Genomic DNA, 133133 nt, shown 5'->3' on the forward strand with positions numbered 1-133133 from the left:
ATTGCTCTGTTTTGGCATTCATAACATGGTGATTACTGCAAGTGCAGTAAATTTTATATTCTCCCTCTACATAGTCAGACATCTTTGCATCAGGTGGCTCCGGAGGGATACAATTCCTCCTCTGAATCTGCTTGTCCTGTGTGGTTGCTGCTGTGCGGGTGTATTGCTCCTACTGTAAACAGATTAGCTGGTCCTCCTTGCAGAAACAACACTGCACGATCAAATTATCTTTCCTAAATGATCTGTGCTTTGATATTTTTAATGGAGACTATTGAAAATCTCCAAATAAATATAAATTCATAATAGGGATGAAGACTGTGGAATGCTGTAACTCAGTCTCATTCTGTGATAGAAGATACTGCAGAAATGTAAGCTTTGAGGATGGAGAATTAATGTTTTCCTTATTTGCCATGTTTAATTAGCCTATTGTATATGTCCAGTGTAAGTCACACAGATGGGCTGTGCTGGATTTCCTTGGTGAATAAAATAAATATTTAAAAAAATAATAGAGACATTAAATCTACTGAATGTTGTGCAGCTCTTCTATGATGAATTCTTCCAAATAGAACTATCATGCATGATAGTAATATTAGATGCATAACTTCTTAGGCTGGAGGAAGTTTATACTTAAAGGCTCATCCCTGTGAAGTGGACTGACAACATCTCCAGAGAAAATCTGAACATCTTAAATAAATGTTTAGCACTTCTTAGAACTGAACTGTGTTTCCCTTAATGGAGTTGTGGGCTAAGGAGTAGGTGACAGTGCTGCAAATATCACACACCCAGGGCGCAGCTAAAAACTAGGGACTCTGCTGGTTGGTTATCTGATATCAGTGTCTTACTGCTGAATGATAGCTGAAGATTAATTTTTGCTCTGCTGTGTGTGTCACACACAGAAACAGAAGAATTCCTTTTCCATTCAGTTTTTGGGGTTCAGCATCCTCACGTCAAGTGCAGAAGAAACATTCATCCCAAAACATAGTTTCTTTGTGTTAGAACCTGGAATAATTGTTAGAATAGAATAGAATAGAATAGAATAGAATAGAATAGAATAGAATAGAATAGAATAGAATAGAATAGAATAGAATAGAATAGACCAGACCAGGTTGGAAGAGATCTTCAAGATCATAGTGTCCAACCTATCATCCAACACCACCTAATCAACTAAACCATGCAACCAAGCACCCTATCAAATCTCCTGAACACCTCCAGTGATGGTGACTCCACCACCTCCTTAAGCAGCCCATTCCACTGGGCAATCACTCTCCCTGTGTAAAACTTCCTCCTAACCTCCAGCCTAAAGCTCCCCTGGTGCATCCTGACACTGTGTCCTCTTGTTCTGGTACTGGTTCTCCCTTCAAATATAGGCTTGGGAACTTGGATGTTTAATACAACCACAATTATGTTACGCAAAAGCGAGTTTTCACTCACTGATATTCATATAGCATGTGTAAATACCATGCAACTAATGCAAGAAGTCGAGTCTATAATTACCACTGCTTCTGCATCCTTTCTGGATCAGTGCTGTCTGGGCCAATGTTAGCAAAACCCATTTTGCTGCAAGTTACTCACCTTATCTAAAACTTGTTTGGGCTTTGTTTGTTTTGGTTTGGTTTGGTTTGGGTTTTTTTCCTCTAAAATGCAGGTGGAACCTCTGATGTGCATAAGTACCTTTCTGGCCTTCAAGCACAATAGAAACATTGCATAATAATTACTGGACTGGATGTTCCTCTATGTCTTCCTGTACATCAGCATGTTGATGTTTCATCAGTGACATGGATTTTCCGTGTGACTTTTATTTAGTTATTAAAACCTGTCTGCATATCACTGTTTCAAAGTCATCTGCTCTCAGAATATTTATCATGCTTTAAAATGCTTGCAACTGTGAAACCCCATAGACAGATGTTTCCTAATGAACAGTGTGTGCCATGGCCAACTGCATGTGAACAGCAGAAATACTAGCTTTTCAAAACAATACACAGTTCGTGGTCAAGCTTCTCCTGACTAGTGAGTGTCCCCACCAAAAGCAGTTTCCTGGCAGATCATAAGGGAATAGCAGCTGTTTGAGGGGGGAAAAATCCACAAAACAACAGACCAAAATCCCACCAAACCAAAAAAAACAACACACCCCCCATTACTGGACTGGTTTTATATGTCCTCAATAGATTATTATTTTTTTTTAAACCACCAAAATTCACACTGGGAATTCACAAAGTAAGATGCAGGAAATGATCCTTCATAGCTGACAGCCACAAGGATTATTAAGGGAGTGGAACATCTTCTGTACGAGGAGAGACTGAGGGAGCTGGGGCTCTTTAGCTTAGAGAAGAGGAGACTGAGAGGAGACCTCATCAGTGTTTATAAATATGTGAAGGGTGAGTCCTAAGAGGCTGGAGCCAGGCTTTTCTTGGTGGTGCCCAGTGACAGGACAAGGGGCAATGGGTAGAAGCTGAGGCATAGGAAGTTTCATGTAAATATGAGGAAAAAATTATTTCACTGTGAGGGTGACAGAGCACTGGAACAGGCTGTCCAGGGAGATTGTGGAGTCTCCCTCTCTGGAGATATTCAAAACTCGTCTGGATGCACTCCTGTGTAATCTGGTGTAGGTGATCCTACTCTGGCAGAGGGGTTGGACTAGATGATCTCTCAGGGACCCTTCCAGCTCCTGAAATTCTGTGATATGTGCTAGGAATGGGCCATTCACTGTGTTTGCAGCGTCAGTAACGCTGTCACCAGGCTTCCTGTTTGGGAAGCTGAGTGAAAAGTTACCTGTCTAGGAGCCAGGTACACTTATCAAGAGGGAAAGATGCTTCTGTAAGTCCACACTTCCTTAGGAGAGTGAGCCTGACTTTTGGAGGACTGCATGTATTCAGATGCCATTAAATCAATTAGAAATATTCAGAATCTCAGCTTATTCTTTCTTAAGAAGCAAAACAACTAGAAGTGGAAATTTCAGTTTTAGAGGTATATATTTTGTTAACAAACAGTCTGAGTTTTAGGATGCTTAGGTACATAAGTGTATTATTACTACAGAAAAGAAGGTATGACCCATCATTAATACAGATTTTGCTAAAGTTTGTCTTACCTTCTGTATTTATCATAGAAGACTAAGTAAGTCAGTGTATTACATGGATACTTCACTGATCATCAGTATTTTTCTGTTATTTAATATTTTTTTTTTCTCAGGGGAAAGAGGATAAGGCATAAACTGTGTTGATACCATGATGTTCTACAGTACTCTAAAATGCTGGTTGAAGGCATTCCTTTATATATAGCAGAATGTTATGTTTCTTTGGGTTCTGCCTAGAACAGAGAGGGTTTGGATATGTTTTGCTTTTCTTCAGACAAAGTGAAAAATTTATTTCTTTGTCTTCTTTATCCTGGATAGAAAAGTAGATTTTAAAAAAAAATAATCATTTGGGTATTAGGAACAAGCTCTTTACCATGAGGGTAGTGCAACACTGGAACAGGTGGCCCAGGGGTGCAGTGGAGGCCCCATAGCTGCAGATGTTCAAGGTGAGGCTTGACAGGGCTCTGAGCAACCTAATCTATTTGAGGATGTCCCTGCTTACTGCTGAGGGGTTTGGACTAGAAGACTTTTAGAGGTCCCTTCCAACCCAGATCATTCTATGATTTTATGATTCTATTGTGAATTATACTTCCATATATATTTTAATATGTATGTATTTGGACACATATTACTTACTTTTATATTTTGTTTTATTTCTTAATTCTCAGAACAAAGAAGGAAAAGAAACTCATGAAAATACAAGTCAAAGAAATAGCAAACAAAGGAGGTGTGTGTGCCTGCATGCAAAAATTTATATACTAACTTTATTACATAGTAATACAAATCAGCCATCTAGCAGTGTTCTCCTGCTTCATTAAACTGTGCAGGGAAATATTGAGCTTTATTTTAGAGATCTTGTTGTATTCATTACCATCTGAAACTTTTGCCCTTTTCATTGTTCTGCTCATCTCAATTTAAAATGCAGTTCTGATTTTGATCTCAGAGTACTCAGCAATCCAAAAATAAATCTAACATCTTCAAAGAAATTTATTTCTGCTTTACATAGTTATAACTAAGATACAAATCTGGCCCACAGGCATATTCATTTTATAGCGAGTTAAAACATGTACCCTTAGTACTGCAAATCCTTAAGGTTAGTAGACATACATTTGCTGTTAGAATAGCAGCTATGGTGCTGCTTTATTTCCCCCCCCTTTTTTTTTTTCTGAATCCAGAGCTATTTTTGGTTCCTTCCCCTTTGACACACATTCCTGGTAACAATTAAAAGCAGCTCTTCTTAGTACAAAATTAAAGCTGATAGCTGAGCAATTTGTGTATCAAATACATTTTCTGTTTAGATGATGATTATTGTACATGGAATAAAAATGTGAGATCTGCTTGTCCTTTTACTTACAGTGGGGTGAAAGACAGGCAGGAAAATGATTTGGGGTATCTATTCATGTTTGATCCTTGGCTAGCAAAAGAAGGAAGTGATGCACAAAACAGGGACTGCATGTGCTTTTGTGGGCTCTCCCATCCCTGCTTCTGGAATGTCTGGTTGGAAGGACAAACAATGCAGAAGGGTCATTCACAGTTTTGCCTTCTCAAAGGAGACAGAGCTGATACTGCAAGGAAATGGGGCTTGCCATGACCTAGGTAAGAATGCAAGACTTTCTAGAAAGGGCTGCTACCACTGCCCCTGCAGACTGTGACACTGGAGTTACAGATCTCATCTCTCCTTTGACACAGTTGCTGCTCTTGAAATGGACTTGGTGTGTGTGTTCTGCCTGTGAACAGACTCTGTCCCAAAAGTGAAAAGAGAAATAGATGACCTTGCCCATCACAAATTCTACAGTGGGCTGTTAATTTGCTTTAATACTCAGGTGCTCTTACTGACTTAAACCGAGTGCCCCTACGTGTAATGGATTACCTCCAGGAACTCAGGGACTCCAAAAAGGCTCTCCTCTTTTCATGTGACTTGGGCTAGACAGTAATATTTCCTGAGATTATTTCAGGCCTACTCTCCAGATTTGAATTTCCAGGTGCCAACAACAGAAGGTTCTCAGTGGAAAATCATAGAATGGTTTGTGTTGGAAGGGACCTTAAACATTATCTAGCTACAACCCCTCTGCCATGGGCAGGGATACCTCCTATTAGACCAAGCTTCTGAAGGCCCTATCCAACCTGGCTTTGAACAATTCCAGGGTTGGAGCCTCCTCAACTTCTCTGGACAACCTGATTCAGTACCTCACCATCCCCACAGTAAGTAATTTCTTCCTAATGTGTAATATAAATCTAACTTCTTTCTGTTTGAAGCTGTTGCCCCTCATCCTTTCACACCATTCCTTTGTAAAGAATTTCTCTTCAGGCCCCCTTCAAATACTGGGAGGCTTCACTGAGGTACCTCCAGTCTTTTGCTCCCTAGGCTGAACAATCCCAGCTCTCTCAGCCTGTCTTCATAGGAGAGGTACTCCAGATCATCTGCATGGTCCTCCTCTGGATCTGCTCTGAAAGTCCCTGGGCCATTGACTCATACTCTTACTTGCCTTTATTTATTTTTTTTTCCCCTTTTTGTTTTTCTCCCATTAGAGTTCTGATTTTCTGACTTTTGGTGTGTACAACCAGGAATATGTATTTAGTTTAGCATTCCAGCAACTAGGCAAAATGCCAGGAACTGATTTTATCAGTGAGTGGGATGGGCAGATGGTGGCACAGCTTTGTGCTGTGGCTGGAGATTCAATTTGTTTATGTTTCTTTAGCTGTGCACTTAGCCAACATGTGGCATCATGACAAAGGGGACAAATGCCTATGCACAGGAATGAAGGAGATCAGCTTCTAAGATCTCCATTACAGTGAAAGGGTGTTAAAAGTCCCAACCTGCGACCATCTGCATGGGTTCTGTGCAGCCTAATAGCTCGTTTTGACAATGTATATTGATTAAAGTATCAAAACTCTGCTCAGAAAAATTTCCCTTTCAGGGCAGTATGAATGATTTAGTCATGTGCTTGTTTCCTGAAGTAGGACTTTGCAAAGTTTCATTCTTTGTATCTAAGCTGCAGCAGTGCTGTCTAGAAAAAAGCAAATGCAACCAGAAAGTGTTTTCACTGAGATTGGCTCTTGAAGCTAGAGACATTGGGTTTCCAAGCAGACTGTGAAGGGTCATGCATCCAGGGTGGTTTCTGGAATAAATACTAACAAGGTGGTTTCCAATAGATTAAGAAGTAAAGAATATAATAATACTGAATATATTCCTATAACACAGACTAGACTAGTTGTAGGCAGGGCAAGATATGCAAAGGAAAGTCTCTTTCAGTGTCAATAAAGATCATAAAACTGAGCCTTAAAAGCAGTATCTGGAGACCAGGAAATGCCATCTGCATCACACACGCCGAGTGTGTTACTTATCATATTGTGACATTGCCTCAAATTGCAAGCTGAGACACTCCAGGAGCCCAGGGTGCATACAGCAGCACTTTTGGGATTCAGTGTTTTCCAGAATGCATTGTGGCAGTTGCCTGAGATACAAAAGGCTGCATGTGATGTTCATTAAAATGCCATCAATGCTTTTATCAGGGCAACAAATAAGTGGTTAGCCACTTCTCTGTACCTTTTCAGAATACTCTTGTGTGACGTTGATTATTAGAAAAACTTGCAAGGAATAAACTTCGTCCCATCTGTGAAAAGGTAGACTTAAATGAGCATGACTGTCATACACAACAGTTTGTGTCTGAATCTCAGAAACTTTCCATGGTTTTTTTTCTGAGTGTTGCAGGTCCTCTGATCATAATTTCTGTGATACTCCAGCCCATAAACACTCAGTGTAAGCATATAACCAACTGAAAATTATGTTTGCCTCATGGTAATCAACATTAATTCTAGTTTAAGGACTAAGCTTCCCGCTTCAGTTATGTCACCATGTCATACAGTCAGGTGATGCCTGTTTTGCACCACTGGAGGTGCAAAACTACAATGCCCAGTTGACACCTAAGACAGCATGGTGCTTAGTCTAGCGCTTGTATAAGACAATTTGCCATAGGAAGGAAAAACAGTTTAGCTAACTGGCTTAAAATTAAATATCTCAAGTCAATTCCACAATTCAACAAAACAATAACTTTTGGGGGCCTACGCTTCCTGTTGAAAAGGCATTACAGTGAGAGATCCTTGCTAAGCTCTGGTACTTTAAGCAATGTAGCTTTATGGGCTATTGTTATTGGCTCTGACAAATAAATAAATGTGTCCTTTGCTCCATTTTTTTTTTTTCACCTGCAGTGCCCTCCTTTCCCTTTGCCTGCATTGCCCCTAAAATGCTGACTTGACAAACAGATCATCTAACCTCACCCATCTAGTAATTTTTCAGCTAATTACTTTGTGCTCCCAACCCCCAAGCAATTTTCATGTAAACATGTTTCAGGAAATACGTTTCATTGTGGATAATTCCCTTGCCACACTCAAGTTCAGGCAGGTGTTTTGTTTGTTTATGTACAGGTTCTTATTCTCTATCATTAGTCTTTGTAAGTCATCATTTTTGCTTTAACTGCTTTGATCTATTCACTAACTTCAAACCAGCTTGACTAAAAGTTGACACCTGTATGGTTTCATTGATTGATTTTCCTGTTATATTAATGTTCTTAAGCTTGTCTTATCTTCATTCAGCTTTTCATCTGTGCTCAAATAAATGACATTTCTGCCACAAACAGGACCCACAGACCTTTCTTTCCCACAAGAAGAAATACAGATCATCACATGGCAATGGCTGCCAGGTAAAAATCCCAGTCTACAGCTTACTGAAGATGCATGCACTCCAGGTGATCTGTGGGAGAGCTCCTGTGTTTCTGATGATGCTCAGCTGTGACAGGTCATGCTGTAGAGGTCCAGCTGTTTCAGAACACCAAAGATGTCCAGAGAAACAGCTCCACTCCAAATGACAAACTTCAGCTTGCATATGAGAGAGGAATGAGCTCAGTTTATGCCCTCAAGTCTTCTTTCTTGCTTCCAACTTTTACCTTTCCCATCTGTCATCTCTACCTTCAACTAAGCTTGGCTTATTTTTAAAATAGTTGATGTTGCTTGATGCTTATATTGATGTGTGTAGTTATCACTCAGTATTCTCCAGCATATGTAGTAAGTCATGCTCCTGTTTTCTCATAAGTAGCTAAAAAGGGACACAATACTAGTAGAAAGGCAGCACCTCTTGTTATTCACATCTTAATGAACAAGAGCAGATAAATCTGATGCTTAAAAATGTGAGTTTTTCCAAGATAAATCACATGAAAAAATAGACCACAGGGCAATAGTTTGTGTGGTAAATAGAAAATATTGAATCTTCTATCTTTGACATGCCAAAAACTGAGTTGATGTGTCACACTGCTTCTAAAGTAATTGGAATCCCACCCCACCCCCATTTGTAAAAGATAAACAAAGGAGAATGCCTAGGCTAAAATTCCTCCATCATAACTGCCATCAGTAACATCTTTGTTAGCCCCCAAAGGGTAATCCATTGAATCCTTTGTAGAAATCCTGTTGGCTTCAGCTGCAAGAGCAGCAGAGACAGTGCCAGTTTTCAAGACCCAGCTGTCAAATGCAGCATGTAGAAAGCTATGATTTAGAATTTCCTCTCTAGGGTTTCCCGGTAGAGAATCTAAATACAGAGTGTGGCTTAGGGAACCCACATTCTCCCCAGGGAGATAAAACCAACACACCCAACAGTCAGAAAATAATCTGTTCTCATAACATTCCCAGCTTGCTTTCAAATCAGCTAGGATTTCCACGCTGTGAAACTTGGGTCCTTGTGGGAATGACAATACAATACTCTGACTCTAATTTGACTTTCAAGCTTTAGTGTTTAGTCCACCTTAGGGAAAAATACAAAATGGAATCAAGACAGACCTGGAGGAATAAACATATGTACAACACTTTTGGCTTCACAGTTAAGCATTCCTGCTCCTTAACTCAGTCAGCAAGTCATTCATGGCTTTCATGGGAATTTTTGCCTCTTAGTGCAAGATAAAAAAATGCAAATATTTCCTGTTTCCCAGAAACAGAAGTTATATGGGCATGATTTGACTTGATAGTACAAAAAATGCTGACCTGGCTGTTACACCAGGGTCTAATGGGCTAGAGCTTTAATTCACTAAACTACCATTGCAGGTTGGCATTCTCTTTCCAGCTGTTATGAAGAGAGAACTACTCTTCTCCTAATTTCTTATGCCATCCTGGACAATGTACCCTTCACATGAACACAGCAGATTCCAAGGTAGATTAGTACGTATTTTGTTATCACTGTCTTCATGTTAGTTAAAAAATGTACATAGAATACATAGAATACATAGAATAAACCAGGTTGGAAGAGACCTTCAAGATCATCGCGTCCAACCCATCAACCAATCCAACTCCGCCCAAGCAACTAACCCACAGCACCAAGTACCCCGTCAAGTCTTCTCCTAAAAACCTCCAGTGATGGTGACTCCACCACCTCCCCAGGCAGCCCATTCCAATGTGCAATCACTCTTTCTGTATAGAACTTTTTTCTAACATCCAGCCTGTATCTCCCCTGGCGCAGCCTGAGACTGTGTCCTCTTGTTCTGGTACTGCTTGCCTGGGAGAAGAGACCAACATCCGTCTGTCTACAACCTCCCTTCAGGTAGTTGTAGAGAGTAATAAGGTCACCCCTGAGTCTCCTCTTCTCCAGGCTAAGCAACCCCAGCTCCCTCAGCCTCTCCTCGTAGGGCTTATGTTCCAAACCCCTCACCAACTTTGTTGCTCTTCTCTGGACTCGTTCCAGCAAGTCAACATCCTTCCTAAACTGAGGGGCCCAGAACTGGACACAGTACTCGAGGTGGTTAGGTACACATTTACCTTGTCTTCTATTTCTGTCTTGATGTTTTATACAGTAAGAGATGGGGTATTTTCTGACTTTCTTGCTATAGGGTGCAGGTAACCAAGCTTGCAGGTAAGAATAATAACTATTTTTTTGAGGCATAATAGAATGTATTGCCAGCACTGTAAGTACAGGAGAAGTAGCAAGAACATTACATAGCTATAATGACTGCAGATATGAGAGGGTACTTTCCTGATTGCTTGGAAGCTTTCCTGTGTCTCCTACTTACATCACACTGATGAGTCTTTTCCTGAAATGCTTCCCTTGTTTTCTAGTAACCTTAGAAAAAGTGACCACAAAAATTAATCCATAGATAGGATTTTAGTTTTCTCCCTTCCCTAAGCTTCTGAAACTATTTGGGTCCTAACTAGTTATTAAATGAAAGATCTCTTTACTTTCCCCTCAACTTGCAGATCTGTGTGCAAAGGTGGAAACAACCTGGCTCAGTGTAACCTGTAACATTATTTACTTTTATGACCTCTTTTTGTTTCCCCCCCGCCCCTGAAATCTAGTTCTCCTGGGCTTACCAATATGGGGCAAATTGGCTGATGACATTTTTCAATTGTTTGTTGATAGAAAAGGATGCAAACTGATCCACATCACCAAATAAGTTCTAAAATAAGTCTTCTGTGACATGTTGTTGTAAATAGTCAGTTCTTAATAGAGCACAGAGAATTTTTTAGAGTGTTTTTTATTAGTATTAGAATGTAGGGTTGTACGGTTATGGCAGCAAAATGTTGCTTAAATTTACTCCAGATGTTGCTTAAACACCTCCCCGTCCACCCCCCATTTTTTGGCAGATATTTGAATATAAAATACAAAGACAACTAAGAACTTTTGAAAATGCAACTCTGTTAGAAATTTCTTGACAAGGTGCAAAGGCTCGTTGAAATTATTTGGTGCAGCAGAGGAAAATGCATGCCCCTGTTGAGGGTAGTTTCTATAAATGAGCTCAACTGCAATACCCGACACTAGAAAATGCCACATGGGAGACAGACAATGGCAATTCAGGGATGCTCTGATCAGACAACTGCACTTTGTTACAGAAGGAGATACATCACATGTCATGCAGAGGCACAAGAAACTGATATTCACAGCTCCCACTGCTAATGAGTCAGTATCAATCAATAATGCATATATTTCACTGTTGAAACATTATTTTGCTAAAAAAAAAGGACAGAAGTAGAAGGTTTAGGCTGATGTTTGAAACAAAACAGTTGTATAGGATGCCAGAAATCTAAACTATTACTTATTGATTTTTTAAATTGTATGAAATCTATAGAGCACCTTTTGCCAAGCACTTCTGGGATTGACACTATCACTGTTTTCCAATTTTCCAGTCTTCAGCTGAGGTTCTGACAGATGCCTTGCAGTGAGTCAGTCTGGTTTTCCCCTGTGTCCCCACACAAGCTGTCCAGTACGTCTTTCTACTGGAACTTCCCTGCTTCTGAGTTGCTATGCAGCCTGAGTGCTTGTACCTGGGCTGTTCTCACGCACAAAAGTAAAGCCTGAGCTAGGGCATTTCAATGTCCTAATTTAAACCCTCTAACCTATATTCATCAGTGGATAGTGGCCACTCTCATGAAATAAAGATTTCTCTTCTTTGGTCTCTTGTAGTGATGGATGGGTTTGGATGATGAAAGGTGCAGCCCAAAGTGTTTTTATTTGCCAACTGAATAGGTACAGAGGTCAGATACGGTGCAAGCTTCACCAAGCTCCCTGGCAAAGTTATATCAAAACTCAGAACTGTGCTTAGGTATGTCCTCTGCTTTGAGCACCTAGGTAGTGCTCAAAGGCATGATCTTAAGGGCGCTACTGAATCAGCAGCATGGCTGCGGCTGCAGCCGGATGCGAGCACTGTGCTTCTCTCTGCTATTGATTTTTGAATGACAGTATGCAAATCAGCCAGTGTTTATCACTTTCTCTACTCTCTGAGTCTCATTTAGTTATTTGTGAACTTCCCTGAGCTGAAAGTCCATGCAAGGGCAAATAAGTTTCATGACGTAGTTCAGTGAAGGGAAAACATTCCTTTTGCTTAGCTTTGCCTGGCAAGGTCAACATTATAATTTTTCCTTTCCTTTTGAAACCAGACTTTCATTCATGTCAGTGAGACCTCAAAGTGCCTTTTGCAATAATTCTTTTGAAATATCTTTTAGTGACAAAAATAAAGTTGCTGTTTTGCTGAAGGAATTGGTTACAGCAGATTCTCCTCATGTTTGTAACATGATAAAGCAGACAAACAGGAGTCCTCTTTCTCATCCACTAAAATACGTACATGATACAAGAGTCCCTTCTCTGCTAATACATATGTTGCATGAGCATTTGGCTGCTCAGTTTCCATTAGCATGAGAAATTGCATGTATTTATTTTGGCTGCACATATTTTGATCTATGACAACACTACTGCAGCATTTTGGGAGGAAAAAAAAAATAGAAGCCATCATCTTTCTGTTTAAACTTGGACTGCACTCTGTTTTACAAATGTCAGAGTTAATTCTATTTCACAGAATTTCTGAGCCCAATATGAGAAAATGGCTATCTCTGAGAAAGAAGTAAATATAGAGAAATGGCCAAATGACAAATATCTAATTTGTATAATCTGCTTTATCAAAAAAGCAAATTCTGCTTTTAGTTTTTCTCCTTTCTTTCTCTGTAGAACAATTTTTCCCCTGCACAGTTCTTGCTTGATATATGGGATGTAATCCAAATAACTATCTTGCTCACTCTCTATACACTGCAGTATTAAATACATGACTGGGGTCTTTCCAGGGACTAACTTCTACATAATGCCATTCATTGGGGGTCAGTGAGTGGCTATTGGGAGATATGGAAGTTCAAGTTTCCAAAAAGTAGGCATTGCAGACTAAGTTTCCAGGTACTCTGTTATGTATTGTTACTTTCCTCTGCAGTATCTACGTTTTATTTACACTCTTCACTTTTCTACTCTTTGATGTATTGAGCCTGCGAGCTCCTTTCCCAAGAGTTTCTCCCTTCTTCTATTTTGCTGTCCCTGGCAGCCAGAACACCCTTCTACAGCGAGTGCCACTCCCTGAAGCCTTCAGTTCCCCTTTAATACACATGAATGTCACAAGGCCAGTACCAGCTCCAGTGCACTGTTAACTAAAACTAAACAATCCTACCTTCTTCTTTGGACACCTTCACCCTTGTGATTTCTCTACCGCAATGCTAGACAGGTGCTTGCAGTTTGGTGGTTATCTTGGTCTGGTTAGAAGATGAGCTCCTTGAGGCACAGGTTAACCTTAGGCTATTGTCTGTATCAACCCGAGTGCTTCACTGACATACAGCTTTGAGTAATAAGTGTAACACCAGCCCACAAAAATCAGGACTTGTGATGCTGTTAAAATCTTTCCAAGCTGCAGGTTTCATAAAGTGCTCAAGGAACTAAGTCATATTGAAGGAAGAGGATTAAGCCAAGTTAAAAGATATTATTAACATGTATGGAGAAAACATTAGAAAATTAAAATAACTGAATCCAGCTCCTCAAAGCTGAATACAGGTTGGATATACATATACATTTTTGCCCTGACTGACTCATTAAAACACTTTAGCTACTTGAAGTTCTTTCTTTTTTTCTTCCCACCGTTAAGTAAACAGGCAGATGCTTGGACAAATAAAAACACCTAAATCCTTTTTCAGACTTCTGGATAAACTGAATGTATCAGGACTGCACAAAAACTGTCTGGTTAGAAATGCTGTCACTTTTATAAACCTCCTAAAACATGATCTGCCAAGTCACTGCTGAAGTCAACAAGAAGACTGAGGTAATTATTCCCACCTCTTGTTTTAAGCTAGCACAGTAGTACATTTAAAACCACAAAAGCAATACATCACATGCAGAATGAACCCAAAATAGCAATAGATGTGGAAGCTTTTAATAGCTCTTAGTCAGCTATCAGAAGACTAAGGAGTTAAACAGGTGGAAAATCCATAAAAATAATTAACCAATGATACCTAAAATGGGATGTTTCCCAAATGATGCAGGGGCTCCATTTAGTCCAAATAACTTATTGTAGAAGGGTTGGAGGGAGACCCCCTCCCCATCATAACCATCCTCTGCTACCAAGAATGTGCTGGGTTGAGGCAGCTCCTCTTCCCACCACAGGCAGAAATAAACAACTCAGACAAACGGATTGCAAAAGTGATGGAAAAAGTTTAAATAGAAAGCAGTGAATGTTTATCGAAAGCCAAAAGCGCAGTGACAAAGAAAGATCCCAAAACAGACCCAGAAGCATCCCATCCCCACATGACGGTATACCCAAGACCCCGAGGGCTCCTTCTTCCTCCCCCACTGCTAGGCTAGTCTCAGCTGGCCAGATCTGAGACTGCCCATCCCCCCATGGCCTTGGGCCTAATCAGGCCCAAAGTCAGGAGACATCTCCCCCAGTTACCGGCTGAAGGAGGAGGAGGAAAGAGGAAGTGCTAGACCCCACAAGGGATCTTATAGTGGTGCAAAGAATTGTGGTAAGAAATACCTAATTTCTTGTGTCCATGCCTCTGGGCTGGACTTCTGGACACAGGAAGTAAACACAGCAGGGGGCACCCAGCTCAAACTGCAACACTTATTTATCTATAACTACCTTTTGAAGTGTAGAATGATTAATCTAATTTTATTTGTGTTGAAGTCAGTGAAAGGTCATTCACCAATTTCCTGCACAAAACATTTATGTCAACAGACTACCACAAAATATCCTTACTTCAGCGTTTGGAAAATGGAGGTATACACAATGTCACAAACTGTGACAGCAAATGTCATAGTCAGTACTTACAGCTTTGACTGAGACCTTGTCAAAGAACAAGACCAGAGTAGGATACCTGAAATTAGCACCAAACATGCCTTAGTTAATTTTAAAAGATCTGAATAAAACCATTAGTCTTTAGAAATAGTAGTTTCTTTGTATTTCAACAAGGGTCTGTACACCCTGAGGCAACTACGCAGAAGTTGCCACAAACAACGTATGTGACATCTCAGATCTGTCTGCATAAGTACAAGAACACTGTGTTTTAAGAGACTGTGGGAAAATTGCATGTAGTGCTATGAGGCCTGATCTTATTTCTGTTGTGTTAAACATTTAAATATGTCAACAAGAAGTCATTTAAAGGTTCCAGATATGTGAAAGGCCTCATTTCTTCATTTATAAGAAGATGTTCTGAGGCATGATTTTAAAAAGTAAAACAGTAAAGAATTCATGAAGGAAAAAAAAAAAAGGGGGAAATAAAATCTTAGCATTCTGCTTTTCTAAGAAAAATGGATAAATAAAAGGCAAAATCCCACTAGGTCCATTAATTAATTTATGTACTTTTTTATTTAACAATAATTATTTTAACAGCAATTATTTTAACATCAACCCCAAATGCAGTCATGAGTGAGTTTGGATTACTTGTTAGAGGAACAGTATTACTTAAACAGGGAACTTTTGCATTTGTATGTTGTTTCTCTTGTTCACCTGTACTTTAGGTTCCTGCAGCTATAATGTTTGGAAGAATGACCTGTTCTAAATGGCATTCATGAAAATAACATATGGAATCAGAAAAAGCTGAGAATGCACTACCTGTTTATATTTCTGAGATATTTTTAACAGAAAAAAAGTCTGAAAGTAAAGTACAAACTTAAGCCTTACCAATTTTGTAAACATCATTCTCAAACACAGTGCTAAGAATTATTTACACAAATTATGCCAGCTGCCTAATTCTTAAAGATTTCACCTTTCTTCACATCAAAGCAGCAGGGAAGGAAACACATTGAGAAGGATCTTGTAATTAGAAGCTATGCAACTGATCATCCGAAGGCCATCTGGAAACTGTGCCTGCTAATGGATAAACTGCTGATGAGGATTTCAGGGTGTTTAACACATAACACCCAACATTATGCTGACAGAATTCATGGACTTAAGGGCACACTAGCTGGCTGCAGTACTTTCTGCTTAGCCTTCTGCATCACTTAAAACCAAGAACCTACACTTTCAGATTTTTTTCTTCACTTGAAGGGAAAATGCATTGATCAGCTATGTTTTGCAGTAAAGATTTTATCCTTAGGAACCTACAAAGTATCTCTTATTTGCATTGACTATTTTCATTGCTGCTTATGGGGCTGAATCCTTTTAAATCTCATATTAGTGAGATTACTGAGGTTTGTGCTTCTTGACTTACAATGGTAGAGTCAAGCAAGAGAAGCTCGTCCTTGGAATTTCAATAAGAGCAGCTGTTTGAGGATTTAGCAGGAAGTGGGAATTTTTCTTTTTTTTTTACATATACAATTTTTTCCTTTAAATGAGTCATCTCAGCTTAGCCCACAGAATTAAGTTTGATTCCACAAAGTACTTAAACACAAGTGTAACCTTAAACATATGACTAGTGGTACTGTTTGAAAAATAGCCCCATTGGTCACACTCCTAAATTTACAAATGTTTAAAGACCTTGTTGAGTCAGCAGCTTCAGCAGAATTGGCAAACTTGTGTTGATCTGGAACACTTTCAGCTGCATTTCTTTTTTTCCCTAAAGCATAGGTCTTCAAAACCAGAAAACCAGTGGGAAAAATTAATGTTTCAACTGACATTAAACAGAGGACAGAGTGATAACAACAAAATATATGGTGCTGTGAATCTGTGTCTGTTAGTAAATCATTACACACAAAAATAGAAAAAGGCTCGAGTCTCACCAGGCAAGTAAGCCATTTCTGAACCTATTTTGTTCTAACATATACCAGCAGCCTTAACTACAGATTGAGTTACCATATAGTAGTGAAATAAAACCCCAGCAACTGATCACAATAAAATTAGAATTCTGTCTGAAGGTAGTAAAATATTGCTATATAAAATAATTTTCCAGCACAGTTACACTGAATGAAAAGGGAGCTGTGAAGCCTTTGGGATATATATTTTATTTTTCCATTGAATTTGGCTCCCTTCCTAAGATAGACAAAGCATCCACAGTGCTGCCTGGCTCTCCCCTACGTTTTCAGAAAAAAAGGCTTCTGCTGATTGCTTTCAAGTGCAGTGTATTTATTCAACTTCTTCTTTGAGAAGAGGTTTGTGTTTTGACACACACACTGAAGAAGAAATTGCCAGGGATCCAAAGGAGGCAGGCTTCATATAAACCTGTGGTAGGCAGTAAATGAAAAATCTTATTCATGTTAGTGCTGATTAGGCACTTACAGGACCTAATCCTGACTGTTGTAAGGGGCAGCAAGTCCTGGCCTCCAGAGCCAGGACTTACATCAGAAGTCTGCTGAGAGTTCTGAGTGGATGTATGCTCTTTCCACTTCTGGTGTTAAAATCTTGTAGCATCTTTTTTCGTCATGGTTAAAATTACCTTCAGTCTGGTCCCATGGAACCTGAAGGTAGGCCTTGAGGAGCCTGGTCTAGTGAAAGGTGTCCCTGCCCATGGCAGGGGGTTTAAACTAGATAGTCTTTAAGGGCTCCTTCCAACCCAAAGTAATCTATGATTTTATATTTGCCCACTCTTTCCATCTGCAGACAGGGGCAAAAATAAACAACATGAAAGCATAGAAGAACCCCAATTTATCTTTCTTCTTGAATAAATTTGAGCAAAACCTCTATAGTCCTCCGTTAAAAAAACCCAAACCAAATCGACAACAACAAAAACCCACAGAGAATTTCCCAAATCAAGCTGTGAAGAGAAGAATTTCAAGTTAGCTGTTAACAGTTGACAAGACCTTTGCATACAAATTGGTGGAGAAGGAATTCATCCCACCCCCTTCCCATCCAAACATATTTCCTGTGACTATAGAAAGGGAGGGGAGCCACTAAGCAAGGCTGAACATAGGTGAGGTCAGTCTTTCTCTTGGACTTGTTTTGAGCACTGACGCTTATTTGGTCACACAGGACTTCTTATTCAAATGAGCAGCTCCTAGTGGACAGGCCAATTCCCCTCTGCTTTCTTGAAAAGGTTCACTCATTTTAGGAAAACACAAGCAGAGATCCTTACAAATAATTGTCCATATACAGCGTATATGCATATGCACGGTGCTTTGGCAAGGCCGAGTAGGGAAAACAGATTTGCCATGAGCCTGATCTGAAGGCCATTGCTGCCAGTGTTCTCAGCACACCATACCTTTCCATGCCTGAAAAGACCTTTTTGGACTCTACATCATCCATGACTATAAAAATCACTATACAATTGAAGAAAAATGCCAAAAATGTATGGTGCCATAAAGTAAACCAAAACCACACGTTAAAAAAAATAGGTCCCAAACTAATAAATTGCAAATACAGTTCTGTCTGCATGGCAGAGATTTATAATTGAGGTTCAAATGATGATTTTGAACTTGTGCTGGATCTTTGTGGTGCGGTTTCTCTTTCAAGGAGCATGTGAAAGGTGCCAGTCTTCCAGTAAAACACTAAATATCTCAAAACAACAACCCCAGTCATCTGATGGCTGGGTTTGAAAGAACAAACATCAGTCCATTGTCTGGCTTTTGCTGTCATCTTGCACACAAAGAAAGCCAAGGACTCCAAGTAATTTTGTGGCCTCAGGCATCAACAATAAACAATGTATATTTGGTGTGTTGGTCTAATTTCTGTCCACTGAATCTGACATTTAAAAGTTGTTTCCATGCCTTTTATTTGTTATGTGCAAGTTTTCATATGACCCGCAATCTTTTGTTATTAATTTCTCAAGCCTTCCAGTTTCATGTTGAGAGTGCTGTTACTTAAGAAGAGATAGGCAAAGTGCTCTTTCACGCTAAAAGGCCACTGTCAACATGACTCTTGCAGAAACTTGTAATTGCAGTCTGGTGCTATGCTTTCTAATCACATTATCAAATATTGGGAAAAAGGTCCTGAAAGCAGGGGAAAGGAAACAATTGTCCTTGTAGCAGAGACAAAGAATACTTATTGAATGTGGTTTCCAAAGTTTGGTTTCTTTCAGACTTCTGCTATGAAAATTATTGTTGGAAGGGAGGTTGTAAACCTATTTCTGAAGATTGCTGTTTCAAGAAGGACTATTGTACTTCAGATAATTGCTTTAACTTTTCTCATACAATTTATAAGGTCTCCCAACACTTGTGATACCAGCATTTGTTTGTGAGTTTTATTGCTCTCAGAGCAGTCACTGATTCAAATGACAGACCTACTCTTTGGTCTCAGCAAAGCTGTATTTTCAGAGGACTAAATGATCCCTTTTTCCTCTCCATTCCACTGAGTTCCTCTCCCCAGGGCTCCACTTTGCATCTGAAGCTCAGCATAACCAACGAGTCAATTCTTTGCAGAAGCAAGAGCAATACACAGTCTAAAGAAACATTATAGATAATGCAGTAATTTCTTAAAGGAAAAAACTTGTGATGAATGTACAGGAAATATCCCAGTGTTGCTCCTTGATGAAAGAATGACAGGTATAAACTTCTCAGCAATTACGATAAAAAAGCTGTAATATATAAAGCAAACTGTTGAGTGTGATTTGCCATTTAATTTTCAAGCAGTGTGTTATAATAGCAGTACTTTGCCAGCCTCAACAGCACTTGCTGCAAAGGCAAGTGTCACAGAACTGAGGCATTTGTTTTCTTCTCAGATTACACAGGCAACATGTGAAGAGAGCTGGCCACACAAAATGTAGAAACCGTGATATCTAAAATGCTTTGAAAGTTCTGACTGAGCCAGTCCACTAAGAACGCTGCTAGGGCTAGATTGGGGAAGTAAAAGCTGTAGCAAGAAATAGCTCCGGGAAGCAAATTGGAATCCTGTGAGGCAGAGGGGGAGCTGAGATGGGATGCCCCACAGCATGGGTGAGGCTGTGTCTCACATAGCTGGTGAATGGAGTCCCAGTGTTTTCACCCAACTGGTTTGATCAGACCTACTCTGTATATGCCTGTTAATTCAGAATCCCTGTGTGCCACAGGGAAATGAACAAAGTTACCACCTGAATCCAGAAAAAGCCTTGGTCAAAGAGTAATCATTGCTCTGTAGAGCTTGGCCAAACCTGAACACAAGGCCTGGGCAGATACGCTTCAAGACAGCTGCAGCAGTAGTTAACCAGTTGTGTTTTAAAGTATTGTTCTCCCTCCTGCCCCTGCTCTGATCCTTTGAGAAGACCCTCTGCCAGAGATCCTTCCTCTGCAGGGGAGCATGTGGAATTATTTTTGGAAAGTCCTCAGGTGCTCCAATGGACAGTCTGAGGTGAGGCTGCCAGCAGCTGCAGGATAATTGTTTGAACTTTGAGCTCAAAGGTACCCGTAAATCCCCTTATTCTGAAAACATTTAAGTAAGTTCTTCCCATTAAACTTATTAGAATTACTCTCATGCCTAAATTTAAAACACTTTACTGTCAGAGTCTTTCTGTGTCTTACAGGAGCTGGCCGTGACAGAGCAAGGCTTTGAACCTTTTTCTTTTGAAATTGAGTCAGGCTGTCTTAACCACAAGACCACAGGTATTTTGTGAGACTGCTTATTAATGTTTGCAGCATGTTTTAAGATCTGAAGATTTAAGAATGCCATAGAAGATACTACAACAGCAGCTTGCTCTACAGCTTTTTAGAGAAACTGTTGGGTCTTTGATTCCTGATTAGGTTGATTTTCTTGCCTGCAGTAACAAGTTGTGATATTTCTGCCAATTATACTTAAAATGCTTAAATACATGGCAACTAGTGGAAAAAAAATAACCAAACCTACTGCTCAAATTTTAGGTATTATTCTTAAGGCTAAGAAAATATTAAAATAATTTACTTCCTATTGCTTCTTGTTCCTTCTTTTTTTATTTTTTATTTGCAAGTAAAGATCTAGCAGACAGAGTTAGTGACTCTTTCTTACATTTCAGAGTCCACAAACAAATGTAGGCTATTAAGAAACATGACTATATTATAATACTTGCATATCTAACATTCCTTATAAAGAAGAAGCAAGAGGAAGGCTGCAAAAGAGATTAAGAACTATAGATTTTCAAAAATTCTGTTTCTAGTTCATGATTCCACAGCTGTATGTGCACATTCAACCAGCCTGGACATAAATCTCTTGTGGCTCTTGTTTCCTAGTGTCTCAAGACTTAAGTAAAAGGAGGAGGAAGAGTTAGATTTAGGCAGAACATAAGCTTCTTGAATCAGTCTTTACATACAATACAAAAGACTATCAGCATGCTCAATGCAGGAATAGCTCTGCTTTTCCATCAATAAATTTGTATCTCTTAGACCTTATTTTGAGCAAGTTTCTAGACAACCATGGGACAGAGTGTGCTGGCATTGTCTCTGATACACAAGATACAGACTTCCCTGCTTTGGCCCACATTTCCCTTGAGCAGGAGGAGGAGGTTTCTGCCATCGGTGTGTGGCTTCAAGGGTAGTGAAGGCATCATCTGCTCCAGCCACCCTTCTCTTCATTGTCTGCTGCTGCAACCTCACACCTCATGCTTCCCCAGCCTGGAGCAGCATGGTGCTTTAGGGGAGTCAAATGGTACCTCTGATTCATAGAATACATAGAATACATAGAATAAACCAGGTTGGAAGAGACCTTCAAGATCATCGCGTCCAACCCATCAACCAATCCAACACCACCCAAACAACTAACCCATGGCACCAAGCACCCCATCAAGTCTTCTAAAAACCTCCAGTGATGGCGACTCCACCACCTCCCCAGGCAGCCCATTCCAATGTGCAATCACTCTTTCTGTATAGAACTTTTTTCTAACATCCAGCCTGAACCTCCCCTGGCGCAGCCTGAGACTGTGTCCTCTTGTTCTGGTACTGCTTGCCTGGGAGAAGAGACCAACATCCGTCTGTCTACAACCTCCCTTCAGGTAGTTGTAGAGAGTAATAAGGTCACCCCTGAGTCTCCTCTTCTCCAGGCTAAGCAACCCCAGCTCCCTCAGCCTCTCCTCGTAGGGCTTTTGTTCCAAACCGCTCACCAACTTTGTTGCTCTTCTCTGGACTCGTTCCAGCAAGTCAACATCCTTCCTAAACTGAGGGGCCCAGAACTGGACACAGTACTCGAGGTGCGGCCTAACCAGTGCAGTGTACAGGGGCAGAATGACCTCCCTGCTCCTGCTGGCCACACTGTTCCTGATGCAGGCCAGAATGCCATTGGCCCTCTTAGCTGCCTGGGCACACTGCACTCTGCTCTTGCACTGGGGCTCAGCTGTGCCACTTCTGCTTCACCTGCTGAGGGTACAGCACTGTACCACATTTCACCCTCTCCACCCCTCCATGCATCAGACAGGAGCTGGCCTGAGTCTGCCTCTGTGTGCCTTTGATGAATGACTGCTGGACAAACATCCGCAGCAGATGGGGCAAATGCTGCTCCTGCTAATTTTGCAAAGTGCTTTCCCTGCTCTACCAGCATAACCTTCTCTCTCCTAGTGTTAAAATCTCAGCAGCTGTTTTCCATTTGGAAACATAATTCTTCTGTGTCTGATTAAACTGACTGACAAAGTGCATTCAAGACAAATCTTTCTTCCTGTGTGCCATTTGGGCAGGGAAATGAGAAACAGGTAAAATTGTCTTCCTATTTCCATGTACAAAAACGCTGCCATTTGACTTTAAGTGTCTCGTTGAGTGTGAAAAATTGATGGATTATGTAATTGTACACAAATCCTTTTGTGCTCGGTTTACTTGAGAGTCAGATAGTTTTATAGCCAGGTATAGAGACCTGAAGTAGGGCAAAAAAAAATCTATAATCTAATTTCTTTAAAATATAAAATGTATTTTGCAAAATATCTTTGTGATCCTTTTCTAAAACATGTTGCCTCAGCACAAGGTGCAGTGGAGCAAATTATTTCTGTACCGTGATTTGAAACTCAATAAAATCACTTACTAGATGAAACATATCTATGGCAATTTAGGTTCAATTTCTGCAGTCTTGAAAGTTAAAAAAAACAAAAACAAACCTTCAATAATGTTTAGAGGACTTTGAGTAAAAACTTTAGAAGACCTTCTTACTGCTTAGCTCAGTTTAGCACAGTGTCATCAATGTACATATATATATACACATACATTTATATGTAACCATATATACACACCTATAGCAGCAGGCAGTGCCAACTTTAACCTCTCTAGGAACTTTGTGTAGGTTCTTTTAAAGATGAATGGAAGAAAACAGGGACAACTGAAGTACAGGATCCAATACAGCTTTATCCTTACGAAATAAGTAGTGCAGGAGCCTTATCATGGGGGAAAAAAGAAATTTACAATAAGTCTGATAAAGCCATTGATATCTTTAGGTCTTTCTAACATGAATTTGGTTACTGATAAGGCAGCTGTAACTATAGCCCTCTTTACTCAATATGTGTCTCCTTATTCAGTATGTGTCCTACTATGGACAACTGTAGATAGACATAAAATTAACGAATTTAGTAAAAACATTAGAAGCACTTTGCATCTGCTTCTTTATCTAGCTATGTATTTCTTATTCCTTTTTATGTAGAAACATTTTAGGGCTTAAGAATCTTTTAATAACTGGAGTTAGCAATTTATTTGTTCCTCTATGGAGATTTCTGTTATTTAGAAAGGAAAGAATATACTGGATAAAGAAAAATACAGTATTTCTCACCAATGTGAGATTATTAACCCTAGAGTGGTGAGGACATGGAAATACAGAGATTAAATACTTTGATTTAGGTCACCAAGAGAATTGGCATGAGCACTGGGGACATCATTCATACTTTTCTGACATTTCTTTTTCTTGGTAACCAGTATCTCATTAAAGGCAAGATATTTTATGTACTTGGTCTCATCTGAAATTACTATTTCTGTTTTACTGAAGGGAATATTTAATTGCTTTATCAATATAATTATGAATTCATGAGAACATTACACTAAACAACAGTAACCCTGGTCAGTCTATTCTCTCTAGAGCACAGTAAAGGCATATCCAGGACATTGTTTTTCTAAAGTGTTCAAGCCAGGAAGACTCACCAGGCTATCCTCCTTACCCCATCTGCTGAAAAAGACTCTCATTTTCCTCAAAAAAAGACTAGGCAAACCTGTTTCTCTCAATAGGTCAGCATGGAGATCTCCCATGCAGTCATGTGTAGAAGAGATCTGTAACTATCAATTCCAACATGAAGGCAAGAAGTATGATGTTGTTTCTTGTGCAACAGTTTCAAATTAGCGTGATTTAAAAAAAAAATAAATAATCAAATTCTTATAGAACCAAACCCAGCTCTGAAGTTCATTCACTATGACTCAGTTGCATCTGTTGCAATTTCCAAATGAGCTTCAAATACTCACTCACCTTAACAGGAAGCTCTCAGTTCTAGTTAGGTCGGGTAAAATGCTCTTGCTATTGTGCAAAAAGTCCAGATGACTTCTGTGGACTCTGTGTGTGAGTAAGGTGATGGTTGCAAAATCACATATATCCTATTTTATTTGTGTGTATGTGTGTGTGACAGTAGTAGTGATGGGCTCTGAAGCTTTATTGGAGAGAAAAGGTGAAGGCATGACTATACTTTGATTATTGTCTATATATTACCAATAGAGGGATTTTCTACCCATACACTGGCCTTTGTTCATACTTGGAATCTATCAATTTCCACAGCCTTCATCTGGGACTATTTAATAAATAATATTTTCATGAATCATGCTGAAATACAGTGAAACTTTCTTAGACCATGCTTTGCAAAACAGGATAAACAACTCTTTCACTCAAAGATACAAATTATAATATGCTAAGCCCTCTTTAAAAAAAAAGAAAAAGAAAAGAAAAAGAAAAAGAAAAAGAAAAAGAAAAAGAAAAAGAAAAGAAAAAAAGACACAGTAAGAAAAATAACTTTTTGTGGCCCTGAAGAGAAAACACACTTTTTAAACTCGGTACATGACCTTTGGCTAAATACTTGTTTATTCATCCATCTAGAGAATGAGTAACAGCAGTTACCTGTCTTAGAGAAAGGGGCTTAAGGCTCAAGCCTGCATTCCCTCAGGCAGGGAGTGCAGCACATGTGCAGAGATGCTGCTGCCTGTGCAAAGCCTCCCTGGCTGAAAGTGAATTGCCATGTAGCTCTGGCAGCTAGTAGCAAGTCTGGTAGTGGGCAAACTGTGATACGCTAGTCAGGGCATACAAGTAGCCATATGATGTAAAGTGATAATCTGTCCTAAACTCACTAAACTCTAAACTGTGCAATGAATTTTGGTGGGTTCTCTCTGTACCAGCAGGTCTTTGTGCTAAATCAGCTATTGTCTGTTGCCCTAATGGCAGCTTAAAATTTGAATACAGTCCTTGTTGTACAGCATAGTACTTTGTCAAGAATGCGATCACCTACCTGCCTTGCATGACTCACATCCAAGCTGATGACCTGGTAGCACCCAGATTTTGTAGAGAAAACTATGGACTGAGCAGGGGCAGTCACAATCTTTGTAAATAAAACAGTAAATCCAGTATTAAGCCAGATGAGAGCTCCTGAAATGATGTTAAGCCTTTCCAAGAATTCAAACATATGTATATATGATTTAGATATAGGGAAAGGATAATATACTCTGTCAGAGTTCCTTCCTGTTACAAAGAATCACCTGCGTCCTGCTGACCTGCTACCAGGATAGAAACCTGAAGATGACAGACACTGTGTAGCTTCTGCCAATTTGAGAGAGGTGTGGCTAGGAAGTATTTTGTAATTCTTAGCTGGGACGTGATAGAAGAGGGCACAGTTCTGCGTCCCTCAGTGTGGAACCATGATCCTTGTCTATACTGAGCTGCATGTTGCCAGACTGCCCGCACAAACTAACTTGATGTCCCTTTGAATACCTGGTCTGCAGGGGAAATAAAAAGAAAGCAAGCAAAGCAAGATGGGAATTAGCAAACAGTTGGTATCAACCCTCTCAAATTAAATCATCTATATATCTGGAGAATTATAGCAAATGAAAAAAAATCTGCACATCTGGAGATTTAGTAATCTGGTCCTTGCCACAGCAATGGCTAAAAGCAGGGAAAGGGAACTGACATATTTTTTAATACGCTATACTGGCACAAACTCATAAAGTAATCCACAGAGCGTCTGAAGACATGCAAAGATCTAATGCTAATTTTTGATTAGCCATTACTGGAAATCAGACAGAGTTGTTTGTTTTGTTTTAAATTTCATTTGGGACTGAGTGTTTTTTTTGATTAAAAATACCTATTCTACAAACCAAACTTTTGTGTGGTGACAATTGACTACTAGTTAATCTCATCTCAAATCAAGACAAGATTGCAGTCTGGGTTTGAAGAGAGCAGCACGTGGCTATGAATCCCTTTGAGAAACTGGAGACATGCTGTCTTCCCCTGTCAGCCCCATTTAATCTGTCCAGAGCATGCTGTAAATCTGCTGCTATTGGGGGACAAAGATGCAACATCATCCTGCTTTAAAAAAAGATAATAATAAAATGGTCATATCTGAAAATTACAAAACCAAACAAACCACCAAAGCTGAGTTACGAATGGATCGATCAGATTGGCAATCTGCCAGCAAGTGACTATCTCTGCATGTCTTGCAAAGTATGGTGCTCACACTATTCAAATCAGGCAGAAGGACTAGCCCAAAATGTTTGACAAAGAAGGATGACAACAGGTGAATGTTCTAAACATCAACAGCCAGAGTCATTTGCTTTTCTGCCTGCAACCTAGGGAAGTATCTCTGTAGTTAAGACAGAAGCACTGTTAGATTAACGCTTGTGAAACCATTAACACACAGCAAAGCCCATCAGGCCTCTGCAAGGGAGCAGAGCTGCTGTTTTGCTGTTCTTTATGTGTGAATGACACACTTTAAGTGTGAATGACATTCAGTGGGGAATTGGGAAACTCAGTTGTTGCATCAATGTTAAAGCTGTGGTGAGCTACATTTTACTCTTTTAAACAGGCAATGAGGTTAACTGACATGCATAATATTTCACAACCTAAAAAGCAAATTAATAAAAGTGTTAGAATGAGTTAACCTTACAATCAAGAACTAAAAGAACAGCTTCAAGTGCCATGTAACAATAAGAGCAAACAAATTACTAGGTTTTAGGTATGCATGCAAAAAGACCATTTTTCCTAAAATAAGAACATCACTTCTTGACTCCATGGAAGAGCTCTGCAGCAATGAGTGCAAGAAGCCAGCAGTAGAGATGGGAGCTGATGAAGACAGAGGGATACTGGACAGCTTGAAATTCAAGCTGCTTTACCCACTCTCTAATTTTAACTTAGTAAGCTAAAATGTCAAAGTCCTATCATCACAGAAGAGTTCACGCTGCATGTCTCTGAGGAGGAGGAACAATGAAACCTTAATGCATGTTACAAATGGTTTTGACCTGGAACTTGCTGCTGAACCAGATCCCTTAAATGATGCCTGTGATGAAAATATCTGCTCTCTCCACATCTCCTCGATGCTTGTTTAATGGAAAAGTTGTTTGTAGGTTGAATTTTGTGTTTGGTAGCAAGGAATGGTAGAGGTTGATATGCTGGGCACAGTTTTGGAGGTCAGCACTTAAACATCTGAGTAGAGGATGATGCTCACTGGAGGTTTACATGGTTTTGAGGTGTCCAGAACATGAGAGACATGCTTGGTCTGAGATACAACAGATGGCTTAATGCATAGCAGCAAAACAGAAGTAATCTATTATGGTGAAACGGCCTCCACACCCATGGCCTCGTTTAAGTATAGGATTCAGAAATAAAAATCTCAAAAGCCAGTATTGGGACAAGCAGAGTTCAAAGTGGTTTGCAATTGCTGCTAAAATTGCCACAGGGCTGTGACTCACACAAAGCTGCCACTGAAGCAGGGTGAAGAGCCCAGCCTCCACTCCACCCTGTGGGCAGGTTGCCATTCCCGGGCCAGGATGCTGGGCGGCTCCCAAATCATCACGTTTCTGCCTGCCAGGCCACCCCCGTGCGAACTGTAGGGAGGGTAAACGTCCTGTATTGTCCACTGCTCCTTCCCTTTGCTCTCCATTGTGGCACTAGTCACAGGCACCTCAGTGATGGGCCTTTCATCTCTTGTGTACATGGAATTGTTAAGTCTATAAAATATGCTCTCTTAAAAAAACATAAAATCCCATCAATCACTTTGTACAAATTAAGCAATGTCAATATGACAGTTGGGGTAATATGACTAGTAGCAGTTTGTGTTTCTAGTAATAATTACTATTTCTGTTCATTTGCTCTCTGACCAGGTTCTCTGAAATTTCCAGGTTGGTCTTTCCACCTAAGAGAGCTAATACTACACCTTGCTTTAAAGAAAACAAAGTTGAGACTATCTCTTTAGAAGGGCTTGTTGTAACAGAACAAGGGGTAATGGTTTTAAACTAAAAGAGGGTAGATTTAGGCTAGACATAAAGAAGATACTTTTTTATGATGAAAGTGGAGAAACATTGGAACAAATTGCTGAGAGAGGTGGAGAGATCCAGATGTTCCATCTCTGGAAAGATTCAAGGCCAGGCTGGAGAAGGCTCTGAGCAAGGCTCTTGGTCTACTTAAAGATACCCCTGCACACTGCAGATAGTGTGGACTAGGTGACCTTTAAAGATCCCCTCCAACCCAGACTATTCTGTGATTCTTTGATTTCAGGTATGATATACTTGAGAGGGCTTGTACCATGATCTCAGTTATTGTACAACTTCAGAGCATCGTTTCTCTGTAGATTTATACCTAATGAAGCAAAGCTGGATGTGGCTTATAGACATTCATGAAATTGAAGTGTCAGGCAAAGTGTCAGGCTATTTCATGTTTTTGAGACTTTACTACTTGATGAGCTCTCAGTCAGGGGGGCACAAGGATGGGTAGGAAGAGTCTGAAAGGCAACAAGTGTTTTAAATACTGCCCTCTTTCCCTTCGCGGGAAAAGCCTCAATGCCCCAAGGACGTTTCACCTCAGCACTTTTCCAAGCACAGGCCCCTACCGGGCGGGGCCTAACCATTACAGGCAGCTCCCCCTTCTTAGGGGCGGAACCCTCTTTAATAGTTGGGCCCGGGCCGGCCCGCTGCGGGACAGCACCTGGAGGCGGAGCGGCAGCGGGGCGGGCCTGGCCGTGGCCGGCGGGAGGAGCCAGGGCGAGGCGTAGGCGGCCCGGAGGGGCGCAGCCGGGATGGGAGCGTGAGTCGAGGGCGAGTCCGAGTCCGAGTCCGAGGTAGTACGGCGGCCGTCTGCCGCGGGGGCTGGCGCTGGCGGAGTTGATTCCACCATGGAACCGGTAACCAGGTGGAGCCCAAAGCAAGTGGTGGAGTGGACTAAAGGTAAGAGAGGGCCGGCCGGGCCGGGTTTGCACTGCGGAACTTTCCAGGGTCAGGCTCGGGGTTGATGCGCCGTCCGGTGCGGTAGCGCTGGCAGCTGCGGCTTTTCCCTCCGGAGTCAGGCTTCTCGGCGGGCCGGTCGCATGGCCGGAGGGACGAGCGCGGCCTTTGCCAACGCCGTGACGGAACCAGCTCCAGCCCCAGCTCCCTGGTCGCCCCGCCGGCTGAGCCCCGAGACTCCCCCGACGTGCTGCTTGGGAGGTGACGGTTTACCGCTCCCTCCTGGCATGTCTCGCTTATCTGTTAGCGTACTTGTGCATACTTCGTCTTGTAGGGTTGGATTTTGTTTTGAGCTTGGATAAAGGGGAAAGTGGGCTTTGTATGGGGCAGTGTGAGGGTGGCTGGCTCCAGGACTCGATCCACTTCGTCTGTGGTCGTGCTGGCCAGTCTACCTGCACAGAGAAAGTAACTGTACTCCTTTAGGCAGGTCGTAAATTAGCTTTCAACGTTTCAAGCAAAACTTACTGACGGTTCGGAAAAAAACAACCCCAAACATCAGTTTTGTTAAGTTAAGCAAAAACAATGAACTAGCTCAAGTAAGCAAATGTTCTTAATCCTGTTTAATGGTGGCAGGATTACCGCGGGGCTCCCGCTTGGAGAGGAATAGCGGCCGCTTCATCCCTGTGTCCATCCATACCTCCCACTCCGCATCTCTCGTGTGGCTTCTTGTTTCTTCCCTTCTCCCACCTATCAGAGCTTCTTACTCAGTGTGATCATGATTTAGACATAGCTGCAGAAAACCTCGGCGGGACTGAGCCGCCGATGAGGGGGGCCTGCCCCTGTGTTCAGCTCCGGGAAGCTCCTGGGAGGGAGAGAAAAAGTGGAGAAGGAGTGGGCGCTGAGTCGTGGGCCTCACCCGCCGGGTGCCCCTGCACCTCTTCCCTCCCCGTGGGGGACCTCTGCGGTGCTGAATGGCTTTTCCTTTGAAAGTGGATTAAATGTCAGTTTTGTCATCTCTGGTTGGACCCTGTGTGTGCTTTCTAAATATCCGTTGGGATATTGCTTTTGCAGTTACTGTGCTGCAGGGAATAAATCAAAAAGGGAAGCACCTATGACTTAGATGACAGATTTATAATTTATGAAATGTACTCCTGTTTTCTTGTAGGACTACGTTTTAGTGTGATCATCTTTTGTTACATAAAGTATTTTCACAGGCTTTGCTGGAGTTGGAGTTGCCGTGAAGTTAGGAATGTTTTCAAAGGTGAAAGTTTCCCTGGATTAGGAGCAGCATTTACTTATGGCAGCCATTCCTACTCTGTCTCAGAACCATAATGCTGATTAGACTGCATGCCTGTGGTCAGCACTTGGCAGTGGTTCTGCTCTGGACTGAGGCAAATTTGGAAAGCAGGCTCGTGTTTTCATGCGGCATGAGAGGGATACTACCAGCCCCTCCTGAGCGTGAACATGTGCATGAAAGGGCTGATGCCATTGAGGGACAGTCCAAGCAGCCTTTGTGAGAGGAGGATTCCACACAAACATGCTGTGAAGTTATGCGTTAAATAACTCCCAGCAGAAGACAGTTTTGTTTTTCCGTATTGGTTTAAACAGGAGTGCATTGTTCCAATGAAATAAGCTTTTTGCTTTGACATGTGGAACATTTGTATAATGCTTTTCCCTCATTATATTTTTTTTTTCTCTTGGGCGCTGAAAGTTTGTTACCTTGCCAGATTAAAGAGTAAGCCTGCTAATCATTTTAAAAGGCCTTATTATACTTGAGCATGCTTGGCCTGCTTTCTTGCATAATTTATTTTACTCTCAGGTTCCTTGAACAGGTAACTCTTTAGCTGGACCCTCAATTAGGGTTATGCAGAATAGTTTGAGGGCTGGCTGTAGTTGGGAGGTGAGTCTTCTGAGTAATGTAAACATGTGTCCTTTGAAATGCAAAGGAATAAATTAAAGACTACTGGTGACTTTTGTTTCTGCTGTTGTTTTTCAGTTTCTAGGTAAGCCTTCAACTTCTGATGCACAGCTCATGTTATGTCACTCCCTGCATGACAAGACTAATAAAGAAATGACATGTGGAAAATTTTCCATTATGGTTATGCTTTCATCTCTGCACATTAAAACTGACACTTTAATAGCTAGCTAACAGCCTTATTAGGACAACGTTTCATAGTTTATTTTTAATCTGTAATGGTTATTTACTGTGTAGTTCGCAACAGCTGGATTTTATGTTTGACTGGAGACCAATATTCTGTATTTTACATCATGAATATTATATTTAATTCTCAAGGTTAGTTTTGTAAAACGAATGGAGAGGAGTTGGTGACATTTGTTTTCTTGTATGTGACAGCTATGACGGTTGATACCATCTTCAATGAACTAGTCAAACTGTGGGAGAAAGTATTTGGCTGGTGCTATCTGCTGCTTGTAGTTAATGCTGTGGTGCCATGGAGCACATCACATGTATTCTAGAACAAGCAGCATAAATTACTGTGGTGGGAGATGTCAACTATCAGTGGGGAGGTAGGTTTTGTAGATAATGATGCATGCTTATTGTGCAATGATAAAGACGTCTTGGAAAAATCTAGAGAGTAGTGGCAATAAAAAGTCTGATTTAATCCATGTTAATGTTCAATGTAAACCAGAAGATTTCTCCTGGAGACAGATTATATATATATAAAAATAACCCATTCAAAATCTTATTAAAATCGAACACCTATACATTTATTTAAGTAACTTTTCCAAACCAAAAGACCATGGGAATTTCCCCATGTTCCATAAAACAAACTCCAAAAGTAAGACGTATGACCACTGCTGGACAGTTAGCTTAGTTGCCATTTGTGAACTTGCTCCCACCCTCCTCTTTTTTGTGTTTTTTTAAAGAGTGGCTTTTGAATGAACATTTTAAACAGAGTAGCTCTTATCCTAAAAAGCATGTGTGTGTTTAATTTTTTTTTTGGGGTACAATCTAGGGTAAATACTATAAATAACATTTATCTGGAATTTAAACTAAAAGGAATGCAGAATTAGTGAGTTGAACATTTTAAGATTTTTTTTTTTTTTTTAGCCAGGTTTTAAATAAAAGATGCTGTGTTCATTGTTACCAACAACAGCTGATACAAAACAGTTGCTTGTCTTCTCTTGCTAATTCAGACTAGCATGCTGCTACTTTTTCTTGCAAACAAGGGTGTTTTTTCTGGCAGAGTGCTGGACTGACAGTAGCGGGCTATGCAGTTGGTCTGGTTAAACCAAAGCTGCTGAGGAAGAGTTGCACTCTTACTCCCTAGTAATTTTAGGTGCAAGTGAAACATTTCTCAAGCTGTGACCAAGGATGTGATAACTTTGTAGCTACTGTATCTAACATTTTCATAAGCACTTCCTTGATTTTCTGTTTGGAAAAAGGGATAGCGTAGTGATAGGTTTCTCTTAGCGTGACACAACTTCAAATGGTATTTAGGGGGCGTGTTCAGCCATGAAAAGGTACCTCTTTGGCTAGGATGCTGGCTAGGTTGTTGACATGGAGTTTATGCTCTTTGATACAGCCTGTAATATTTTCCTGACTATACTGAGAAGATTTTTTTAAAAAAGTTTTTAAAATTCATCCTTGTTGGGGTGTAAACTGACATCTGAATGGTGTTGCTGTTGACCTGCCACCTTTTCCTATGCAGGCTAAGATGCTTACTTAGTCAGAAAGTCCTCATCTGTATTTCACAGCATTCCCTTGTGTGCTGGCAAGACTGAATCCCCAAGAGCTCTTCAAGAGGGATTCCTGAAGTTGTCCAGGTTATTGTGGGACAGATATATACAGCTGTGGAAGGTGTCTGCACTGAACTCCTGCTATTTGTTTGATTGTGGGCTTGCTGTTTTCTGGTCTATCCTGGGTGCAGAATCTGTAGTTCCATGGGGCTGTGCACATGGAGAAATATCTGTCATAAAACTGACTTAATTTTACTGCCATGTCAACAGTTTGAAGGAAACGGTGATCTTATGATGTGGAGAAACTTTCTGTGTTCCCAGAAAGCCCTGGCTACTGAAAACCCCACAGCTAGTCATTCCTCAAAAGATTCAAGGGGGAGGAAAGCTGCATGTGGGATAGATCTTCCTGTGTGAGAAATGTCACTGTCTTACTAGAGAACATGGATATGTCTCTTTGTTTGCTGTAGCCTGATCTCTTTCCCCTGCCCCCAGGCCTCACATACTTCTGTGAGTTTGTGACTTCAAGCCAAATTTTACACGGTAAAGACAGTTTGATGCACTTGTGGTTAGAAGGCTCAGTTGTTGTGAGGCTGCATTACAATTTGGCCTTTGTTGCTGTAGCTGTAGACTCAGCTAGCTGGGGATCACGCTTCTGCTTGGGTCTCTTTGTTGCACTCCAGGTTCGGTTATTCCCTTCCTCAGTAGTTCACGGATATCACTTATTCCTCCTGTTACATCACAAAACACTCTGGCTTCCATTCCTGATAAAGCTTTTGGGCAGCTATATTTACAGGTATGCCTGGGAGAAGAGAGAGAAAGATGCTAATTTATGAACAGTTAGAAATTAATCGTGAGGGCCTGGTGTTCTTTTAGTGTTTTTTTTAGAGCTATTGTGCTTGCCCAGGGAAACTTCAACATGGTCAGTCATGTTAACTTGGTGTGCTGGAAGCTGCAAACCATATCTGGGTTTTAGAAACAATTATAGGTGATGTGTAACACTAGAGTTATTTTTCAGCCTTCCTTTTCTTAGGTGCTCTCAAGTGAATGCTGTTGTACTCAAATTATTTGGGAAAAGCTAACCAGAAAGCCTTGGATCTCTTTTGAGACAGAGTGTCTTGCTTTGAATGGAGAAGAATAGAGAGCTGCTTGTAACTGGGGCTGCCAAAGAATCTCTGTCCTCTGTTTACCTGGTTGCTTAAAAAATACTTCTGTAGAATATTTGTAAAATAGATCAGAAAATAATATTGAATTACCACTTTTTGCAGATAATAGGATGTTAGGGGGGATGTCTGGAGATCTTTGAGTCCAACCCACCTGCTGGAGCAGGACCATATAATCTGGCATAGGCTGTACAGGAATGCATCCAGACAGGTTTTGAAAGTCTCCAGAGAAGGAGACTCCACCATCTCTCCAGGGAGCCTGTTCCAGTGCTGCTTGGCCCTTACAGTAAAGAAATTCTTCCTCATGTTAAGGTGGAACTTCATGTGCTGTAGTTTGTAGTGTTCCTCCCTTCTAGACACCCAGCCTTCCTATATTTATATACAGTCTTCACTGCTCCAGGTCTCTTAGCCTTTCCTCATAAGGCAGTGCTCCAGTCCCTTATCATCCTTGTAGCTCTCTGTTGGACTGTCAAATAGATACCTGTCCCTCTTGAACTGGGGAGCCTGGAACTGCATGCAATATCCCAGGCAAAGCCTCACTAGGGTAGAGCAGAGGGGGAGGAGAACCTTCCTTGATCTGCTGGATACAGTCCTCTTAATGCACCCCAGGATACCGTTGGCCTTCTTGGCCACAAGGGTACATTGCTATCCCATGCATAACTTCTTGTCCACCAGGACTTCCAGGTCCTTCTCCATGGGGGTGCTCTCTCAGGTGAAATGCTAAATATAGCTGACCCTGATGTATCACTAGCAACAGATAGTCATATATATATACACACACTAATATATATATATATAAATGCCTGTAATATACATTTGTTTGCAGACTGAAACAAGCTACAATGTTGTGAATTTTTACTACTGCGGTCTTGAAATCATTCATTGTTGCTAAGATCAGTGAATGTGTATGTTTTATGTGTTTATATAATTTTTCATGGTTTTTTTTGGTTGCACTTTCTTCAGCTGCTTCTGAGTTCTGGGATTTTTTTTTTTTTAATTATTAAAAAAAAAAAAAAAAATCAGCTTTCCCACCCCCTGCTCAAACTATTTTAACCAAACACCAGAAAGTCTAAAAGTTGAACAATGTCAGCATTGTGCTAGAATCATAGCAGGCATTAGTGGGAAGTTGATTGTAACCTTTGCAGGGAATGTAGTATATTTAGGTAGCACCTGAACAGCGGTAGTAATGTTGAGTGAAGATGCTTGCTTGTCATTAACTATTCAAAGAAGTAAGGCAGTATACTTATTAAGAGAAAGTCCTTCTAACTGCTCAGTACAAGGTGGAGAGATTGACCAGTGGGTTGGCTGCTGTATTCCTGCTTTCTTTAAAGCTTTTCTTTGGGTTATAGGAAGCAATTCATACCTATTGTTGAAAAGTTCTGTAGGAAAAGCCTCACTTCTGATGGATTGTTGTGTATATGTGGGATTTTCATAATTCTTATGAGCATTCCTTGCATGTTTTCAGCATGAGGATCATGCCTCTCTGTTTGTACACTGTGTAGTACACTGCAAGAGCTAAGGGAAGACAAAGTACAGGGCGCTACATAAAATGCATGTTGAAATTTGTCACAATGTTGATTTCCCCCCCCCCTAAGTAAAAGACCCTGACAAAAGGCTGTTATAGCTGATATCCAACATATGCTAGTAGATAAATTGCAGTTATAAGTGACGTGTGCACACAGTCTGTCAGCAAGTATACAAAAGCATGTGGGTATGCTGGGTGGTGGTTTTTTCTTTAATTTTGATTTCTTAAATTTAAACCTGGATTGCCTGATTTAAATTATGCTCTAACAGGTGAGATCCTTTCAGGCATGTCAAACAGATGATGGGTAGTGACAGAGATTGCAGAAGAGGTGGCAAGACTGATCAGCTTTCAATTTGTTGCATCACTTTAAGACCTGTCAAGAGGAGGAGGTAGTGAAGTACTGATGTTTCCAAGCCTGATGGGAAAAGGAAAGGTGGACAGGAAGTAATGATCTGGGGCCTCTAGCTTTTAAGATGTAGATAATCTATAGTATTTATGATAGTTCTTAAGGAGTCATCTTATTGTAATTGTAGGATGACTTAGAGATTTTGATGTGTTCATCCACAGAGCTGCAGTAAGAGATGGGACATGAAAATAGAAATACTGTTAGACTGTGAATTTCTATCTGATGTTAGGCAGGGTATACAGTCATTTGAGCTCTTGTTACCAGAGCTGACTTAGGATTCTGAGACTATCATTTAGATCTCCTGGACCACACTTGATTTGCACAAGGAAATTGCCTGTGAGTTTCCATATGTCTGTCCCCATTTCCCCCCTCCCCCACCCCCGAGTACAAGCAATAACATTTGGAGGATCTGCAGGAGGTATACTAAATAAGCCTGATCTGTTTCACTAGCTCTTATAATATCTACATTTAACAATATCACAAATATCTAATTTTGATCAAACCTCACACGTGCTGGACAAAACCGAGCATCTGTGTTTGGTTTGGTGAGACCAGATCATTGACCTTAGCGGCTTCTATCTACAGATAAGCATGCACTCAGTGTCTGGCCTAATCGTGTTATATTGTATCAATACAGAGTTCATGTAGTTTCCTCTAGGGCTTCACTGATGCCCTTTAACACGAGGACAGTTCTTCGCCACTTCAATGACAAAATCTGTAGTTTTTTTGGACTGCTTTTATACAAGTAGTAAGGTGTAGGTAAGCAAAGCACCTGGTGTGCTGTAGCAATTAAAGCTCTGTGGCATAAATGTGATCTTATCTCTTACCTTGATCAAAGGAAGGAACTCAATTTTAAAACTTAATTGGTGCTCATCAAGGGCTAAGGCGTCTGCTAAAGCAAGTGTTGGCACATGCTTCTAGGCTAATGATGTTTCTTGTCTTGTATGTGCAAAATTAATGTTGCTGAGGTTGCCATCCTTTCATCATTATCTTTCCTTATCTCAGAGTTTTGTATTACTGGAATGAAGTCTGCTGGGTGAATGCTTTATGAAAAGCTCCACATGATGCCCATTTTGTCATCAAATAAAAGATGTCTTGTCTCATACTGATGCATTTCTAGCCAGAACAGAAGGGAACAGCTCAAAGTATTGTTTTCTTTAGATATAATTGAGTCTAGTGGGCCAGTGAAGCAGACCAGTTAAGGGCTTCAGTTGGGCTTTCTAATTTTTTAGCTTGTAAAAGTCTCCAATATAATAAAAGAGGATTTCTGCCTTCTGTTCTGGTATTACTGCTGTGGCCATTTCCAAAGATGCTTTGTTCTGAGTTGCAGGTCTTGGCAGTACTTTTTTTCCTCCTGCTGAACTAGCATTGTGAAAGCTGTGGCCTTGCAGTGATGGCCAAAAGGCGATCCCTTGGTGACAGGTGGACATGTGAATAGAAGGCTGAAACCCTACTGATGGTTGTCATTGGGATAGCAGTGTCATAACATAAGTGCTTTGAAAATTTAATTTTGAGTTGGCTGCTATCCCACTGCTGCAGGAGGCTGAATGTGTACCTGAGCAGGTATCTTAGGCTGCACTGCAGAGAAGTCTGGTGCTTGGTGATGGGGAGGGAGAAGGGAACAATAAGGGACTGAGAGTTCTGGGTTTTTTTCCCCTCCTGTGTAGGACTTCCCCTGAGGAAGGAAGGCTAGAAGAACAAGTTCATACATGTCTGAAGAATGTGGAGTGAAAAACATGTGCAGGGATCAGGGGGTGAGAGTATTGTAGAGGGAAATTGCAAACTTAGTGAAGTGCTGGTACCTGTTCTGATGTCAGTTTTTTGGATTTGCTTTTCTTTTCCCCCACTGAATAGTTCTATTAATGATGTTTATTCACCACATCCTTTGCAAAGTGTAGGTTTCTTGCTCTTTGTATTCTGTTTGGTGAAGCTAACAGAATTTTGAAAGCATTATGGCAAAACAGCACTTAGTAAAACCCCATAACTACCACAAGCTGTAATGGAAAGTTTAAAAGAATGAGAAGACAAAAGATAAATATGTTATAAATTGTGTGGCTTTTTTGTTGTTTTCTCGCAAAACTTGTAGTATTTGGACTTAAGCTGTACTTACCGGAGGATGTAATATCATATGTCTTGTGAAATATAATCCCTGTATAAACATAAAGCATCAGTTATTTCCTTGTTTAAAACTAATCTTTCACGTTTTCTCTAACTGTACATATATACATTATTACAGATTTATACAGATAAACACTATTTCAGACAGTAACACTTGGTAAATAAATCCATATGTGATCAAAAAAACTGGGAAATCAAACCTGCCCAAACCATTTTTATTTCTTGCTTGTTTTGGTTGCTTTTCACAATAACCATCTGTTAGACATCACTGTATTAAAAAAGAAAGTTAAGAACATGGTTTGCCTTCAGTTGTGGTTAGGATTTAATGGTAATTTTGGAGCAACATGTGATTCTAGCATTTGACTGAGAATGAGAGGAGGTGTGAGTTTGATGCAGGAGTGCTGGAGCTGGGGCATAAAAATGAGCTGACATGGACACTATGCTTCCATAACAAGTATGTGCTGTGGGGGTCTCTCCGTAGTGGGGGGTTCAATTTGTTTGCTTTTATGATAGTCTAATAAGGTAGTATGCAGCAAAAAAACCCAAGAAGCACAAAATTACATGTAGCAGATTGATGCTCATGGTTTTGGCTAGTTGTGGTACTTTTATTCAGATTTTTAAAGTATTTTGAGAATATGACTGGAGTGGAGCCAGAGTCTCTGGGCGGCTGCCAAAGTGTTCATTTTGTGTTTTGTGCAGTTATTCTCTTAATTTAACATTAACACATCATTATTGCAGTTCCTCTGGTGCTTCAGTCTTTCTTTCAGCATTACTCACCAGAGGACTTTGCTGTTATTGTCATTTTAAAGAAGGGATTCAGGATGTGCTTACCTTACATAGAGCAGGTCCAATTAATCTGGAGTAGGTTATCTATGTAGTAGAAACAGCATTAGTGTGATTATCTTGGATAATTTCATCCTCTGATACAGTAATATTTGTGATGAACTCCTGAAACATCTGGGCTACTTCAGCTGTCCATTTATGGCTCTGCAGTGTGAAGCATATGGTGAAGGAAAGAGATTTGCCTCTAGTCATCCAGGTTGACATTCAAACCAGGATTAAAACATGATTAATTTAGATGTCTATATTCCTGTTGTAGTCACAGGAGCCTAGAGGGCCCATCAGATTTGTGCTCACTGTTTCAGGGTGAGTTGAATTATGTTCATCAAGTACTAAGTAGGTCTCTGAGTATTTTGGGAGTTTAAGAATGTCAGTTTCCAACTGGGTCCATTCAATGTCTGAAGCTGAGGAGGGAAAATTGCAGCTCCTAGTTCAGCATTGTAGACACTGGCCTTTCCTCTTTGGTCACTTGAGAACTGCTGGGGTGCAGGAAATCACAACAGCAAATGAGGGGGCATGCTTATTTAGAAATGATGTTTATGCTTAAGCAAAGAAAGCACAACTACTCATAGGGTTGGAATACTACTAGTCATCAGGCATCTGATATACAGAAAAGTTGTTGGCTGTAATTGTATCTTGTGCTATTCAGCAGCTGATAAAAGAAATTTGTGTATTTTAACACAGACTTCTTAAAATACTGCATGTGAGAATAATAACAATGCAAACAATGAATGACCTATCCTCTGCTTTGTCCACTCCAGTGCAGTGTCTTTGAACAATGGTCTACCTTGTAAAAAATGGCAGAATTGGTAACAATTGTAATTCAGTCAGGGGTGGCTGTAAGTTTTAGATCTGTGTGATTTAATTAGAAGAACTTGGAGCAGCCTCTGGGGCTACTTCAGATTCTCCTATTTCGTGATGCTAGCAAACAGCTGGAAAATTATGTCTGCCTCTGGTGTTGCTGGAAGGAAACCTTAGCTAGCCTTCAATATTTCAGGAAGCTGCTTGGTATTTTATCATCTTAGACCACATCATAATGCCTAGGTTGCAAGCTAGTGGGCATCTTTGGTGTATAAAATTGTTTCTTGAAACAAGGCAATTGACAGTTGCACACGGGGAGGTTGCCACAGTACCACTAGCAACACTGTGTCGGCTTTTAGTGTAGTAAGATTAGTACCAGCTTCTCAGGTTGGTGTATTTGGAGAGGAATTCCAGCTCCCAGTAGAGTCAGTCTCATGCTAGGTATGCCTGGAGGCTTCATTGAGCTGTCATTCACAGAAATACTCATTTCCCAGGTTGTTAGCTTGTATGCAGGCTTACAGGTTTTGCCCAGATTAACATGGCTTGGTTGCTATAGAATACTGAATGGACTATGTGGTTTTTAACCCATGTACAATTTAGCATAATCTATGTAATTTTTTTATTGTCCAGTATCATCCTCAATTTTCCAAGGGTTAAATGTGTTAAAATGATAGTTGGAGACTTAGTTAATTGTCTCTTGTGGCTTTCCTGACATATATTTTGCTCTCTAATATTCCTCTGTGTCATTGGGTGCTCCAAAATCTGTTAACATTTGAAAATTAATTTTCTATTAAGATTTTAACTATTTTCATTCTGCCTGCAGCATCCCTTTAGCAGCTTTGTTAGCCATGGGAAGGGCCCTCCCTAGAGATATTTCTGGCACCTAGGAATTACGCACTCACTAGAAGTGGAGCTAATAAAGTTGTATTCTGTAATTAGTCTTAAAAAAAAATAATGAATCAACAAACCAAACACAACCCAGTTTAGTCAAAAGCAGCAAGCAGCCATCAAATGAACCAACTGACTTTCCTACAAATACGTGATGGTGTGTTGTTGTGCCTTAAAAGTATCAGGAAGGTTTGCCTGGAGCTTTAGCAGAGGGTCAGAAATACCTTGTCAACACTCAAACTGAGAAGATGGAATATCTGCTCATGCTTTTTGCCTCTTTGTGACAACAAAAAAATATTGTAAGAGGTTGTCAGGTGGAATGGCTGAAAGAAATACAAAGCTCTTTCCTAACCTTCTCTGCTCCATTTTTACATCTAGAAAATGAGGTAGGACTCCTGGTCTGGTTGGTGGTGTTTTGGATTTGTGTATGAATCATAGTCATCAGTCAGCTTTGCCACCACTGACCTTAGATGACTTTGGCTTTCTTAGGGTTGTGGGTGTTGCACTTGAACTCTGAGGTCTCTGATGTTTTAGGAAGTAATATTGTCACTGTACATGAACTAGGGCTGTGAGACAACATGGAATGATGAAAATATGTTGGGCATCAAGTTGTTTGAAGCAATTGCTTTAGGTGTTTGAAGAATTACAAAATGGACAAGAGGTTTGGTGATTGCTCAGCTGATAAACCTTGGATTTTGACAGTCTGTTCAAAGGAATCTGAGATGCTTCAAAACTGTTTAAACATGCTTAAGTTACTGGCTGACTCAAGGCAGGTCTCTCCTGTCATTGTGGCAACATTATTAGCATGTTTTACTGCTGAAAAGCATTGGGCATTTTTTGTTTTTACCCCAGCTAGGAATGCTATCTGTATCAGTCTTTTTATATCCTCTCTGATGCTGCTCTCTTGCTTCAAATCTATGCTGGCTGCTGTTATTCTCGGAGATCTTTGTGGCCAGACCTCCTAGCCTCGTTCTGCACATCTTTCCTCACCTGTTGTTGGGAATCCAATGAGTAATTTACCTGAATGCCTTTATGCTTTTTCATCCTTTGCACACTACTACAAAGCTCTCCTCAAAGCTGTCAGCTCTTGATGGCTTCAACTTTCCCAACTCTTTACAGGTGTAGGACAGTAGCTAGCACAGTGAAATAATTGTCTGTCCAATGAGGTGGAGTGTCATTCCTTGTCTTATGTTCCTCCCTCTGTTTCAGGTTCCCTTTGGACAAAGTTTGGGATTTTTGTTCTTTGTTTTTAAGGCTCCTTTGTTTCCTGGCTTATGGAAGGGATTCCAATGTACTATATTGAAGTAATGCAGACAATTACATCAGGAGTTCTAGCTTCTTAAAAGTTAATGTCTCCTAAGAGAATCCAGTAATGACTCCTGCAGTTCTGTCCATGATGCAGAGAGGTATGCGTTGTCAGCATTTTTTTGTTAATGTCATCCAGCTTTTGCATTAAAGTGATTAGCAAGTGCTGATGGCTGGTGATTCTGGTGTGCCTGTATTTATGCTTTACTGGCGACTGTGACATTGTAAGGTGCTAGTCATAAATGTTTAGTAACAGTGTAGGAGGCTATCATCTAGAAGACTGGTTATCTGGCAACTACATCAGCTGTTGCTTTGCAGCAAACTGCTCCCTGACTAGCTCATGGGTATAACAGCAATTGCAGCGTTTGCAAGGGTGCATACACAAAGGAGAGGCAGATGTGAGTAATGGACCTTGCTGCAATCAGCCAAAACAGTTCCACGTGGTGGTGTGAGAAGGCAGACAAACCAAATTAAAGGGATCACCCCATTTTTTTTTTCCTTTGGAGCCAAGAGGCAGGCAATTTTGCAATGTTCCTTCTTGTTTCCACTGTGGGAACAGGCACCAGAGTGTTAATTACCAGAGTTCAAGAAAAGGAGCTCTTGTGACTAATGAACTACTCCTTCAACCACAAAAACCTTGAAACTTCTAAACAGCAGGCTCTTAATTGCATGTTTGAGACGAAAGCCCTAGGGCGGGGGGTTGTTGTGCTGTACTAACCACATAAAGTTATCAGGCACATGGGCTTCATGTGCTAGAGGCACAAGCAAGTCATTTAGAGTGTACTGCTACTGCCTTTAGAAAATTAGTTTGACCTGTTGAAGAATACTATTTATTTTTAGGGCCAGCAAACCTGGTCAGGAGTATAAAAATTGCCCTTACTGCAACAATATTGACCTATTTTCCCCATGGGAAGGGGACTAACATGTTAAAAGTTGACAGGCCATGGAGGCAGCCACATTAGGAAAGTATGCTTCAAAGGGGACGGGGCTTTTTCTCTTGCCTATAGTCAGTGTGTAATTCCTGAGGTTAATATTGCATGTCACTGAATTATGTGCTCATAGTTGCTTCTATTTTATTCCTTTGGAAGAGCACTTATCTATGCTATTGTGAAGAAGTTGTTAGTAACAGTAAACCAGATGGGCTGAGTCTTGGTGATGGAATGTATGGGCTGATGGAAGTCCAGCTCTGCATAAAGTGGGCTGAGGTTTTGTTTTTTTTCCTCTGAGCAAAATGGGTTCATTGGTTTTTGAATTTTTGCTTTGCCAGGGAGTTTTGTTATGCAGTTGTCCTTAAAGACTTCCCTTGCTGGAGGTTTTGGCTTGCAGATGGAGAGTGGTCTGTCCTATCTTCTCTGTCCCAAAGCTTCTTGAGCCCAGAGAGTTCCCCCTCTAGTAAGAGGGTGTGGACTCGTGCTGTCAGCTCCGGTCTGCAAGTAAGTGCATGTTATGGTTTCTGTGGTTCTCATTCCAACATCTTTCAGCAGAATCAGTGTGTATTTGTGAGGGGGAAACAGAAGTTGGAATTTAGTTTCTGCAGACCAAGAGCTTGGTGATAGTTTTATATATGTCACTTTGAGGGGACACAGTCTCAAGTTGTGTCAGGGGAGGTTTAGACTCGAGGTGAGGAAAAAGTTCTTCACTGAGCGAGTCATTCGTCATTGGAATGGGCTGCCCAGGGAGGTGGTGGAGTCGCCGTCCCTGGAGGTGTTCAAGGGGAGATTGGACGTGGCACTTGGTGCCATGATCTAGTTGTGAGGTCTGTTGGAACAGGTTGGACTTGATGATCCTTGGGGTCTCTTCCAACCTTAGTTACTGTGATACTGTGTGATATCTATTAGAACTGAAAATGTGGGGGGTGAAAGATGTCTGTCTTGCTTCATGTGAGCAGAACATGGTGTCTAGAGAGAGTAACTTTGGGATAAGAAGACTTTTATATTACCCTGTTTATGATATGCCCATAATGTTAGGTACTGTGACTTCTGGCAATTTGAAATAAACAGTAAACCAGACAATATTAAAAAAAATAAAATATTACTGTAGCTGAAGCAGTGTAACTGTTAGAAGGTCATTACATGGTCCCTGCTGGGTGAATTTCTCAGATGGAAACTTTCAATAGTAATTTCTCCTCATCTTTCCTCTTACGGCTGTATTTGCCTTTATTCCCAGTGTTTTCCTGTTAGGTGATCTTCTTTTCCAGACAGTACTTTGTCATATGGAGATATTCAAGGTGAGGCTTGACAAGGCCTCAGGCAACCTGGTGTAGGTGAGGGTGTCCCTGCTGACTGAGGGAGTTTGGATTAGATGACCTTTGGAGGTCTCTTCTGGCCTGGACCATTGTATGTTCTTGAAGGTCTCTTCCAACCTGTTATTGTTGTTATTATGTTAGTCTTACTTGGGTAGGCCCAAGTAGGAGCAGTGTCTCTGTCTCCCTGGCTGGTTCATAACAATTTTCAGAGGATTTTGGACTTCTTCCTCAGTAAAGAAGTGGCTTATAGAAGTAACAAAGACCAGCAAATGTTTTGATGTATTATATTAGTCCCTAGATGAGGAGCCCTGTTTTCTGCTTACCTTTATCTGGAAAAGAATGAGGAGTGTCTGGTAGCCTCTGTGGTGACAATTTGGAAATGAGTTATTTCACAGCTTTCTGCTTATGGGTGACCATTGCTTGTGCAGAGGGCACCGCTGGAGTTGCTGGGTTTTCTGGAAGTATTGGGAGAGAGCACATGAAGATGTGTTGCTCAGTAGCAGCTTTCATTTGGGGATAGGAAGCTAAGTCTGCATACAGAGAGAATATCTGTACGAGACTGTTTCTTTGTTGCTGTTTCTGCAACTTCCAAAAATCACTAATGCCTCTAATTTAGAAAAGAAACTCTCCTTTCCCTCCCTCTCCCCACCACTTTCCCCTCTGCTCCCCACACTCTGTAAGATCTAATGATTAACTTGGGTGTAAATAAGGCCATTGCTATGCCTGTATGTCAGGAACAAAGACTGACAGTGACCAAACAGGCTTCCATAAATCACCTTCTTCATTCTGTTGTTGTGTGGCTAACAATTAGGAATACTTTCAGGCATTGAACTGAATCAGCCTTCTTGTACATTCTATCTACACTTAGAAAACATTACACCAAAATACTACTTTTGAATTTGTTTCCAAATACATCTTTGGGCACAGTGAGAAATTTCTCATGATTTAGGAACGTGAAAATTTGACTACTAGCTGGAGATTGCTATGCAGTGCTAACTATGCAGCCAATAACTTGTGGAAGTCCAAGCTGTATTTGATCTCTTCAGGTAGTGTGGAAGTAAGGCTCTGTAATATGCGAGATAAAGCATCATCCAGGAGAGATGCTGCCCAGGCAGCTTGAAGTTGCTCAAAACAAACAACTGTATAAGTGAATAAAAGTTAGGAAGTTTCTGGATGGACTATAATTTATCAGTGGGCAAACTGCTTCTAGTAGGTGTCCATGCCTTTGAGTATCATACAGTCTTTATACCCATCACATGGCATTTCTACAAAAATGATGCAACTTTTACAGATGAGAGGCAGAGGATGATGAGAGAAAAAAAAAAAAAAAGGGAATTTTGTAATATTTTTTCCTCTCATGTTCTGGCTCTAGTAATGCCATTCTGTGATTAAGGTGATTATACTTGCTTTGAAACATCAAGAGGAAAGTATATCGTATTTCAGTTTTGCTCTGGAAAGTTATGTGGAGGACAAAGTATATTAGAACAAAGTGACTAAGCTTCTTCCAAGTCTGTACTTCAAGGACCAGCAAAACTTTGAGACTTTTACAGTGCTCATGAAATATAACTTAGTTCTTTGTACTCATTCTTCTTTTCAAAGTATAATGTTAGTCATGGAGCTACATAAGGCACACTTGGTTTCACATGAAATCTTTCATTTACTGCTTCTCATTATTTCTACTCTGTACTGATTTCCAAAAAAAAACCAAACAACCCCACACTGAAGTTTGTAGTAACTGGTAGTGGACAACACAGAACCTGAGGGCACCAAGAGGATGCTTGATATTTTAAAAACTTAATGCTGTTAGAAGAGTAAATAGAGGAACAGTAAATAGAAGACAAATATGAAATGAATCTGAGTGATCCTAGACATGCAGTCTCCCACATACAGGTACATATGTAGTGTGCTCCCTAAAGAGTAAATTGTGTCATACATTAAGAATGCAGACCATTTATGGGGTTTTCATCCCATCAGACATCTGTATTGGAAATACAGAACTCAAAGCCTTAAGGGGAGATTGTCCAGTTAATACTGTCTCAAAAGTAAGGTTGTTAAATGGCTAGGTTTTTGCTTCAACAAATGTTAACTACTTAGCCTTATTTAAAATACAGTTTAGAGACTTGTCCTTCCCCTTGGTTCCTGTACAGCTGTAGATGTGGGTGATATACTGGAATTGGGAGTAGTAGTACTTGAGATGAGGGAGGAATATGGTGGTGGATCAGCCACTGGTTTAACAGACTTGTCAGTTTTGAGGAGGTATTGGCCTGGTTTTGCCTCTTGTAGGGGTTTTCTTTCTCTACCCATTCCTGTTCTTTCAGCTGTTCAATTTGTGCTTAACTGAGACAAATTTTGGTAAAAAATTGATTATTGATTAATTTGTTTTGTGTGAGAGCCAATCCTAAAGAAAAAAGTTGACATACGAATTTTGAACACTTCAGCAGTAAATCCACTTGTCTTGAATATTTTGTGTCTCAGGATAAGGTGAGAGCAGTGTCATGCAGAAGGGACTCAAGTGTTCTTAAGCCAAGTACTTGTAGTGCAGACACCTCCACCTATGTCCTACCTTCTCTGACCCTCTACCACCCACATCCCCTCCCCCTGTCCCTGCGAATACTTAGAGGGGCAAATAGGATTGTCAGCTTTACCTGATAGGACCCTATATTAGCATGGTAGTTGTTCAACCCTCATCCCACACCATATCATTATTTTTCACTGTCCTCATTTTATGGCATTCACTGCCTCTTGTCCAACATTTCATCAGTCATTGACGTGTTTTATATTCCTTAAGTCCATGGTGCCAAATACAGCCCTTCAGCCTCTCTGGTTCCTCCTATATGGCACCTACATAGTATATTTCCCCAAACTTGTTGCTTGTATGGGGTCATTTGCTGCCAGGCTGTGCACTAGTGTCTAGGGGATGGTGTATACTGGTTCACAACACAGAGCTGTTTCAACCTGCTCTTTGTTTGAGCAGCATGGGGGTTCTCAAAAGAAACAAGTCAGGTCTCTGACAGATAAGCTCTGCTGGACATAGTTGTACCACTTTCTGCTGTTTATCCCCCATCCCCCTGCCAATTTCTGACCTTATCCTCTTCAGGTTGTGTCTTTCAACATCTTTTCCCAATGTACAGTCCATTGTACTATACTAGTTGAAGCTGCTGCTGCTATTGAACTCATAAAAGGTGCTATTGCAATAGTTGAGGCACAGGCATCCTTGCAGCTTACCTTTTTCTGTCAAGATGTTAAGTGGCTGGGACAGATCTGACTCTGGTGGTGAGAGGAAGCTTTACCTCAGGCTTGGATAAAAGTGAGCCTGAAGAGGAAATAGCAATTTGTCGCCTACTTCAGTTCTTGTTGCCCCCTGGCTGTAGAAGAGATGTGCTATAGTATGTCCATGGGCAGTTTATTTCTGAGCTACTTATCCCATATGCTTTTTACAGGGGCCACATGAAATAGATTGATGCCTATAAAACCTAGCCACTAGGGAAAGACAAAGAGTTGTACCTGTAGATTCTTCTCAACTGCAACTTCCAGTGGCCATGTACAAGTTTGCTTTCATTCCAGCAAAAGCCTGTTGTGCCTAGGCAAAGCTGTTGTTTGCAACAGTAGGATGAACAATACATTTTTCAATGAGAGAAAGCCAGACCTTCCTTGGCTATATAAACTACAAATTCCTGTTTGAGTATAATTTAAAATGTATTGTCTAGCACATCTTAAAGTGTACTTAGTATGAAGAAAAGGCATTTGGGGTGAGGAAAAAGAATATTGGAACCATCATTTTTCTGCCTTTTGGTTTTACTACTTGCTTTTCTGGTGAAAGACTCAGTGGTTTTTCAAGCCCATGTACACTGGAAAACACCTGGGCATCCAAGAGGACTCAAGATTTTTCAAGCCCAGGGTGGAAGAGAGTCCCCATGTTTAAAACATGTTCAAATCTGTGTCAGTTTTGATGACACTACAGCCTGTATGACACGTTAATTTATCCTGATGTATGTGGAACAGTTCTACACTCATTGCTTGAATGGAATTGATGAAATCACTCTATGCTGGTGTAATAAAGTAGCTCCTATTGCTGCCCTGTTTAGGCAACACCTTTTAATTAGTAATAGACATCAGTTGCAAGCAACAACAACAACAAAGAATTTTCTAGGGTATGTGAAGGAGCAGGCAATGTTTCCAGGCCTTTTACATCCTGTTCTATCTATCTTGCCACAGCCATGTAGTCATCTTGCCTCTCCTAACGTGTGTGTGACTTAGAGTCACACAGAGCGATTATTCTTTCACCATGCTAAAAGGTCCATATGTGCTGACACAGTCAGGTCTTCTCTGGCAAAATGTTTTTTCTTAGGCTGTGACAAACACTAGGGTATGATCATTAAGTGTGATGGCTGTCAAAAGAGTTTGAATGAATTAGTTCAATCCTTTTTAGCAACAAGTAAATGTAATTTTTTTTTTCTGCCATTGCAGTAGTCTACTACAGTACACAGTGCTGGGTACGAAAACATAATTGGGGGGGGGGATAAGCTGATTGCTAGTGTAGTGGTAAAAACTTGGAGTGAAAATGAGTAAGAGGATCTGGGTTGTATTTGCTGGAAGTGCTTCTGTGTCAGTGGAGAGCCATTCTAAGCCCACTTAATTACAGCTATTGTGAATGCATCCTACAGCCAAATAGGCACAACACTGCATGCATTAGTATATTGAGCAAAGAGATGTTTTCTTGTTTCAATTCGCAGTTTAGAGTTGTTCTTAGGTGTTACTTAAGCAATAAATGTTGATTACATGAAAGTATTTCATTACAACTGTGTTATACTGTTGTTGTATTTGGTTCACGTTGCTTTGCTCATGCTCCAGTACACCCAGGGGATAAGCGTGACTTGGATCTTGCTAGAAGTAGGATACTGGTTTTACTCTGAAGTCTGGAAGGATGTTGTCAGCAGTGTCCCTGAAGACATCTTGTGGTATTGGCTAGGAAGCTGTTTGGGCTTCTCTGCCTAGGGCAGGTATGTTCTCTATTTCAGTGTTTTGCGTGCATTTGCTGAATGTTTGCTTTCATGGCAAGTTCTGTTGAAACATGTAGTGCCAGGTCTATCTACAGAGAACATATGGATATGCTCTGTTTCCATCTCATTTAGTTTGCCAAACAAAATCTGTTAAAGCACAGAAAGATTGCTTTTGCCAAATACAGCTGGTCAGTGAGTGATGTAGTTGATTCTTAAACAACAAAACCAAAATATGAGTGTTACATTGTGAGGCCACTTCATCACATGGAACTTAATCCTTGATCCAGATGGAAAATATATATCAAAAGTCATCAAGAAAAATCAATGTACATTGGGTTTCCCTCCCCTCCATCCTTCGTCTTTCTCTGATCAGGAGTCCTCTTCTGGTGTTGGCTGAAATATTGCCAGCAAGATATCACACTGGCAGGTGTTTGAGGGTCTTGAATGTGAGCTCTCATTTGTGGTTCCTATTCTTCCTTGTTGGAAACCCATTTGCCCAAGATGAGTATTTGAGGTGACACTACAGAGTCTGGCCTGCCTGGGGGTGAGTGGTGTGTCCTGAATGAGGGTGTGTCTCATCTCTTTCCTCTTCCTTCCAGGTGAGTCAAAATTTCAACCCTATTATCCAAATGATACTTAATGGCCTAATATTCAGAGGCATTCTTTCAGGGAAGTGGGTGATGTTAGCAAGCATGTTGGCAGTGAAGTCCTGCTGCATTATGGCCTAGTTTGTGCAGCAGGGACCCACAGCTCTGCACATATGTCCAGTCCAGCTCTGCTGGTGGTAGAAAATATGACTGCATATCTGTTCTGACCCACCTGCCTTTGATGTGGTGGGAATGTAATAAAACAGATCTTTAAATTGTGTTTTGTTTCCTTGGTGTACTCTACTTTTTGATGTCTAGAGGGAATGCCCTGTCAAACTGAAGATGACTTTAATTTTTTCTCTCTGTGATTGTGGCATTGTGATCTATTTTTCAGTGATGTGAAGTGTGATTGGCCTGTGACCATATGGTTGTATCACTTCTGTAAAGAGAGATCTTTCTGTTTAAACCTGTATGTCATACTGTGTCCTGTTTGTTTGTTTGTGCAGGGTTTATTTTTTTTGGTTTTATGTTCTTTGTTAGAAATGTGACATGCCAGCACAATTCACTTTTCTATAGCATTACATTTGAACTTTGTCTTTAATTTGAAGTTTTAAAGCTGTGCTGTAATAAGAAACTCTATGGATAATCATAGAAATAGGTTTCTCTTTGTTCACCCCAATTTTTTTGTCTTGTAAATTCACTGGGGATAAAAAAAAACCTCAATTTTGAGTTTCACTCCCAAAGCATTTCAGCCAAATTACCTTTATTTTGGTTTATTGTATACTATCATTCAGTCATACTAAATATATATATATATTTTCAATCTTGATGGAAGTTAATTCAACTGAAGGTGCAATTAATCAGTTAATCCACTCTTGTAATTTCCCCCTTGCTGTTAATATCTCAAGCTGCAAAAGCAGCTGTGTGACTCAGAGTCACTCCACTCCCATCACCCCTCCTCACTCCCCTGTCTTCTGTTTCTCTGTATAGCTATTTTTGCATTTTGGGTAGAAGCTTGCCACTATTACATTAAATACTAACACCAACAGTAGCTTTCACTAGAGAAGAAGTAAGAATTTTCTTTGTATTTTGATGCTGTGTATGAGATGGCTGTGGAAGTCCTGTGCCATCTAGCTTAGAGTCCCACTCTAAATGCTTGTCAAACATACATTAAGGAGGTTTGTAGGAAAGGTGATACATCGTGTTGCCTTCTGTAGGCTCCTCAGCCTTCTACTGTTTCAGTTATTCAGAGACAGATGAGACTTCTGTAGCATTTTCTTTCATAAGCCTGTTCATCTTCCCTTCAACCTGTATGAATGTTGAACATTCATTGCATACTGCTGTGGGAAGAATCACTCTTGCTGCTTGTTTGGACCTGTGCATGCTAGTTTTGTCTCTCCCTAATTCCCATAATTGCAAGGAACAGTGTATAATTGGTGATCTTTCTATTTTTTTTCTGTGCCACTTCTGGATTTATAAGTCTTTGTTGTGTTCCTCTCCTTCCTATAATCTTCTGTAAAGATTCCACTGTTACCTACTCCATGTGTACTCAGTTTTGTGAACATATTTTATGAGGGTGGTCTGGATTTTTCTGACTTTTGTAGAGAAGTCTTTGCATACCTGCTTGGGGTACTTGGGAGGGTTCAGCACATGTGTGGACAAAAGCTATTTTGACCCTTCCTTGACAGACTTCCTGATTTACCCTGTGAACTTTTGAAGGTTATAGTTGTCCTCTGGGGGATACTAGGATACTAATGGAATGGTCTTAGTCAACATCTTTATAGGTAGGATTGTTAGAAAGTATCACACAGCAGAAGGCCTGTCAGTCCAAGATTATATCTGTATTAAGCAACTAAAGGTTAAAAGGTCTCCATAGCCCTTCTGGTCATAATGGTTTACAACCCAAATTTATCCACCAATTCCTTTATTCAAAGGCAAAACTTTTGGTACTGCATTCAAAAGAAGCCAAGGGGTTTATGGATGGATTTGAATGGAATGAACAGATTTATTTTGAGGTAGTGTGAATGCATGTAGAAGTCTGTTTTTCTGGGCTAAATGTGTTAGCTGGAAATACTGAAAATAGGAACATGTTGCAAAAAGCTTTCTGTGTAGCTGTCAATCACAGGGGATTACAGAGAGCAGTCATTGTTAAATTCGAAGGCTTCACCCTTTCCCTCTGTCTTGCTGTGACCTTTATGAGAAAGCTGCCTTTTGTATCCCTGCTGGCAGGCACAGGGCAGCAGTTTGTCTGATTCCATCCCTGTATTGGGATGAGGCGGGGTGGGGGTGAGGACATGCAGACAATAAACTTCTATACCATTCTGGCTGTTCTAGGCAATGCCTGTCTTCAGCAAAGCTAGATCTAATGCCTACTGAGACAACAGGCTATGCCTACTTGGGTAGCATGCAGGTGATTAAACAGGTGGACTTGTTACTTGCAATTGACTACATGAGAAGAACTTCTTCTGCATAAGCCATCTGGTGTATAAAATATGTTTTGTGATGGTGATGATAAGCAGCTCTTACTCTTCAATTATCTTTGGGTTTCTGTGGGGATTTCTTATTTTTCTCTGCAAATCACAGAGTTTTAAAATAGAATGAGGATCTAGAAAGTTGAATGAACACACAGGATAGTAGGCAAAAGCAGCACTGCATCCAAAAACTTAAGTAAAAACTTCCTTGTGTGCTGAATGAAGTATTTTATTTTAGGTGCTTGTATAATTTATAATGGTAACTGGGCTTACAATGGTGAGTGATGGGAAACAGTGGTCTGCAAGACAGCATTAAAAATTGGGAATGCCAAATATGTGCACTGTATGTTGGCCTCATCCGAGAATTTGTTTGAAAAAATAAATTCTTAAACAATGAAGGCCAGATCTTATTATTTTTCCTGGGAAAAGAGTTTGTATAGCCTAAGGGAGAATTTGGTGCCTGTGGGAAAGAGAACACTGGGCTCAATTTTCAAAATGTATGTGGCCTTGCCAAGACAGATGGGAAGAAACAAGAGTGCAACCCAAACAACCGTAGCCCTGGGAGACTGCTCATCTTGCATGCAGGCTTTCCCATTCATAATTATACTTAAAAATCAAGCTGTGCACACCAGTAGCTCTGTGTGTGGAGGAGTCAAGCTTGTTCAGCCCAGTTTTGATATACTGCAATAGTTAAGCTTGCCCAAGTCATGTAAAGGGGTGACTGTTAAGTGCCAGTGTCTCTCCTTATTAAATTCTGAGCAAGCGATGTGTTAAGTAAGCCTGTGCTTCTGAGAGCTCATAATCTATAGATCTGCTGTGACCAGACACTGCAAGGCAGCAGTGACTACTTGTGCTGCTGTTAGGAAGTGAATAGGTTTCATGTGATTTCTAGAAACCCCCTTGTGATTTGTCATGAATGTTTTCTTGGCAGCAGAGTGTGCTGGGAGTGCTTGTTTTCCAGGCTGCTACTGCAGCTTCATGAGTGGAACTGAGTGCTGGTCCTCTGGCTCTTGTTTCCTTGTAGTTCAGGATGCTCTTTGCGTTTCTCATCTGCAGCATTCAACATCCTGTCTATCTCAATGGCTTCCTTTTGAGCCAGCTTGGTGGATAAACATCCTTTACACAGCTGAAGGTTCAAGTTTTTTTTAAAACTGAATGGTCAAACAACGCAGCTATTGCGGATGCTACCAAGTAGACCTTGAAAGTGTAAGCTGAATTTTTGTTTGTGTCAACTCTTTTCAGCGAATATGGTCTATTTCTACAAAGTAGATCTAACAGGATCTGTTCCTTCTGCTGTAGCTAATATGACAAAGAGCACTTCACATCTAAACTAACACATCCATCCAAATTGTTCTTTACAGGGTCTTTAAAAAAAATGGTGAAGTGAGCAGAATACACAAGAAAACAGGATGAACACACAAAGTTTAAAGTGAAAACCAGAAATCCCATCTGTAATCTCTGGGAAAAGATACTGTAGACAACAGGACCATAGAATCACAATTTAAAGTGTGGGTTTTAGAATCACAGTTTGAAGTGAGGGTTTTGCTGATATTGCTGGGACAAAATAAACTGTTTCAAAACAACTTCAAAGATAACACTGGAGTAGATTTCTTATTGGTGTGTGCTTTTAATTGTTAGCAAGGGGAAAGTATATGGCTGTTTCAGGAAGCTCCAGGGCCTCATAAATTAAGGGAATAATGAGACTTGAGCCAAACATAATTTTGATTGCTTTGCCTTTGATTATCCCATTTCCTACTCATCATTCATTCCGCCCTTTTGTATATAAGTAGATGGAGAACTGTGGATTTTTGTGCTTTTTGTTTCCTTGTTTAACTAGGCTTTGGGCAAGATCTTTGTTCTTGCCTTGTATTTATAATTATTTTTTTTGGTGAGTTGTTATTTGTTGGTTTTGCTTTGGCTGCCCTTAAGGGTTTTGGGTTGCCCTAATAACTGAGTCCAGGCATGCCCCCTGATAGGTCTGCCTAAGCAGATGCAGTAGGGACATACTTTCCTGCTGAGCTTGATCCACAAGGAGCAAGGTGGATCATGCATTGACTTAGGTGATCCAAAGATCCACAAAATCTGTATGTTTTGTTTCTTTGCCCCTGTGGTGCAGTTTCAGTTGCACTGCAAGTTTCTCTCATAATTGGACATTGTTTACTGTATGAACGTTGAATTTGTGCCTTTTGCAGGGTTTGGTTTTGCTGTGGGTGGGGTTTTTTGTTTGTGGTGTGATGTTCTTTGGTTGGTGGGGTTATGTGTGTGGTTTTTTCTCTTGGGGGGGTTTTTGTTTGTCTGTCTGTTTGTGTTTTGTTTTTAATTGAGGGGAAAAGGGAAGAAAACACAGAAAATTGACTGCACATTCATTTCTTTCTTTTGTGTTTTGGTAGGCCTGGATGATAGCCTGCAGCAGTATGTCCATAAATTTGAACGGGAGAAGATAAATGGTGAACAGCTGTTACAGATTTCTCACCAGGACCTTGAAGACTTGGGTATCTCACGAATTGGGCACCAGGAACTGGTTCTGGAGGCTGTGGATCTTTTGTGTGCACTGGTTAGTTAAGTGGTGAACAGACATAAATAATTTCTTACAGTACTCTTTTGTGTGAATAACTAAGGCAAGTCTGATAAAACCAGAATACTGTGTCTCTTGCTTTCTGTTACACATCATGGTAAAATAAAACAGTAAGGATTTGTTTGATTCTTGCAAGCTTTGTGTTAATAGCTCTTTAACTTTTCCTAATAACAGGCAATGCTAATTCATTTGGTTGCACTTTTAAAGAAGTTTCCTGAGTAGTGTTGTTAGATCTTCTGTCTCCTGTTGTGAACCATTATTAAAATTGCTATTGAGTAGAATGAATTTGTCCTATGAGAGACTGTTGAAATGACAGCTGCTAATTGTTCCTCATATCAGTTGAAATGCATTTAGGGAAGTTTTGTAGTCTACATACTAAGTGACGAAAATGTTTTTGAAATGGGGGCTGTTTTCCTAACTCAGTTGCAGTTCAGTTTAACTCTCACTGGACATAAAATGTTCCTCTCTCTTAATATAACTGTGCAGATACTTTCAAAACAAACACACTCTGAAAAAAGCAAAGCAATCCAAAATGTATTTTTTTGGTGTGCTTTATTAAAAGGCTTATTTTGGACACAGTCTTGAATATGTGTTTTATGTAACTCAGTGACTGAGAGGCAGAGGTATATATGGTTACATCAGGGAGAGGGGGAGGGCAGGCTGCCCAATGATTCCTCAGCCAGCACTGGCCTGCTTTCCCTTCACTGTCAAAACTTGCAGTGCCAAGCATACTCTTCTTAAAATGGAGATTCTTTATTGCCTGTGTGATATGTGCTTTATTAACTGCAGAAAGGTGCTACAGGATCATTCATACTTCATAACCAGGAACAAATCAGATATCCTGTACTAAAAGAAGTGTATTTTATGTAATTTCATACAATCTGAAATGTTTCCCAAATGTTGCTCTTATGTTTGAAAAATATTTTGTTTCTTCTTCAGTATTTGATCTGACTTTTTTAACATTAAACTTGAAAATCTAGTAGAAGAATGTAGTGGCAGCTCATGTTGTGGGAAGGGATAATCTGTCAGGCGAGTAAAGATGAGTTAGTAAATGTACTGTATGCTATATACAGTCCAGACTGAAGTAATGGATGTGGCAGCCCCCAGAGGTATTTTTTTACTTCTTACTTTTTAAAATATCAAAATAAAATGAACAAAACTGGATGACTGCCAGAACCTAAAGCTGTGTTTTATCTCCTACAATTTCCTCCTAATTTCCCTGGTTTTGACCTCATACTGGATTCTGGAAATACTTTGTGAAATGCAGCAGCTCTAGTTAATGCTTTAGACAGATTTCACATATTGCAGCTGAAATAGTCATAATGTCCAATGTTTTGGGTAAGCCCTTTGGCACCTTCCTTATGCCCCTTCCCTGGAGATTTGGAACTGTATAAAATCACCATTGATTTTTGTTCCCAGCAGTGGTGTGTCTTATGTAACAGCCCCCCTTTCCCCCCCCCCCCACTTGTGTGAGAGAATAAAACTTCCCTATTCCACCTGTAATAATTTTTTGAAAGTAGATCCGTGTGTTGATATAATTTAGTGGAAATTATTTTTGAGTGTATGCATATATGGTGACACTTTACTAGCTTTTAAGGCCTTGAATTAAAAAGTGAAGGAACCACAGTGGTGGTTTTTTAATTCCTTCTTTTTTCTCTCTCTCATTCCACTCTACTCTATGCTCTTAGAAAAGCAGCACTGGCCTGAGGTCAGGCTTTGAAAATTGCCATTCTTGGGGAGGGGAGTAACATTGAATAAACTTCCCCCTCCCCTCTTCTCACAGTTTATAGGGATAGAGCCCTCTGGCAGCTACATGGCTAAGCTGAAAATGTCTGCAAGTTATGTTGCTGCAGTAAGTGAACTCTAGAGTCAATATAGCTGAAAGAAAAACGTATGCATCTTTGCTGTTTTGGTGATGAGGCTGTGTTCCCTCATCTCCTCATAGCAGTGGCCACATATGCAACAAAGCATCTGAAGAGGCAGCAGGAGAGAGTGTAAACAGGGATAAAAAGCTGAAAATTTCCTGTAAGCACACATTTCTGTTGCTCCTGAGCTAGTCTATTAGACTCTTCTGAGAAGGTGTAGGGTTATTTAAGGAATTTAGAGGAGGCAGGATGGTGGGGGGGAATGCAACTGAGTGTCTTCATCTTTTTGTCAGTGACATCATCATCTTCAGGGAGAAAAGGGATGGAAGGAAGACGGAAGTATTAGGGAGGCGGAGAACAGGCATTCGAGCTTATACAAAAAACAAGGGCAAGGATCCAGGAAATAAACTTTCTCAGCCAAGTAATTGGGACAAAAATAATCTAGAGCAGTGGTGAAAACTAAATGCTTACTAATCATTCCCTCATGACCTCCCTGTTTGAGCTTAAAAAAAAACATAAATAAGCAAGCATTAACAGGAAGCTGTTTGCAAATATTTCCACATTTAATGTAATATTTGGGTTAGGTTTCTGAATCTTTACCTATGCTCTATGATGAGTGAGTTTGAAAGCAAAAAATCCAGCTGATTTTTCTTGAGTTTAGAATGAAGAGATACTAGTTTTAAGCAATAAAAAAAAAAACAAAAAAACCCAACAAACTGCAAACAACAGTTTTTAGCATCATGCCTTTGGTTATTTCACTGATGGTAATGTTCAGCCAGCATATTTGCAGTGCAGCTAAACATCACAACATAAAATTGAACCAGCACATGTGAAGACATCTCTTCATCACCTCATAATATTAAGTTTTCTAGAGGTCTCAAATTTATTGCTGTTTATTAGGAAATTTGAGAGTCCAAAGGATCTTTAGGATGCATTTTTTGTAAAGAGATCAAGAATGGGTGACTGTGGCAGTACCTCATGTGAACTCTAGTGTTTGTGTGGGCATGCAGTGAGTTGGATCAGTTTTGGAACAGGTATTCTCTCTATTTTTAATTTTCCTTTTCTCTCTTTGTTTTCTGTTTTTCCTCAGAGCTGTTTTTTCAGTTGGATCAGCTGGCAGATCCAGCTCATCATACAGGAGCATGTGAATGTGGTTGTGAAGGGGTCCTGCTCCCGGACAGTAGCAGAGCTCTGGATCAGCTCTGACACACGTGCTGTGCTCTTTTGACTTTGGTTAGCCACACGTTCTTATTTTACTTTGGCTGCCTGACCTTGAGCAATTAGTTGGTCAGTGTATTTTTTTTTCCTCATTAAATGTAATGGAGTTTGCACAGAGCGTGCACTCTTGTGCACGTGTGGGTGCTGTCTCTTGCTTCAGCCCTGCCTGTGGCTCCCCAGCTTAATGAGTAACAGCCTGGTAATGTTTGACATGGGGCGCTCTTAACGGCTGGCTTCAGCCTGTGTTTTGATGAAAGCAACTTTGATGTTTTAAATTGGGAGCAAGAGGAAAACTGTGTGTGCTTTGGTTCGTGAGCAACGTCTAAAACATTCTGGTTGCTTAAATAATAGTTGGTGAAATATTGTAGCCAGAGTCCTGTAGAAATACTTTTTAAAAGCTTTTTAAGCTTTGGACTTCTGACAGTGTCACTGAAGGCTGTTTGGTGTGCAGCTACAGTATCAACATTCCTATCTGTCCTCAATTGGGGCTGCAGCTCCTGGACAAGTTAGGTTAATCCAAGTCAGCTGCTGCCTCTTCTCCCTCTCGTTCTCTGATTAGTGATCGTTTGTGCTTGCACTCAGGTGACCCTGAGGTGAGCTACTTCAGGGAGCTGAACCAGAGGAAAGTACACTACACTAAAAAAGGGTGGTGGTTGGTTTTTTTGTTTGTTTTTTTAATGGTTTAGTTGTTTAGACCAGCCCTCCCAACAGACTGGACACTGCAACCGAAGGAGCAGAAAAATAGCAGAAATAGGTGGTTATGTGTGAGGTGGTCAAGGTAGAGTCAGGTAGTGACCTTGCTGTATCTGGTGAAAAGGCATGTTTTCTGTGTATTATAGCAAACAGGTGAGGAGACTGGCTTGCACCTGGAGCAGAAGTGGTTTGGGTTGTGATGACCCTTTGTTCTGGGGACCGTCACATAGCTGATCCATAGTTGGATAATTTGGTTTCCAGTACTGAAGAGCTACATGCTCCCTGTTATGTTGGGTAGGTATACTGCTTAGCCAGGACTTTTCCTAGAGCATGAACAGCTGTGCCAGTGTATTAGGTAACTGAGGTGCACAGTATAGACTCTCTGGGGGAAGCTGTAGGAAAGCTTAGTGCAGACACTGGGGAGATTGGCTATGATATGTTCTTGATAGGTGTTTGGGGATGAAACGCAGTCATAAGATGGAGCCCCTGTATCTCCAGAGGCAGCACCTGTGTTGCTGAAATCCACTGTAAAAACAAGAGTTACTTGAAAGAGTTATTAAAAACTATCTGAACTGGAAAAGTCACAATGGACTAACCCTCTATATAAGTAAGGTGAAAGAGAGATAATAGGCAGTATGTGAATGTTTTAGGGCGAAAACCAGAATCTGAGTTGGTGTATCAACACGTCCTTTTAAATGCTTGGGCCATCTCTAATTGCAGAGGGAGGTGGTGGGCACAGCTTTTGCACCTGAATGTCAGAAAGAAAGATCTGGGTGTACTTCAATATTTCAGGACACTTTCAGGTTCTGTCCGGAGTTGTTATGATTAGGTGATTTTACCACTGTGCAAGAAAAAAAACTATTTTCTATATGTTCTGCTCCTTTATGTAAGGATGGAAGTCAGCATCTTCTAATCCCTGCCTTGAAGAAGTACATTTCGGGCACATGGCTACTTTCAAATTCTTGTGGTCACAGGAATTTATCCCACATCCTGACCTGCTGGTGAAAAAGTATTTCTCCAAAAAGAGGGTCATATGCAATGTGCTATGAGGAGGAGAAAACTAACTACGAGAAATGCATCTCAGTGATGCTCTTGTTCATTTGTTTGGTTTTGACTTACAATCTAAGTTCACACATGGCACTGTGCAAGTATTTCAACATTGTTTAGTAATCCAGATCTTTCTGTCTCTATGAAGCTGGAAAATGTAAGGATATCCTTTGCTGTTGCAACAGTGGCATTTCAAAAATTGGATATATCCTCTCAATCCCTGCTGCTGGCTGCACTTTAAGGCTACTTCCTTGCCAAGGGCCCTCAGGGGCAGGAGTGGGGGCAGTTGTGTAACTTATAGCCCATTGGGATCTTATCCATAAGAGGTGGTAGGTATTTTCAAGGTAGCTGAATGGCTGAATCCTCTTCATACACTGGTGGGGTTCTTTGGGGCAATTCTGTTTCATTTTCTGTAAATGACCTAATTAAAGAGATTCCAGTCTATTTTCTGATTATGGAGGGAACAGAAGCACAAGCCAGCAGTGTGCCTTAACAGTGAAGAAGTCTGCATCATCCTGGGATGCATTAATGGGACCATGGCCAGGCCAAAGGGAGGGATGTGATTATTACTCTTTACTCAGCACTCATTAGTATACACATGCCACCCCCTGTACCACCCCAAATACAGGAAAGATATGGGAAAACTAGAGCAAGCTCAGTACAGGGCTCCTAGGCTGATCAGGGCTGGAGTACTTATCTGTGAGGAGAGGCTGAGGAACTGAGACTTCTTCAGCCTGGAGAAGAGATGGCAGCAAATCTTCAGCACATGTAATGAGGTGGCACACAGCTGGAGGATGACAGAGCTGGGCTGTTCATAGAGGTGCATGGTGGGAGGATGAGAGATTTTGAGCAGAAGTTGAAATGAGAGGTTGAGGCAGGTAGGAGGAAGCACTTTCTCATCTTGAGTATAGTCTGTTGCCCAGAAAGGTTGTGCAGTCTCTGTCCTTGAAAGTTTTAAAGATCTGACTGAATAAAGCCCTAAACAAGCTGGTCTGAGCTCACAGCTGAGCGTGCTGTGAGCAGGAGGCTGGGCTGAGACCTCCTGGGAAAACCTTCAGCCTGTGTCATGCTGTTTTTCTGATGTTCCTGACTGAAGGCATTGGAAACTTAGAATTGAATGGAATTAATATTTGCTCTAGTTGCTTGATTTTTTTTTTTTTTTTTTGAGAGGGAAAGGCAAAAAGGAGATTAACTGGCTAATCTATGAGCTTGGAGGTTGGTAGCAAGAATCTGCAGCAGCAAAAGAATGGAGAAAGGCAGGGTGGTGTTGTGTTTGACTGATTTGGTTTGGGTCTCGGGGGTTGTTTTTTGGGTACTGTGGTGTTTGTGGGTTTTGTTGCTGTTTGGGTTTTTTTTTTGGGGGGGGCATGGTGGTGTGTATGTGCTTGGATATTTCTTGGAATGTAACTTTCAGAAGATGCCCACATGCAAAGTTGCATAACTCAAAACCTAAGATGCTCAGCAATGTATTGCTATGTATTTCCCACATTTGCACACTGACAGCAAAAAGGCTATCTAGATTACAAAATTGGCTTGGCTTGAGAACAGATAAGATACTGTATTTCTGACATAGTTGGAATGAGATTATCGATGTGTTCCTTAAAACAAATGGGTTTAGAGTGTGATTTCACGTGTTTGAATTTATAAAACTGAAGTTATGGGCAAGATGTGCAGTTTTTTGTAGGTTTTAAAACTTTTCTGTTGAATGAAAAATACAATGTCTAAGACTGGCTTTAATGGCTGTGTATAGTGTTGATGTAGTCCTCAAACTTCCAAATTCATGCACTACTGTAATAAAGGAGCACGATTAGGATGTAGTGTAGTGGTCGTGGTGGTTGGGTTATGGTTGGACTCTGACTTTTTTTTCCAGCCTTAATGATTCTGTGAATTACTGAAAACTTGATACAAATATTCTATCTTTCATCTGTGAAATGACATTTGCTTCCTGCTGTTTATCTCTTGCCACATGAAACTTTTCTTTAGCTGTGAATGAATTGTTGCTTCAGTGTTTGTGCACTATAGTAGGAAAAAAAAAACACTTGAAGAAAAAAACACCATTTGCTCTGTTTTAACAGAAAGACACACTACCCTGTTACTTTAACTATATTTTAAGATGCCTTATCACATAGGGTACTGGGATTTCATTCTAATTGAAAAGTGTTCTCAAATCTCATTCATGTCAGAAACTGAGCAGGTTTGGCACCCACAAAACATCCTGTAGTAGCTTTAGAAAAAATCTTGTAGAAAAACATCTTAGGCATTTAAAACAAAAAATGAACCACCACAAATAGCCAGACCTTTCATCCCATATGAGGTGCTGGAGTGTGTCCAGAGAATGGCAGTGATGCTTGTGAAAGGCCTGGAACACATGACCTACCAGGGGCATCTGAGGGAGCTGGGATTATTCAGTCTGCAGAAGAGGAGGCTGGGGGGAGATGTAAGCCTGAAGGGAGATTGGAAGGAGGAGGGGACCAGCCTCTTCTCCTTGGTGTCAAGTGACAGGACTAGAGGGAATGGTTACAAGCTGCATCAAGAGAGGTTTAGGCTGGATGTTAGGAAGTATTTCTTCATTGAAAGGATTATCAAACATGGGAATGGTCTGCCCAGGACAGTGGTGGAATCACTGTCCCTGGAAGCGTTTAAGCAGTGTGTAGACCTGGTGCTTAGGGACATGGTTTAGTGTTGACCCTTTAGTGCTGGATTGGAGGTTGGACTGGATAGTCTTTGAAGTCTTTTCCAACCAGATATATTCTGTATGGTAAATAGAACTCCTCAACAGGAAGATTTATTTGGCTTAATATTCCTTGCAGAACTATGGCCTTGAAACTGACAACATGAAGAACCTGGTTCTCAAGCTGCGAGCATCATCCAACAATCTGCAAAATTACATCAGTAGCCGTAGGAAAAGTTCAAATTACGATGGAAATACCTCTCACAAGCCCCCCAATGAATTCCTTACTTCTGTGGTAGAGCTTATTGGTGCTGCTAAAGCCCTGCTTGCGTGGTTGGACAGGTAAGAATAAAATTTGTGTGTGTGAGGTTGGTTGGTTTGTGGTGGTTTTTTTTTTGGGATTATGTGTGTATAGGTTCATAGAATGGTTTGGGTTGAAAGGGAGCTTAAAAATCTTCTATGTCCAACCCTCCCAGCCCTGGACAGGGATAATTTCCACTAGACCAGGTTGCTCAAGACTTTATCCATATTGGCCTTGAACACCTCCATGGAGGAGGCATCTAACCTCCCTGGGCAACATTTTTAAAAAAAATTATTATTGTTGTTTTGTATTTTTGTTCATTGTTGTCATGTTTTTAAATTATTTTTTTCTGGGTGAGAGCCAGAGTTGTTTTTTGATAGCTGTAACAGAGCCAGCTGAGTGCTGTCACGGATGCTGTCCATGATAATAGATGAACATAAATTCTCAAGCTCCCTTGCCAGATTTCCTGAGAAGGAAAGCTAGGAAGAGAGTTGGCAAGGAACAGTTTTATCCTTCAGTATCTCTGGTTTCCAGCAGGAACTTGATTCTGTTTCCAGGTAGTGATGTTAATAGCTTATGCCTCTCACCTAATTTGCTTCTCTCACCCTGTTCCTGGCACATTGCCTTAAATGTCTTCTGCAGCTCACCATCAGCAAGATGGCTAGCTTGTCCAAGTCCAAACCTGTTCAAGTTACTTCTTGACCCTGCTTCTAGCTCTTTCACATGTCAAGAGCCTCTGAGATTACTCTATAGGCTCTATAGTTGCCCTACCTATAGTAATCCTTCTTTTAAGACTGAGCCTTACTGCACCTGTGTGTATAAAATGTGAAAATTCCCCCCACCCCCTTTTTTTTCATGTGTGTGTAGAGAGTAGAGGGGTGTGTTTTTAGGTCTTTTTTTTCCTGTTCTTTCTGCATTCTGAGTTTAATAATCAAAGACATAGAAGTTAGAAATCTACTCACTGGCAAACCCAAGAGTGATTTTTTTTTTACAACAGTCAGCGTGATCTAACTTGAGCATGCAGCTGAGAAAAATGTAGTTTGGAAAATTGGCTGGTTCTTCTGGTTCTGCTCTCTGTGTGCTTATTACCACACATGGCTAGGTATTCACTAGTTCTGGTGCAAGGATAGAGCAGAACTATGTAGTCAGGAGTATTTACATTGGAAAACAGTAGCCTTGTGTTTGTGTGGATGTCAGAGTTACAGCTCTTACTCTCATGTTGTATTCCTCACTGATAAGGTAGGATGGGAGAAGACTGGTCCCTTCTGTCTAAGGGGATTTTTCTCTTGTTGCAGGGCTCCATTTACAGGTATTGCTGACTTTTCTTCAATGAAGAACAGAATCATTCAGCTCTGCTTGGATCTCACTACTACTGTTCAGAAGGTCAGCTGATTTCTTTTCCTCTGCTTTCCAAAAGGGAAGGAAAAGGGGGGTGCTTGGAGAGGTAATGTGCTTGCTGTTTGCAGAATGCTAATTGGAAGGCAGATGTGGAAATGAGAGCTTGAAGCTTTGATAGTCCATGGAGGTCAGTTTCAGTTGTCCCTTTTTTCTGAGCTGTGTTGGTATTTTTTTGTTTGTTTGTTTTGGTTTGTTTTTTTAACACCACCCCCCCACCCCCTTTAATATCCAGTTTTGCTGTTGTCATTGTCAGCAGTATCTTGAGTGACTGTGGTTTAAGGTTTACTCATTTTCTTGAGCTTTAATGGAGAAAACCTTCATGTTTGACAGAGTTGATATGCATTTGAAGATTTTTTCAAATTCCAAACAACATGTTGAAAAGTTATCAGTGATAACACGAATGAGTCCATTGGTGGTGGTACACATGCTTGAGTACTCCTTAAGTCTTGTCTTGTACAGACTGTTTTACCTGCATTCAATTGGAAGGAGCTGCCACCTTTACAATACAAAGCCCAGTAGCCAGACTTCTGCCAGTAGTGTGAGACCACACTTTCTACTCATCATTTGTGGTGTGCACTTGCTACATGCCCTTTCAGTTATTTCCATAGCAACTGTGACATCATTTTACTCTGAATAATACTGTTTGACGTAAACTGTTCTGAGGTGCCATTGCTTTGGCTTTGGAGCACTGTGTGCACACTTACATTCCTGCTGAACTTGCTTGTAGCCTTCAGTCCATGGTGGTATGTTGTTTGAACTCTGAAGGACCATGTCTTGTGGTATGTGTGACTCTTCCTCTTTTGAGGTGATGTCAAAGAATAACCTGTGCACTGCCAAGCTGTGATGGCACCCAGTTATCATTGTGAAAGATAGTGGCTGGATATTATAAATTCAAAGGCGTGCAAGTTTGCCTTGCTTCTGAATGTTTATCTTGTTTGAGTGCTGAGTGTGCAATTGCAGAAAGTCAGTGATTTTACAGCTACAGCTTTGCAGATTACGAGGTAGAACAGAAAATATTTCTAGGAGCAGATGGTGTTAACCCAGGACTGCTACAGGAACTGAGATAAGAGATTGCTGAACTGTGTTAATAAAACTACTAAAATTGGCATCTAATCTGTCAGTTAAATCAGCATTTGATGACGGGGAGTGCCAGTTGGTGAATACAATCCTAGCCTTTCAAACAGCATCAGAATGCTTCTCTGACAATTTGATGTGAGTTACAATAAAAAGTGGAATCGATGAATATGAGAAAAAGCATTAATGGGGAAAGAATCAACACTATTTTGTACTGGGACCCTGCAGATACATTAGAAGGGGTCCACTTATGTGGAAAAGAGATACAGCTGAAAATAACTATAGATGAGTTTTTAGACTTCAGAAATATTTCTTATGAGGGAATGGACTGTGGGAATAAATAGTCAGTTCTCATAGTTGAGAAGAGACCAGTGTGGCTCTTACAGAACCAATGCTGCTCAGCATAATCATAAACGATTTGTGAAAGTGGGTGAACAGTAAAGCAAGGCAGGAATGCAGTAAGTGTCCAGTTCCCTTTAAGGACAGCCATACAGATACAAAGAACAGAATTTACTCCTCTGTTTCATATTAAAGTTTTGCGGCAAACTTTGGGATTAAAATAATTTCGAGTGTAAACAGAAATGAGGAGGATCAGAAGGACTTTGAGCAACTGGGCTGCATCATGGTAGGTGACATTCACTGTTGATTCATGCAGATGTATTTAGCAGGGAAAAATTACGCTAATGCACAATGATGAAGTTTCAGTGATGGAGTTTCAGCTTCATAGTAGTGTCTTAAGGCTTTTGACAGTGTGGGAAAAGTGTAACCTCAGTTCTTGGTAGCTATCACAACAGTGAATAGGGTATTAAGACTTGCTATGAAAACATAAAATAGAACATAGATGAGTGGCTTTCTCTGCTGTGTCCGTATCTGGAGGACTATATGGTTTGTCTTGGATTTCTGTATTTGAAAGCACAGAATAGAGGTAGGAAGGACCAGAGAAAATTGTTGAGGATGATTCACAGTTCTCTTGGGGCCTTGTGTAGTAGATATGCATGTACTTATGGCATGTAGAGATGTCTAAGGCAAATACCTTGTAATTTGACCTTGCTTAAATGCTTGGGGTTTGAGGGTTTTCTCCTTACAGCTATTGTAAATCTTATTCCATTATTAACTTGCTGTTTTAGTGTTTCAATCTGACAATCTAACATTCTCTACTTCAGCTCTTCTTGAAGAAAATTAGGACTACTGTAGTTTGTTACATGAAGCTGTTTCAGTTCAAAGACTTTAGTACCTGAGCTGTGTAAATAATGCTTTGTTTGTAGCCCTTTGTACCTCAGGAATGCCATCAATAGTGTATTAAAATAATAATTAGTTTTCATTCTGTTTTTAACAATAGTTTTAGATCCATTTTGATGCCTGGGACTGAGGAGGGCCTGAGCTGGTGTTTATTGTCGTATGGCAAGCTCATGTGCCTGCTCTTCTATGAGTCTAGTTTACTATGCAGGGTTCTGCTTTTGTGGATAAGCCTGCTGCTGTAATTGAATCCTCTGTTCTCTTAGTGTTCAAGGTTTATTATTGCATTTTACCAGGGTCAGAAAATACTTGAGCAGCCTGAGTGAAACTGATCTGACTAATCCCTGCAACATAAACACCTCTATTCAGGTTAAAGTGACAGTATTGCAGAGTTTTCACAGATGATGTGTTTACATATTTATTGGCTAATGTAGAGCTCTTCTTGTTTTGTTTTTAGGACTGCACTGTAGCTGAGATGGAAGATAAAGTTCAGACTGTAGTAAGTACACACTTCTGTTGAAACTCAGCTGCCTGCATTCATGTTTATTTCAGTGGCTTCTACACTGACTACTGACAACAGCTTTGCAATCCACACATGTAAGCACATTATGCAAGGAAACATTGTTATGGACCGTTTTGGTTAGGCCCCTGGCTAGGCCATACCTTGAGTATTGTGTCCAGTTCTGGGCCCCTCAGTTTAGGAAAGATGTTGAGTTGCTGGAAAGTGTCCAGAGAAGGGCAACAAAGCTGGTGAGGGGTTTGGAGCATGAGCCCTATGAGAAGAGGCTGAGTGAGTTGGGGTTGCTTAGCCTGGAGAAGAGGAGGCTCAAGGGAGACCTTATTGCTGTCTACAGCTACCTGAAGGGAGGTTGTAGCCAAGTGGGTATTGGTCTCTTCTCCCAGGCAACCACCAAGAGAACAAGAGGACACAGTCTCAAGCTGTGCCAGAGGAGGTTTAGGATGGATGTTAGGAAGAAATTCTTCACAGAAAGAGTGATTGGAATGGGCTGCCCAGGGAGGTGGTGGAGTCACCATCACTGGAAGTGTTTAAGAAGAGACTGGATGGGGCACTTGGTGCCATGGTTTAGTTGATCAGATGGTGTTGGGTGATAGGTTGGACTCAAAGATCTCGAAGGTCTTTTCCAACCTGGCTAATTCTATTCTGTTCTTTTTTTTTTGTGTAGAGGAAACATTTGAACAGACAAGTAGTGTCTGTGGTAGCATGGGATCAAGTATTCCTTAAAGTTTCATTGCACAGCTATTTTTCAAGAGAAATTCAACTTCAGATTTTCAAGGGAAGGGTAGTGCTCTAAAACAATTATAGACTTGACCAATTAAGCCTGTGAGGTGTTATTTAGTGCCTCCATAAACAGACACTATACCTTATTAAGCTTCTCATATGAAAGAACTGCCCTGCTACAGAACTGGAGCTCTGTCTCTGATTGTACTTGAGCTTGAGTTTTTATGGCTGTTTGAAGCAGCCTGTGACAAAAGGAGGAGCGTAATGGAATGCTTTTTATATTTTTAACAGTTAATCATCACTTCCTGCTTTTGACATGAACCAGGCTGTGCTCTTTGATAAGGCCTTCCGCTAGCTCATAGATGCTTAGGAATTTAGTAGCACAATAACTAAAAATAATTCTGTTCATAAATAATGAGACCATGTAAATGGGAGCTGTTTGCATCTTTCCATCTGTGCCCCCTCGCTCTGCAATCGTTATTGTTGTTTGGAGTTCCCTTGTTTGAGCAGTTCCTCGCATTCACAGTTAAGCATTGTTTTGATTTGTTTTATGGCAGCCCTGCAAACCTGATGTAAAACAAAACAAAAAGTTGGAACTATTGTTTCCAGGGACATAGTAGTTCAAAACTGATGTCTGCTGTCGAGACAGCTTCCCTGGTCCTGTGGTTACATGTCTACTTTGACTGAAGGGATCAAATCCCATGTGAAAGATGCTATACCTTGCTGGTTCCCAAAATACTGAATCGTGTACTGGTCCTCACTCCCCTCTCCTTAAAGCTTTCCTAATTTACTTTGTGTTGATTTAGTTAGTGTCAAAATCCTAAACACATTGGATTGTGTATTCATGAGTGTAGAGGGGGCACAGATTTTTACACTTCCTCCCCTCTCCCTGACTGATTAGCCATTTTGCTCGTTAAAAGTTATACAAGACAAAGCCTGATACACACACAAGGTCAGAATTTGCCTTTAGTTACAATATTGGCTTAGGACCAGTTATGTTTTGGTGAAAAGGAAATATGAACCTTGCCTGCATAAGCATTCCAGAAAAGGTCAGCTCAGAGGCACAGTGGAGAGAAGCAATGCTGAAATGCTTAAGAGCTAGGTATTTGACATTATACTATCAAGCTTTTTCTGATCAGTGGTCAGTTTTATCCTCATAGCAGACATTTTCATCTTGGTCTTTGGAAGCTGTTTCCACAAGGAATCACCAAAATGATTCACTCTTTTAGTGGGTTATGTTTTGGTTAAAGCAAACAAACCCAATGTTTTTGCTTTATTTCTTGTATTTATTCTTTTTTAAACGAGGAGTGTGTTGGCATCTGTTAGTGATGATGAGGTGGCACTAATAGAAACAGGTTATGCTAGGTTACAGTAAGAAAATTCAGATGCTGTAGGGTACAAATCAAACTCCTTTTTCAGTGATTCTTAACTATGTTTTTATTAGTGGGCCAAATTTTAGATACCGTTTCCTTTCCAATTTTTATAATTGAAAGGGGAAGAAGCCAGGAGTGAAATTTTGTAACAGTTTCTTGTATGTTCTCGTTGTAGGCCAAGACTTTAAATGGCATTTGCGATAAAGCCATCCGATCAGCTACAGATCCATTGATGAGCCAGTGTGCGTGTCTGGAGGAGGTTCATTTAACCAACATTAAACCTGGGGAAGGCCTGGTAAGGACTGACTCTAGAGTGTCCTTGTGTCACCAGTGTTTAATAAGCAGTTTTGTGAGCCAATGCTCCCAAGAAGATACTTCAAAACCATTAAGGGGAACAGAAAGATGTGTGGGAAAGGAACTCTGGAGGTTTATTGTCAGGTAGTATGCTTAAGTGGCTGCCAGAGATGGGTATGTACAGTGATAAGTTTGCTCCCAAATATATATTTTTGATGGTAAATTGTTGCAGATTTGTGTCTTCAACAGGAAGATGGGGTAATTTACAGATACTTGTGAAATGAATTGTTCTATTTTTGCAGGTTACGGTAACCAGGTATTTTTATAGAGTTGACTGGGGGAAGCAAAAGGTGATGAGAAAAACAGTATTTGTGTTTCAAAGATGCATTTTTATGTGTGTTTATAGCAACACAGAAGAATATGAGGATTTTTGAGGTTTGCTGTTGGCAGGAATATAAGAAATCCTTTCAAATGCTCAGTGGCCCTGTAACATTATTGAATCTAGTTCATTCAGTGGATGCTGTTTAGTTGAGTGCAGGTTCTGAGAAACTGTTTTAAATCTTGGTGGATTTTCTGGCTGGGGTACAGACAAACATCTATGAGTTGGAGGGAATTTAAAGTCTTGAGTGCGTTTGTGTTTCATTTCTCAGCCCTGCAGGCAGAAGAGATGAATGCTTTCAGAGGATGCATTATAGTCTTATTATGCTATATAATTTTACCTAGGCCACTGGATTTGACTGAAACAGTCATGCATTCTTGAAATTGTGGGGACTTCTTTGAGAAAGCACAAGCTACAATGAGAGAGAGTCAGCCTAGCCTGGACTAAGTAAGAAACAAGAAGATAGGTGCATACAATTGGCAAACAGGGAAGGGAATTGGCTGGAGAGGAGGGGGCAAAGAAATTTTGCCCATTCTTTCACTTCTAAGCAACTGTGGTAGCTTTAGGTGGCTAAGTTGCCTATGATTGTTGAATAACAGTTCTGTGCGGCTCACTGCAAGTGCTTCTAGCAATAGGTGTAGGTAGGAAAAGTGGAGATACATTTGTTGATAAGTAATGAAGCCAATGCACTGGTCATCTTTTGTGGGGGAAAACTGTGCTATAGCCTGTAAATAGTCTGTTGGTGATCTTTCAGAAATTGTGTTCATAGGGTTAACACCCACTTCATCTCAATTTGTCCTTGTATTCACACTCAGCATGAGCATAGAGCCACAAATACTTGGTTCTGCCATAGCTTTCAGTCCTTATGTCACCACCGTGGTTACAGGGCAGCCTGTATATTTACTTGCCAAGAGAAACTGTAAAAGAACATGTAGGCAATATTTGTAGCATACCTATGCAATTATACTTTGTATGTAGGGAGCTGGTAGCCATCTAGTAAAATCTATAATTTTGTAGTGCAGAGCGGGCAGTGGAGATAAAGTTTTGTTCTAGGCCAATGACTGGCAAGCCAGCAAGACCAGCAATGGTTGATATCACAAACCAGACAGTATTTCTAAATTTCATTCCATACATTAGATGGTTTAAGTAATTATAATTATTATAATTAATGACAGTAAAAGTGATCTGTGAATGGGTTTAGACTGGGTGTAATATTAGGCCACACACATCTCTAGGGAAAATATGTGATTTTAAGTGGTTTTAATAATGTTTTTAGTTGTCTGCCATCAGTTGTTTAATCAGATAAGTCATGCATTTTTTTTCCTTTAAACTTGTTTTTCATTTTCTACTTATATTTAGGGAATGTACATCAAATCAACTTATGATGGATTACATGTAATCACTGGAACTACAGAAAATGTAAGTGAAAAAAATGTAGATTAACTGAGGTTATCTGACAGTAGCTTTGAGTTTGACTTTTTTTTCCTACCATGTTCTGTTTTACATATGGCTTTCATGATATAACTGTTTTAAATACTGTGTGAGGCATCATTTGTTTATCCACAATCTGTAAATATTTTGTCTACATGACTAACTGTTAGTCTAATTAAACTAGTTTCTGCAAGTACATGAGTTAGTTCCAACATTTGCCATTAAAATAATTGCTATAAGTTACTGTATCTGCTGTTTGGAGTGATTCATAGAGTGTTAGAGGCTGGATGGGACCTCGAGAGATCATCTAGTCCAACCCTTCTGCCAGAGCAGGATCGCCTGTACCAGATTACACAGGGACGCATCCAGGCGGGTCTTGAATACCTCCAGAGAGGGAGACTCCACAACTGCCCTGGGCAGCCTGTTCCAGTGTTCTGTCACCCTCAAAGGGAAAATTTTTTTCCTCATGTCTACATGGAACTCCCTATGCCTCAACTTCCATCTGTTGGCTCTTGTCCTGTCATTGGGCATCACTAAGAAGAGCCTGAGTCCATCCTCTTGGCACTCACCCTTTACATATTTATAAGCATTAATGAAGTCACTCCTTAGATTCCTCCTCTTTAGTCTGAAGAGACTCACCTCCCTCAGTCTCTCCTCATAAGGAAGATCACAGAATCACAGGAACATTCAGATTGGAAAAGAACCCCGGAATCACCAAGTCCAACTGATAACCCTACTCTACAAAATTCACCCCTAAACTGTATCCCAAGCACCACATCCAAATGACCTTTAAACACATCCAGGGTTGGTGACCCAACCGCCTCCCTGGGCAGCACATTCCGATGCCTGGCCACTCTTGCTGGGAAGATTATTTTTTTTCCCCTAATATCCAGTCTAAACCTACCCAGTCATAGCTTGAAGCTATTCCCTCTTCTTGTATCACCAATTACCTGTGAGAAGAGACCAGCACCAGCCTCTCTATAACATCCTTTCAGGTAGTTCTAGAGAGTGATGAGGTCTCCCCTCAGCCTCCTCTTTTCCAAACTAAACAGCCCCTGCTCCCTCAGTCACTCCTCATAAGATTGATTCTCCAGGCCCTTCCCCAACTTTGTTGCCCTCCTCTGCACTCGCTCAAGCACCTCCAAATCTCTCCTGTATTGAGTGTTGTGCCCAAAACTGGACACCAAACTTGAGGTTTGGCCTTACCAGAGTTGAGTACAAGGGGACTATCACCTCACTACTCCTGCTGGACACAAGTCAGGATGCCATTGGCATGATGTTCCACGCTTCCTCTGAAGACTTTCAAGACCCATCTGGATGTGTTCCTGTGTGACCTGTGCTAGATTTTTTGGCCCTCCTCTGGCAGGGGGTTGGACTCGGTCTTCAGAAGCCCCTTCCAACCCCTAACATCCTGTGATCCACTCCTTTAATAATTTTTGTGGCTCTGTGCTGGTCTCTTTCAAGCAGTGCTTATGGAATCTTGCTTAACAGAGTCATTTAGGAGACCCAGGTGGAATCAGTTTTCTTCTTAGGTTTGGAATGGTATTTTAGTTGCTATCCCCAGAATCCAATGTTTTGGAATGCAGTGAAACTGCACCCCAGAATTAACAGTGTTGTACATTGCAAGGGCCAGGGAAGTCCATGAATTTGATACCGATCAGCCAAGAGAATTTCCAAGTTTCAACTTCCAGCATCATGTTGGTTTGGATCTAAACTTTGCTCTTTCCTATGTACTCATGACGTGATTGCAGTTTCTGCTGTGATACATACCTGGCACTCCCCTACATGGGATTTTGATTGCCCGAAGGACAGCTGGAAATCAGCTTTGTTTTTCACAAAGTTGACTTTGGCTCAGCATTTGTGATCTTGGTTGACTCATAGATACATATGCAGTTTCTATGGGGGCATTTTCTCTCAGAGGAAGTGAGAAGACAATGAAGAAACAGGGTTACTCATGATGGTAGGAGCCTCCCACAAAATCCCCCGTGTTTTCTTCTCATGTTGTGCTGTTCATTCCTATGGTTCTGGAGTCTCTAGGAAGAGCTGGCCTGCTGTGAACTCATAGAGGGCACGGGAATGGGAGGAGAAATTGTCCTGTGGCTTTAGTGCAATATAGCAATGTAATATGCTGGTACACTTTGGGTGTTGTCAAGGCTGTGGGTGTGCTGTAGCAGCAAGACTGGTTTTGGTTTTTTTGAGCAGCTGCAGCAATAGCTGGTCTATGGCACCAGCTGTAGATAAAGGTAAGTAAATATTGACATATTTAGCTATTAATTGCTAATGGTTCTCCAGGGCTTGGCTTTTGTTCCAAGAAAATTTTATTTTAAGGTGTATTATTATTGGATAGGTATTTGAAAAATAACCTATATATATACACTTGATGTGTATGCAAGTATGTTATTTTTTCTGTTGACCTTGGTGATGCAGGGAGATAATTTCACATTTTGGATGTTATTTACATTAGGAAAGGGAAAGTGCAACAGATCTATTTTGTTTGTTGGAGGGTTTTTGGTCCTACATTTGGATTTTTTCTTTCTTTTTTTTCTTTTTTTTTTTTTTTTTTTTAGTCAGTATGCCTTGAAAGCTAAGTTAAAGATCATTTCTGTGTTGGGACAGAAGTCTTCTCTTCAGTCCTCTCCCACTACTGTCTGAAACTACAGTGCAAACTGGAGGCAGAGACAATGGAGACCATCTCGTGACTGAAGTAGAATTTGGCCTGTGGCAGATGTAGGCTATGCCTTCTACCTTTCCCTGTAGTTTCCCCAGTGAAAAACAAATTGCCAGTTGTATTTGTTTGCATTTCTCAGGTCATCATCAGATATGATGTGTGATTTAGCAGTGCAAAAATTTTCATCACTGGCCTCATGATAAATACAACCTTTTTGATTTAGTTTGGTGTGGGTTGCTATGGGAGGTAAGAAGCACATGCTGAAGCACATGCCTCTGGTTTCCCTTTGTAGTCCCCTGCTGATCGATCTCAGAAGATTCACGCTGGTGATGAAGTGATCCAGGTTAATCGGCAAACTGTGGTGAGTAACAAACAGCCTTACAAACCTTCCCTTATGCTCGCTCAGCAAAGCTTCCTCCCAGCATGTTCTAAATGGATGAGCTCAGGAGGCAATTCAGATGTTTCCCTGTTGAAATCTTTGGGTCTTTTTAACATTTTGTTTCTAAGACAGATTTTGCTCTTTGCAATATTTTTGTATTGAAAATATGCAATGTCTCACATTTAAATGCTGTGCATCATGTTAAAATACTTCATGGGTTGTTGAAGGTCTGGTTTTAAAATGCATTGTTACAATTTACTGCAACACAGATACAAAAACCAGCTTTAAACAAAATCCCTGAGTATTTGTCAATTTGTTTGCATCTGGGAACTTAAATACAATTACTACATTTTTGCTTATCTCAGGTCAGCAATGCCTTTCAATGTGAGAAACAAACATGACAAAAGTTGTTCACTGTGAATCCCAGTGTTACTCAATTTCAGCACCCCCATGTATCCTCAGGGACCAGAGCTGAGGTATAAAGAGCTTTGCTTAGTATCTCAAGGTTTAATTAACAGCTTAGGTAGAGATCTTACTTTGGAATAAAACAAATAAACACCTTCCAGAAAGGAACTTTCCATTTTTTATTTTTATATTTTCTGGCTTTTTTTTAGATCTCTTTTTTTAATCTTTATGTTCATAGGTGTTCTTATGCTCTTAGGTGTTCAAGAGGAGATTGGACGTGGCACTTCATGCCATGGTCTAGTCATGAGGTCTGTGGTGACAAGTTGGACTCGATCCTCGAGGTCTCTTCCAACCTTAGTTATACTGTGACATTAAAACAGACAGTTTGACTTGGGGGGTTTGGATTTTCATTGTTTGCTTTCAGAAAAGAAGCGATAAAAAAAAACACCCCATGGTTATTCTCTTTCAGGTTGGATGGCAACTAAAAAACCTGGTGGCAAAGCTGCGAGAGAATCCTGCTGGAGTTAGGCTGCTGCTGAAGAAACGTCCCACTGGCTCTTTCCATTTCACTCCTGCTCCACTGAAGAATCTGCGCTGGAAACCACCGTTGGTGCAGGTGAGAGGCTACTGGCTCAATTTTAGACATCAGGATGGGAAAGCCTTGGTTTCAACTTGAAAAAACTACCAGAAAAGCTCCTAGGGTACCCACATTGAAGTATAAGCCAAGGAAGGTTGGGTGAAATGGCAATCCTCTTCTGGTTCCTTAGAGAAAAGGAAAAGTATTCTTACCTTTCCCCTCCCCCCAACCCTCTCTTTTTGATGCCCTCTTGGTACACAGAAGTGTGTTAAGCATTTTAATGAATCTCTGTGCCACTGAGAGAACTTACCTGAGCCAAAACTGCTGAAACTCTTGTCTTACGGAATTCATTACCATGGAGTAATAAATAGAGGAAGAATTTAGAGTTTTGTTGAAATAACTGAGATTATTCCATGTATGTGTCCCCTTTATAGTCTGGTGAATGGTGGGAAAGAGTGAGTGTTTTTCAAGGTACTTAAGCTACTTGTTTAAATAAGATTCAGTTGTTGGGCAATTCACAGATTGTGTAATGAGCAGGCAGAGAAAGTGATGTTAATAACTTAAATACCCGTGTTGAGGAGTGGCTGGTTTTATTAAGAAGCTTAGGGATTAATGTTTACAGGAAGAAATAATCTAACTGAATCTAAACTGATTACCTGAAATAAAGAAAACTGGAGAGAGTTTCCATTTTGGCTTCTATTCTGACTCCGCTGTCTCTACAGTTGTGAGAATAATCTATCAACCTGTGAAATGTCAATGGCTATCACAAGTCTTAAGGCAGGCAGATTTCTCATAAACTGTGTAGGAGATGTGCTTATGACTCCTTTTTTCATCCTTCTTTTCACCAATGCCCGTGTCTTGTTTTTATGGCATCATACCTGTCATATAATTTGGGCCAAAGGTAAAAAACCCACCATCCAATGGGTTTTCAAGGCTACCCAATGCAAAGATTGTGTCTCCATGAGGGAATGAGTGTTTGAAAGAAGCATGCTGACAGTTCTGTTCCACCATACTGACTGGTAAAAGGCAGATAGTTGTGCAAGGGTGCTATTAACAGAGTGGCTAGAGTGAAAGCCTTGTCAGAAAGAGGGGAATGTAGTCCTCTTACTAGAAAAGTGAGTCCTTCAAGCTTTTAGTTTCCTAGAGACAAACAGGAGCCTGACGAGATTCTGGAGATGTAGAAGTGAACTGCAAAAAGCAAATTGGCAAACTTGCTCAGATGAGCAGTACCAAATATTTCTCCTTTGCTTTCCTTATTCTAGTTATATCCCTTCATGCAATTGAACATACTCCTGCCCATGCCTCAGGCACTGCACTGTATGGAATAGGGGTAGTGTGGTCTGTGGATCACATCCATATTTAACAAATCTCATTCATTTAATGGATCTGAAAAAAAGAGGAAGAGGTTTTGTCTCTGTTTTCTATTGATGGAATTTGCAGGAAAAATCAAAGTGGAAAAAGGAAAATATTCTTGACCAATGCATTATGTCTGATTGGATTTTTGTAGGGGAGAGACTGCAAAGCTAGCTACAACTGAGGATGGAGGAAAATTTAAATGCTAAGAATTTTCTGTGTGTTCATTAAACATGGAAATAGTAGCTCATTAAGGGATGAAATGGTGCTATCAGTTATTGAATTAACTTTTTGTGAGTGTTAAATCAATGTTCAGATGTTTGACAGCTGTCTACCATTTCAGACCAATCCTCTGCCAACTTCAGCCCAGTTACCAGAGAGCACCATGGATACCTCCCTGAAAAAAGAGAAGCCAGCCATTCTGGATCTGTACATACCACCTCCACCAGCTGTTCCGTATTCTCCTCGGTATGCAAATAAACATGTACCACTGAACAAAAAAAAGTCTTTATTATGCCTTTTTCTGATCTGGCTTACTGTTAGAGGTCTGTACACATAATCTTGAGGAAATTACACATCTCACAGGCTTTCTTCTGGTTCCGTAACTATGTAGAATTGCTTTAATTTATACTTAAATGCATAAACTACCAAGACAGTAATAGATTTTTTTATTAGTAGAACGTTATTGTGTACCATATAGATTGGACTTGTTCCCAAAATGTGAAAAGATGTCATTCTTGTTTTTTGGTTTGGGGCTATGTTTTTGATTTTTGTTTTCATCTGACTGCTCATAGCAAGAAGTCATTTTTGTCTGTAATTTGTTATTGAAAGCAAGGTAAGTATTTTGGGAGTTAGGACAGAAAAGAACTAATTTAACTTGTCAAACCCCCAAGCTGTATACAACAGGAACATTCACACTGAGGGGAAAGAAGAGTCAGTTAATTCAACTTTATTTCTTATCCTGCAGTGTAAGCTATAAAAATGCAAACCTGTGTACACAAAGGGCAGGTGGGAGTGGCACATGTATGGTATAGCTGGCTTTTTATTTGTTCTCGAGTCCATGTTGACTCATAGTAGAACCCTGCCAGCTGACCTTGGAAGGTGGTGAAAGAGGAGTTTTCAGGCAAGTCATGCTTCCTGACTGGCCCTGACACTTTAGGTTTCACACAGACAGCCCGGCACAGAAACTGACCTTTTGCTGAAGGACTTTCATGGGCGGAGAGCTTGCCTCCGGTCACACAAAGCCTGATACAGAGACGGGGGTTGTATTACTGCAGTTTTAAGGGCAGTGCAGGGGAGAGAGGGTTTCTCCAAGGTAGGGTCTCTCTACCATGTTGACCTGGTCTCTCCCTGTTTTTCATGTTTGTGCATTCTCACTTCTTTCTTCTTTTTTTTAATTTTTTCATAAAGATTTAGCAGCTGAGGTTAGAGTCCCTTGGTCTTTTCTGTAAATGGCTACATTTCAAATGCATTGGTGAATTATATGCATGTACTCAGTTTATATTTCCCAGAAAGTCACAAAATCATATCTATCTTGAGATGTCTTTAGGCCTGAATCTCTGTCAGCAAGGGACTTGTCCTAGGTGACAAGGGGGAAAGGGGAAGCTTTTTCAACTTTTAAAGAAAACAAATGTGAGAAACTGTAGCAGCCAGTTCTGTTTGGTTGTTGAATTTTACCTAGCATGTTTTGCAGTGCATTTGTGTGGTGTGGCTTGGTTGGTGTTGGTTGTGTGGTTGTGTGTGTGTTTGGTTTTTTTTGTCTTTCTGGCATGGCTTGTCTTTGGTCCACACTGAGGAGGCAGAGAGCAGTGGCTGCTTTCCCTCCCCATGGCAGTCTCCACATGGTGGTGTTGTAGGAGAGCTCTTCGTATGCATATGGTTGTGGTGTAACAGTCCTGCCCCTGTATCTCCATAAACAGCTCCCTCTCATTCACTGAGCTCTACCATTGTTCTTGATGGAGAACTGGAAGAAGTGGTATATGTTGGCCAGGGGGCTGTTGTGAGTACTGGAGTATGTATATGTTCAGACAGCTGTGTATTTTTATGCCTGACTTGGCTTCAAACAATTATATTGTAGCATGTAAAAAGGAAGGGGGAAAAAAAACCCAAACAAAAACCAAAACAGGCAAATCTTATTTTGGAGGGTAGCTTTTCTTCTAAAGGTGCTCACAAGGACTGGTTATAAAAGTGTCTGTTCCTGGCTTTTGGAATGAGGGATTGCTCTGGGAAGGGAGCTCCTGCAGAAGTTGCTCAAAATCATTTGTATATAAACTATGAATTTGTTATACTGAAATTCTTAAGGAGATCTTGCTTTTGGATGAAACAGAAGGTGATGAAGTTACCAGTGGCAGTTATTGGACTCCTATAATTAAGACAGTAAAGCTTTGTTTCTCAGGTGAAGGTAATAGCTGTTGCCTTTACACAAAGATGTGTAGATCTATATATGTATTCCTCTGTCACAACTGTGTACTGAACACCAGGCGATGAACCAGGAGCTTTGATAGCCTCAGAGCAGAAAGGTCTCATTTCTCAGTTTTTCAGGGGCACTTCTAAACTTCTTGGTGCATTTAATTTAATGTAATTATTCGCTGTGTGTTTAATAAGTGAATTAGCATAAGGGGAGGCACTTTATTTTCTTCTTGGTAAATATATGAACTCTTCCATCACCTGACTTGTATCCTTTCAGAGATGAAAAAGGGAGTTTTGTATACGGAGGAGGCAAATCGAGCCAGCCACTGCCTGGGTCCAAGGGCGCCGAGTCTCCCAATTCTTTTCTGGATCAGGAGAGTCGAAGGCGAAGGTTTACTATTGCTGACTCGGATCAGTTACCTGGGTATCCCATAGAAGCAAATATCCTACCAGCCAAGATGAGGGAAAAAACACAGTCTTATGGTCAGTTCATTCTGCTTTCATTATTGCTGTTATGATAAATCCTTTGGTCAGATTAGAATAATTTATGTTAGAAAACTGCTTGTTAGGCTTGATGGATATTAAAGGCAGTCTCTGCAAGCTGTGACTGTGAATGATCCTCCACATCTGAAATAATTTCATTTAAATGTTGTTTCTGTAACGAATGTCATTCAGCTGGGCTCTGCTGCTGCAGGATTGGCCATTTCCCTGTGTGTGTTGGTTACAGCTTTTGGTCATTATGTTCACTGCTGCTGTAAATGAGCAAGATTGTGGCTGTTCAGTTTCAGCATATTGCTTTCTTACATTTCACCAGTGGAAATAGCTTGAACGTCTTTTTTTTGTGCTATTTTAATGCCTTGTTGGTGTGTCTCTTACTTGGCTCAGTGGTGAGAAGTATAAACTTTAAAACTGGTTTGCTGAACTTAATTCTTCATGATCTCCTATGTTGCCTATAGGAAAACCTCGTCCTTTGTCAATGCCTGCTGATGGGAGCTGGATTGGAGTTGCAGAACCTTTCTCTAGGCCACGAGCATCAGGGAGAAAAGGCAAGGTTTTGGTTTCATCTCTCTTTCTCTTCCCTTCCTCTCCAAAATTTCCTTGGGGTGAACTGGATGGAAATGTTTAAATTAGGAATGGAAGATTAGTGTTTGCGTATTGCTCAACTGATTCAAGATGACAATTGCTGATTTTGGCAGGCATTCAGATGCTAGTTTTGAAACATGTGGGGTTCTTTAGTGCTGGGGCTCAAACTTTTGTTGTCCATTCTTAGAATTTTTATGAGAATTAAAAGTAGGCTAGAGTGATGAGGGCAGACCACTACTTGTCTCTTCATAGCATGTTGTTTAATATTGATCATGAAAATTGCTCTTTTAAAAAGTCTTTCTGTTCTCACTGTGGAGACCATTCTGGAAACAAGCTTGTTCTCAGAAGTAAATTGTAGGGCCTTTTAGGAGATGCTTCTTGCTGTAGCTGCTGCTAGAAAACAACATATTCTGCAGATCTCAGAGTAAGAGGGAGACAGAAGCTTATAATGTAGGGTGTTAGATTCAGTGGCTTTTTTCCTTCCCCCACTGCTCTTCTCTCCCTCCTCCTTGACTTCTGAAAGATTTGAGTCCTGCTACAATGGTACATAAGAAAGGATGATTACTTAGTTTATTCTTGAAATCAGTTCTGGAAGCTGTGTAGTTCTAGAGAGAAAAGCTGAGTTTTATTATTTTAATACCAAAAAACAAAGTAATTGCAAGAAGTGAGGGATACTAGAAACAAGGTAGGTAAAAAGTGTAATAGAATGATCACCAGGTGGCAGGGTTTTTTTTTTCCATGTATGTATGGCTTTACTTTTGATTTTGTGTTGGCTTTTTTTAAGCAAGCCTAGAGCACTGAAGTACATTTCAAGTGTATGTAGGCTGTACTGGGTGAGAAACAAAGGGCTGTCTAGCCCAGCAGGATATCTCTAGCAGAAGCTGCCATGGCCAGGGATCTGGGAAAGAGTGAAAGCATAAAAAGCATCACAAATCAATGATCAGAACCAGGGAAGTGCTTCCAATTCTATCTGCAAAAGTAACTTCCTTTTTCCAGAGTAATATTTTTAGATTTTAGGTTAGTCATGAGTTACATTCAGACGAATATGGATTCAGCCCTGGCTTATCAACAACTTGAAGTGCATGTTGCAAAGTTTGTTAGGTCTTGCTTCTGAAGATAATGATTTGCATAAAGGTAATTTGTACTAGCAGTTTTAGTGTGTATGAATCTGGAATTTAACAGTCAAACTCTATCATCTCTGTGAATTTATTTTGTTGTTCTTGCCATTGCTTAAAAATACTAAAGATGCAAAAAGCCATGAATCTATTGATAGCTGATATGTCCAGGTGTGCTATGGAAGTCAACCAAATTCTAGGTAATCTGAAACATAACCAGACCATTTTAATAAAAATATAAAATGCTAATGAAGCACTTCAAAGCCAGGAATAATTGGTTTTCCTCCTCCTGTTCATGCAGGTGATGATGTCCTCTGCAGGTACTTCAGTAATGAAAGGATACCACCAATCATTGAAGAAAGCCCCTCCACACAGCACCCTTTGTCAAGGCCAATGTCTGACAAGCAGTTAGTGAGAGGAACGGATTACATTCGAGGCAGCGGGTGTTTTATGAATACAGACATTCACAACAGTGCAACAATTCCTTTTCAAGAGGAAGGTGCTAAAAAATCCTCTGTTACGTCGTCCACAAAATCTTCCTCTGCAGAGCCCTCGCTGTTGGTCAGTTGGATCACAAGACTGAAATTGTTGACTCATTGACTATTGCTCACAGGACTGTTACCAAGTGCCTTTGCTCATCAGTCAGACTTTTCTACTTTTCAGCTTAACTGATGCATAGTGACTAATGGGGTGTTCCTTTCCTGGAGAATTTGACATTTTTGCCTTTTGTTTGTGATTTTTGATGGATCAGAGGGTTTCATAGTGCAAAGAGGAAAGAAACATAAAGGTCGAGTTCCTTTTGCTGACCAAAAGCTGAGGGCATTTATTCCCCTGGAAATGAGTAAAATTCCAGTGATGTAGAGGGCAGACATGACCTGAGATATGCATAATGACTCAGAGGAAATCATTGCTTTACTGTAAAGTGCAATGCCTGTTCAGTTGTCTGAATGATCAGAGGCTGGCGTGACAAGCTGGATGTCAGAGTACGTAGAGCTCAGGAAAAGTTGTTCCTTTCCTGACCAGTAAAGATAGGCAGGGAAACGGCAGTTTCATGCAATTTAGTGCTACTGTTGCAAGTACTGCGTAAGATCAATGGTGTCAGGTAGAAGTAGTAGTGTTGTTCTTTCTCTGATACCCAGAGATTTAGGAAGAGCTCTCTTATTCAGAGATCTTAGGAAGTTGGACTAATCTAGTTATAAATCAAATCAACCTGATTTATAATACATTTTATGGAAATCTCAGTACAAATGAAGATCACTGAACAACTGCATCTGAAAAGATACATGGATTGTTACAACATGCCAAGGAAATGCATCCGTAGAGGTGGTAAAAGAATGTGGGTTTTCTTTTTCTTAATTAAGAATGATTTGCTGTTAACCAAAGTAAGCTTTCAAAGACAGTCCTGTTGGACTTAAGAGAACTTTTACAGTGGTTCATTGTTTTTACCAAGAATGTGTGCTATGATACATAACAATTGTAAGACATCTTGCTGTTTTCTATATAACTCCAACTTTTTCCCCCTCCAGAATTTTAAAGTACCTTTGGGTGTTTGGGGAGGAAAATAAAACTTGTTTGACAAAGGAAGATATTAAAGAGGTATTGTTTAAAACTGAATGTACATAAGGTTGTTAGTATGTGAACAGCTGTGTTTAAAGTAATTTAAATGTTAAATATAGTTGTATATATTTTTTACACTTAGATGCAGTTTGTACCTTCCTGTCTGTGGTACTGGGCCCAGATTAGTCAAATGAAAAGAAACAAAGTCTTTTTGTATTCTCTGCTAATTATAAGACTAACTATTTTCATAGATGATACATTGCCAACAGCCTTTACTCTTGTAGCCTTCCTGAATAAAAAGAAGAATTTATTTTTAATAATTGATGGGGAAAGAGGGATATTAAATGCTAGTTTGCACTTTGGACTGAAGCAGGATTTGTACACAATAACACGAGACAAAAGCATAACATAAAAGCGGCTGTGAAGATGTGACCGTTCTGCTGCAAAAGCTTACAAAGTTGTGCTACAGCTCCACAGAGATGGGATGTCAAATTCAGTTTTCAATTAATTACATTTGGTTGTGACTCACTGATTCAGATAGGGGCTGGTTTGGACCTTTCTGATCAAAGCACATTATAATGTGTCTGTCTTGTGCCACTCCTTTCCACTCCCCAAGATGGCAGTCTGTACTAGAGACATGGCCAAATACAGCTGCAGTGCAGTTAGACCCTAGACCAGTTTGGTCCTGCCTCTGAGAAGAGGGATGAAACTGCTGTTTTGTAGGCACTGTGTATAGTCCAGTCTCAAATGGATGCAACTGTTTCAAATTGACTCACAGTTACTGAACTAGGTTAAAGTCAGAGATGTTTCCTAAACAGAGCTTTAAAATGGAATGGCTCGTGTCCTCTTTTCCATGGTTTAAAAATTAATGTGGAAGTGTCATGCATACTGGTGCAAAAGAAACTATGGATGTATTCTGTTCCTTTGGGTTGCACCTGGGCACACTTTAGAGACACTGGAAAGTTTGTTTCTCTTGTTTTGTTAGGTTCTTTTGAAGTTTGATCTCAGAGTAATGAGCTTTCCTCAGTGTAACAGATGGCTTTAAATCACTGCAGCAATGAGGAAAAACTACTGTACACACTTAAGCAGAATGAAACTTTGGAAGTCTGCCTTGTTGCCTAAATGCAAGCTAATCTTACCCTCCCAAATGAAAATAAAGCTAAACCAGACAACCACCCACCCAACCACTGCCTCCTCTGTGTGCCCCCTTCATGTGCATCGACAGAGTAAGTTCATCATTGTTATAAGTTCCCTGCTCTTACCAACAGGAGAAACAGTGATATGTTTCTGGAAATTACCAGGAGTGGCGCTGCAGTTTCTCAGTCACAAAATGAACTTAGAAGGGCTTTCTGAAGGTCTTCTGGTCCAGCCCTACTGCTCAGACAGGGCCAGTTGTCCAGGACCACATCCAGACAGTGTTTTAGTGTCTTCAAGGCTGGGAACTGTACAATATCCCTGGGAAACCTGTGCCAGTCACCCTCACCAAAAACAAAAAAGTGTTTCCTGATGCTCAGAGGGAACTTCCTGTGTTTAAATTTGTGCCCATTGTCACTGGTGCTGTCACTGGGCACCACTGAAAAGAGCCTGGCTCCATCTCCAGTTCTCTTTAGTGTCTTTATCAATGATCAGAACAAGGGGATTGAGTATACCCTCAGTAAGTTTGCAGATGACATTAAGTTGGGAAAGGATATGCAATATGCTTCAAGGCAGGAAGGCTCTAGAGAGGGACCTGGACTGACTGTATCAATGGGCTGAGGTCAATTGTATGAGATTCAGCAAGGTCAAGTGCCAGGTCCAGCACCTGGGTCACAATGACCCCTTGCAACTGTGAAGGCCTGGGGAAGAGGGGCTGGAAAGCTGACCAGTGGAAAAGGACCTGCAGGTGTTGGTCAACAGCTGGCTGAATATGAGCCAGTAGTTTGCCCAGGTGGCCAAGAAGGCCAACAGCATTCTGGCTTACATCAGGAGTAGCATGCCCAGCAGGACTAGGGAAATGATATTCCCTCTCTACATGGCACTAGTGAGGCTGCACCTCAAATACTGTGTTCAGTTTTGGGATCATCACAAGAAGAAGGACATTGAGGTGATGGAGTGTGTCCAGTCAAGGACAATGAAGCTGGCAAAGGATCTAGGGCACAAGTCTTATTAAGGAGGGAATGGGAGTTGTTTAGTTGGGAGAAAAGGCTGAGGAGGGAACCTTCTCGCTCTCTACAACTATCTGAAAGAAGGTTGTAGGGAGGGCAGATATCAGGAAGATGGGCCAGTGGTGCCCAGTGATGGGACAAGAGGCAGTGGGCAGAAACTGCAATGCAGGAAGTTCCACTGAAACATAAGGAAAAACTTCTTTACTTTGAGGGTGATGGAATGCTGAAACAATGAGTTTGTGAAGCCACTACTGGCGGTTTTCAAAACCGGCCTGGACATGTTCCTGCACAGCCTGCTCTAGGCAAAACAGCTTATCAGCTGCATTTCATTAGATGATCCCCACGGGACCCTTCCAGCCCTTACCATTCTGTGAGTCTCTTTTCCAAAGTAGCAAGTGAGAGGACAAGAGGAAACAGTTTCAAGTTGCGCCAGGGGAGGTTTAGGTTGGGCAATAGGAGAAGCTTCTTCACTGAAAGGATTGTCAAGCACTGGAAAGGGTTGCCCAGAGCAGTGGTTGAATCGCCATCCCTGGAGTTACTCAAAGGATGTGCAGATGTGGTGGATTTGGCTGTGGTAGGTTTCTGGTTGGACTTGATCTTAAAGGTATTTTCCAATCTAAATAATTCTATTATTCTATGATTATTGGTGGACTTTCGACTGTTGGAGTGTATGTATGCAAAACACAATATGTGCCTTTTCGTTGCAAAAGCCACGTCCTTACTACTGTGAACTTGCTGTGTGCTCAAGTAAGCTACTTGATATTCTTGTCTGCAATTAGTGCCTACTGCTTATGATTCTGAAAACTATTGTATGTAATGTATGATATTTAGGAATCTTTCTCTGGGAAGCTGGCATTTGATTGGCCTTGGCAGAGATTGTGGGTTTTTTTCCCCAACTTTGTTTATCAGATAAAAAAGTTCCAATAGCTGTTCTCAATAATAATAGATAAGCTATTTTGGATTGTAGTGTGAATTGTGGGTATTGGACGTGTACTCTTTCATCTGCTTTATACCTCTTATGACTTTTTAATACAGGGGTTTCACTTATGGGAACAAGCCATTTAAACAGAGACATGGCCACATTTTAGGTCAGTGTTTTTTGAAACATGACAAGATAAATGCAGTTGAGAGACTTACATGATGAGACTCTTCTTTTTCTAATATCTGTGATCTGGGGCTTTTTGACTTTGATTAGTGAAAAGCAAATATATGAAAACAACAATAAAATAGTTAGCTGTAAATCCAATGACTTTTTAAGGTGAATTAAATGCCAGATCCCATTTTCCTTTACCTATACAGCTCTCCAGCACATGCAACTTGACTGTCTTCCAAATGTCTGCATCTTTTTAAAGACCTGATCTGATCTAGCTACACAGGGCTGGCTGTTGAAGTATTTGCTGCTAAAGTCTTCTTTAATACACTTTTTAAATCATCTCTTGTTGGGCTTTCTGGTTATGCACTCATCATTCACTCTAGAAATCTTGATTCAAAGTGAAAATCAGTTTTAATTGACCCATTTTTGGCGCTTTGGAGAGAAAGAAAAAGAAGGGAATGTTTATGGGAGACATGCATTCATAAACTATGTCAAGTTGAAGGGGAACTAAGTCCTCTCTCTTCCTGCCTGGAGTGGAGAGGTCTGAGAAACTTGGGGAAGGTTGTAGTAAGTCCATAGCCACTTGCAGATCAGGTATTTTGAGGGAGGACCACTGCCCCATAGCTCTCCTCTGAACAAAGTGAGCCTTAACCAGTGTGACCAACCCTGGCAGAAGGATCCTCAGATTTCAAGAACTTTCAGCTGCCTTGCTTATGTGTACGCTACAATGCAAGCTTCTGCTTTCCATCCTGTGGATCCTTTTGTTACGGGGTGTGCTTGTATGTGGCTCTGAGAGGTGACCATTAAGTAAGGATGATTCTTGGCTCAGATATGCACAAATATCCAAATGATTCCTTCACCAAAGAAGAAAGCATGTAGCTCTTATTTCCTTCCCTCTGTATTTGTTGCAGAACACTGCTAATACTAGAAAGGCCTAAGAGAAACTGAGGGAGAGGATGGGAGTGTCAGGCTGTGATCTGGAGAGGGCCTTGGTGTTGTATAGAGAGCAACCATCCTTTGCCACCAGATGATAATGTAATTGGTTGAATAAGCTGATGCAGCTAATAAAAAACTAATTTTGTTTCAAAGAAACACTAAATTTTGTTTCAAAGAAACACTAAATTTCCTCACTGCATGAACACTGAATGAGAGGAAATATGCAAGCAGCAGTGTAGGACATGAAATTATGTGAAGCTGTAAGGAACTGGTAGAAAGCAGATCTTTAAAAGCAGCTTTTAGACTGCGCTGTGAAAAGCATTTGGACTTCAGATGGTTTGCTTCCCCACATGACCTCTCTACTCTAGCAACAAACAGAGATTGAAAGCTTCAGCTTTCTCTGTGTGCACAGCACACAGTGTTAACCAGCTGATACTTGGCATACAGCAACATGGCACAGATCATTGGCCACTGTCATCACCGTTTGGGAGAATGGTTTAAAATGCAGGACAGACCCACAGCAGTGCATGTCACAATACTCACGAGTGTAATTATTTTTCTTCTTTAGTCATAGATGCTGTTAGAAGTTTTAGTGTATGGAAAAGTGCTAAAAAATTAACTTTTTTAGATCATTCATTTAGCATTTTAATCTACAAAGAGGGTGAAATCTGTCCAGTGTTGGTAGAATTATTTCTTCTACCCATCTCTTCTGATAATTCTTGAAGTCTTGCTTTTCAATTTATATGGTACAATGTCTGAAAAGTTTGAACTCCCACAGGCTGCTGCAAGAGGTTAAATTTGGACGACATAGATAATTTAATTTCTTATTGGGTATAGTGAATATGGAGGGTGCTTGTATAGTTTGGGAGTGAAAAAAAGATTCACAGATGTAGGAATAAGTCACAGGCAATATCTTCCTGGCTTAATCTGAGAAAAATGTAGGTAATAGCTAGAAACTTCTATTATGCAGAAACTTTGCTCATCTCTTTGTGTTGAAGGTAGCTGTATCTGTTACAACAAAAACTGTGCCTAGGTTGACTTCCCTAATGAACACAACCTGTGTATCCAGATATCCTGCCTCGGTACGGTGCCCTACATTACTCTGAATACACTGTCACAGAGGCAAATCAACAGAGTTAATAGGGAATAAAAATGTAAACCCCACAAAAATAAGATATTTAGGTGCTCTTGCATATGTGTAGTGAGGTTTCAGGAATGTGCCCTTCAGAAATATTGAGCAGGCTTCTATTTTAGTCTGCAGAGTAAATTTGCAAGCCAATACCTTTGGTGTTCCCTTACATAGTAGGTGTAAGAAAATACTCTTCTAGATGATAATGTGCAAGAGGAAGTAAGATATAAAAATCAATAGTAATGGCTTGCAGAGACAGAGTTCAGGGCAATTCTTCAAGCAATGTATTTCCTCTAAAGTCACAGAGAGTTAATCGCTGTTTGAGTTCTGGATGACCAACAGAAGTGGGCAGAGTACTCATCAGTGTTATACTAATTTTGTATTAATCAATGAACTGATAGCCTTTTCTTCCTCTTAAGCAGGGCTTGTTTTAAAAACAACATGCTCTGCAAGATCATTGAGCAAAACGGGGAGGGGAGGTGGAAATTATTCTAAAACTCTGCCAAACTAGGGAACAAGATGGTGAAAACTATAGTTGGATAGAATAAAGAACTCTATTTTTACATTTTTTTTAACCTTTTCACCCCCAAATTATATATGCTGTTTTATTGCATCACCAACAGGCAGTTTTTACAGACTGCTCTATACCTGCAGCCACATCCTGAATAGACCAAGTGTAATGGTTTAGTGCAAGGGCTAAACTGCCTGGTCCCCCAACGCTGTAGTGAGGGGAAGAGTAGCACACACAACTCAGGGCTGAGATAAAGAGCTAAGAGTTTAATGTAACGTGAGATATCCTAAGCAAAATGTGTAATTACCTTAGCTAATAATTAATAATACAATACATGATTACCTTAGATTAGCCTATTAGCAGCAGAAGCACAGTGAAATGTGGGTGTGTGTGTGGGGGGGAAATCAGCATAAAACATAAAACCTAAACAGCATCTGGCTGACACCCATTCATTGCACCACCATGTCTGCAGAAAAGAGTCAACCTCCAAGAACCCAGAACCCAGACGCAGCAACAGGAACAGGAAGCCTCCCATGTTGCAATCTGAACTTCAAGCCCTATAATACTTGGATTCAGTTAGCACTTTCATTTTTGAAGCTGGCATGACTGTAGCATGGTGTGAATAACAGCAGCAGGTTCAAGTCAGTCCATGACACCAAATTAAACTAACCCCTCATTAGGCTTTCAACTGGACCTTGATGATAAATTCAGCTCAAGCCCATTTTTCAAGTTTACTTCCTTGGGAGCTTTTCTGCATTCATCAGTCAATTTCTGAAAGTTCTTGTACATGATCTGGACAACAAAGCCCTTGTGTGCTTGCATTCTCAGAACTGCCTTTGCCAGCATGATCAATATCTTGGCAGAGGGTAGGTGTGGTTGCACTTTGCTAAGTGCTGCTTCCCTCAGCTTCCAGTGTAAGTTCTAGTACACCATCTCGTGTCCAATTGGAAAGCAGTGTTAGGTCCTTTGAAGTAAACTGACTTTGTCAATATACACCTGTGCCTTCTTTCTTCTCTTTAATCTGACTTTTCTTTTTCATGTGCTGTGGTTATGCAGCATGCAGTTTTTGTGGCCATTATGTAGAAATGCTTTCCATCTTGCAGGCTGTAAGGTTTTATAATGGACAGGAGCTCTCAAGAAAGCCAGTGACTTGTACTGAAATGTAGAAAGAGCTCTCCAAATAGACTCAGTCTGAAGACTGAAGAAAGAGAGGCCAGGCTAAGCTGAATATATGGGTCTGTGTTTTGTCAAACACCATTTCAGCTGTGTAGCACTAACTTCTAGAGGAAGCTACTCTCTCAATGCTGCTTTCCCCTTTCTTTCTACTGCTACATTCATGTGGTGCTGGATATAGGGAACAAGGGTAGTCACTCAAAGTAGTTATATATAGTTGCATGTGTGGCACTTGAGCTGTAAGATCCATGACAAAAGCAGTCAAGAGCTGTTGTCAATATATAATTTCATCAATTCTGGTGCCTACGCTGCTGCTGCATCAGTTTAAAATAGTAACCTCTCTTTATTCTTTTGTCTGCACAATGTGAATCCAGCTCTCTGGCAAGCACATAACCATCAGTTTTGCTGTCTTTTGTGATAGTAACCACTGCTGAGATTGCCATTCACATGGGGCCTCCTACAGTAGTCCAAAAGCTTGGTTTGGGTTACTCTGGACTCTGTCCAGAAGTTGAAAGTCAAATTTAAAAACAGTATTACTGAGCAAATATCACTTAGAGTTGGGATGTTTTTATACATACTAAATATGAATCAGGCACAAGTTGTCTGGTGCACATACTTTGCCAGTAGGAAGAAAAATGAGGATTACATATTCAGTGGAAGGGGAAAAAACCCAGACCTTTGGGTGTCCTCCAGTTCTCGCCAGTGGGAGAAATATTTGTTTTAGCATGACATTGAATAGATAAAAACAATTCTTCTTAAACCTCCCTGTGTGGTCATCTCAGTTGTCCAGGATGATGTAAACCACTGACTTTTCTCATTGAGTGGCTATGGAGTTAACTTACCTTTTTGGAAGCCTGGAGTGACGTTGGCTTTCCTCCAGTCCTCAGGCATCTCTCCTGTCTGCCAGGATTTTGCAAAAATGGCGGAGAGTGATAGAACATCAGCAAGTTCTCCCAACACTCTTGGGTGCATCTCATCCAGGCCCATGGGCTTGTGAATATTTAATTTATGTAACTGATCCCTAACCCAGTCTTCATTGACTAGTGGAGAGTCTTCCCTCCTTCAGTCTTCTCCGTCATCCAGGGTCTGGAATTCATAGGGGAGTTCAGTCTTAGGAGTGAAGACTGAAGCAAAGTAGGTGTGGAGCAAACCTGAAGAAATCCCAACAAACCTGTGGGCTGTGCTTGCTGTCAGTGCTCATCTGTCATGTGTTTTGATGTACTATGGGAGGGCCTTTGCAGGTAATGAGCCTCAGACCCTCATGACCTTTGTTTAGAGGCTTTTGTGTTCAGGAAGTATTTACCTGGAACCATAGAAAATGCCAGTCTGAACTCATACATATATTTCATGTTTTTTCCAAGTAATAGTGTGCTTTTCAGTGCTACTTATTAATGTGTTTCGCTCTTCCGTGCCCTGTTTCCTGTTGCCAGCACAAATGTTTCTAGTGAAATTCTCACACACATTCAATTAAAATGTTAATAGTGTCAAGTAGTCACAAACTGGCTGGAAAATTTTATCTTTAAACTGTAAAAAACTGAACCAAACAACAACAACAGATCAACTGCCCCCCAAACCCTCTAAAACACAAGAAACCCATTTTTTACCTTATGGGTATCATGAATGATAATGAATAATAATGAAGTGAAGCATTTTCACCCAGGTGAAGTGATCAGCTGAACTTCAGTGGATGCATCTTGGGTGATTTGTTTAATTTCATTATACAACAGCAGGAAGTAAGGGATGTAAGGGCTGTTGTATATTCTTGCAGAGCAGCTGTGGTGTTTTAAATTTCTCCCCACAGAACCTGAACAAATGCTTTCTTAAGCATAGCACAGCTCCAGCTGAGACTGTCTTCCCCAAGCCCTATGAACACCTCATTGAACACAGAGAAGTCTTAATATATTCTGGCATGGGTCTTGACTGCTTGTTTCTGGTGGGTAGTTGGTATACACTGCTGTGAGTGAGTACAAGGAGAATAAAGTAAGTCATCTCCAAAATGAATTGTTTCCATTTCCCTATTTTCTTCTTGCTCTCTGACCTTTTCTTCCAATTAAGGCCAGGGGACTTTCCAGGAATTTATTGAACAAACAAATAGCTATAAAGCTTTTAATATTTATAGCATAATCTAGTTTGTTTTGTTGCCCAAGGTAGTTTTGGCCAGAGTTTTCCAGTAAAAATAGTGCTGTGTTTCCAACCCAAGATTCACAGAAAAATTCCTCTCTGCTTAGTAGTGTTGGCTTAGATTCAGCTTTAAAGCTGTGTAGACCACCCCAAGCAGGGCTTGGTCCTTTAGCTCCAAATGCATCAGCTTCTTATCACTGGAGAGGAAGAAAAGTCTACTTTTTCTGCTCACACTGAACTTTGTGCATTTGTCTGGCAGGATGAAAAGACAAGAAGATGAGGTGAAGCCCAGCAGCTCAAATATCAGTCCCTCTCTTCCTCCTGCTCAGGAGCTGAGTGGCTGCCCTCTGGTTCAGCTCTGAAAACACAAATTTAGAAAGTTTTTGGTTGCAGAAGAAATGAGTCATTGTTCAGGTATTTTGTTAGAAGTAATAAACAGGAAGGACAAATGCTTAGGAGTGCACCTAATTGTTTCCAGGTCAGAAGGCATGCCTGTGATGCTGCCCATGTGGCTGGGCATTAACCCTTTAAGTGGAAGCCACTGGTGAGTTCTCTCTTGCAATCATGCTGGGCTGCTCTGTGGCCTTTTTTTTTTTCCTCAGGGGTGGGGTAGATTTTTACTGTCAGCTTCCTGCTGCCCTGCAGTTGAGTAGGGGATTACCTTTCTCCTCTTTGTGGCTTTTTCTTAAGCTGGGAGCCAGGTAAGAGTCACTCCACATTAGCTGGGAGAGCGGGGAGAGGCTGGTGTGCTACCATGTGTCATAGACCACATGGTGTCCTGTGGTGTATAACCTGCACTTGATTGCTGTGACTGTGGTCCCAATGAGCTGTAGGTCAGAACTAGCTTACAAGTATACTTGAGTAGCAAATTAATTTGGGACTAGAAAACTACAAACCCGAATAAAAGGCTGATATGGTAAAATACATGAGTGTTCTTTGATTTTCCATGTTTGTTTTAGTGTGGCAGTGTGGGAAGTGTTTGGAGGGATGATGAATGTCAGAGCATGGTATTAACACAGAGGTAATGCGAAGAAGCCATTATTAAAAAATAAAACCACCACCAAAAAAAAAAAAGGGGGTTGGCAGCTTATGAGCTCCTTTTTTTGACATGGGCATGATTCACCAATGCTGTGAATTCTGTGCAGAAAGGCCTTTATTAAAGCAAAGTGGGCAGGTAAGCTGGGGTTGTATGGGGGGCATTGCAAAGTGAGGCTCTGAGGCAGACACCTAGGCATGCTGAACACATAGGTGAGCCTGGCTTCACTTGATACTGGATGGAGGTTTCTGTTGTCTTTGGCATGGATATGGTCTGTTTGTGTACAATAAGGGCTCTAGCAGGACATGGAAGAAGCTTAGGTTTCAGTAGCATGACTCATTTTCTCAGTGGTTGACCAAAGAGGGAGAACATGATGGGAAGCCATGAAGAAGACTACTCCAATTGCTGTCAAGAAATGACAGGAAACGAAGAAACCACCACCAGAAATTTTAAGTTCAGAAAATTGGAGCCATCCTTGGTAACCAAAGCTCACTCTTGTAAATGTGGATTTTTCATCTAGTTCCAATAAGATATGTAACATGTTTTCAAAATGCAGAAAATTTTGTGCACCCTGTGGCCTCATGCAGTGTTTGCTGCTGGGTGTAATCAGAGACATCTTGGTGAGAGTGGATGAGTCTGACGGTGTTGACTCGGGGTAGGAGCTGCAAGGTGAGAGTTGCACCAGCCTGACCAGTTTGACACAAGCATTTTGTGTTGGACATGCATAACGTGTTTGCATCTTAATATGAAGTAAGAGTCAGTTATGAAAACACAAAACCAAAGAAAAGCCATTAGTGGAAGAAGAGATGTTGCCAAAGCATGGTTCTCAGATTGCATTTCAGTACTCTTATCTAACTTGCATCCCTTAGACAAAATCTGAGGTGGTGCTGGAAGAAAGAGGCACACTAGGTGGCCCCAAAGGCTTCCTTCTTTTGATCAACACACCGGGCAAAGCAATGTTTCTGGTCTCTTTTTGTTTGTTGTTGTTTGTTTGTTTGTTTTTTCTCTCTAGGTTTTCAGTGACTTCCATTGATGATCATTCCATTCCATCTGTTGCTGCCTTCTCTCTTTGCTTAAGCAATGTTGCCTGTGGTGGCACGGGTGCTACACACGCACTCGGGCAGCAGCTGTGTGTTCCTTTGGACGGCTCCAGTTTGGACCCCCCTTACTCAGCATTTCTAACATGCATTTCTACTGCTAAAACCCAGGTCCTGTCTGACAAGAGGTTCTGTCCAAGGCAGCACTAGGACTGATTCTTCTTTTTTTTTTTTTTCCAAATCTGTGTGGTTTATTAGAGAGGTTTCTGATTTAGGGCTGCAGGAGGGAAATGAAAATAGGGTATTGTTGATGAAGAGGATTTGAACAAATGAGAAAAGCCCAAGGAAATTAGATAAGGAAAACCCAGCAATGTTTCTTTATCTTTGAGCAGTGCTGAACCAAAAATACACATATAAAATATGTGTGTGTTTTGCATTTGTGCGGGATTTTGTTTGTTTAGGTCTTTTGGGTTATTTGTGGGTTATTTGTTTGTTTGTTTTTGTTTTTTCTTTTCTTACAGCCTACTGTCTGGAAGCTTTATTCTTCTACAACTTTCAACATGTAGTTTCAGGTAACTTCATGGGAGTGTAGAGAGTAGACTGCTTGCAAAATCTAGCTTTTCTGTTCCTTCCCAGCCCTCCCACTCCAAAACCAATGAATGTCACATCAGATGACTTTCAAGATGAGGAGCTTGTTCCTGGATCCTCTTTTCACTGCCCTGTTTGGTGCAACTTTTGAGAACAGTATGAAATGCATTTTTGAAGGCTGGAGGTATTGCATTATATAAGTACAGGTAAGTATTAACACATTGGAGAACTGGAGCAGTTGTAAGACACTGGATACAATGCTGCATCTTAGATGGAAAGTCATTCTTCAAAAAGGAATTGTCCTGATGTGTACTTCGACTATTACGTGTTTGATTCAGAAAGGCACAAAGGATCATTTATGTGCAGCTTTAGTGAAGTTCACGTGGAAAAGCTGAATCATTCAAGCCATCTGAATGTGATGTGTACGCTATTTGGTGTCTGTTTTTTTCACCAGGCAGCTGGTGATCTCTCTTCCTCTATTGGGGGGGATGGGGTGGGTGGGACAGGGAAGAAAATTAAGTCAGGAAGGAGTCTGTGGAAGGGAAAGCCCTTCTGGTTCATATGTGCAAACTTGATGATTTTTCCAGTGACATCTCTATACTTGTGGTAAGTTAAAACTATGTTCACAGGCTTGAAGAGGTAATATATATTACAGCTAGGTTATAAATTGTTTTTCTTTTAAAGTAATACATGCTTTCTACACTTTTGGGGCGTGATTTGCTTAGTATAAATCATATTTCAAGCAGTGCTCCACGGGAAGGACAGAGGAATTGTGGTAGGTCTGGAGATCCTTGAAACTCTGTGTTTTCTGTTTCCTGCAAATGGTAACTTGACTTATTTGTTGTGCTGCCTATGTTGTAAATGTAATACTTAATTTACATGTTTACCAACCTAAGTTCAATGCTGGTGAAGGGTTGTTTAATGCCGGAAAAGTTGCTGGCTAAGGAGTGGGCCTCAGGTTGGGGGTTGAGGAGGTGCAGTAGTTTTACAGAAACCTGCACACTCTGCAGCTGCAACATCTTTAGTTTTCCACATGTAAGTCTTAGCTAGGTTTCTGTGGGATGTTTTGTTTACATTGACATTGGCAAACAAGTTTTTACACTCTACCCCTTCTTTCCAGTGTCTTATAAATTCAGATTGTAAGTGGTGGGTTTTTTTTTGTTTTGGGTTTTTGTTTTGGGTTTTTTGTTGTTGTTGTTTTGGTTTGGTTTGTTTCGGTTTTTGGGTTTTTTTTGTAGCAAGCCACATCTTACAGTTGTAACTTCCTGAGCATGCTGTGTCAGTGATGTAGTGGGTCTCTTGGCACTTTTGTAGTAAGTAGAAAAAAAAACCCAGCTCAAAAGACCTGAAGAGTGGCAGGATGGAGAAAAATAATGCAAAGGGGCATTGCTCAGAGATATTCTTGATGGCTCAAGTTTTCTATTCCTTTTTCCCTTCCAAAACTGAAGAGGGACACAAACAGAAGGGATTCAAGTGGTCTTTTAAGTCTATACCAAGCTCTGTAACTGAATAATAATCAACCCAGGAAATGATGGTAGTTTTCTTGTATTTCTAATCAGAAGAGAGCAGAAAAAAAAAGTTGGGGTTCTTGTTCTCAGCAGGTGCTTCAAGAGATTATCTTATGGACTGTTGTGGGGGGACGCTTCCATTCCTTTTGATGACTGCCATTTTGGCGTTGGCAGTGCCTGTCACAGAACTTAAAGTACTCACCACAGCAGGCAGTTCTAATGAGGGGGAAACAGATGCCTTATAGGGCTTTTTGCTTAGAAATCATTGGCTTTTGAGGAAATATTAAACAAAATGTTGTTGTATAGCCTTGAGGAGGGGTGACTGAATTGGTATCATAAGAACAAACATGATAAAGATTTATGTAAGAAATTTATAGGATAGATTTTTATAGGACAAGAGAGAGACTCCACTGACAGCATGGAGCTTGAAGCTGGTAGAAAAATCTGATAATGAGGAGAGTTAAGCACTGGTTTAGACTACTGAAGGAAGCTGCAGAACCTCCATTATTTGATGTCTTCAGTAACAGGTTAGGCAGCCTCTGTTGGGAGTAGCCCAAGTATAATTGATCCTGCTGGGAGGGACAGGCTTACTGATCTCTTGATGTCTCTTTCCAACCTTATGAATCTGCAGAGATGTGAGTAGGCTGAATATAATTGCACCCAGTTAGAGTTCATCGAGTGTTTTCAGGTTCTGGATAGAAGCCACCATATATATTTCAACTCACTGTAACTGTAGCAAAGTCTTGTGGTTCAGAGGAGCCTGAAGCACTCAAATGAATTCATGAGAAGATTCAGTTCAGTGGCAGTAACATACAGTTTTGTAGTTACCTAGAATGAAATCATCATCTTCTGCAATTACCATTGTCATTCCTTCAGTTGAGGCACTTGCAAAACAGTGGAAAAACACAGTGTTATTTTGAAGAACTGTGAGTTCTTTTCCCCTCAACAAAAGGAAAGTATTAGGGCTGGCATTACACATCTGTGTCTTCAAGGGAAAGCATATTGATAGCTCTAAAAGGTATTCTAGTATTTGAAAATGAAAACAAGAGATCTACAAAATCTGTCCTTTTATTTTGCTTTCTTTGACATGATAGAGTTGAAAGACCTTTCACGTACACACACGTGCGCACGCACAAAACTCCTCCGCCTTGTTCCTCTTGTAAGTCTTAATCTTTATAAAGGAGTATAACTTGTGGATAGTCAAGAGCTGTGCTTATAGGAATAGCTTGTCTCTGTATACAAGTTCTTTGGCAAAACAAGCTGTGAAGCAAAAAACCTACCCGCTCTTGTCTTCTTCCATGTAATGGATGGCTCCAGGGATAAGAGCCTTGTGAGGAGACACAGTGGTGGCATTATACCAAGAAATTAATTTTCCACACAGTGCAAGTGATCAGTGGCCAATGTTTCCAGAAAACAGCACCAGATGCCCCGAATATTTTGATGTGCAAGTCTATAGAAAGCTCTGAAGAGGAGGAAGTGAAAGAACGGTGCAAGCAGTTTCAGAGATGTGGGACTTCATTTGCACACAACTATGACAGCTCTCTTCAGCAAAACACATGGGGGGAAGTGGGATAGACTGTGTCCTTTCTACCACTCGAAGGACTGAGCTGTCTGCTCTTCCATGCCGTCACTGAGCACTGTCTTGTCTGCTACCTCTTCTGTGGACTATTCATTATTTCCACGAGTAACACATATGCTTCTTTAGGCCTGCCACTGTTACTGTCACTGCAATTCGATGCACACATAAAGGCAGTAGTTATTTTAGGAAGCAATAGCTGACTGACTCTGTGCTTCAGATTCCAAGATATGCTCTTGGGCAAGTTTTCAGATAATCCGTTTATATGCAATTAAAGTGCTTTGAAGATATAAAGTGGCACATTACTGATAAATACTGATTAGTCATGCAAATAAATGGAAATGTTTTAATTAGGGCAATTGCAACATGACTCATACTGTGGAAAAGAGCCTATATAAACATATCAAATAGGTAATTTATTAGTGGGAACAACTTGTGATTAAGGGTGGTGTGTTTTGTTGGTTTGTGTGTGTGTGTGGAGGGGGATAATATACGTAACAAATTAGCAATGTAAGAGAATAACAATCTGATAAACTAAACCCCAGTAACTACTCTCTGTTTTTCAAAGCATGAAGAAAACAAAAAATGAGATATTTGTATATCTTCATCTCTGCTTGAGCCACAGTACAACTCTGAGTAGATTTGGGACACTCAGATACTGCCTGAAATGTGTGGCAGCTTTGCCAGCTGGTCAGGTCTGTTCAGGTCTGCCTACATGTACTATGGTGTCATAGTAGTTTTGTTCTAGGATGTACAATCACTTTTCTGCCAGGACCCTTCTTTCTTGCAAAGTATTATTTTTTTTAATGGTTTGGTTTTGGTTTTGTTATTGTTGGGTTTTCATCTGCCAGCATTGTGACTGGAGTAGCATCAAGTAGTTGTAGCATCTCTGGTGTTATACACACAAGTAAATGTGTGTCAAATGTTGCTAGCTCATTTTATATCTGCTTTGTGTTCACTTTTGTGTGTGTGTACAATTAAGTGTGAGGTGAATAGAAATATCAGACTGGGATGAAGGTATTGTGCTATTATACATGTGTTCAGGAAGGCTTTGGACGGCCAGATCTTTCACATTCTTGAATGTGCTTACACCTTATGGTTTTGCTGTCCTTTCCTGTGATGGGAATTGGAGCAGAATATGAGACTATTGTTATTGATATGCATGTTTATCACCTTTGGCAGTGTATCTGGGCAATGTAAGTGAAGAATGTTTGACAGACTATGGGAACACATTAATGAAATTACTCCTTGCCTTTTTGTTTTTAATGGCGGGACTTGTTTATAGTGGAGTGCACCAGAGTTCAATTAACCTTTGATTAAAATTCAGGATGAAGCAACAAGTTACCTCATGGTAGACACCCTGTAGTGGCTCAATTTGCCATCTGCTAGTTAGTCACAACATCCAGAGTCTATTCAATTTATGAATAAAATGCAAAGGCTTAAAGTCAAGTGAATCTTCCAGTCTGGTTTCCTAGTTTAGGTGGAATTTGCCTGAGCTTTATATGAGTGCATTTAGGTGTGCATATATGTCTGTGGGTATATACCCATATATTTTTTTAATCCTGCCCAATTAAATTACTTGTCTATAATATGGGGGGTTGAACTAGGTGACCTTTAAAGGTCCCTTCTAATCTGAGGCATTCTATGATTCATCAGAGATGGAATGACAGGATGGAATGGCAATTCTATCTTTCAGTCACTCTTTCATCTCTGCTGTAACCCTGCTTGCAGAGCTTGGATTTATAAACTATGGTCAAGGCACATGGCTAGTTGACATGTTAAAGGTCTTTTCCAGAGGAAACAATTCTATGATTCTGTGGTAGGTATCTAAATTTTTTTAAAATAGAGGTCTACAGAAAATTCAGTGAAGACATCTTGTCAGTCATTCTATTCTCTTCCTAGTGTAAGCGTTACACTCCAAGCACAGCTGTGTCTGTTCCTGCCTTTAAAAAGTCATCGAGTTGATGTTTAGAACCTTGCCTTGGGAAAACTGCTGTGACTTTGTGACCTTTCTAAAGCTGGTGTTCTCTGCCTTTTAAATAGGGATTTTAACTTGAAGAAATTTTCAACAGATTTTCCTCTCGGTTCTTCACACTTAGACCTTGCTTTTGTTCCAGGTTGTAGAAACTACATTTGTAATTGCCTTATTTACAGGGAAGGGTTTTCCCCGCTCCTTGTTTGCTTAATTTGACAGTTTGTAAACTATGAGGTGCCACTTAACATTAAAAAAAAAAATTAAATATAAATTCCTTTTGTCTGAAAGATCCTTTTTTTTTTCTATCAAGGAATCTCCATCAAAATCAATGGAAAAAGTGGATTATTCTGAATGAGATTTATAATACCAGAGACTGTGTCAATCTGTAGGTTTACCAGAATGGGAGAAACCTGATTAAAATTGTGCTCAGTTCTACTGCAGAAAATTTGACTTAGGATTGCTGTTGTATTTTGCCCACAAATTTTTGAAGATTTGGATAAAATTTGGGTAATACAACAGTTTGAATTTCTAGTCCAAGATTAAAGCAAGACTCAAACCTGCTAAATGTTTCAGGACACAAAACCCTACCCTAAATGGCTTCTGGCTTTAGAACTGTAGGTTATTTATTTTTACCTTCAGTCTCTGCCTCTTTGATATCTAGCTAACACTAGGACTCTGAAGCACAGCTGGGACAGGGGCATGCATTCAGGATATGCTCATGCCTTTTTCTCCCAGACATGTCATCATGTGCTTTTCTGCTTCCTCCCTGTCCAAACCAGCTTTTTGTCAGTACCCTCCACTTCCCAGTGTAAGGTGGGTCCTGGGGCCAGGACTTTCTTCAGGAAGAAGGTGGTCTCTAGTGATAGGATGTGGGACAATCGTTTCAAAGTAGAGAAGAGCAGCTTTAGATTGGATGTTAGGAACAAGTACTTTACCATGAGGGTAGTGGAACAGTGGAGCGTGTTGCCCAGGGAGGTGAGGCTCAGCGGGGCTCTGGGCAACCTGATCTAGTTGAGGATGTTTGCTTATTGCAAACCATTCTATGATTCTATGAAATAGTTGATGAGTAAGAGAGGATGTAGTCCAGAGTTTGGTGTGAAACTAGTGGGCTCTAACAAAGCTCCTAAGTGAGCTGGCTGTTCTCCACTAAACTCTTCCCAGTGCAAGAAAGGGTTACAGCAGTGCAAGGTCTTGCTCACAAAGGTGGAGGAGGAATGGTGCCTCCTCTTTGTCATGGTAGGGACTAGATCACAACTGGAGGAGCCAAGGTGTCTGTCGATCTGTCTGATTATCCTGTTATGCAAGAAGAACTGGGCATTATTGAAGATCCCTGAGGAGGATTGTAGATTACAGCAGAGGAAGGTATCCCACAGCAAAGCATGTTTGAGGTCTGCAGAGTCCATCACAGAGCATCACCATCATGTGAGGTGAAAGTAGGCACATTGGTACCACCACTGAACCTCACTCCTCAGAGACTGGCACCAAACTACTACCCACCATTGGTGCTCAGAGGCATTTGTACCTGTGACCCTGGTCAGAGATCTGTTTGAGAAAGTTCATTCTTGTGGAGGTGATACTCTGGTGCTCATCTACTTGAGCCTCCTCACTTTTTCCCCCATTAGAGAGCATACAAAGGCATACAAAGCTGGAGATACCTGGTGGTTTTCTGCAGACTGCAGTATCCAGTGTCGATAGCCCCGACAGGCCCTATGCCATTCTGTGCTGCTCTGAGAACAGCATATTCTCATGCCACTTTCACTAGATTTATTTCAAATAGATCCATGCAAAATACTACCTGGAATTTCTGACAGAGTTTGCTGCTGTAATAGTTTACATTTTCTTCAGATATCATTGTGTGAGCAGATGGTGCTTGCAGTCTGACTGGGCAGTCTGGCTTTTATCTGTATGACTCTGCTGTGGGTAGAGCACAACAGCTACTATTCAGCTAGCTGGGCTAGTGAGAAGCTGTCAGTGATGACTAGTTCTGCTTGGTTTTTCTTGTCCACTCAGCCTTCTGTTTTATCTCCAATAGAACATTTTATCTCAGATCTTGCAACAAGATTCTGAATCATACAAATTGTGTGTGACAGTGTGACAAGCACCTTGTGTAGAAGTGTGGTATACACATCCCTTGGAAACTGTACACCAGTTCCCTTCAGAAACAAATAGTAAACATGGTTTTCTATTTGTTATTCATGATGATTGACTGCCTGGCTGAGATGTGCAGGTCTCTCTCTCTGCTCCCTGACAAACTTTTTAAAGTGATCATTTCTTGTCTCCTCTGTGGATGGAGTGTTTGTACAAAGCACAGACTATCCAGCCATGCACATAAATAAAAATACATTAAAGATAATGTACCATCACTGTTGAACTAACTGAAATATCAAAGTCCAGATGTCTGTTTAGGGAATAGTCTCATGCTTAATCATGTACATGTGTATCATAGAATTGTTAGGGCTGGAAGGGACCTCAAGGATCATCTAGTTCCAACCCCCCTGCCATGGGCAGGGACACCTCACACTAGATCAGGTTGCTCGGAGCCACATCCAGCCTGGTCTTAAAAACCTCCATGGGATGGGGCTTCTACCACTTCCCTGGGCAATATGTTCCAGTGTCTTACCACCCACATGGTGAAGAATTTCTTCCTAACATCCAATCTGAATCTACCCATTTCTATTTTTGCTCCATTCCCCCTAATCCTATCATTACCTGACACCCTAAAAAGTTCCTCACCAGCTTTCTTGTAGGCTTTCTTAAGATACTGGAAGGCCACAATAAGGTCTTCTCAGAGCCTTCTCTTCTCCGGACTGAACAGCCCCAACTCTCTCAGTCTGTCCTCACAGGAGAGGTGCTCCAGCCCTCTGATCATCCACATGGCCCTTTTCTGGACACATATCATCAGAATTCATGTTTGACTGATTCCATGCCAGTGAAAAATAATGTATAGCTGAGTTGTAATGGAAATGTGTATACAATGAATAATAAGAGAAGAATTTGAAGGGAAAGAATGAGAACAGGAAGTCTAATCTTTTGCTGTTCTATATATAGAAAACACCTCAAGGGTAAGCACATACTAGTTTGTATAAATACATTTGAAATGTATTTTGTAGGCACATAATTTTAGCATGTTGTCACGATCAGAAGCACATGTAGACTCTGGAAAAATTATGTGAAGCATGCAGAGCCCTTACTCATACACATAAATAAAACCTGTGCACAGTGTGTATGTGTGTAAATATTTAGGTGGAGGAACAGCCACATGAGAACTACTTCAGAACCATCCCCAAGTCAGAAAGCCACAAATTATAGGTCTGAAATTTACCACATTGGTGTGTCTAGATAAATAAAACCAAGTGGAAAGACAGAAAGGGGGGAAAGCACATTTACAAATAGTAAATTAGAGGAAAATGCTAAACCCTTTTTTTTGGCTCTAATCAGAAGGCAAGAAGATTATTAGAGGCAGACAGTTACAGACTTCAGTCAAACTTCCCCGCTCTGAGTTTCAGTCTTGATTTCTATTTACGTGTACACTTACAATCAGGGCTTTACATATAATCAACATTCTGATAGAGGCTGGATTTGGTTTTTCCTGCTCCAGGAGCATTGCTATCATCTTACTCCCTCTTTGTCTTTGCTAAGTCTTTGGGATGGGATGATGTCATCTGCTTTATCTACTTCATATCTACCATGATGAGGCCTCCCTGACCAAGGGAGTTGGCTGTTTAATGAATGTTAAATTGGGAAGCAGCCATAGAAAACCTGAATTTCTATTATAGGAGGGAACACTTAAGCTATAGTAAATACAACTGATACTTGTAAAACCACTGAGATACCTGTAAGTTATCACAAGGCCTTACACAGGCATTGGTACGCCAGTCCTCTTCCGTCCTCCCACCCTTAGCCTACACCAGAGCAAGATCCCAGAACTTCTCTCTGTTCAGTTGTCACATTTGCATCTTGAACTCAGCTGCAGCTGGGCTGTAGAACAATCGGTCGCTTCTCAGATCCGGGTGCTCTTGGAGTAAGGACAGCAGGTAAAATATGATCCTTTGACCTGAAGAGTAGGAAAAGGGAATGTCATTAGGTCTGGAGAGAGAAAGCAAAGCAACCATGTATGTTTGTCTGGAGTTGTCTTCTCTTTCTGTCTCTCTAAAGAGAATTGCTAAGCAAAGGTTAATTCTCCACACAGTAGAGAGAATCTGGCACTCACCTCATTTTCAATAGGGTCTAGGAGCTCTGTAGCACGACTGGCAAAAATATAGCAAGGACTGGTGTTCTTCCTCTTGAAGACTTCTTGGAGTTTTTTCCATGTCCTCTGCATGACCTGCTCAGAGGGTGTAAGGGAAGAGGAGAAGGAAAACCAGTATGTAAATTGTGGAAACTCCTTTATTACCTAGCAATGACTGAAACTGCTATATATGGAGGATAAAAACAACTGTCTTGAGACCACATGTCACAAAACAAGGTCATCTTGTCCCCTGGCTTTTCTGCAAATGAAATACGAGGAGTTTATTCTTTAAGTGCCTGGAAGCTCAAGGCCTGGTGAAGGATCTGTAGGTTTAGAAAACGTAGTTCTATTTTTAGGCTTTGATGTCAGAGGTCACAAGTGGGTGCTGTATATAACCTTTAGGAAAATGACTGTGAAGCATGTGTTGGCATTAATATTGTTATGTAGCAGTTCCTGGGAACTGGAGCACTGGTAGCACCTGGAGCAGAGGTGTTTCACCCCTTCTTCTTGCAGAAGCGCTGAATTCTGTGTCATCGCAGCTATGACATTGTCATCAGCTTTAACTTAAAATCACAAAAGTCTGGTCTTTGAATCTCTTAATTCCTCTATTTGAAAGGTTAACAACAGCTATGAATGTGACAGATCTCAATTGGTATCTAATAGCAAAGATTTGTTTAGGGTAGTACCGGAGGACTTCAGTCCCCACAGCTGGAGAGTTGAAGTTCCTGGTAACGTCTTGTAAATTTGTATCTGCTCTTCATGACACTTCAATCTGCAGGAGAAAACAGCCATTGCTTTCTGTGGGTGATCTGGGGAACTGAGTCAGAGGTAAGCCAAGTTTGCTCAGCACTGCAAAGCAAATGAGGGAATGGAAAGCCCTTGATTTGTAAACTAGTTATCTAGGCTGTTTTTCCTTCTCTGAACTATTCAGTGGTTGTGAATCATTCAGAACCACATGCTGGTGGTCACTACTAATTATTTAGACCTTGAAATGACTTCTGCTTGATGGAGTTCCTGTGCCTGAAGAGAATTTGTCTGAACTGTATTTAATAAAGAACATGAAAAACTTAACTTTGCAAATTAGTACTGAGAAAAACATGCAGATGAGTATTTCTCTGTCCACAACAAGTTTCATTTTTTTGTTAAGGTTTTCAGTCAATTCTTTGGTCTGTTTGAAATGATTGCACTTTGTTTTGTTTTGTGGTAACAGAAGTGGGCAGGGTCTAAATCTTACTCCTGTTTAATTTTCCTGGGTTAGAATGTGCACAGTTCTTACCGGAGAAAGAAGGAAATGGTTTGAGCTGTGATACAGAAAAGTTGTATAAAGAGAGGTTGCAGGTTTGTAATGTTTCCACTGCCTGCTCCATTGTGCATGTATAGAGTGATCTCTTTGGGGACAAGATATGTGTATGGTTGTCACCTTCTCAGTAGGCAGCTGGAGGAGTTGTTGTCACTAGTGGGTTATAATCACAGAATTCATTGGGTTGGAAAGGACTTTTAAAGGTCATATAGTCCAATCAACCCTGCCATGGGCAGGGACATCTTTAACTAGATCATGTTGCTCAGAGCCCTATCAAATATAGCCTTGAATGTCTCCAGGAATGGGGTCTCCAGCACCTTTCTGAGCAAGCTGTTCCATTGTTCCACCACCCTCATAATGAAATTCTTCCTTATGTTGAATCTAAATCTTACACTCTCCAGTTTAAAACAATAGCCTCTTGTCCTATTGCTGCCTGCCCCTGTAAATAATCCCTCTCTAGTCTTCTCACAGGCCCCTTTCAGGTACTGGAAAGCTTCCCAGAGCCTTGTCTTCTCCAGACTGAATAACCCCAAATAAGCCTGTCTTCACAGGAGAGCTGCTCCAGCCCTCTGATAAGTTCAGAGGGGTCCAGTCCTTCTCTGGACTCTCTCCATCAGATCTATGTCATTCTTATGTCGAGGGCACCAGAGCTAGGCACAGTACTCCAGGAGAAGTCTCACCAGATCACATTGGCAGAATCACCTCTCTTGATCTGCTGAGCAACACTTGTTTTGATGCAACCCCTGATGCAACTGGCCTTCTGGGCTGCAAGTACACATTGGAACAAAACATTGAAACAAAGCTGTTATCTTCTACAGATTTTGATAGTCAAATGTACACGTGGCACTTCTTTTAAATTATCTTCCTTTATATTTCCAAAAAGCTTTTCAGCTTTATGTAGTGTTCCTTTTGGTTGGTTCCTTTTGGAATGGACAATTAAATATTTAGTCTGACTAGTTTTAGTCTGGGTTTAAAATTGGTTATAATTTGTACTTGTATAACGTTTTACATGACTGAATGCTGTTCAGAGCATAACCAGCTCCTATAATGCTTTGATTATATATAGAGATAATAGAGTTGTGCACAGAAAGTAGATGTCTTGTAAGATTCTCCTTAGAGCATTAGAGCTCCAGGTGAGCCTCTCACTGAAACCTGATCTCTTCACAGGAAGTGTGCAAATCCCAACTTACCTCTTTGCTGTAAGAGGTCACTCCACCAGTTGTCATATTGTGCTTTTAAACTAATGCTTCATTCAGCTATAACACAGTGGCTGTACCAGAAAGTGTGCTGCTGCTATGTGTCTTCCATGCTCTAATCAGTAGTTAATAGTTAAATGCTCTATGGCTAGTGGAGGCCAGGTAATAAGCCTGTTCATGTTTTTTCACGTGAGGCTAGGCTATAGAGAAATCTTGAACTGTTGCTACTGACTGTGTCTGGCAGATAGCCTAAGGGATGGGATAGAAAAGCTTTTGTGTGCACACTGCTGCACAGATGTATGCTTAGTGTGTTTGTATTATTAACTAAACAAGCAGCTTTGCATACCAGGAGAGGTGAGCAGTTGTTCTGTATATGGCTGGGGCATGGTGCTCTTCCCAGCAGAGCCTGATTTCTGTCCTCTCATGCCGGTTGTCACCAGCCCCAGAGCACGGTAGCAGCATGGTAGCAGAGGCATCAGCACCTTGACACCTGCTATGTCCTCTGCTGGTGCTGCAAGGGACAAGTGCCCCACTCCCTGGTTTTGGGGTGAAATTGTTATTGGTGTTTTTATTATTGTTAATCTTCCAACTCAGGATTTTTGAACAGTGAACAGAAGCATTTGTTCTATAGAGGTTTTCCTTCTGAGAATGGGCAGGAGCTCTCAGTTTTAGAGATTGTGTAGTAGGAACCACTACATTCTGGAGAAACAAAGAAAATACCCTGGATGAGATTTTATTTCAAGGTGTCAGTGCTTAGGGGGGATAACAAAGAAGGCATCGCGTCTCTTGTTGTTTTTAGGTTAAACAACTGTAGGAAACACAGTGACTTCAAATTCAGCATCAGTATGGTAGTTAAGAAACCAACTAAAGCAGTTTTTAAAAATGGACCTAAATGATGTAAGACTGTGTGTTGAGAGATAAATAAGAGGAGCAGCTAAAAGGATAAGTGTTTGGCATCAAGACTGTTCAAACGTGCCATTACTACAAATTACGAGTAAATGTTTATCACCCATCAGGGAAGATTTTAAAAGCATCAATAATAACATGAAAAAAATAGTAGGTGCAAGCAGCAAATGACAAGAGTATTAGAAACACAAAGAGATTTTATATTCAATGGAGTAAATTGTAAAAGACTGCAAATTCTGGTAAATAAAGTTAGCCTTTTTGGTTTGATTGCTAAAGGAACAAAAAAAAAATAAGAATGGAGGAGGGCAACACACCAGAATCCTTTCAGATCATTAGAAACAGAAACCAGGGAAAGACTTTGATACTGCTTGACTTGCAAGAGAAGTGGGAAGATATTGCAAGACAGTGTGAAATGAGCTCTTGTGATAAGTATTTCTAAAGAGAATGTTTGTGTGAAAGAAATCTAGGGAGCGGTCTCAAACTGAACTACTACAAGAGTATCTTTGAAAACAAGGTTGCTAGACTTGGCAGTTTTCATGGAGAATTCTAAAGCAGAAGAGAAAAGGAAATGCTAAATTATGTATTATGACATGTAAATTATGTGAATTAGTTACAAGGTGCTAAAGGAATAAAACGTGCCAAATTAATAACCAGGTGTTTTCACACATCAAGGGAGAGTAATATTAACTTCTTTTGGGGGGACAGAGATTCTTCACAAACCCAGACTTGTGAGCCAAGCTGGAATGAAGGTGTGTCCAGCTGACATAGGATGTGATGTTGTAAGTGGGTTAATTCAAATCACAAGTGCCTTTCTGTAGCAGATCTTCTGATTATCCACTCTTATCTGGCTGTAGTTCACATGGTAGACTGATCTCACACTATACAGCATGAGTATACTTTGCGTAAAGTTAAGCTCGATGTGCTCCAGCAGCATACTGCTAATCAGACCATGAGAATATAATATTGATATGTACTTGCATGCATGTCAGATCCTTGGCACCACCTATTTTGTTCCACAAATGTGTTGTGGCTGGCCTACTTCACTGCTCACTCATGTACCTATACTAGTGGAGTGGGCTTGGGTTTCCAGAAATATTTTGTCAGTACACAAAGGCTTGTGACAGCTAGGCACCTACACGTCTTTTGTGGATTAACAGGTAATTAAAAGATGGGAAGTGAAGGTTAGAATCATGGTATGGAAAAGGGGAACTAGAGTTTCAGCATATTGCAGGGCTCCTCATCTTGAAAAAATAACAGAGGTCTGACACAGAGATGAGTGCAGGCACTGAATACCCACTTTTTCACATGATATCTAATATGAACCATTTGTTAAAAGAAACAACAACAAAACCACACAAAAATCCAAACCACCCCAAAAGAAACAAATCAACCAAAAAAAATCCCTTAACCAACCCAAAACTCCTGAGCAAGACTAAGTGGGTGTTGTTCTAGCAAGCAGGAACTGCCTGGAGGGCTGTGGAGAACCCTTCAAAATACGTAGTGCTCTTCTAAGTGTCAAATATCCTCTGAAATCTTCAGCAAAGAACTGGTGTGGGTTCTTGGAGAAAAGGTACATGTGACAAAGCAGGAATCAGTATCATTAGCTTGTCAAAACACAAATTCTCTCTTGCCTTCCCATTTCCCCTGTTTTACTCTTTCCATAATTATTCACCTTTTTTCATCTTTGCATTTTTTTTAATAGATAGGGCCTTATTATAAATAACAGGTACTTCTTTAACTAAAAATATGTTTGTTGAAGTACAGCTATGCCAAAAGCCTTGCATGATGAGTTGTTTCAGTCTCAGCAGCTGTTTATAGCAGTGGAACAGTTCTGTAGGAGTAGCAGTGGGGTGGAGGAGCTTTGATCCCTGCTTTTGAAGTCTTGGAGGACAGCATGCGGCAATGTCACTGAGTCATGCTGGCTACGGTGATGGAGAGCAGCTGGAGGCCTTCATCTGCTTTATTTCCAATGGCTTGAACCTTTTAAAGGAGCTTGCCCAAAGACTGATCATTCCTAGCAAAAAAGGAAAATAAATGTGAATTTGAATTAAGTTTCTGCTTGTAGTGATGAACTTGCAATTTAGAGTAGACAATACTATAGATAACAATGCCTTTTAAATAAAGGAATATTTAGAAGGCTTCTCTGAGAACTGGTTAAGCAATTGCTCCTTTGTGACATGGCAGAAACCAGTGGGATATCCTCAGTGTGCCTGCACAGGAAGTTTCAGTACCTTTGCCCAGAACTGCTGTCATTAGCAATGTGTTGGCAGAGGAGTCACTCAAGTGCTTAATTCTTTGTTTGGATCTGTTTAAACAGGATACAATCTAGCCTGTGAGCTGTCTTCTTTAAGATGTTTAGAGATCTCCAGACTTTGGTTTTTACCAAGGTGAAGTGCCCTGTTGAGGCACATCTGAAGCTACAAGAAAAATTACTTTGGAAAAGAAAAAAAAAAAAACCAACAAGAAAAAAAGAAAGGAACAGCAAGTCCTAATTACATTTCTTGAAGCTAGTGCTTAGGTACCTGACTAGAAACCTATTCAAAATAGAGATATTTTAACCGCTAAACCACAATGACTCAAACGTTTACTAAGATGTGTCGCAAAATGCCTTCTTTTCCCCTTCTCTTCCCTTGTTGTGACTGACTGTTGATAATGAAAAATGCAAATACACTGAGGCAGTGGAGGAAGGTCGAAAAGCATAACTGGGCAGAAGAAGTGACAGGAGAGCTTCCTTCACTCTCCTCATCCTGGTAGGTTTGTTGTGCCAGGGATAAATGCTATGGGGGAGGAAGAGAGAGAAAGAGGAAGTAGCAATTGCTGATGCTTTGCAACTTCAGCAGAAACTACAGATATGCAGCTGAGGCCAGTGCTCTTCCTAGTGAAAATATCTGTTGCTCCATAGGCCCTTAATTGCTCTAACTTGGTCATTTCCTGGTCAAGGGCCACTGGTCTCAAATCATTCATCAAAGTTTTATTCTCAAAGTTGTACATGGGGATTTAGTCAAGTGGTAGAAGTAAATATACAGATGATTTCCTCTCCTTTGATTTTGCAGATAATGCTCCTACAAGGTTGACTTGATTGAGGTAGAGAGGAATACAAGACTGAAGTGATGTGTGTAAGACTCCACCATTCTCTTGACACTGGAGTGTTCAAAGGCTCATTAGTGTTTTTTGTTTCAAATTCACTTCATTATGTGAAACAAGTTGAAGCAGAATGTAAATGTCACAGAGGAAGATGGAACATCTTTATTACTTAGAAGGAAAACCTCATGTTGTTTTACCAGTGGGAGCTGGTAGCTTTCAATAATAAGTGTTAAGTGCCAACATCAACTAGCTTGCATGTAACAGATGGATATGGCAAATGTGAATCACATGGGTTGATAAACCCATCTCATCCCACTTGTGGTGTCCACAGGCTGTGGCAGAAGACATATAACCAGTAGGGTTTGTTGGTAAGTGATATGTAATCTACTTTCTGTGGCTTTCCCATACATTTTGGTAAACTCTTTGATTGCTTAGTTGACTGAATAGGCAAAGGAAAGCTCAGATTATACTTACTTGTCAGGTAAGAATGAAATGCTCACAGAACATGTTTTCAAATGGAAAATACAGTACCTAATGTGGTCCATTGGAAATAGTCTGCAAACTGGGTAATTTTTTTCTGATTCATGACAACTGCTGCTGAACTCAAGCAAAAAGTACAGATGCTATGGCTTCTGTGTCTTGGATTTTTAACCAGAAGTGTTATCCTGTGCATGATCTCCAAATCCAACGTATGTGAAATCAGCTCTAGAAACACAATGGAAAGGTTGTTTAATTGTTTGGGTTCACAAGGCCTTACTCTTCTCATCTCTGTGAGCTGCCCTCTTGTTCCTGGTACATAAGATTTTGATTATTCTACTTCCACAATCCATTGCTTCCTTATGGGGAGCCTGCCAGATAAAAGAGAATTGGGTATTCCTGAATTTTTGTGGTTTTTCTTCTCCCAGGTTTTCTTGTGTTCATGTTGGCAAGGATTTGGAAGTCCCTTCAGAAAAATCTTTTCTGTTCCAGTCTCCCTCACTTTCCTGGATGAAGGCCTGGTGGTTTCTACATCCTGTATTTGCATAATTTTATACATAATTTTTTAACTCTCTGCACCACTTGTCCTGCTGAATTTATTTTCCTGTGATGTGCAGCATCTACTGCAGAAGTTAGTGAAGATCATCTACTTTTTGCCACTGGTGTGCTGCAAGAGGCTAGTAAAACTGAGAGAATTATTTTCTTCTTCTGTGAAATTTACCATATATATTTCACAGAATCACCAAGGTTGGAAGAGACCTCAAAGATCATCAAGTCCAACCTGTCACCACAGAACTCATGACTAGACCGTGGCACCAAGTGCCACGTCCAATCCCCTCTTGAACACCTCCAGGGGTGGTGACTCCACCACCTCCCTGGGCAGCCCATTTCAATCTGATGTTTCTGGAAATTACCTCATTTACTGCCTTCTTCACACACTGAATTGCTAAATGCCTTGCTTCACAGGGTGAAATTTTCAATTCTGTGCTGACTTCCATGCTTGATTCATGGCAGCAGTAAGTTCCAAACGCTGTCTCAAATTCACTTCCTTCTGTCCATTTTGTTTATCACCTTTAATTGTTTGTTCCTTTCCTTTTTGTTTTATATAGTTGACAGAGTTGTGGTTTCCTTATATAAATCATAATTTAAAATATTTATGTTGAATGCCTTATCATTTATGCCACACCACAAAGCACTGTTTGTATTAAAAATCCATCTTCCCACAAAAGCTTTCCCCGCCCACCTCCCCCCATGCTCCCCACCCCCCCTAGCAATTTTTGACCATTCTTTTCACTCTGTGATATTTAGTCTTACAGAATTATTTTTATGGTTTGTTGGTGATGGCTATTTTATGTAATATTCTATACAAAATTGCCATTGATTTAAACAAAACCATTCTTAAATCCATTATTCATCATTCTCTTCCTCTTTGTCTGAACATTTTGTTCTGTTTTTGACCACAGCTAAACACTAGGGAGAAGTGGCCCTTGAACATATGATACACCTCTCTTAAAGTCTGTTTGCAGCAACAGAAGTATTAAGTTAATCAGCTGAATATTTCCCACTTGAAATGTTATTAATGGAAATTTAACAGCAAAGGTACATATACTTACCTTTATCTTACTGTGTATCTTGAAATGTTATATTGAAGAGAAGTCTATACAGGCATCACTTTAGGTATGGGTTGGAAAAGTGAAAAATTACTTTGCTGCTAAAGAGGAAGGAAAAGAGAGAGAGAAAGCAACACAAAATCGGTTTATTAGTGTATTCTGAAGGACATAGAAGTGCTTCCCGATGCTGATAGGAAGCTCCACATGCGTGCTTATGGTGCCTATGCGTGATGTATTGAGTTACACAGTCAACAGCTGAAGAGTTAATTTAAAGCAGAGAAGTTAAAGAAAAATAAAGGTTTGCACCTAGAGTGGAAAGTTTCCTCATGTTCATCTGTTTCAGACTGTCTGTCCTGATTGGAAGCAGTTGAAGACATGGCAATTCTGTCCTGCCTACAATCGCCCAAACTCTAAGGCGAACTATGCATACACTGTACACTGTACTGGCATATCCTCCTCCTGTGAAAGATTTGTCTTTGTAGCAAAATATTCTCCTCTTGATGCACTGGGGTACTTAAAACAATGTATGCTGCTCAGTGTCAATGAGGCTTTCAAGTTACTCCCTATAGACTGACATAAGTAATCTGTTTTTTGTGTTCTGCTTTTGCCAAGACTATTAGAAAGCCTCATAATTGTAACAACTTGCATTTGTGGCATCTAGTGCCAAATTAAATTTCTCCTGGGTGTCCTACAGGTGGCACTGTAATTTCAGTGTCACATAGAGCAAAGCATTCAGATCTCTAGATGTCTGCTTTACCTGCCATTGCACCATGGAATTTCCCTGCCAGAGCAGAGAGAGATTTGAGGAAACACAGGAGAGTCTCTAGGCAGTAGCATCCTTCTGTCCTGCGCTGAAGAAACTGACATGTAAAATTCCAGTGAGTAAAAAAAGAAATTAAAAAACCCCCAAATTCTACTTCAAAGCATGCAATGATCTACCTCGTTTTTAGCTATGTCTATCACTTAGAAGGATGACTTTCAACAAAGTGTGTTCTGTCTTTTCTAATGTGGTAGGTGAAAAAAAGTATGAGTTGTATAGAAAGAGTGATGAAAATTGTTTAGACTTTTGTTCTTTAGTTTGTTGTTTGTTCATTCTTAACGTCTACACATGTGTCACTCAAACTGTTGAGTACACAAGTCACAGAAGTACCCAAAACTACAAGGTCCGTATTTTTACTTTTCTTTGTTCCCCTCAGTGTAGTAAAAATGTAACTTACAGAAGCATCTCTCTCATTTTTAATAAGGCTATTAATTTTGTTGTGCTATTGCATCAGGCTGTCAAAAAGGGAAACAGTGTTGATTTGAAATTGAGACCCATGTGCCTTTCTGCAGACCTTGCTGTCAGCCTCATCCCTGCTTGGATGATGATTCCTGGCACACACCTTGCCGGTGTCCCAGAAAACACAAACCAGTAGCACATCACGCCTCATCCTCCCTTTTGTCCTGAGGGCTCCCAGCCCTCAATGTGGCTAGGCTCAGGCTACCCTGAGCTCTCTTGGGGTGCAGAGTTTGACTCTGGAGGACTCCTGGGAGACTGATGCTGAAGGGCTGCTCTGGGGAATGGGTTAACAACAGAGGCTGTGCTGCGGCTTCGATATGGTAATTTGTTACTCTGCATCTATTACATCTTTTTTTTCTGTTTCGTTGATGCACTCTGAGTCTCCTCTCAGAAGCTTTTAATACACAGTTCTAAAACTGACTTCCTTTTGTGGAGCAAGCAGAAAGAAAAAGAATTAAAGCACAGATACCTGGGAATAGTTCTAAATTTTTTTTGGTGCTGTGTCCTGCTCTATTTCCACCTAGCTTGGTTCTAGTATTAATAATTCTGACAGGCATGGCTTTTTAGCACTTGCTTTGATGCTTGGCTTGTGGTTTGTGTAGTCATGACTTGTAAAAGAGACACCAACTTCCTCTTGGGCAATTTCACCATTGCAAACAATTTCTGTGTTTCCTCTCTGCTTTGCAAGGTGTGGGAGTTGATGGGACGAGTGTGGCTGTTCGTCAGAATTCCTTGCTGGTAAGATTGTAGTTCATTTCTTTCCCCTTATGTGACAAATGTTTATTGTTTCTCTCTAATGATACTTCCTCCCCCCCCCAAATATGTTTTTAGCTTATGAGAAACAGTGTTTGGTAGAATAAAGAAAGTTCAGACTGGTCACTAAGTGCTCTTTTTTAAGGGCTGTGTAAAAGACCTTCTAATTCTTCTCCTCCTCCCCCTTCCCCCCCCCCCCCCCCCTTTTTTTTTTTTTTTTGGTTAAAAAATGCAAATGGATTACTTAAAAATGGTGAAATCATTAGCAATGACAGAATTTGTTTGTGGAGTTGGGGGACAAGTTTAATTCCGTTTCATTTTATGATACTTCAAAGAACAGGATGACAGTCTTGTCATGACTGTTTCATGTAAATGAGCTGTTTGGGAAGACTGGTGTGTAACATGGAAATGGAAGCATTGCCTTTATTTAGTTCAGGTTCCTAGAGAAAACTATAAAAATCTAGGATCATGTAAAAAGTACTTAAGGTGCAGTATGGGGGTAGACTTTTGGTGGGTAAAGACCTTTGGTGACAGCAGCACTGAGCAGACAGATTTCTGTTTTAAATGTGAAAAGAATTTTAGAATACATTAAAGTTTTTTTCATGGACATAGATTTGTGTGAATAAAGACAGCAAAAGTACTACGTGAATGGGCTTGCCCATACCCTGAGAAAAATGACAACTGGAATTAAAATTTCCTGTTCTTTGCATTGAAATAGAAAAACCAACTCCCTGACTGCAGCTTTGGACTTGAGGTTTCCTCAACAAAATGTGCCTCTATTGAAAGCTAAGATTAGCAGCTTGTTTAATCATTCACTTACTATTTACTTGCCTCCAACGGGTCCTCTTTGGGATGTAGAGTAATATCTTTCTTTGCTGGGATCGGTTGTATTAATTAGATTTCTTGGAAGGTTATCATCCCCGCTCAGGTGTTGTAGCTCAGTTCAGCAGAATTTTCTTGTCTACCAGTTATGCCAACAATTAATCGTTTGTGATGATTCATAAAGGAGAGAGAAATTGTTTGGTATCTTCTCATGAAAATGCCTTTCTATACCTTGTGAAATGTTTACACTTTCTAAGAGGCAAAAAGTGCCTCTCTGGGAAGGAGAGATTCCCACTGTTCCCCTCTCTTGGCATGGACTCTGGTGACAGAGCTGCCCAGGTGAAAGTCTCGTGATATGGCAGAGACTGCATGCCTCAGGTAAGGGATGTTGAAGCTCTCTGCTTTCAAATGCTGCATCTCTTTGCATGCTGTCTTACTGCTGTCTGTGCAAGAGCAGGCTGCTCCTCTGAGCAGAGAAAGTGGTTCCTTGCACACAATGTTCCAACACCTGCTTTACATTGGGAAGTAATACTGGTTTCATAGATGGGAAAGGTGGAAGAGCATGTTAAATTGTGCATACATCTTCATATATATGAATGTATACATTATGTGCAAAAGAGAGCTTAATGACAGCATTTATACCAGAGCCAGGAAAAAATGGGGTGCAGAAAAGCTAAATTTCACTCTATAAATGGCAAGAGCCATGAACGTTAGTCTGCTAATATTCATATGAATTTGTGTAAGCTGCTTGGCCTTTGTCCCCATGTGTACTGGGAGACTTGATTTCTTGCGGGGCTGTCCAGTGTGTCTAGAAAGCAGCATTTGCATCTCCCTTTTTTGAGTGTGTTTTCCTGGGTGGTGCCGCAGCTGGGTGATGCCCGTTCATCATGGCACACACTCCACCAGCATCTGGGCAGTCCCCACAAGGTGGATGGTGAAAGCATTGAGCCAACGTGGAATGAAAAATTTTCACAGTTGTTAAGATGCTTTCTGATTTGGCCTTTATTGATTCCAGATATTTCTCCTTGCCTCTCCAATCCATCCCTTCCACACTCCTCCATGAGTTAGCTAAACTGATAGTGACCTGGTCATAGGTGAATGGGGTGATGACTGGTTTGGATAAAGATGCAGCAGCAGGACATTGTACAGATAAGAGTATTGTGCGCTTATTTGATTAAACAGTATGGATGTGCAGCCTGCTGCTAATCAGCTTGTCATGTAGAAGTCCTAGATGATTCTCAATTGATGTTTGATCCTGATGTAGGAGCAGTAATCCATATACAGGTCTGTGTCTCCCATGTTGAACAGTTTCACTATTTAGTGCTTGAAACTGTCTTCCAGCAATCAGTCACCTTCAGTCCCCTAGCTGCTGCTACACCTACTACTAGTTATGAACCAATATAGCTAGTACTATTTATGGGCCTGGAGAAAATCCAGTGGTGCCTCGTGCAGCACTTACTAATGAAATTATACTAAGTGTGGTTATGCAACCACTGAACAGAAATATGGGCACTGAGGTCATGTTGCATGTTAAAATTTTGTCATCCCAATTTGCCTCTTAGCTGAAGCAGAACCATATTCTGAAGAATTTTTCTGAAAAGCAATACATGCAATTAAAGGCATAGCTCATTAAGATGCCTCTGTGTGTGCACTGTGTGCATGGCTTAGTGACATACATTTCTAAAAAAACTTCCCTTCTGCAGCCTCCTCTATATTTTAATTGTTCATTTCTCCTTATCAAATTACAGGCTGGTTGCCCTCCAGTGTCTTCTTCTTTTGCTTTCACTATGGAGCAACTCTGCCATGAATAAACTGACTTCTACCATGATGACAGGGTCTGTCCTCCTTTAGCTCTATCCCTGGCTTCTGGCTTAGCTGAGTCACACTTTCATTGTGCATGCACTTTCAGTTGTCCCCATGTTCTTCTCTCTTTCCAAACAGGTCTTTCAGATTTGCTTCCAAGGAGTGGGATGAAAAATAAACATAATGCCTTGCCTCATATACTACTTCTTAAACTGCTGCTTCTCCTCATTTGGGTACAACACATCTTCCTTTGACTTCTTTACCTTGCTTTCCCCCAGAACCTCCTCTAGACTTTTTCCTTTTCTCAGCTAGTATGTTTTTATTTCTTCTGTTAAACACAATCAAAGAACAAACCCCTCTGTTCTCTGCCACCATTTTATTGTATTGCACTTACCTTTGATTTTGTGTCCTCTCAAAACTCTTACCCTCTGTAATTCTGTCTGCCAATGGTTTTCCACCTGTTTTCTGAGACACGCTTGCAAATTGTATTTCAGAAGGTCCTGATAGAGCCAAAATACTGCCTATGGTCTACTAAAAGTCTTATCCTCTGATCCATTTTTACTCTGCTCCTTATGCCTGAGTAATTCTGTTCACAAAGATTATTGAGACTTCTCCTCCTATGTAATGCAGATCTTCTGTAACAGAGAATTGGATTTTTGAAGGCATTAACACAACTCATCAATGTCAGTCCTCAGGTGTACTGAGGTCAAACATGTGATCCTGATAACTGTTGTCTCATTGTTATTTTGGATCCTGTCAGGTTCCTGTCTACATTCTCCTGTTCTATACTGTTTTAAACTGGAAGGTGCCTAAAGCACTTACCTTCTCTCTTCTTCCATGTTCCTACAGTGCTGAACATGTGGACCATTGTAAGGGAAATAAGCATGCTACAATCCCTATTGCTAATACTTCAGAAAAGTTTCTTCAACACTATTTTGGGTTGTAATGCTTTGAAACATTTTATATAGTTCCCTGCTTTGTTACATCGTCTAGTTCCTATGTTATCTTTGTTCTTGCAAGGTCTCAGGAGAACTCAAGCTCTTATGCTTTATTGCATGCAAGTCTATAAGGTTCTTCCAGGAACAGCTTCTGGGTACAAGCAACATCAAAATTCCATACCAACTGAGTCATATTAATTGTACATATTTTGTTTTAATCTAAGCAAATGCAACTGCTAGGCAATTCAGTTTAGCTGAAATGTCTTTTGTAGTTAATATGTCTCATCTGACACATGGTAACTTGCTTATGCCTCTGAGCTTTCTGTAGCTCCCTAATACAGTCTTTAAATAGTTTACATGGATTTTGCAAAGTGCAGGGAGAATGGAGATGATGCCAAATAGTCAAATTTTGTCAGAAAGCAACAGCGTGAAGGTGTTTATAAGAAGCAGGCAGCAGCCTTCCCAAATTTGTTGTTGAACACCTCTTAAGAGCAAACCAGGGAATTGGGAGAGGAGGGAAGGGGTGGTGGAACTGTGAAACAGAAATATGATTATGATGTACTAACAACTTAGTGCACTGGAGCAGTTCTTTTCAGGTGTGATTTTTGTCTTGTATCTTCTGTGATTGCAGGAACCCAAGATCAGGGTTAATTTGCTGTGATACACTGTTTCTAGGATTGTATGACCACAACACATCTTTGTTAGAAACACAGTTCATATCAGGCACAGACAATATATCCAGAAGACACAAAATTGTTTGAGGATCTTGCTTACTCATGTCATGTCATGTACTATGTGGCACTTTTGAGTACATTTTCAGTCTTCATATCAGTAGGAGGAAAAGCACTTTAAATGCTCTGGTTGTACATTTCGGTGCAACCTAACAGACTCCAGATAGATACATCTTGGTCTTGTATTGGTGAATTGTTAAGTCCATAGGGTCTTCTCCTGTTCCTCCACTTTGATTTCTGATGAGAGACACTTTCAGGTGGTGGTGATGTTTGCTTTTTCTCCCAATGGAAACCTTTGGATAGGTTTACAGTCAGCTGCTCAGCATGCTTAAATATTTTGTTCCTACTTTCTGGACCACTCTATTGATTTATACTATATCACATGATATTGTATTTGGGCTCCATATTGCAAGTGTGCTCAGCAAAAGTTTGTGTCTTTGCTGCCCCATCCCCTTCTTTCACTTCTAATGAAGTGACATAGTAGGTCATGCAGGTTACACATGCAAAACATTATGAAATGTGCTGAAAACTTCTCTAACATCCAGTCTGAACAGCTGTTCAACCTTCTGACCTGATTTACAAAGCCCTGTGGAGTTTCAGTCTTGGCTACCTTGAACCCAACGTTTCAGCATTCTTTTCTCCTGATATTTGTGATCATCACAACTTCTTCTGTAAACAATTGAGGCATAAACTCTGGAGTGGCAAACGTTTAGAAAACAAACAAATAAAAACCCTCAAACGACCAAAAAACCACAACACCACCACAAACATTCTGGGAGGGATTCCTCTGGAGTAGTTTCATTTTCCTGTTTGGAGTTGCTTGTATTTCTTTTTCTTTCTTGTTGATATCAACAAACTGCATATTGACAGTCAGTCTGTCCATTTCATGAGAAGTGGATCTTTTTCTGCCAACCTTCTTCTGCATTTTGCATTACTCAACAATATATAAGTTACAAAATTGAAATTTAAGGACAGTAATAGAATTTAAACCCCAAATATTTTAAAAGCAGGACATAATGAACTTTAGACATGATATTGTGACTTGATTCCAGTTAATGTTTTTGTCACCTTATGTTTGACTGTAGTTTCAGTAAAGGAAAGCTCAGTTTTAAAAAGGAATTAATATAATGTGTGTGGGGGAAGTCCAAACAGTAATTTAGTTGTTAGATTGCTTATTGAATTTGTGGTTTTTAGATTAAAAACAATCCTCTTAACATATTTTTTTTTCATGGCAAGAAAACAAGACTTTTCCTTCTAAGCTGCATATTTTAAACAAAGTTTCTTAGATTTTCTGTTTTAAAATCACTGGGTGGAGCTAACCTCTTTTAGTTAAAACATTATTTTCTCTGAGATTCTCTGTAGAAGAGAAGCACAAAGTAAAACTACCGGTAGCTTGAAGATGAGTAGTCTGCTGTGGTCATGGTTGTGGTGTTAACTTCTTAGCATAATAAAACTCACATTAGCTGATGGGATTTAAGGTTGTCATATTGGCATGTTGAAGTCATTTAAATGTGTTGCTTAGCTTGTTCACATTTAGACTTTCTTCAATATATTTCTTCATCACTTGAAAAATGAGGATGGAATGGACAAACAACAGCTTTCCTATAAAAACAAAGTACTTACTGGTATTGAGCAGGACTTTTGCATTCAGATGTTACCCTCAGAGCTCTCTCTACTGACTGAGGTGGTGTTTTCCAATCTTTTCTGTAATTCATAGAATCTGGTCAGAAGGCACAAGGAGCTATCTAGCTGGCGACAGAAACAGGATGCATTGTGGCTCTCACTTGAGTAGAGCCTGAGAGATCAGCTAGGAAGACAAACAAACCGTTCCTTCCTGTGTCAGAAAAATAGTATGTTGAAAGCCATGTCACCGAGAGAGCTGACTTAAACTGAGACAATGTAAATGATGGGTGTTTCATAACACTGATGTTAGCTTCAGACTCTAACTGGTATAAATTGTAGCTCTGCTGCAATGGGAAATACTAAACTTGGGGTTGTGTTCTTTCAAGCATTTACTTCTTGTTGCTTGTAGTACTACCATGGTGGTTTTGTTTCCAACTTTTTTTTTCCCCCAATAAAATGGCATGTGGCATGAGAGGGAAAAATGGGGTGACGAAGTAAAATAACTTCTTTAAATAATACAATAAAACTAAGAGTAACTATTGAGACTGTGATTACTGTGAGCTATACATTGCCATTAGGAAGTTGATAATATTTTTTCCCCACTAGAAAGTCTAAAAGTTATTTTGTCTATTTGCTTTTCTTATGCAAAACTTGAAAGATATTGATAAAACAAGTTTTAATTGGAAGTACATGTGTTGGAATGCACATTTAAATATATAAGGACATAAACAGCTGGAGGTTGTTTTAGAAGAAAAAGAAAAATAGAATCTCTCCTTAGAAGGAAAAGGAGAGAGACAGAGACAGACTTTGTCTAAAGAGTTAGGTGAGCCATAAACTGGCTAATTGAAGTGGAAGAGTTTGATGAAACACAGTTTATGACACAAAAAAAAAAATCCAGATCTGAGAAAACCAGGAAATTGTTCTTATGCAAAAAACCAAATTCAGTTTAATGTAGATAGTTTCACCATATTGCCTTCTCTTCTGGAAAAAAAATAAATGCACTGCATTCCTTTTGCATTTTACCACAGAGAGGGCAACCCCACAGAAAAGGAATGAAGAAAAGTGTTCATTTCTCTAAGATTCAAGAAGCAAGTGTAGTCAGACCTCTGCATTTACAAGAGTAGCAAATAGTCAATTTAATGACTTATTTCTCTGTGTGCAGGTGTTCTGGCAAGGCCTATAGTGTTTAGGGAGCAAGAATCATATTAAATCCTGAATGCTCAGGAGTGTCTATGGCTGCTGAAAAGTATTGCAACGATCTTCAGCAAACAGTAAGAGTTTATTTTTCCTAAGTTTTATTTCAGCTTTCAAGGCCAACAAGCTGCTTGTGTTACCCACCTAAGACAAGACTCCCTTTCACACTGGTGGAAAGAAATCTTCTAGAAGATATCACAGGATGCTAGGGGTTGGAAGGGACCTCTGAAAGTCATCGGGTCCAACCCCCCCTGCCAGAGCAGGACCATAGAATCTAGCACAGGTTGCACAGGAACACGTCCAGTCTTGAAAGTCTCCAGAGAAGGAGACTCCACAACCCCCCTAGGGAACCTATTCCAGTGCTCTGTGATCCTCACAGTGAAGAAGTTCCTCATGTTGTACTGTAGTTTGTATCCATTACCCGTAGTCATATCACAGGGTGTAACTGAGAAGAGCCTGTCCCCTCCCTCTTAACACCCAGCCCTCAGATATTGATAAACATTTATTAAATCCCCTCTCAGTCTTCTCTTCTCCAGACTAAAAAGCCCCAGGGCTCTCAGCCTTTCCTCATACGGCACATGCTCCAGTCCCGTAATCATCCTTGTGGCTCCCTGTTGGACTTTCTCCAGCAGATCCCTGTCCCTCTTAAACTGAGGAGCCCAAAACTCCAGGTTAGGTCTCACCAGGTCTCTAACAGTGTAGAGGGGAAGGAGAACCTCCCTTGATCTGCTGGACACACTCCTCATAATGTACCCCAGGATCCTATTAGTCTTCTCTGCCACATGGGCACATTGCTGTCCCATGGATAACTTCTTACTACGCTTTATTTGTGTGGCGAAGCAGATTTTCTTTTGCTGATTGCACAAGTAAGTCAAAATAAAGCTAGCTGGTAGCAATTTGAACAGATAGTAAGAATTCATGTGATTAAAAAAAGTTTGTCTTCTGCTGAAATAAATTCGAAGCAGGGAAGTCACTGATGATTAAACTGGGTTCTCAGGGAAAAGTGCTTTTAGCATGAACTTTTCATCATACTTGTTGAGCTAGAGGTGACTTTTGCCTCTCAGCAGTCCATTTCTGGTCTAACTCAGATGTAATGATAATGACAATAGTGCTGGACTCTCAGTTGCCTGCCCAACCTGCTGGCCTGTCCTGTCATGGATATTGGAGAAACTCTGTTACATATTAGCACGTGAAATCTGGATGTCAAATAGGGGAATAGGTGCTGGTTAAATTTCTTTGGAGAGGCTCTGGTTTGAGCAGAGTAATTTTCTTTGTTCTCTTGCTCCTGAGGAAATGCCTTGCACCTGTGAGGAAAAGGCCACATGCAAATCTCTGTGGCTGACCAGAGTATATTGTAGCATAGGAGCAGTTCCACCTTCCTCTGGTGCAATCTGCCTGTTTGACATTGCTGTACCTTGCTCCACTGAGATTGCTCTACATCAGAGGTGACATTTGAGTACAGTGCATGCACTTTGTGTGCTGTGCAGAGTAGAGGGAAGAGAAACTCTTCAATGCTCCTGATCTTTTAATGCTGAATCAAATAGATCTGTCAAGACTTCTGTTTCTTGTGAACGTTGTGAATACAAAGTGGAAGTCTTTGATGGAAGAAGCAGCAAGTCCCCCAGCTATTTCTTCCTTATTTCATCCTCATGATTATCAGCAGAATGATTTTGCTTTACTTTTTAAAACCTGTTCTCTTGACATTTCTCTGCAAATGTGAACACCAGGTGTTTTGTATGGTACTGATTACATAATGAACATTTCCCGAGTGGAAGAAAGGAGGAGAGGATTCACATCTAAGCTTCCAAGAGTTCAAACTGTAGCAATTTTGGTGACCTTTTGTTCTCAAATGTAGGAGCCAAAATTGTGCTCCTGTTATCCTAATGTGTTACACTGCAGTTGTGGCAGTTGTAATTGTACCGAATTTCCTTGCTACCTCTCTTGTCAGAGTGGCAGCTTGGGAAATATTGCTCTCTTTTTTTTTTTTGGGTGGGGGTGGGGGGAGTGGGGATGGTGGTGTAGTAGATGATCCCATCCACAGTACTCTATATAAAGAGCAATATTAAACATAGGAAAGACTGCTCAGCTTCTGCTCTACCCTTGTCTTCCCTGCCTTATATCAAATCACCACTGCCTGCAAGATGCCACTGACAATGTGTGGGTGGGGGCCTAGCCCCCTGGGGCAATCTGACAATGTTGTGGGGCTGCGGAAGGCGCACTCTCCACCCAGGCTGCTCCTGCCTGTGAGGCAGGTTTTCATCCTCATGACCAACAGAAGGGAAAATACTGAAGAGTCTCCAAAGGGAAAATGCCACTGTGTTGTGATGGGCAGAGGTCCCCCAGGTCAGCTTGTTCTTGAAATGGCACAGGGCAGAACTGGAAGTTGGGGTGTGCCAGGCAGCCTCCTCATGTCATCTCTATCCATCAGAATTCTTTAAATTAGTCTTATTTTTGGAAATCTGTTTCATTTTGATGACAATACCTTTTTTTTTTCTTTCTTTTCTCTTCTGAACCTCATCCTCCAAATTCACAAAATGTTTTGCATAAACTTATTGATGAGTAATTTTTTTCAATTTTTTTACCTTCCACTAAGTGCATAAAACCTCCTTCAATTCCTTGACAGCAAATGTTTGTCAGAATTGCCTTCCACTGAGTATGCCTCAGGTTCCTGTCACTGAGACAATCCACGTTTATGATTATTGCAGCAGTTCTGTGCCTTTGCACTGGGGAGGAACGTTCCCCTCATCCTTTCATTAGGTGTTAGACCTTGCAGTGTTTCATCAAAACTCTGTGGAATAGCTGATCTGAAAAAAATAAATGAAGGAAAAATACTCCCTCCCCTCATCTGTATCCTTTTCAAGGGACTTCATTCAAGAGGAACCTCTTTGATTTTTGTCTCAGAAGAGGCTTTGGGCATTCCCCACCCCCCTTTTCTCCCCTCTTTCATCTTCTGGGCTAGCAAAGAAACGTATATTTCTAGAAGAAAGCGGAACACGAGGGAAATGCTTCTTTAGACCTGGAGTGTTTCTTTACCTCCTAACTTCACTAACTCTTCATCCATTTGCATAGCCAATTTAAGTTTGCCTGCTTTTATTGCCTGCCACAGCAAAAGGGTTGGCTAGGAGGCCGTGGTAATTGCAGTATTGCACTTCATGTTTCTTCCAAATGTTCCTTGACCTTCAAACAAAACAGCACTAGGAATCAGCTCAGCGTTATAAGGGGTCTGCATGCAGACTCACATTTGGAGTAGGCACACCACTAAACATGCTGTTTTGATTTCTTGCTTTTGTCCACAAGGCCACACAGGCAGCAGGAGTACCTCTCTTCTGTTGAACTTTCTTTCCAGCCCCTCTCCTCCCAAAGGTGGTGAGTGTGAGCTCCTGCAACTGCTTGCTCAGAGCTGTCAACACCTGTAATCTGCTGCTCTCAGGCTTTCTGGCTCAATTGACAGGACCTGGATGTGATCCAAGTAGGGTAATATGTGACTTTTCCGTCTCTGAGATGGGAGCAGTTAACTTTGTTCCATTTTTTTTCTGGCCCTTTCCCAGACACAGAAGTGGTCTTTTTGCATTGCATACAGGTGAGGGGATTGAATAATTTCAAATGTATTTGACAAGAATGTTATAACCAATGGAGCAATCATGTGACAAAGGATAATTTTTATTTAACAAGCTTAAAATTATCCACTGTGGCCAAAGTGAAAGTATACTCTGACATTATGATTTATGGTTATACTTTAATGGACTTGGTATTTCTGATGCTAATGGTGAAACTGTAGTTTCATCTGTAACTGGAAACATGAAGTTGTGAGGGCTGAGGTAGGTCCTCATGACCCACTTAAGTGGAGTATAGGAAGGTCCATGAACCTTCATGAAAAGTGCTTCATTGTCTGTCTGCCCTGTGGCAAAGCACCAGTTTAATATCACTCTCCTAGTGAACCAGTAAATAACAAAATCTGCAGATCAAGGAACAGCTTGTACAAGTAAGACAGTCAATTTAGATAGCTAATTAACCAGTTAAGTAACTGACTAAATCTGATTAATTAGTAGTTAATGGTAAGGTTCTGTCAGGTTAAATTGATCCCTAGTAACCCAAAGGACAATTATGACCCTACAGTCACTGTAATTATTTTTTCTCCTGAACTGTTGCAAGACCCCCAGTTAGAGGTAATGTGATCATTTAGGACTATTACATAAGGCTGTCTCCTTGCCACAGGACAGTGCTTGAAGCACTACTATCATTTGGGCCAATGCTATTCCTAATGCATGGTAAGTGAGATATGTGATGAAACAATAATTGATTTTTTTAGGGAAATTTTTGTAGCACTGTCACTAGTTTCATATTGCCTGTCAATTCATTGCCCACTGAAGTGCAGATTGCTGCAGACAGCCAAATAAACAGAAAGCCAGCAGAGAGGTTAAAGCTGTTAACCAGTGTGAGAGATGTAAACAGAACAAAGGCCAAAAAAGGCTTATTTTCCAGGTTGTCTTGCAGCCCTGAGTTGGTGCTGGGTAAAACAGACTTTTTTTTTTCAGAGTAGTCTGTGTCAGTGTTGTCAGAACAGGAAGTGAGCTACACACATTGTTTGAGTCATGTTGCCTACCTCAAATATTTTGCTCAGAAGTAGGAAGGCATATGGCCATTCTGGATGTCATCTGAGGAATGCCTGGAAGGCATTGTCTGGCAGGCCAATACCAATATCATTGCAGATTAATGCTCTCTCTGTGGCTTGTAACTCATAAGAGAACAACATCAGGCCTTGTGGATTTTGACTTCCACAAGACAAATATTACTAATGAAGTAAGGTTGCTATTTGCAAATAGAATAGTTGGAACCTCAGTGGTTTTTTCACCCCCCCTCTTTTTTCCACCCTTAAGACTACCTTTGATCTTTAACATAGATATTTATACTTATTTCAGAAGAGATGATGTAGACAAATGGAAATGACTACAAGATATTTCTGATAAGTCATTTGTGGTGTTTCTACATGTTGCATCAGATATTACTCATGTACCTACTCATAAAAGAGCAGGAGTGAAGTGGGACTCATAAAAGATGCAAACTGATATATATAGTTCAGCTGAATTAAAATAGAAAACCCTTCAAACTTAGAAATATTTTAACTGGAATCAATTTTGACATATTGCATTTAATTCAGGCTGAAATCAAGTTAGATGTTTTGGGTTTACAAACTGATAATGTAAATCCATCCCAGTTATTTTTAACAGATGCATTATGTTGTATCCTATAGGAAGTGAGATATTCAAGTTTGTTTTCTTCTTTGTAAGGCTATTCATAAATTGGGAGAGGTTTCACAGTGTCTTGTTTTCTTTTCTCTCTTTGGTTTGTTCCATTTGCAGTTTTAGTGAATTGAACATCCATCACAGCAAACTGGTGCATGTTTTCCATGTTAATCTCTAGAATGGAGGGTTGCCCTTTCCTATTCACAGATTTTATCTCATTGCAAATAGGTTTAGGAAGAGGGCTAGAATCTCACATCCTTGCTTTGGTGCTTAGGGCAAACCTTTCGAGGTGAGACCCTATTTCAGATTCAAGTGCACTCAAGTCAGGATAGGGATATGTGCATGGATGTGTCTAGTCTGTAATATAGCACTCTTAGCGCTTTGAAATTAGGTGGTCTGGGCAAAGTCTTCACCTGCTGCAGCTGTTTCAGATAGCAACTGGGATACTCCCCTGGTGGTATAAATTCTGTTATCTCCTACTAATCTCTTGCTGGCTTGCCAAACTACTAAACTCAGATGTAATTTTTGTGGGTTGGGAAGCTCTTATGCCAGCAAAGCCAAAAGCCCTGAACATGCTCCTGGGCTGACATGAGAGGCATAGCTCATCCAGGGATGCTAACTACAGTGTCAGGGATGGGAATATGGGAGGGTGGGGGGACTGTAATTTCCAGACAGAGCCCCTGCAGATTCATACTGGACCATCCAGCAAGATGGGTAAGGACTAGTTCTACTTCAGAGGCTATATTTATCCAGCTCCTTCTCCTAATTCACCTGTCTGTTTAGAAGGGATAGATGATTTTTTTCACAATGCACAGTTAGAAAATGGAAAGAAAACAGTTGTTTTACTGTAGTGCAGAGATAAACAGTTTACACCATTCTGAAATACTAGATTTGCAACAGATGAGTATGCTTGAGTGGACTTAAAAATTCTAACAGTGTAACTAATGTCACTCAGATTTGATTTACTTAAGAGAAATAAACTCAGGCTATGCATTTGAGAGTTATTTCTGCAGTGAATTTGTGGTTTTTTTGTTTTTTTTTTTTTTTTACCTTTACTTACTCAGTGAATAATAAATATTCTCAACTAGAATGAAGCAAGTCAGTGCTGCTTCTGAAAAATCTGATGCTGGCTCAAAGATTACAGTGTCTGGAAACTAAACAAAAGTTTGAGTTCAAATCACTGGGCAGGTTCTGCTCAGATGGATTTCAACCCCACTGGCACAAAGCATACAGGGGAAATATTTCTTTGCAAGATAACTAACACTTTTCTTCTTGCTCCTGCTACTGTGGCTGATTCAAATCTGTGCAGTTTGTATAATTAGACCCCAACCCTCCCCTTCAGAAGAAATTAAGAAATGACAGGAAAAAGGCCATATGTCACAATAATTACTACAATTTTGTCTGTTATTCCCTTGCTTTCTGCTCTGGTATTTGTGGCTCAATGTTAATTTGCTTATACAACTAAAGGTGTTTCCTCTGCTTGTTTATACTAGCTATGATTTCTAAACATCCTTCAAATTATTTGCCATTATGATATCACTTCAATTTGAGCCACTTATAGAAAGTGTTTCTTTCTATTTTTGAACAGAAACAGTCAGGAGCCAGAAAAGCATGCATTTGTTTGTCTTTCTATTTTTGGTTTGAAATTGCTGGAAGCCAGTAGGAGGGGTTTTATTTTCTGTTTTAAGGTTTTATTTTCAAACTAAAACAAATATTATGTATGAGGATTGGCACATATTTTAAATTACTTGGTCTAGTAACAGGAAAAAGTTCTCGTTAGAAATTCCTCTGAAGTGTGCTGCTATTTCTGGAAGTTCTTTATTGTTCACTTCAACAGTCTTGTATCCTCTCTCATTTCACTGAATGATTCTTTCATATGCAGACATGAGTTTTATAGGAACTTTGCTAGCACTAAGAAGTTGGTATGTTTTCTTTCATCTTGTACACTGCACTGTGTATTCTTTCATCATCCAGCCAAAGGAAAATCATGTAGGGAGTTGATTGTTCATTGTATATACCAAATGCAATCATCTGAACTGTCACCTGAGTGAATAACTCTAACTTGTTGTATCTTTTGGAAAATAAACTCTAGCATCTGTTGTTGGACTGCACAGATTTTGCTGAGCGAAAGGAAACAACTGTAATTCATTCTAGAATGGGTGGTCCAGTAGGAGATATCATCCTGCTTGAGAGAGTGGGCAGATTAGCTAAGCAGAATTCTCAGAAAATACTGGAAATGGCTCAGCTGAAACTAGATCAAAATCTTACAGATTTATTTCAAAGTAAAAAAAAACCCAACAGAGCATGACCACTTGTCTCCAGTTTTACTTATTTACTAAGTTAATAAATTAAATAGACTAATTTAATAATCTATTAATTTCCTAACCCCTCCACCAAAACTCCAAAGCAACCAACAAAAAGCAAGCCCCCAGTCACATCCAGGAGTTTAATTCTGTTTATTTCATAGAAAAGCTTGGATAGCTTTGGATTAGTGCTGCTCAGCACTGGTTGACTTCTCAATCAATCAAGTTAGGCCGGGTAACATAGCATTATCTTTGGAAAAAAGTCTGGTTTTGAGGGACTAGGTGGAGTGAGGAGGGTGAAGTTGGCCAATTGAAGTGTATTATCACATTATGTGAAAATATGACACAGAGCTTCAGTAAACACAACTTTCTCTTCTTACAGCTTTCCCACTAAGCTTTGAAACCATTCATGGAAGATGATGGCAACTCTCTCGTAAGTATAATTGAAAATATGCCAGAGTTACTGATCAGCAGAAGAGGTTATACGCTGGGGGTGTGTCCTTGCAATCATTGAACACTGTAGACAACATCAGTATCTAAACAAGGTGTCACTTATGAGCTGGATCAAGAGGTCAGGCTTTCACAGGCTGCCCCAATTCTGTTCTAAGGGTGAAATGAAGTCTCTTGTATGGGCCCCTATCCCTCAACAGATGAGAAAGCAGTAACTTAGGGCACATGAGCTTAGCTAAGGATTTTCTTAGACATCCTTGAAAAGCTTAAGGAAACTACACCTCTCTAGAAGAAGAAATGTTGATCATAGTTGCCTTTGGTGCCTTCTCAGACTCATGCATTGTGAGTTAAACTTCATGAGATATGAAGTTTGGTCTTCAGTATCAGCCCAGTACCCCTGCTTTTGCTTATAGATCACTTTGTTTCTTTCCTCCAGAACAGTCTTATACACCTGTTTCACCCCATTTTTTTTCCCTCCTGGGAAGTTTGCAGGCTGCAAGCCCCTCAATATCTAGATATAGGAATCCCCTTGGGAAATTCTCAACTGCTCCTGGCAGCTCCCTGAGGGGATGCTGCCCATCTGAGTTTGGTGCCTAGCAATGATTGCTCATGGTCACCAATTTGGAAGAGAAGATGGAAACATATAGCCTCCATGATATACATTTGTAAATCCTTGCTGTCAGACAAGGATGAGGTAAGAGGAGGCATAAGAATATGGACTTGAAGAAGCTCTAACAGATTCTCATGAGTGTTTTCAGCTGCCCTTTGACCCAGAGTGCCTGGAGCCTTTGATGCATCTGTCTCTAGTTAGGGAGGATCAAGCACCCTTTAACTGGTACTCAGGAAGGGCACAGCCACCAGACTCAGAAGTTTGTGCAGCAGGGTGTGAAGGAGTAAAGGAAAGGTACCTCAGATGAAATTGTGCTGCTGTACCCATCTTAGGCATGGTAGTAGCAGGGTAGTTTACTCCAGATGTGGGACCAGCTGTCCCTGCTAAGGCTGAGAGTTCCACACAGACTTCAGAAAACTGATGCAGCCCTCCAAGCCCCAGGCTGCAGGAAGTGTCTGGAACCTCTGTCTGAGGCCTGGAGAGATGTCTTTCTGCCCTGCAGGAAGGTTGCTGTCTTGGAGGAGCTGCTGCCAAGTGGAGGATATACAGAAGGGAGTAAGCAGGCTGCACAGCATTGGAAAAGATGAAAGGAAGATAGATAAGTACAATAGCTTAAAAAGCCTCAGTCCCTACCTGCAGTGGAGAAGCAGACAGTGACTATTGCCACTATCAAAGCAAGCAAAACCCCTGAAGAAAGGGAAGGATGAAATTCATGACTTCTAGCACCAAGAGGAAGGTTCCTGCTCCATCTAAGAACTTGCAGATGCAAAATGGGTTGACTGCCCTCAAATCCAAAGAGATGCTAGGTGCATCTACTAGTAAAGGACCCGGTTCATCTAACCATAAACTGTGCTATCAGGAAGAAATTATGAGTCATCACAGTGGGTGAGAGGGGCACCCACCTGTAGGCTGACCAACCATCTTGAGAGGTTTGCTGTCTGGCAGGGATTGGGATGTAGGCTGTCTTGGATGGCTGGCTGAAGCTTGTCCAGTCCTCTGAATTCTAGCCCCCATACCACATGCTCCTGTGTGACCACCTTCAGGTGAACCTGTCTTGGTAGGGAAATTGGACTTGATCTCCAGAGGTCCCTTCAAATCCCCGAAATTCTGTAATTCTCTGATACTGCCAGGGGAAAACCAGAATATGCTGGAGGCCACCTGGGTGGAAAGCAGCTTTGCAAAAAAGGACCTGGGAGTCTTGGAGGACATCAAGCTGAATGTGAGCCAGCAACATATTCTTGCTGCAAAGAAGGCAAAGGATATTCTTGGCTGCTTTACATGAAGTACTGCCACCAGGCCAAGTGAGGTGATCCTGCCCCTTTATTCGGTGCTAGTGAAGGTGCACCAGGAGCACTGTGCTCAGTTCTGGGCTCCCCAGAGCAAGACAGACATCCTGAAGAGAGTCTAATGATAGGCCACAAGGATGATTAAGGGATTGCAGCATTTAAAATATTAGAAAAGACTGAGTGACCTGGAGCTGTTTAACCTGGAGAACAAACTCAGGGAGTTCTCACTAATGCCTGCAAATATCTGAAGGGAGGGTGGAAAGATCATGGAGTCTGGCTCTTTCCAGTGATACCCAGGCACAAATTAAAACACAGGAGGTTCTTTCTGAAACATCAGGAAACACTTTATTTAAAAAAAAAATTTAATTGCAAATGTGACCAAGCACCAGAGTAATTTAATGAAAATTTACCTTATTTTACAGGAATACTGTGAAAGAAAACCAGCAATGTTGTCTTAATTCACAATCTTGCTCAGCAATGTTTTTATTACAGATTTATTCCTGATTTTATCCAGGGAAATCCTTCTCCCATTAATTTCCCAACTCCTCCCCCAGAATATGAAGAGATAGAGATTCATCATTCCTGTCAACTTGCAGGCGGATATTATCATTGCTGCTGAGTAATAAATGCACACTTGTAAATTCTTTTCGCTATGCCAAGCTTCTAATTTGGTAATCAGCTTTCTCCTCGCTCTGTATATAAAGCCATCCATAACAGATGATTTACATAATATAGATATTAACCCTTTCTTAACGGGTGAGCCATAGACGCCATTATTTTGCTTTAGATGATCAATAAATTTAGTGGAAAGAAAGCCACGTCTTATTTCAGTATTGCTCTTCTTATAGTACAACTTTATGCTGGTCACAGATTAAATGAATCCACTGTAGGATTACGACAAAGATGTGACACGTCCCCACTACGTATTTTTTTGTGCATGGAGAGTTGATGCATATTTGTTTTTCCTAACAGCAATTTGGGCACTTCTAAAGGAAAGTAATTAGTGTGATTATGTGACCCACTGATTCACTGAGTCCATGTGTTAGTTTCACGTGTCCCAAATAGAGCGTTACTTTCTCTGGAATAAGACATCAAGGGCAGACCGTGTGAGATGGGAAATAGTAGAGTCTCCAGTAGTGCTGATGTGTTTTCTCATTGCTTTCCTTTGTCTGTTGTCATGGAGAATAGTCTGAGAGAGAGAGGGAGGCAGTGGTAGAATTTCTGAATTTCTTTCTTTCTTTTCTTTTTTTTTTTTTTTTTTTTTTAAGTGGAGGGGAAAAAAAAAAAGGAAAAAAAGAAAGTGTATAAAGAATACATCATGATTAAGCAGGAGTCTGAAATTAAGTCCTGGTAAAGCCTTCCTCAAGTGTCAGGTCATCTCAGTAGGTACTAAATAAGCACACAGCTGCAATATGCAGTTCTGCACTCTGACAACATGCTGCAAAGATCACTAGTTAGAGAAAGTTCTAGCTCCTGTAATTACTGGTGGCAGTGATGTCTTCTATTGCTGTTTCCAGATGGCGTAGCTTTACTCACCTTTAATTTACCTCTGAGAACAGCCATCAAATCCTTCAAGAATAATATGAAACAGGGTTTTGTTTCCCTGAAAAGTCAGATAGCTAGTGAGAGGGGCTGCATTAGGAATGTTCATAGCGTAGCTCTGCAGTGGATCAGATAGCTACCAGCTTTGCATAGCAACGTTGAGGCCAAGTATATTAAATCATACATCACTTTATCCAATGTTTATCATACGGAGGCCTCAAAACCTTTCTGAAAATAGAAGACAGTGAATGTTTTTGTTCCCATGTTAGAGATGCACAGGTTGAGTCAATGAGAAGTCAAGTGCTTTGTCCACAGTCACACAACCAGCCAGCCTGTCTGAGGAGAATATACTCCACAAGCCAGACATTACATTGCTTTTTCTTTTTTTTTTGTCTGTAGTTATCTGTTTTAGTTTCATTTTCTATGAGTTTATGCGGGTTCATGTGCACAGAATGCAAATGAGTAAATATAATGCAGTTGTACAGGTTTTGCTGTGATTAAAACTTATAAATGGCATGGCA

The 133133-nt window shown here is 40.6% G+C and overlaps 1 protein-coding gene across 1 annotated transcript; it reads left to right on the plus strand.

Moving 5' to 3' along the window:
* The first annotated feature begins 28930 nt into the window (after positions 1-28930).
* CNKSR3 (CNKSR family member 3) lies at positions 28931-81972 on the plus strand. The gene is made up of 13 exons (XM_009907202.2): positions 28931-29024; positions 54457-54620; positions 62275-62477; positions 63732-63819; positions 66602-66643; positions 68933-69052; positions 70790-70849; positions 73822-73890; positions 74783-74929; positions 76587-76711; positions 78930-79135; positions 79609-79698; positions 81152-81972. Exons 1-13 carry the CDS (start codon positions 28973-28975, stop codon positions 81448-81450), a joined length of 1665 nt encoding a protein of 554 aa, XP_009905504.2. The 5' UTR covers positions 28931-28972; the 3' UTR covers positions 81451-81972.
* The last annotated feature ends 51161 nt before the right edge of the window (positions 81973-133133 follow it).

This window comes from Dryobates pubescens, chromosome 6 (assembly GCF_014839835.1).
Source record: "Dryobates pubescens isolate bDryPub1 chromosome 6, bDryPub1.pri, whole genome shotgun sequence".
In the NCBI taxonomy this organism is placed as follows: Eukaryota; Metazoa; Chordata; class Aves; order Piciformes; family Picidae; genus Dryobates; species Dryobates pubescens.

Excerpts from the sequence above, each read along its gene's own strand:
- CNKSR3 (XM_009907202.2), top strand. The coding sequence starts at position 28,973 with ATGGAACCGGTAACCAGGTGGAGCCCAAAGCAAGTGGTGGAGTGGACT. Across the intron at positions 66,644-68,932 it reads AAGATAAAGTTCAGACTGTA|GCCAAGACTTTAAATGGCAT; the intron begins GTAAGTACACAC and ends TTCTCGTTGTAG. Across the intron at positions 79,699-81,151 it reads ACGAGCATCAGGGAGAAAAG|GTGATGATGTCCTCTGCAGG; the intron begins GCAAGGTTTTGG and ends CTGTTCATGCAG.